This window comes from Citrus sinensis, chromosome 4 (assembly GCF_022201045.2).
Source record: "Citrus sinensis cultivar Valencia sweet orange chromosome 4, DVS_A1.0, whole genome shotgun sequence".
Classification (NCBI taxonomy): Eukaryota; Viridiplantae; Streptophyta; class Magnoliopsida; order Sapindales; family Rutaceae; genus Citrus; species Citrus sinensis.
This window is the reverse complement of record NC_068559.1, coordinates 456,662-566,559: the sequence shown is the minus strand read 5'-3', so window position 1 is coordinate 566,559 and position 109,898 is coordinate 456,662. Positions and strand designations below refer to the sequence as shown.

The 109,898-nt window shown below is 33.8% G+C and overlaps 12 protein-coding genes and 2 long non-coding RNA genes across 23 annotated transcripts; 12 read left to right on the top strand and 2 right to left on the bottom strand.

Annotated features, from left to right (window-relative positions):
* Positions 1 to 257: 257 nt before the first annotated feature.
* Positions 258 to 2,978, top strand: LOC102629323 (thylakoid lumenal 15 kDa protein 1, chloroplastic). Its single transcript, XM_006486342.4, has 8 exons — positions 258 to 460; positions 577 to 705; positions 830 to 925; positions 1,014 to 1,086; positions 1,673 to 1,734; positions 2,183 to 2,264; positions 2,620 to 2,680; positions 2,757 to 2,978. The coding sequence occupies exons 1-8, from the start codon at positions 338 to 340 to the stop codon at positions 2,806 to 2,808; spliced, it is 678 nt and encodes a 225-aa protein (XP_006486405.1). The 5' UTR covers positions 258 to 337; the 3' UTR covers positions 2,809 to 2,978.
* Positions 2,979 to 3,024: 46 nt separating this feature from the next.
* Positions 3,025 to 7,280, bottom strand: LOC102629034 (uncharacterized). Its single transcript, XM_006486341.4, has 3 exons — positions 6,062 to 7,280; positions 3,360 to 3,905; positions 3,025 to 3,257 (listed from the first exon to the last, which is right to left on the bottom strand). Exons 1-3 carry the CDS (start codon positions 6,884 to 6,886, stop codon positions 3,150 to 3,152), a joined length of 1,479 nt encoding a protein of 492 aa, XP_006486404.1. The 5' UTR covers positions 6,887 to 7,280; the 3' UTR covers positions 3,025 to 3,149.
* Positions 7,281 to 11,003: 3,723 nt separating this feature from the next.
* On the top strand, positions 11,004 to 16,166 carry LOC102619428 (probable transcriptional regulator RABBIT EARS). 2 transcript variants are annotated; one of them, XR_008054000.1, is made up of 2 exons: positions 11,004 to 11,738; positions 12,054 to 12,480. XR_008054000.1 is itself a non-coding variant. In XM_015532638.3 (2 exons), the coding sequence occupies exon 2, from the start codon at positions 15,239 to 15,241 to the stop codon at positions 15,869 to 15,871; it is 633 nt and encodes a 210-aa protein (XP_015388124.1). In that variant the 5' UTR covers positions 11,004 to 11,738; positions 15,225 to 15,238; the 3' UTR covers positions 15,872 to 16,166. The 2 variants fall into 2 exon arrangements, 1 of the variants encoding a protein (XP_015388124.1); XM_015532638.3 differs by lacking the exon at positions 12,054 to 12,480 and adding an exon at positions 15,225 to 16,166.
* Positions 16,167 to 19,609: 3,443 nt separating this feature from the next.
* On the top strand, positions 19,610 to 22,451 carry LOC102629606 (tropinone reductase homolog At5g06060-like). 2 transcript variants are annotated; one of them, XM_025101601.2, is made up of 5 exons: positions 19,610 to 19,778; positions 19,900 to 20,107; positions 21,194 to 21,410; positions 21,503 to 21,660; positions 22,078 to 22,219. In XM_025101601.2, exons 1-4 carry the CDS (start codon positions 19,690 to 19,692, stop codon positions 21,652 to 21,654), a joined length of 666 nt encoding a protein of 221 aa, XP_024957369.1. In that variant the 5' UTR covers positions 19,610 to 19,689; the 3' UTR covers positions 21,655 to 21,660; positions 22,078 to 22,219. The 2 variants fall into 2 exon arrangements, with proteins under 2 accessions (XP_024957369.1, XP_006486406.1); XM_006486343.4 differs by having other exon boundaries at positions 19,611 to 19,778; positions 21,503 to 21,609; positions 22,078 to 22,451.
* Positions 22,452 to 29,171: 6,720 nt separating this feature from the next.
* Positions 29,172 to 31,689, top strand: LOC102629888 (protein phosphatase 2C 37). The gene is made up of 3 exons (XM_006486344.2): positions 29,172 to 30,260; positions 30,379 to 30,702; positions 30,804 to 31,689. Exons 1-3 carry the CDS (start codon positions 29,814 to 29,816, stop codon positions 31,269 to 31,271), a joined length of 1,239 nt encoding a protein of 412 aa, XP_006486407.1. The 5' UTR covers positions 29,172 to 29,813; the 3' UTR covers positions 31,272 to 31,689.
* A 5,346-nt stretch (positions 31,690 to 37,035) lies between these two features.
* Positions 37,036 to 40,961, top strand: LOC102630176 (protein HESO1). Of its 3 annotated transcripts, none has more exons than XM_006486346.4 (9): positions 37,036 to 37,255; positions 37,556 to 37,703; positions 38,186 to 38,350; positions 38,675 to 38,853; positions 38,936 to 39,031; positions 39,236 to 39,305; positions 39,737 to 39,867; positions 39,978 to 40,088; positions 40,203 to 40,961. In XM_006486346.4, the coding sequence occupies exons 2-9, from the start codon at positions 37,565 to 37,567 to the stop codon at positions 40,647 to 40,649; spliced, it is 1,338 nt and encodes a 445-aa protein (XP_006486409.1). In that variant the 5' UTR covers positions 37,036 to 37,255; positions 37,556 to 37,564; the 3' UTR covers positions 40,650 to 40,961. The 3 variants fall into 3 exon arrangements, with proteins under 3 accessions (XP_006486409.1, XP_006486408.1, XP_052296069.1); XM_006486345.4 differs by having other exon boundaries at positions 37,546 to 37,703; XM_052440109.1 differs by lacking the exon at positions 37,036 to 37,255 and adding an exon at positions 37,262 to 37,406.
* Positions 40,962 to 41,290: 329 nt separating this feature from the next.
* On the top strand, positions 41,291 to 46,169 carry LOC102630683 (probable methyltransferase PMT11). Its single transcript, XM_006486347.4, has 9 exons — positions 41,291 to 42,110; positions 42,448 to 42,597; positions 42,695 to 42,965; positions 43,395 to 43,505; positions 44,068 to 44,227; positions 44,589 to 44,846; positions 44,933 to 45,055; positions 45,368 to 45,445; positions 45,609 to 46,169. Exons 1-9 carry the CDS (start codon positions 41,478 to 41,480, stop codon positions 45,814 to 45,816), a joined length of 1,992 nt encoding a protein of 663 aa, XP_006486410.1. The 5' UTR covers positions 41,291 to 41,477; the 3' UTR covers positions 45,817 to 46,169.
* Positions 46,170 to 48,573: 2,404 nt separating this feature from the next.
* LOC102619736 (stress protein DDR48-like) lies at positions 48,574 to 50,824 on the top strand. The gene is made up of 3 exons (XM_006486474.4): positions 48,574 to 48,707; positions 48,942 to 50,179; positions 50,293 to 50,824. Exons 1-3 carry the CDS (start codon positions 48,619 to 48,621, stop codon positions 50,619 to 50,621), a joined length of 1,656 nt encoding a protein of 551 aa, XP_006486537.2. The 5' UTR covers positions 48,574 to 48,618; the 3' UTR covers positions 50,622 to 50,824.
* Positions 50,825 to 54,321: 3,497 nt separating this feature from the next.
* Positions 54,322 to 58,502, top strand: LOC102630977 (BTB/POZ and MATH domain-containing protein 3). 2 transcript variants are annotated; one of them, XM_006486349.4, is made up of 4 exons: positions 54,322 to 55,026; positions 55,624 to 55,972; positions 56,964 to 57,280; positions 57,965 to 58,204. In XM_006486349.4, exons 1-3 carry the CDS (start codon positions 54,656 to 54,658, stop codon positions 57,255 to 57,257), a joined length of 1,014 nt encoding a protein of 337 aa, XP_006486412.1. In that variant the 5' UTR covers positions 54,322 to 54,655; the 3' UTR covers positions 57,258 to 57,280; positions 57,965 to 58,204. The 2 variants fall into 2 exon arrangements, with proteins under 2 accessions (XP_006486412.1, XP_006486411.1); XM_006486348.3 differs by having other exon boundaries at positions 54,323 to 55,026; positions 56,964 to 57,240; positions 57,965 to 58,502.
* A 231-nt stretch (positions 58,503 to 58,733) lies between these two features.
* LOC102606597 (ultraviolet-B receptor UVR8) lies at positions 58,734 to 63,487 on the bottom strand. Of its 5 annotated transcripts, none has more exons than XM_006486350.4 (11): positions 63,149 to 63,485; positions 62,496 to 62,569; positions 62,316 to 62,400; positions 62,072 to 62,203; positions 61,738 to 61,974; positions 61,380 to 61,616; positions 61,056 to 61,099; positions 59,993 to 60,175; positions 59,603 to 59,693; positions 59,383 to 59,426; positions 58,734 to 59,184 (listed from the first exon to the last, which is right to left on the bottom strand). In XM_006486350.4, exons 1-11 carry the CDS (start codon positions 63,330 to 63,332, stop codon positions 59,062 to 59,064), a joined length of 1,434 nt encoding a protein of 477 aa, XP_006486413.1. In that variant the 5' UTR covers positions 63,333 to 63,485; the 3' UTR covers positions 58,734 to 59,061. The 5 variants fall into 5 exon arrangements, with proteins under 5 accessions (XP_006486413.1, XP_006486414.1, XP_006486416.1 ...); XM_006486353.4 differs by having other exon boundaries at positions 59,079 to 59,184; positions 59,603 to 59,682; positions 63,149 to 63,486; XM_006486352.4 differs by having other exon boundaries at positions 59,090 to 59,238; positions 63,149 to 63,487.
* Positions 63,488 to 71,713: 8,226 nt separating this feature from the next.
* On the top strand, positions 71,714 to 75,870 carry LOC102607867 (wall-associated receptor kinase-like 20). Its single transcript, XM_052440138.1, has 3 exons — positions 71,714 to 72,577; positions 74,163 to 74,225; positions 74,595 to 75,870. The coding sequence occupies exons 1-3, from the start codon at positions 71,809 to 71,811 to the stop codon at positions 75,656 to 75,658; spliced, it is 1,896 nt and encodes a 631-aa protein (XP_052296098.1). The 5' UTR covers positions 71,714 to 71,808; the 3' UTR covers positions 75,659 to 75,870.
* A 3,282-nt stretch (positions 75,871 to 79,152) lies between these two features.
* On the top strand, positions 79,153 to 84,313 carry LOC102608158 (probable mannose-1-phosphate guanylyltransferase 1). Its single transcript, XM_006486355.3, has 5 exons — positions 79,153 to 79,540; positions 80,753 to 80,886; positions 81,586 to 81,648; positions 81,747 to 81,986; positions 82,094 to 84,313. The coding sequence occupies exons 2-5, from the start codon at positions 80,776 to 80,778 to the stop codon at positions 82,763 to 82,765; spliced, it is 1,086 nt and encodes a 361-aa protein (XP_006486418.1). The 5' UTR covers positions 79,153 to 79,540; positions 80,753 to 80,775; the 3' UTR covers positions 82,766 to 84,313.
* Positions 84,314 to 102,244: 17,931 nt separating this feature from the next.
* Positions 102,245 to 102,807, top strand: LOC102608451 (uncharacterized). The gene is made up of 2 exons (XR_371488.3): positions 102,245 to 102,345; positions 102,538 to 102,807. It is a non-coding gene; the product is annotated as an uncharacterized LOC102608451 (long non-coding RNA).
* Positions 102,808 to 107,948: 5,141 nt separating this feature from the next.
* LOC102608657 (uncharacterized) lies at positions 107,949 to 108,842 on the top strand. Its single transcript, XR_371489.4, has 2 exons — positions 107,949 to 108,219; positions 108,377 to 108,842. It is a non-coding gene; the product is annotated as an uncharacterized LOC102608657 (long non-coding RNA).
* Positions 108,843 to 109,898: the final 1,056 nt, after the last annotated feature.

Sequence of the window (109,898 nt, the reverse complement as noted above, 5' to 3'; positions counted from 1 at the left end):
CAATATGGTTTAAGGAAAAGAGGGTAGTAAAATAATTCTTATATTTTACGACACATCTCAACTAAAAATATATTTATTTCAAGAACTTATGAAATCATTTTTTTAGTCACAAGTTTATGGTTCTTTAGATAGCCCAATACATTCATGCCCGACCCAACATAAAACCCAAAAACAGCCCATAAAATCAATACCGTCCACGTGTCATAACCCTACTCCTAAAGCACACAATATCAAATGTAAGGAGCAACTCACAAACGCTACCCCAGCTTGCTGGTTGCTCCGACAATCAGATTACGCATTACGCACTTTCATTATCCATTCACATTACACGAAAATAATGGCGCCTCTGAACGTCTCCATGTCTTCCAAATTCACGCAAATACCTCCAATTTCTTCCACCAAACCCCTCTTCACATTGACAAACCCACTTGTCTCCTTCCCAGGCCACTCTTCGCCTCAGGTTTCCACTAATTGTAATCTTTCGTTGCATACACGGATACGATCACATTGTTAATTCTCACTTGTTAGCTTAGCCAATGCAGTGCTCTTACTTTTGGTCTTATGTTTCGACTGCAGTTGCTGAAGTGTCAGATAAAGTCTCAGGAGAATTTTCTCTTTTCTTTATGTGAGTCGGTGACTAAAACCAGCTTTCTAGCTCTTGTTTCTGCTTCTTTGTTCTTCGTTGATCCTGCTCTGGCATTTAAGGTACAATATAACCAAAATCTAATCCCTTCTAAACCCGTGTGTGTGTGTGTCTATTCTTCTTGTTTTTGTAATTTTACTACTCTTTGATTTAATTTTTTTTATGGTGATGTTGTTAATTTTGAAGGGGGGAGGTCCATATGGATCTGAAGTGACAAGGGGTCAAGATCTTACAGGGAAGGACTTTAGCGGCAAGACTTTGATCAAGCAAGACTTCAAAACGGTCTTAATTAATCAAATTTTGTTTATAATGCATGTGCATTTTGCCATAATATGATGATTGATAAAATAATTTGTTTTGTTTGTTTCAGTCTATATTGAGACAAGCCAATTTTAAGGGTGCCAAGTTACTGGGTGCTAGCTTCTTTGATGCTGATTTAACAGGTGTATATATGTGCATTAACTTTTTATTTGTTTTATTGATGATTACTTGTATGCTCTGTCTAAAGAAAGAAATCTTCTTTAGTTGACTCTTGAAGTTCAAGTTGTGTTCCAATAAACGCCTTCTGGTCCTCTTGTTCAGGAGCTATTGTCCCACATAAGTTTCTGAATTCCATAATGATCTAGTAATGAAATGTAGGAAAACACACGTAGTGACCTCAGTAATTAAACAGTACAAAAGATTCGAATTATTATTACACTCTTTCTATGGTGGTAATTGTCACTAAATACGGCGTAGCAACTTTCATTTCTCCTTTTGGGGCTTCTACTCTCACATAAAGTTCTTGTTTTGCCAATTCAAAGGTAGGAGAAGGCTTTTTACTAATGAATCGACTTTCAAAATCATTCCGTTCTGGATATTAAACCAATGTTATATAGGGGGAAAATGAAAAAGGCAGCTGGCTTATAGCACACAACTCCAAATGAGCTTTCCACATGAGGGTTGTTGCATATATTACTCAGTTGCCTGTAGCTGCCAAATGGGGGAATATCTCGTATATCCACTGTTTATTGCTTTTTCCTTTATCAGGGGCTGATCTTTCAGATGCTGATCTCAGAAGTGCAGACTTCTCATTGGCAAATGTGACAAAGGTGATCTTTTTTTATTTTTTTTCCTATTTGTTTGATGTCCAATTCATGTTTAAAAACACATTTACATTTTTCCCTTTGTGTGTCAGTTTCATGGGAAAAGATTTCTTGGTGACTGGTAATCGTTTCTTACAGATTACATTAGTGGTAGACTGCGGTTCCTTTACTTTCATGATGAGATTAGGGAGGAGCATGTGTTATCAATAACAATTGCTTATGTTCGTATGTGACCACCAATATTTTTAAAACCAAAATGCTCTTAAATATAGTTTGCAGTTACTGTTTATGAGACAGACCAGGCCACAGATTTTGTATGTTCCATCTAGTATTAGCTTTTTGAGGTTTAAACTTGTTGTATCCTTTGTTGAGTTTCACTCTTACTATGCCAATATATAATATTAGAGGCCACTCTGAGGTTGCAATGTATGTATGTACTTTCAAATTTGGACAGGCAAACTTGAGTAATGCTAACTTGGAAGGTGCTCTTGCTACTGGCAACACCTCTTTCAGGGGATCGAATATAACCGGAGCTGGTATGTAGAAACTCCATTTTGTAACGATTTCTTTTGGTTACTAAAGCCTTTGTTTTAGGGTTCACGATTGCAAAATGCTTCATTCCAAATTATGTTTTGGAAGTGGTAGAAGCCAACTCCATTCTCATATTCATAAAATGCATGATCCTGCAACCACTCATTACATACATCTTATGGGTTCTCAGAGGTCCTAAGTATTCTTTTTCAGTAATATTTTAAAGGATGACTCATTTTAATCCCTTTAGTAGCTTGAATTTATTGGCCATAGCAGAGCTCTCTTTCTTGATTTTGATAATTGTATTTGAGATTTCATATGCTACTGAAAGCTACTGGCTGATTGCCCTAATATTGTCAGACTTCACCGACGTGCCTTTGAGAGATGATCAACGGGGATATCTGTGCAAAGTTGCAGATGGGTAAGACAAATTTTTATTATATAAGTTGCTTTTGATACATCATTCATCTGTAATCGACGCAATGTTCTCTCATTAGGGTAAATCCGACAACCGGAAATGCAACCCGGGACACATTGCTCTGCAACTAGAATTTGATTTCCTTGGTACTTCCCCATCTGGCAAAGAGGAGAGCAACATCCTTACTTTTGCTACATCAACAGCATCAATTTTCATTTGAGTTGAGTGACACAGTTCTTGTGCTGCATCTAATGTAAGACATGAATTTACCCATAAATAGTGGCATTGAGTCATTATTCAATTTCTACACAATTTAAAGAAGCTTATTTGTAATTTGCATGATGTAGTAAGCGGTAAACATGTATTACATAAGAAAAATAATTCTCAATTTCCTAAAACTTGGTTGATATACAATGAATAATTGCATTAGTGGAAAATTTCAAAGGATTAACCTAGTAAGTAAAATCGACTTCTAAACAGCCATAGTTTCCTTGGGTCTGCATTTTCTAACCCTAATCCTCATTGTGCCATCGGTTATGCTTCCACCGTCCATAATTTCACAGCATTGTCTCTGTGTTGCCTGCTCACACAATTATATACAGAAAAATTAACCCCAAAGTTAGTTCTACTTGACAAGATATTTGCTCTTATAACAAAAAAGGGGTCGAATTATTGCACCCACCTTTTGCCAATATTTGGGGTCCAATTTCAAGGAAGACACAATAATGGTCTTCACTTCCATGGCCTTAACAAAGCCTGGTTTATCACAGCTCTTGCCAAGCAAGGGCCCGTACTTGGTGTAAGTGGTCCGGGTTCCAGTCAGACCCACATTTTCCACGCTGTCAAGGAAATAAACGACCGGGTGATCACACGGGTCAGGACTAACAGATCGGGTGTTGAATATAAAAGGACCGTCTCTCCAGCTGCGCCAGGTCTTGAACGTTTGCAACGGCATGGCCAAGTTGTTCGCGGATAGAAACAACGGGTATATTTGAATGGTGTAGCCCCATGAGATGGAAATGGACCATTCTCGCTTGGTGTCGTAGCATAAACTTTGTTGTAGGATCCGGTTTGGGTCGATCCGGTATGCATGAATAAGGGTCTCTAATGAGTCTAATTGGGTCCGGTTGGGAAACAAGGAGTTCAAATAATCAATGTGGTGGAGTGTTACAAGTGGCGCGATAGGATGGGCTCCTAAAAGACCATAAGGATCCCCTCTAATGTCCAACTGCAAAAAGAAATTAAGACCATGAAACTTATTTAGTCTTATCAATACAAGTTCAACCACCATAAAGAATGAACATAAAATCTTATAAACAACACAAAGATGTCAATAATTCATAAAGAAATTTCGGGCACTACAAAAGTTGTCAACATATGACACATTATAATTTACAAAATCCTAGGAACAAAAGGCTTCATATTATATTAACCATTAAGGCTAACTTTGCATTCTCAAATGACTATGCCATCATGCATATAATTTTACGATTGCAAGAAATTCCCTTTTCAATTTTCACGATTGACCATCGATCCACGCATATAATTTTCTACAAACCAATCTCAAACATCTAAATATATTATTTATCACTCAATGGAATAAAACACATACATCTAAGATTTACTTCAACAAATAGCTAAACCCCACTGTCAGAAATTAACATTTAGATCTCATTTCGTTAGTAAATATCATCTATTTGGAAGAATATAAGAGCATCAATTAACTATATAATACCTAATAAGATGAATATATTATAATGTCCACTGAAGTTGATTATAATGCCCTTATCTTCATCCAAATAGATGAAACTTAATAACGGAAAATGAGTATAAATATTAATTTTTCAACAATGAAGATTTAAGTTTAATTGTCTATTTTTAAAAAGTGGATTGAAGGAAATCAATGGAATATTTACTTATCTAGTTTCGTGGCTAAACTACATTCACAAGAATCATAAATAATATTTTTGGCCAGAGGTCTTTCTCAAATAAAGAAGTGCATTTCTGCATTATAACCAAAAAAAAAAAAAGGTTAAAACTTATATATCAAATAAAAACATTGTCACTAAAGTACTTGCTTTTATGCTAAGCAAAACATGCAATTAATTTCTTCTAATTTCCTTCACCTAACATGTTCTTCAATATCTAATTTCAGAAATAAAATATTCAATATCAATTCCCAACCAACCCAACAAAGGACCACGTAAAGGTTTTGGCCTGTGCTGCACGTTTCTGAGGTACGTGTCGTTTTTCCATGCAAAGACTCCGCAACGTTGCAGGCTTGCAGTACAAAGTAACGAAAAAGACGGGCAAAAGCGGACGGAAAAAGTGAATATGTCTATTGCATTGAGCAGGCAGCTATTAGACTTTTGTTTTCTTTTCTTGTGAAACTTTATCTCAAGCCACGAGAAGCATTGGCGCGTGGCCACAAATAATTCTTATTCAAAAAGGACTTCTGGGAAAGTGCTTAGTGCTTAAGGTTACTAAGGTAAGATTACTTGTCACTTGTCACCAGAATGAATGTATGAAACTCTTTTATCTCAATGCGGTGGGGCGGCAAGAGTACGTATAATATATCGAATGAAACCAAAGGCAAACTCACACTTAAACCTTAAGGATTTGCCCTAATCTACGTATAGACTTTCAATGGTTCAAAAATAAACACAAACACCCTCTTTTAGGTCGATGTTGTGTATTCATTTCTTAAGAAGTAGGAGTTTACTTGTACATTAGAACCAACTTCGGGGTCTTGAATGTCATTTTCCCGTCCAAGAATAACTTCTAGGGAAGTAGTTAGGGAAGGCAACTAAACTAATCGAATCCTGATTAAGAAATAGTTTTGAACTATTGACGGGGACAAAACTAGATGCCTTGATGATACGTGTATACCAATACCATAACAATGTATTTAAGTCCTACGGTTAGCTAGCTAGCCGCCGCTTTGTTGGTGGTCCTTGCTTGGAAGTTCACGATGCCAAATGATAAAATTTTGTCGTGTACACGTTGTGGGTTTCTTAGGACAGATCGCAGATGCTTCGTAAATTTCAAGCGGTGTTTGTTGAGCAGGTTCGCTTTCTAATCCGAAGCCGGCGTCAGAAACCCTAATTATCTGGAAGTGCTCCGTCATTTTAATCTAAATTTCAAATTCACTTCTCGAACTCATGCCACATGGCTTTCGTGTCCAAATCGATATATACGAACCAAAACGAGAAAGGGCCAAAAAAGAAAAAAATTGACCTAAGTCAACGACGGTGATCCACAGATTCAAAAATAAACGAACAAATAAACACGTGGCTCGTATACAGAACGCCACCAGATCTAAGTTTAAATAACATGCAACGTGGCAGAACAGAAAGAGATCAAATTGGAAACAAAGGTAAGTACCTGGTGGAACCCTCGTTCTGGGGTCAAGGACACGCCAATTTCGCTGATGCAAGCCCAGATCCTCTGATCAGAGCCGTAGAAATAATAGTACCGCTCAAGGCAACCGTCCAATGCGTTGACCAACTTCTCGGCCAAAGGATAGCTGACCGCGAATCCACCGCCACCAAACGCCATGTCGTACGCGTGCATCACATTTTGTTCCACGCTCTCGCTGTTACAACCAATATACCACATCTGATTGTGATCATACCTCGTTAACACCGAAAGTAAGTTGTCAGTGAAGAACACCGTATCGTCATCTCCCATAACAAACCATCTCACATTTGGCAAGTTCAGTTTAAAGCTGTCCCAAATAATCCGCGCAATCCGAACCGCCGATCTCGAACTCGAGTACCTGAACCGGGTCCAACCCGGATCTGACACCCTATACGGTATCGTATTAGCGATAGTACTACTCGCCCTGTTTTTTTCTCTGGGTTCCTCGTCCAGCCAGACAAAGCCACGCGTCCTGTTGGGTTTCCACCAGAGGTTGATGTAACGAGTCCGGTCGTGCCACGTGGCCGCGGAGCCACTGATGGAGAATAGAATGTGGGAGATGTTGGTGGGTTCCCGGTCGGGTGTGGACTCGGATTTGAGCCGGGGTAAGAAAATATGGTTGCCCCGAGAGTGATTCGAGAAGGCCGAGTAAAGAACGAAACAAATGGAGGCGATCAAGCAAACGATGACAGGAATTCTCGCAAGAAGAAAGAAGAAACGGCGGGGTTTGCTCGGGAAAGAAGATTTTAACGGGTTATGACTCGGGTCCTGAACTCGAGCTTGACTCATCTTCACCAAAACCAAAACAGGAAAACTATGTATCCTTGAATAATTCGAATTTTATGAGCTTACCCCAGATAGTTCAAGGCGTTTGCCTTTACACATCTGGATTCTCCGAAATCCTTCTTCTTCTTCATCATCAACCATCAACCCAGAAAATATGCAAAACCCCACGAAGAAGAGATTCTAATGGCTGAACACACAGAGAGGCTTTTCAATGGAGCTCAGAAGAGTTGAAACCGAATATGAAACAGTGAATACAATAAGGAAAAATTTTTGTTATTATTATTATTATTATTTTTTGGGAAGTTTTAACAAAAGAAGAAACTTTTTTTAAACCAGGGTAAAATGAGAGAGAAATCCCCTGGCAGCACATTTGCTTTCGAAGAAGATACCGTTGCCCTTTTGTTAATTATGGTCCTAGTTTAACGGGTGGCCACATGAGGCTAAAGAGCGAGTGATAATCATTACTGTAATTTTATAGTACGATAAATATTTAAATGAAAGAGGAAACCCCTTGACCAATGAAATTTCGCCACCTTGACCTTGATGGACATTTCACTTAGGTAATGCTTCCATTAGATATTTTCCCTCCCAAAAAAAAAATTATTTTTTCTTTAATTATTATGACTACGATTACGATATATTGCTACTTATGTTCCTCATAAACGAATATTTATTTCCCTATTAAATTATCTTAACGCGTCTCATTATAAGGATGTCAATCGATCGGATCTGATCCAAGATCCATGTGATTCAAATTCAATTGAATTGGATTTGGGTCGGATTAAAATGAATTTGGATCAAATTTAGATATTGATACGTGGACCTAAGGTAGATTTGGAGCAAATTTAGTTTTATCTTAATATCTAGATCCAAATCCATATCCACTCACCATTTAATGTAAATTTATTTTAAAAAATTCTTAACAATTATGTAATTATAAATGATGATAAAATTTATTCATTGTATTTAAGAATCTTAAAACTTAAAGGTACTTAATTGATAATAAGACAAAAATTTATTAAGTATAAAATAAAATTAGGATAGCCTGCCCTCATTTTTTTTTAAGTTTTTCACTTTACAATTTAGTCTCTTTTTTCCTCTTTAGTCTACTCTCGCTTCTCCACTTTATTTAAATGCTTGAATAAGTTCTTTAATTGTTAGGAAAATCCATATGCTTGAGTTTATTTTTCTATCATTTTCTCATAATCTTATTTATTTTGTATAATCACTAATCAATGGTGGCTATCAACTATAAAATAATTATGTTAATCATATATTTAGTTAATATATGATCATAATAAAAATAATAACGCACGAAATATAATAAATCATTTTTAACTTATATGTTATTATTTAATGATATTAGAATGATAATGGTGTGCAGTGGATATCAAGATGGTAAATGAGACATTAGAATCTTTTAATGATTTTATTTCTACAATTACTTTTGATCGATATTTTATTATCTTTCTTATTTGTATATTTTGGTGTAAAAGTAGAAGCTACAATACTTATTAGATTTTTTTATACAAAATATATAATTTAATTATTACCAATGCATTTTAGTCTTAAATTTTCTTTCTAAAAAAAGATTGATCGCTTATTATTGAGATTTAGAATTCATGATGGATTTAGAGCATATTTGAATTTGAATTTTTCTTTTTAGATTTGAAATAGATATAAATCTTTATTTTTTGTTTCGGATCTAGATATAAAGCGAAAAATATAGATTCATGACGGATCTGAAGCAGATACGAATCTTAATTTTTATTACGGATCTAAATATAAAATAATATATATCCAATTCATATCTGCTCAATTGTCATCCCTACCTCTCAAATTTTTCATTGCACAAAATCGAATGTGATTAAAACGGGAAAAAAAAAAGCAATATTCAAAATGAGTGGACCATAAATAAATAGTGGAAAATGGAACGCAATTTAGTGGCGTGGGTCATTCATTATTTAACATGTCCTTTTACGGAATATGGGACAATATCACGTGGGGTGTCGCACTCTTGCATTGACTTGGACGTGTCACAGTTTGTGTGTGTGTGTGTGACCAAGTCGTGCCTTTTTTCTGTTTCTAAAGAAGTTGGGGCTGGGCTTGAACCGGAAAGACACAGAGTTAAATAAATGGGCCAAGCCCAAAAGGGAAAAAAATAGGAGTGGCCCTTCAAACACCCTTTAAAATTTTTAAGAAACTCAATTTTTATTTTTTATATCTATTTTTTTATGAAATTATAAAAAGGATATAAGATTACAATGGAGTTCTAGTTAAATTTTACTGTTAGTTATAATAAATTAAATAATTATAAACATACCTTTTTCGTAATAAAATTATTTATTATTAGGTAATTTGCTTCTTTATTGTTTCAAAATTATTTTGATTTTATCAGCAAAGTTAATTATATTATATATGAGGGGTTCATGGTTTGTATATACATTTTAGTTTAATTAAATTGATATTTATCCTTTAACGCAATTCAAGTAATAATAGAACTATGTATGATTACAAAGAAATGGGGTATTGCAAGGATATTAAAGGGGTGCAAAGAAATATCAAACGAGGATAAGGGTTATCATAAGGAATTAATGGGCCTAAAATCCAAATCATTTCAACTCTTTCTATTTGTCTACTCATGATGCAAGTGTTTTTCCTTTTGTTTTTGATATTTTTGGAGCTTAAAATTCAAATCATGAACGTCGATTAATAAAGAATAATGTAAAGACAATAAATTTCAATCATACGCTTTTATTAATACACCCATGCATGCTTTTCCTGCTATTTCCCTCTTCCACATATGTTTATATATCAGTAAAAAGAATAAATTAAGCTAGGCTTTAACCACAACCAAGTTCTTCATCATCAAAATCAAAATCATAACCAAATTAATGATGTAGAGATGGTAAACAGAATATTATCAAAACTATAAAAAGGGTGAGTAGCAAAAATGCAAAAATTAGAGGACTTGTCAAAGAAAACTAGCAATACGAATTTAATAAGTGCATGATTTCAACGTATTATCAAGCCATGTATTCCAAATTCCTTTCTCATTTTAATACACAACAAGAAGTTTAAAAAATCTATGTATATAATATAATATGATCCATCGAGTCATTGAGTGTCATGTCACATACCTAACATCACATTTGTCGACTCAACCTCTCAGGCTGCAAAATCTTTAATTAATTCCGTAAACTCCTCCATTATCAGTTCACAAGAAACCTGAATAAGACTTTTAATTGTTTTTTTAAATCTATACATTTGTTGGTTTGCATTGCAATCAAGTCGTAAATGTCTAGATGTTCCTTTTCACATTTCTTCTGCTACAAGTTGAGATTATTGAATGCATTTGAGGGTAGAATCTAAACAGTATAAAGACAATTTTAGCAGTATTTTTAAAGATGATTAAAGTCTTTAGTAGTCAATTATCTTCATATTTTAAGTATTATATGTGTCTTCTCTTCTCTTTCTTATTTATTAAGCTTTTGGAATTATGCAAAATCTTGACCTAATACAAAATATAAACAAATCACAACGTCTTGATTTATTACTTGAGCCAGTAAAGTTTGATCGGACTGTAGATCCCATAAATCTCCTTGATTGAATCCCATTTCATTATATATAAAATAAAAAGAGTAATAATATAGCCACAAACTCTTGTACAATTTTATTTTGTACAAACTGATGTGACATTAATTCATTGGTTAAATTAAATATCTCTTGGCCCACATGATTTATTTATACTATTTTATATTTTCATTCAACCAATGAATTAATGTCATATCAGTTTGTACAAGATAAGTTTGTACAAGAATTTGTGGTTGTATCATCACTCAAATAAAAATATGAATATCGATTAAATTTTCACTTTTTAACAGTAGGATCTTTTAGCATACAAATTCATGATTAGATTTAATTTTTTCACATGTCATATTGTTAATAATTTTTTTAAATCTAATATCAATTCCTAGGTTCAATTACATATAACGTTTAATCTTCATCAACGTGTTTTTTAAGTTGACCGTTTAATGTTAGGAACAAAAGAAGGAATTAGAAATTTATAAAGCATCTAACTTGCTTATTTAAAAAAAAAAAAAATGAAGAAACGAAAGAATTCTTCTCCCTAAATTTCTACACATCCCACCTGCCTCCGATTAAAAAAGCTCATATTACAAATGTTGGAATTGATTAATTATTCAACAACGTAAATATAAATTAACTATCTTTAAATAATAATAATAAGAACAAGTGAACAACGACGACGACTATAATGATGCTCATGATATTGCCAATTTTGTGAGGATTCATCTTCTTAGAGTGAAATATATTTCATATAGTTGAATAGGTGTAGACTTTGATATATATTTTAAAGAGAGATGCTTGCCATTGCATACGTATTTGAAAAACAATTACTTTGATTGGAAGTGTTATGGAAGAAGCTGCATGTGCTTACAATGACATGTACAGTCAATAGAAGTATTGGTGAAAGTGATCAAGAATCGAATATGACATTTGTTTGCCTACAAAAAGGAATCATTAGATTTATGTCTTATCGATAATTTTAAGGAAATTTTCTTGTATAGCCACTTTCAAAAACTCAATATTAAAACTAGTCATAGAATAAAAATTCTTACAATAATAACCACACGCATTTTATGAACTAAATTACCCTCTCTCCAAAGACTATTGTCAAAATCGCTTAACTCACGCATCGCCCATCATCGCTCGTTATCTCGAAATTTCTTTCTACAGCCTCATCATCACAATCTCACCATCACAGCCCCTATTTGCACAACCTCCGTCAGCAAAAGGTTGTACATTGTCAACAGCATTAGGATTCGACCTAAAGGTATGCCTCCCTTACACTTTTACAGTAAGTTTTAATTGATTGGTGGATTATTAGTGATAGAAAAACACATTATGATATGTATTGGCATGAACAATTCAAATATTTTTAAAAATTAATGTTTGTAAAATATAAGCACATTATGTGTTCGTTAAAATGTCTCTAAGAAAAAAATTTCATTTATCTCAATAAATTTGCTAAACTAGTTCCTAGTAATCCACTCTTTAATACCAAAGCTACTTACTAGTATGAAGTTTACATTTATTTCATAAGTTTTTTTTAAATTTTTTAAATTTTTTTTATTTATGTTGGGTTTAGGCACCCATCGCCCACAACATGGCCGGGCACTGGGAGCCATCGCTTGCAAATGTTGCGGGAGATGGGAGCCATCGCCACCTTCGCCCGCGCCTCTTGCTGGTATCGCCCGCGAGAAGTGGGGGCGAAGGGTGCCATTGACTGGGCGATGCATGCCTTCGCCCGCAATCAACCTTCGCCCGTACTTCCGGCCGGTATCGCCCACGAGAAGTGCGAGCAAAGGTTTCCATTGACCGGGCAATGCATGCCTTCGCCCGCACTAAGCCCACAAGAAGGGCGGGCGATGGCAACCATCGCCCTCGATCAGATTTTCTTCTACAAGTCATAGAAATACATAATTTATTAGACTTTTTTCTAATTTTGGGATTCACACAAGCAAATATCTACTCACATTTTAATAAAAATTAATAAAGATATCTATTTCTTCAAATTTCTACAAAACCCATAGATAAAACTTAATTAATCTTACAATCTAAATTTCAAAAAACACTAACCTTAATGAGCTTTTTTTTGTTTTGTTTTTGGCTTGATTGATTTTGTCTTCAGTGCTAATTAAAAATTGTTGTTTGATGCATATGAAATCGGAGTAGTTTTGTGTTTACTTGTAAGAGGGAGTTTGAGAAGTGAAATAAGAGTAGTTTTCTAGAATTTATGTTTAATTGTTGAGGTGAAATAAGAGAGGAACTTTGTTGGGAGGGGGGGAGGGGGGGGGGTAATTTAGTCCATAAAAAGTGTGTGTGGTTATTATTGTAAGAACTTTTATTCTATGGCTAGTTTTGATATTGAATTTTTGAAAGTGGCTGTATAAGAAAATTTCCTATAATTTTACCGCGGGGGGAGGGGGGGGGGGGGGGGGGGGGGAGGGAATCAATGCAGTAAAAAATGAATTGATTATGAGCGTAAAGTTACACAGTAACTGGAAACTGCACTTAATTACTCGAAAGAAACAATAAATTCTATTTGTATTTTTCATAATGGATACTTCAAGTTTGAACGAGAAGCGTGTTGAAAATTATCTGGCCATTCAAACATGTTGCATGAAAAAAATATTTTAGCTAATTAAATCATAATGTAATGAAGTTTACTGAATATATAATGACAACATAGCTGGATACCTAAATTATCCAAGAACTAATTTCAACCGTTAGATTCTTTACGTCGAAGGATATTTCAGAATAGAAACAAAAAGCGTTGTATAGTATGGTATCACAGTTGTAACATAACTGGATCCGAATATATAATATAGGATACGAGTTCTTAGTTATTAATTTTCCTGTATATTTATAATGGATTTTCATTTCATATCATAAATAGCCATATATAGCTATTTCGTATCATATCATATCATAAATTTCATTTCACATCATAAATAGCTTGCATGGGCTTTGTATAAATTAAATTAATGCAGTAGTTCGGGCTTGGTCTTCATCAGTTTCCTGTGTTTGTTTTCGTTTTTAACAAAACTGAACTGATTCTGATCAATTAAAAACTCCAGACCAAACCGATGTCGGGACGGTTTATTGCAAAATGAGCACCTGCAACTCCTACGAATATCTTTGATTTATGCCTAAAGCTGCAATTTTTTTAATACGAATATATTGTTGAGTGGTCTAATAAAATTATTTTTTAACACACTATAAAATTATACGATTTAATAATATTAAAATTTAATTCTATTAAACTGTACAATTTAAAAATGTGTTCACATGAAAAAAAATAAGGACGTTCCCACTAAAAAAATAAAATTATATATATATAACCCTAAAAATTAACATGGGAATGAATGAGAGGAGAGAGAGATTAACCATTTGGCAATATATTAATAAATATTAATGCTTCATTTGACTTATCGTGATACAGAAGGAAAAACCTAAAGATTCTGAACACATTCACTAAACACACAAAATGAAAATATAATACTTTAATTTGAAGTGATCAAATCAAAGGTCAATTTTTTATCATAAAAATGTTTTTTAATTTTTTCTTTTGAATGGTTATAATAAACATGTATGATGACTATCAAAAAGGATATTGACAAGATTAAGTTAACAATTGATAAAGCATTACGTTTTTTGAATGAGATAGAAGATTGAAGAAAAGACAATTAGCATTTGGCAGCAATTATTATATCCTTTATTTAATAAAACAATTCGTTTTATCAATCTTCACCAGCTGCTTGTCTTTTCCAATAATAGTCTTCGTATGGTTCTCCACTTTTCCACATCTTACGCCATGTCTTTCAAAGCTAGAGCCAGAAGAAGATGAATATGTTTTCATCATTAGTTTAATCATATAATTAAATTATAGCCTTTTAATCAAAATATATATAGTTTTTCTCTTATGACTACACACTCATTTTTAACAAATTAAGAATGACACTAAATTTTTTAAAAGACACATATTTAAATATATTAGAAACAATATTGTTTAATTTGTTAATGTATTGAAAATTATATATGTATATTATAGTCCTTATATATTGATCAATATCAATGGATTCCTTCATGTATCTGAATATTAAGTAGAGCCTCCAATAAAAAATATGTGTTTCAAAATGGGAATTTGAGATGAGAATATTATTTTCTGCAACAATATGATCTAACTCAAATTTTTGTATATCCTGATATCCATTATTAACACTCTTAGAGGATATCATATGTATGAGAATTGACTAATTTTAAAAGGGTCTTATCAAAATCAAATCATATTCTTAATTACAATGTGAATATTTACACATTTTAATGTACAAATTTGAGACGGGATCTCAGTCTAATTCTAATAGAAAGTGGTCTCATTTCAAATATGTATTATAAGAGATGCATATATTTTCCCGCAATAATTTTATGTGTATATCATATAGATGTGTATGATAATTGCTTCAATGGGGCCTCTCTTCAGAAATTGCCAAAATAGTACCGATAACATTGACTGTCTATATCCGTCAAACCCCAGCTACAAAACATTGAAAGAGCCAAAGGAGAGAGAGCAAATTGATCATCACACCAAAAAAAGCTAGTGAGGAGACTTATCCATCTGAACTCTTTCCCTTCCTCTTAGATTCTCAAGTAGCTTTCATGCATTCAATAAGAATTTATACAGAGCTGCTTCAGCATTACTCGTCTCTCTATATTAATAAACTGTCTTACATTTCTCTTTATTCTTGCTAAATTAAAGATATAGCTAGCACAATGGAGGCACAAGCTCAGTATTGGATGTGGATGAAGAGGCAAAGAGATCAGATTTTGAAGTACTCTTTTAGCGACTCATCATCATCATCATCATGGGAAGAAAAAGCTTTTGCAGAAGATGCAGCAGCACGGTCACTTGGTGGATGCATATGGCCACCGAGATCTTATTCTTGTAGCTTTTGCAGAAGAGAATTTAAGTCTGCTCAAGCCCTGGGTGGGCATATGAATGTCCATCGAAGGGATAGAGCTAGGCTTAAAAATTCTCTCAATAAATCAACACACCATAAATGCCCATCTGATCATTCTAGTCCTAGCAATAATGTTGTTGTTGTTGCATCATCACCTACTCTTTTAAATACTCGGGTTACGGCAGCTTTACTCACCACTGCTAAAGAAAATTCTTCTTCTTTTGTCACCATAAATCACGAAGATGATTTTGTTGAAACCAACTTGTCTGTGGGATTGAAACCAGATATTTGGTGTGATAAGACAATTAGCTGCAAAAGAGCAAAGACAAGTGCTGCTGTTTCAAAATCAACTCAGCCTTTCTTCATGTCTAGCGATAAATTCAGTCTCCAAAAGGAGAATTTGGATCTTGAACTCAGGCTTGGTGATCCATCAAAGATGAAGTAGAACCACTATAAAGCTCCAATGGACTCTACAGCAAGCTAGCTCTTAGAGAAATTGTATTTCTTTTTTCTTTTTTTTTTTCTTTTTTTAGTTTCCTTTTATGCCATCCCTCTAATGAAAAGCAGGCAAAATCAAATGCCTCTTGGTCACATTTTAAAATATGAGTAGAATGAAAGAAGTATGAAAATGCTCTCTTATTTTGTTTTGATCAGTCTATACTTCTTGCTATTAATTTTTTACTTGTTCCATATGATTCAAATGTATATATTGAAAAAAAATTCAACTATTTTCTTTAGATGATTCATAATTAATCTCCAAATATATGTCAATGTAGCATGAACATATGATCGAAGATTGAAAGTAGCTAAGAATATTATTGTTAAATGGAGATTCAAGTTGTGCATACATTATACATTCTCCTTTCAAAAAAACGAAAACAGCCGGATATATTCATTAATGAGTAGTATATTTTGCATAGTGGAATTTTTTTGCTGAAACAGTAAGAAAAATGTTTTCTTTGGATTTTGCACAGAGAGTACAATTATTTTTTTCTTTAAGAATACAATTGGTTAACTACGAGTACAGACATAAATCAAATAGAGAGAAGGAATTTGACTCTAGGTTCATAAATGGGTTGAAAGAACTGACAGTGAGTCACTTCATACGAAATATTATAAGAAGATCTAATTAATAGCTTGTCATCTCACATCACAACATGTATCGCCTTTTTGACTACCTGCATAAAATCCGCTAGTTGCCTCCTTATAATTCCAATATATCACTGCTTCCTTTCACTCTTCAGCCATCCAATAATTCCACCCATTGCGTGATTACTGTGAGTTCGTGAAGTCGATATTGTTCATATTGACTAGCTTTTTTTTTAGATCAAGATTTGTTCAGACGTCTAATTTAGACTATGTATGATAAATTTAAATCGAATATTAATATGATATCTTGTGTGGGTCTTTTTATAAAGCTATGATTAATGGTTACTAAATTAGAAGTGTATTTACACCTATTACCAAATTTTAAAAAGCAAACACAACTTAGATAATCACGGGATTAAATTCATGCTTAGAATACTTTGAACTACTCTAAAACTATATAAACTACTGCATTATCTAGTTATAATTTCAATCGATTGTAACATAATTTTCTTTGAAAAAAAAAAAGAAGGAAAGAAAGAAAAACATGTCATAACTCACCAACTCCATTGGAACTAGAATGAATTTAATTGAATAAACTATAATTTACTATGCTTTTGACATAATATATCACATCAATGCCACTATTTACGCGTTTACACTCTACAAAGCTATAGCTATTAAACCTTCAACAACCAAACCCTAAAAGCCTAAAATTAAAAATTCCAAAACCCTAGACCATGTCTGGTTTTAGTACACATGGGCATTCGTAGCTTTACAGTAAATTCCGAATAGGTAACCTTTGATACCGACGGTTCCTCCATAAAACACGGCGAGGTCTCAGTGTTTTATAGCTGTGCTTTTCAACGTTTCTTTATGAGGAAATTTGATGAAACATCGCCAATATTAATTTTGACTTAATGTATGTTTAAAATCTAACGCAAATGTATACTGTTGTGCCTACAAAGAATTTCTGTTGCACCAAGCAACTTTTTTAGCCATTTAAAGGATGTGAAATGAAGAATGCTTGCGTGGGTACTTAATTTTCTACGTGGGTTCTTGGAGATTGTGAGGGAAATTGAAGTTGGTTGCTTAGGGTTTCATGAAGTTTCCAATTTTGTGTAAAAAGCATTTAGAAGTGAGACTGACTCATCATCAAGAGACTCAGTGGGGTTTTAAGTGCATTAGTAGTGGCTGTATTGCTGAGCCACAGTGTGCACATGGTCATGCGGGGCTAATTGATGTGTCTGTAGTCTGTTTCTATGTTGCTTTCATGGATTGATTGTAGAATTATGAGAGGGAAGGATGTTATTATTCTTTAAGTTTTTGTGGGTTTCTTTGCAAAAATAGAAAAATGGATAGTGAGAGTTCATATATGTAGGATAAGTCTTGATAGAATGATAGGTTAATGGAAAGTTTAAAATGGAACTGTAAAACTATTACTATGAAGACAGTATAATTTCATAGAGATGTAGTAACAAAACTTATTATTTTAACTTAGTTTTCCTTCGTGCAAGTTATAAAGTATGCACTATATTAATAGTTTGTTGATGGAGTAATTCAAATCTAATGTATAGATATTGATAAAAGAGATAGAAATAGTTCTAAAAAATTATTATATTCTTCTATACAATACTAGAAATATGCAGAGTTATCTTAAAATTATCTAAATTTTTGCATTCTCTTTAATTTTTCTCTCCTCATTATTTTACTGATTTTATGAGGAGGTATGTTCCTTGCGTAACATAACATTTATTTTTGCAATATATAAATAATTATTACTATGTAGAGGTAAGTTCCTTAAGACATGACCTAAAAAATTTATAACTCATTAAAATGTGAAATCTATTCTTATTTATAACTAGCCTAAATTGGGACCATTATTTTTTATGACTAGATAGAAGTTATTCCTATATAGAGTATCACTATTAAAAGATTTTACTTAATTATATGTTGCATGTTCATTTCTCCAGTATTTATTAGAGTAATTTTCTCATTTTCAAGAACGCGATCATGCTTTGATCATAACAAATTTCTAATATTGTAATATTTAAAAAAAATGAATAGTTTTCAATCAATTTGTTCGGTAACAAACATTTAAATCAATTTACAACCCCTATACAAATAGTTGCCTAAATTATTGTAATCATACTATTCGAGCATAAGAGAAAGAAACTCTGTATGTGAGGTACTTGAAAAAGATACCATCACTCAACATGCATACAACACATAAAGCTTCTCAAATAATAATTCTTAGTAAAATAAAATGTAAAGAAATAAAAACCTTCATCAGTTATTAATTTTACCAACTACAACACAATAAGATATCTCTGAGGATCAAGTATCAACCCAGAACTTGTAATTTAATTCTGTAACTTGAAAGCCTCAATTCTAGCTTGCAAACATATTTCAGCGTACCCGGAAAAAATTAAATAAATAACGATGTGTAAGTCACATCATGGTTAGGAAAATGAAGCCGATCAACCCATCGGACCAAATATTGGGCCCAGGCCTAACGAATGAAAAATATTGGATTAGCTTAGTTTAATGTGGGTCCATTGGAGGTGATTCTTTTTAGATATTGAGAGGTGCTTTTCACACCCCTTCAATATACCGATAAAACCCTCTTCCAATATGATGCCCATTAATATTTTCTCTCTTCCGCCTCCCGCCCCCCCCCCCCCCCCCGGCCCCGGGGGGGCCGTAAATTCCTTTTTTTTTTCCCCAATTTTGATTTTTATTTATTATTGAGAAGCTGGTATTTTTTAGTTTTGTAAAGAGAGAAAGTTTAAAGAAATAATAGGAATTTAAGAGTGAGAAAACTAATAAAAAAATTTTAAAAAATCAAATAAAAAAATTTCAATCAGAAATTAACATCTAAATTTCTAACCTTATAAGTGAATTTAATTTATTTAGACCGTGACAAGAAAATTAACGCACTACATAATACTTTTATTTCTATCTAAATCATATAAAAAAAATTCACTAATATAATTAAACTGCATGGGGGTCTTTATGTCTTTTAACCTTAAACCGAGGTTTTTGCTAAAAAAAATTTCACTTACCGACACTTCTGTTATTGAGAGCATTCCAAAATAGGACTAGAATTTTTCCATTGACCATATCGGGTTTATAAAACAAATCCCTCCACACAGAGTGAAGTAGAACAAAGCGGCCATGGCAAATGCAGAGAGCAGTTTCAAGAGCTCAAGATGGTCGCTCAAAGGAATGACTGCTCTTGTCACCGGTGGCACTCGTGGAATTGGGTCCTTAACAAAACGCTCTTTTTTATAATTAATTTAATCACTGAATTAAGCAAAACTCTTTTGGCTAAATGGCTTATTGGGTTTTATTTATTTATTTATGTAATTTTATAAATGTGTTTAGGCAAGCTACTGTGGAGGAACTGGCTGGGTTGGGTGCTGTGGTACACACATGTTCGAGAAACGAAGTTGAGCTTAATAAGTGCTTAAAAGAATGGCAAAGCAAAGGCTTCGTTGTTAGTGGGTCAGTTTGTGATGCTGCATCTCCTGATCAGAGGGAGAAGCTGATTCAAGAAGTGGGTTCCAAGTTCAATGGCAAACTCAACATTTTGGTGAGTGTTTGCATCAGAAGTGTTATTTTTGAAGGGTTAATTAGTAGTATTTGCCCATGTGCTTAAGTTTTATATTGATGCATAAAAACTTGAATTTTTCACTTTTACTGTTGGAATTGCAATTAGTTGATTAGTTTTAAGCTCTCTATTGATGATTTCATTTGGTTCCATTTAGGCCTTCTATTTTGGTTATCTGTTAGCACCTTGTAAGGCCTGCACTTTGTTATCAAACCAAATTGAAAATTTCATGTTTTGGTCTCTTACACAATTGACAAGAGTTCCCATGTTTGAGCATGCTCATATGGGTGGGGAGAGAATTTAGTTTTCTGTTATGTTTATACCTAAAATCGTTAAAAAAAATTTAATCATTTATGATATTTGGGAATTTAAGCATGTATTTATGTTGTATGACATAGATATTTTTCGTTTTAGAATAATTCAAATCCATGGTTGGATCAATAATACAAGTCTAGTTCATGTTGCCCTAGGTGATTGATTGACAAACTCATACAAAAATGGACTTTGATATGTAATTTTTGAGTTATCAGAATATGGACTTAGCCGTTTTAACTGTTGGCCAGCTTTCTTATGATTTTGATATAGCCTTGTAAAACCTGAAGTCATTCTGGATTTCACTACAATGGGACATTGTAAATTGGCTTTTGTTTGCAGGAGAAGTAGAACTTGATATGGTCCAAGAGCCGCTATTGTTCTCATTGTTATGCTACTTTATTTTATTTTCTATGTAGTGCTCTATGAATTTTTATCGGTTATAGGGGGTGGGAGGTGGCTAGGATACTTTACTCGTTACAACAATTTTTGTTGATACAAAGTTGGAGCCAAATTTTACAGTATTGGAATAAACTCGTGGCTACTTAATGGACTAATGCTTTGCAACAATACTTTAGCCATTCTTGAAATCAATCATGAAACGATGTTGGTTTTCTAAATCTATAATGGGGAATGTTTTCTTTCGTTTTTGGACCCAAACTTTAGATCATACTATTTCTTCTTTTTTTCTTTTTTTCTTTTTTAACAGTCCCCTTACCTTTGAGGGACATTTACATGATCTTATTGGTTTTTTAGGTAAACAACGTTGGAACTAATATCAGGAAGCCGACTATTGAGTACTCTGCTGAAGAATATTCGAAAATAATGACTACCAACTTTGAATCCACATACCATTTGTGCCAACTTGTATATCCTCTTCTTAAAGCATCTGGAGTTGGAAGCATCGTGTTCATTTCCTCTGTTGGTGGTCTCTCACATATAGGGAGCGGATCAATTTATGGAGCAACTAAAGGTCAGTTACTGATCTGGTGATAATAATATATAGGCATGAGTATCATGTGTGAAGATGTTGAAAGGCTTTTATTTACCACTTGTTATCCGCAGCTGCAATGAATCAACTTACAAGAAATCTGGCTTGTGAATGGGCAAAAGACAATATCAGGACAAATTCTGTTGCACCGTGGTATACCAAGACCTCACTAGTAGAGCATGTAATGTTCTCTAATCTTCTTGTGACTATTATCTTGAAATTTTGATTTACGGTAACACTTCTTTTCATCAGCTTCTCTTCTTTCCATTGATATTCTGAAAAGTATATTGAGAAAATTGTTCAAAACTTTGTATTTTGCTGTAGATCTTTGGTAGGAGTAACACTTGTCTTCTTTTATTCATGGACTAATCGAACCTCAGTTGCCCTGAATTTAAATCTAGAACAAGTTGAGGTCTTTTATTTGATTACTAGAATCGACTGAAGTTAGGATGCAGGCAGCAAGTACCAATTACTAATTGGCCAAAATTTACGAATTTAATATAATATCTTGTGCTGATTACCCTAAGGTGCTTAGGGGTTTCATCTTTCATGGTTTCACCTGATTGCAGTTCGTGAATATCAACAGTTATATTAAAAAAAATATAAATATAAACCACCTTCATTGCCTGCATATTTCTCTTTCATGCAGTTGCTTGAAAACAAAGAATTTGTGGACAAGGTAATAGCTCGGACTCCTCTTCAACGTGTTGGAGAACCTGAGGAAGTTGCATCTCTGGTGGCATACCTTTGCCTTCCTGCCGCTTCTTATATCACGGGACAGATTATTTCTGTTGATGGAGGATTTACTGCGAATGGTTTTAACCCTGGGATTAGACTGGATTTCTAAAGATTAGCTGATTTTTTTTTTTTTCCGCACAATGAACTCAGAACTTGTGTTGATTGTTCATGCCCCTAAGGCCTTGTGGCCATTTTGGCATTTTTTAAACTTGTAGCTTCTTTAGTTTATTCTTATGTTGAATGTTGAGAAATTTAATAGAAATCCTCCTGTTGCTGCAGTTTCAATGATGAGAAATGAGCTATTGGTGACACATATACTCATGAGGCCGTAACACTCCCCACAAATTGTCATGCAAATATCAATTGCTTCGATAACATTATCGGAGCAACTGAGCATGAAACTGCAAGAGAAACATCCCCTCTGCCTCTGCCTCTGCTTCTGCGAAGAAAAAATATCGTTGAAAAAAATATTTAAAAATATTAATGATTGCATCCCGAGACAGAGTTTGCCAACTATATATACTGCAACCTTCCAAAAACCTGCAGAAAATATCCAGACTTTTTTCTTGAAATATTGATATATTACAATAGAACTTTATTGATACTTATAACTAAAAAGCAATCGGAACTCTTTTTCATGATGTTAGTATGGTACAATTCGAACAACGAATCTCACTTAATATTGAAGAGAAATATATTCTATCCCAAGCAGGAAGCCAAATAGTCGAGTCCCAACAACTGTTGAGACTCGAACTCATGCACAGAAAATATCTAAACTTGCAAAAATTTTGGTGCATAACTTTTAAGGGAGATTGTTAATTTCCCCCTTACAGTAATCAATATATATTATTTTTTCTCCTATTGTTTTTATAATGGTAAAAAACCCCCTAATAGTATAAATTTACAATATTATCCTTATTTTCAACTACTCTTTTATTTATATTTATTATAAACTAAATAAATCACATGAATAGAAACTAAATAAAAAATTAAGCATTAAAAATAAGAAATATATGTTTTGATATGAACAAAAAAATTAATAATAAATTTTTTTTATACTTATTTATTTTGTGAAAATTTTCTTATAATAAATATATAAGAAAATTATTAGTAAAATGATAAAAAAATTATTATAAGAAAACTTGAACGACAAATAAAAATTTATTATAAGATAAATAATAAAATATTTTGGCTATACTTTTTATATTTAATTTTAAAATATTACAAAATGTATTATTATAAGAAAATGTTCACAAAATAAATAATTACAAGAAAAAATTTTATTATTTTTTTTGCTCATATCAAAACATATATTTCTTGTTTTTAATACTTAATTTTTTTATTTAATTTCTATTCATGTAATTTATTTAATTTATAATAATGTAAATAAAAAAGTAGTTAAAAATAATGATAATATTATAAACTTATGCTGTCATGGGAGGTTTTGGCTATTATAAAAACAAAAAGGGAGTAAATAGTATATGTTAATTACTGTTGGGAAAAAAGTGGCAATCCCCCTAACTTTTAATTACCTCGTAACATTTCTCTTTAGAGATGCTTCTTATTACTCTCACGTGGCATGCTAATCCTCGCACGTTTCATCTTCGGTAACTGGCGACTTGTACATCTCTATTTTTCGTTTTAAATTAAAGGGTTAATTATCATTTCGACGCATAACTATTATAAAATAATAAATCACTATATCAATTATTGAAATATAATATTTTTATTAAATTTCCGTTATTGTTATTAGTATAATGACGGTGCCACACTGACGTCATATGGACAACCAAAATTATATTTTCATCAAAGAAAAATTAAATTTATAATTAAATCTTATGGTTATTATCCTTTCAACTGTCGCATTTATTGTGAAATAATAAATAATTACAAAATTATTGAAAGATAATATTTCACAATATTAACTTTTTAAAAAATAACAATTTATTACATATCCATCAATTTACAATTGATCACGCCACAAATCAATTGTAGGGGCAATATTTTCATAATTATCGTTGTAAATATAAGCGGCAATGATGTGTGTGTTTTATAAGTGAACTAACGAGTCAACTAATAAAAGTAGTGAAAATACAATAATTTTTTATTTATAAAAAGTTAATATAATACAATGTTATCTTTTAATAATCCATATAGTAATTTACTATTTTATAATACTTAAAGTATTGTGAAATAATAACCCTAAGGGTGCGTTTGGGATTGAAGTGCTGTTACTTTTAAATTGCAGCTGCTGTGAAAAAAAAGTTGTAACTATAAAATAAAAGTTAATAATATGTAATAAATATAAATTTAAAATAATAATTTTGACAAAATTATTAAAGATACAATAGATTTTTCATTAAACAAGTGAAAAATCATATTAATATACCTTCCAAACTACAGCAGATATTGTATAGTATTTACCAAATATTTTAGTGCTGTAACTTTTAAGTTACAGCCCAACCTCAATCCCAAACACACCCTAAATTTTAAAAAACCCAAATAATAACAATGTAAAAGAAGTGTAATATACATATATGTATCTATATGTATGTATGTGTGTGTGTGTATCGCTAGGAATATTAATAGATCAAGACCAGGGGCGAAGCTATGAGGGGGCTAATCTGGGCTGTAGCCCGGGTTAGTTTCTTGAAAAAAAATTAATTATTTTAGATTATTTTTACTTGTCTAGTGTATTTTAATAATTTTATTTGTACAGAAAAAAAGTTTTGAGAAGTAATTGAATATTTAAAAAAATCTAGCCCACCCCAAAAAATAGTGTTAGCTTCGCCACTGATCTAAGACAAATGAAAAACAAAAAATCAAAGGGAGAAAAAGGCCTAAGCACTATTTGATTGTCCAAGTTCAACGATTTTGAGTTCCATTCAAAAATTTTTTTTTTTACCTTAAATGCATTTACTTAGTTAAAAAATAATAATATTTATAACAAAAATGATATATGTAGTAAAAAATTTGTTACCGTTACTGGCTTTATGTAGAAAATGAATCTTGAAATTGGGCTCAGTATAAAAAATATCTTTTAGAAGCACACATACCTCCAAGGACCGAATCTATTAAAAAATTTTTTTTACTGATTTTACCCCAAAAAAAAAATTAATTTATTAGTTTTGACTGTGGATTTTTGGTCCATACATTAATGTTGTATTTATTAAATCTCTAATGCTCACTTTCAGTCATTCATAGGCGAAGTAATAGATATTTAATAAATATCACTAACTATCAATTTATAAGTTACCTGTGACTATTTTAAAGTTAAGAAATGGGATCAGGCTATGGTACAATTATGGTACCATACCATAATTACATTCGGTTGTTAGATGTAATTAAATTGTTAGGGTCCATTGACATTCAATAATTGAATGTAACTGTAACACAATATCACAATTATACCACAAGTTTCTCATAAAAAATAATATAGTTAGTTATGGTGCTAAAGTAACAATGCAACAATAATAATATTAATCAAACGCCTTGGCAATTAAGTTATAAAAGCTAAAATAAATGGAGCCAGGTGTCAAAAATGAAAATTAACAGGTCTTAGCTGGTGCAATTTGGCAACTAGCAATGTTGTTTGATTTGTGTCAAGCAACGATGAGTGTAGTGTGCAAATTACCTTTTACCATTTACGCTGCCGAAAAAACAAAACTGTGGGGTTGGGTCAGCGACGGACGACGGGACTCGCTGACAGTAGCCTCCTCAGTCACGTGGCCTTTTTGTTTGCGTCACATCATGGAGTACAGCCTTTGCTTTACAGCTTGCACCTCCAACGTGGCGGATGCACAGGACGGGCAGGGACTTAATTGAATTCCTTTTCTGTCCCACCTTTCGGATAATTGATTATTCATAGAGTTTGTGCGTGAATGCCCTTGGTAATTAAATTGTGACCCTACACGTGTACTTTTTAGTTCCCATCTCGTTTTGTCGTCAACTTTGAGGATTTTTAGCAAAGTACTCCTACACGTACTTCATTAATTTGAACTCCAGTTCTATTATATTCATTTATTCGTGACCTATAAATTTTATTTTTAAAACTTCTTCAAGGATGTTAAGAGATAATAAAAATAAAAAATAAAATAAAGAAGTTATGATCGTTTAATGAGAAACGCACCGTTAATTATGATTTTACAATAAAGGAAGTGTTGCAACAATTAATGCAGTAATTGAATTTACCTGTTCGGTTTTCAAAAATTGATGCCATAAGAAAAAAAAAACAATAGTATTAAATATTAAAAACGCTATACTTGCTAAATTAACATATGGTGGAGCAAGCATCTCACCAAATTGTCGCATGCTAAGAGATTAATTAACTCATAATCTCTCAAACTCTATGATTAATAATTGTAGAGGTGATAGAATTTGATGTGATTTTGATATAAATAACTAGGTTTGGGGTAAATGGATTGTGTCCATGTCATCCCCATCAATACTTGTATCAGATTAGAGTTTCAAGTTTTGACACATGAAAATAATGACATTTTTGCATATTTACCAAAACATCTAAAGATATATGTGACATTTCATTGTTTGAGCTAACATTATATGAGTTTGGATGTTATTAATTATTTGAATAAGTATAATTTTATCATTTCAATAGGTTTGATATAATGTATAAAATCTTATATAATATTGTTGATACATACAAATAAGTTAATGAATGGGTGATATTCATGTAAATTAAGATAAATAAATATTATGTGGATTAGTGTCTCGTGTTACATGTGTAGCAATATTAGCTAATTATTAAATAAAACATAATGTGTTATTTGTATATACTTTATTTCAAGTTTTTATTTATTTATTTTTTTCGTATGATTAATAAATAGATTGTGTCTGTATAAAACATAAATCTCACACGATCCAAATACAACTGTTAACACAATTTGCTTTCTTTTATTAAAGTATATAAGGGTCGCATGATTATAATTAGAGGTGTTCGAAATCCAATCCGATTTATTCAATCCGTCTGATCGGTAAAAATTTGATCTATAGATTGGTAAATTGGATTGGATTAAAATTTTAAAAATCCGCAGTCAGTAGATTGTATATGAATTTACAAAAGTAAATTCATAAAAATCCGCGAATCAAAAAAAAGAAATACTTATTTAATAAAAAAATTAAACTTGTAAATGTGGCATTAGTACTTATTCATAAATAAATAAGTTAAAATATATTTGCATTAACACAATATTATATTTTATCCGATAATAATATAAAATAAAATAATAAAATAAATGAATATAGTTTCTTAAACAATTAATTTTCATGTATCGATAGATTTTTTCTTTTTGGTGTGTTATATTTTAAAATTTTGAATGTATTTTCAAGCTTTATTTAAGTAAATAATTTATTTAAATCTTATTTAATCTTGAATTTGATCGGTATGAAAATTATTTTTATATTAATTTTTTTATTTAGTTAGTTTGTGTTTAGGACGGAATTAAAAATTTTTAACCCACAAACTAATCTGTAAAATAATGAATTGGATATACATTGGGTCATATCTGCATTCGATTCGCAAACATATAGATTGGATTTGTATTGAATTTCACCAATCCGTATATTAGATTGGATTAAAAATTTATAATCCCAAAATTATGGATCAGATATGGATTAGTGTCCAATCTGTAAAATTCAATCCGCTAACACCCCTAATTATAATAACATCAATTAACATCAAATTTTGTGCGCCAATATTCTCATCGATTTATATATTTTATGTAAAGGGTAAGGGAGTAACGAGAAATAATAGAAGGGGTCACAATGTGAAAATAAGTTTAATTGGGGTAAAATAGAAATACAGAAGCTTATAAAGGTCGTTAAGCAAATTGTCAAAAACAGGGTTTCCTGTACAACAACTTTCTAATTTGTGGAAGAGGGGCGGTGAAATTTTATAATTTCTGGAGCAAGCAGTGGTTGAAACGTGTAAGAGCGCGAGGAACGATAGGCGCACATTCAGATCCACGTCAGAAGAAGACACGTGGCTAGTGAACAGCTACCGAACCTCAGATATTCTGCAACGGGGTATCGACTTTGACATGCGGTCCCACACGCGTCAAAATCTACCTCGTTACGCTTACGTAGACGCCTTCATTACACAACTGGTAGCGACCAGAATAAAGCGGCAAACACTATTTCTCTTCCCGCCACACAACTATTGCGCGTCTTCTCACGCTCCACTAATGCCACTCACAAATAATATTTGTCCTTTATTTACTTTGGTGTTGCATAAAATGATTATCCTATTTATAAAGAGTAATATTATAATCATAAATTATTGTACAAATTTTATTAATACAGATGGTATGATTCAATATTTTTAATTTATATAATTTATTTTTATTATTTAATATTTTTATTTAACTAATGCGAAATCAATTTATATAAAAATTTATGGTTGTATCATTACTCATTTATAAAATATTAAAAATTTTATTAGACTTAAAATGTGACAAGCATCAATCTGTGTCAAATTTTTTGAAAAACTATAAAAATATAAAAATCTACCAAACTTTAAAAATTTGATTTAGTATTTAAAAGTGTTAAATTATTTAGAAAATAAATTTGTGTATTTACAGGCTCAACATTAAGAATATCATATATAATTTAATAAAATGTAAAAAATTTCACAAGTCTTACAACAACAGTTTTTAAATCTTGAAATAATTTGTAGTTTTTTTATTGTATTGTCATTTAAAAAGGAGGATAAATGAAAAAAAAAATATTAGCAAAGCTAGTAATGACAAATATTTTTTCACTTCATTAATGAAATTAAAAATTTAAGTTTTTTTATGTATATTATGAAGTTTTTTCGGGCACAAATATGTGAAAATATATACAATTGATTATGAACTCACATATTTATATTGGAAACTATAGGATCACAAAATCAAATTACGAGGTCCTCCTAGATTTACGAATTATAATTTCCAAACAAAAAACAAATTGTGTTGCTACCACTCGCAACAGAAGCGTTTGGAGAGAAGAATCAAGGCCGAATCTCGTATTCCACGATTGCGCCACGTGGTGATATCGTATGCAACAGCTGCTTATTTTATGGACACAAAAATACGAACAATGAATACGGGGCCTTTTCTCTTCGACACAGAGCGAGGGCACTGAAAAGAGGAGCGAGAGATGACCACATGCGTGTCAGAAAAGGCCGGTCGTTTCAAGCCGGTCGTGTCCAAACCTCATTGGCTAACGTAAACAGAGCCCTAAAATGCCAATACACGTGTTGAGATGAAGGAAGAGAGAGAAAAATCGTGTGCTAAATGGACGGTTAAGATAGTATATTTCATTCAGTAAATCGACGTCACGACAACTGTACATGTCTGATACCTGCCCGTGACGGTGACGGGTAGGCTGCCCGCAATTACGTGGTGGGCCCCAGGTAAATTAGAGAGAGAGAAAGAGAGGGTCGGCTTCTATAGAAAGGCTTTTTAACGGGACCTCTCCAATTCAGCAAGAGATCTCTCATTTATCTTTTGTCTCATCTTTGTCTACGCCAAGGTATTATTCAGTAGCAGCTCTCTTTGATAGATAGCTACTTAGCGCTAAGGAAATTAGAATTGATTGAAGTTTTTTCATTTTTTTGGTCGATCATTTTTCTCGGAGCTCTTCACTTTAATGGCGGGGATTTGCTGTGGAGTAGGTTGTGAGAGTGAACCAGCGGTATCAGTTGAGCAAAGCTCACGAGCTTCTAGACGGAGGAGGCTAGAGCTCCGTCCGTTTAACTTGGTTGCAGACGTGGCAGTTTTGCCGCCGTCAGAAAACGATCGGAAACGAAAGAAGCTTGAACTTTACACTGCCTTAACAGCTGCACATGCTCGAGAAAACACCGAACAGAATTGTGAAGCGAAAGATTCAGAGCGAGGTCGTACCGTAAACAAGGAAGAATTAGTCGGGAATAATGAAGCGGCTGATGATTTGGTAAATGATAACCCCAAGTTCGGGATGACTTCAGTTTGCGGTAGAAGACGAGATATGGAGGATACTGTGTCAATTCACCCGTCGTTTTGCAAGCAAAATCGCGCTCACTTCTACGGCGTGTTCGACGGTCATGGTTGCTCACATGTAAGCACTTGGCGCTTAATAAATTAATATGCTCGAATCATTTTTACGTGTTATTGTTGTTATTATTATTATTATTACAACGTTTCTAATTTTGCTTGTTTTATATTTTCGTTTGTAGGTGGCGATGAAGTGTAAAGATCGGTTGCATGATATACTTAGGGAGGAGATTGAATCTTGTAACGTTGTTGAAGAATCGGTGAAGTGGAAGCAGACAATGCAGGCGAGCTTTGGGAAGATGGATAAGGAGGTGCAAGATTGGAGTGTGAGTTCCAAGATCTCTAACTGCCGCTGCGAGTTACAGACTCCGCAGTGCGACGCCGTTGGATCTACTGCCGTCGTTGCTGTCGTCACTCCTGAAAAGCTTATCGTCTCTAACTGCGGCGACTCTCGTGCTGTGCTCTGCCGAAACGGCGTCGCGGTTCCTCTGTCCAACGATCATAAAGTGAGTCAACTATTTGATAAAAGCTGAATAGTTATCCAATGAAATTATGACGCGTGGATTTGTTCTCTAACTAGTGTGCTACTTCTCTCTGTTTGTCCCAGCCTGATCGCCCGGATGAGTTGCTTAGAATCGAAGCCGCCGGCGGCCGTGTGATTTACTGGGACGGCCCGAGAGTGCTTGGCGTTCTGGCGATGTCGAGAGCGATCGGAGACAATTACTTAAAGCCGTATGTGATATCGGAGCCGGAGGTGACCGTGACTGAGCGTACGGCGGAGGATGAGTGTTTGATTTTGGCGAGCGATGGGTTATGGGACGTGGTGTCGAACGAGACGGCGTGCAGCGTGGTGCGCACGTGCTTCCGAGCTCAGAAGGCGGCGGCTGCAGCTTCACCACCCGGATCGCCGGGGAGCGAGGTGGCAGTGTCTGGTCAAAGCTCTGACAAAGCTTGCTTGGACGCGTCAATTTTGTTGACCAAGCTGGCCTTGGCTAGGCGTAGTTCGGATAATGTCAGCGTTGTGGTGGTCGATTTAAGGAGAATCAAAAGTCAAAAGCAGGGATTAAGTAGTTAATTAAAATGAGTTATATATATATAATACGCAAAATTAAGTGACTGATTTTCCTCGAGAAAGTTAAATCTTTAATATAATTGTGTAACTTGCAGGGGTTGAAAAATAGTGTGATTGATTTGATGATGCGCAAGGCTTCTAACTTTTGTTTTTTTTTTTCTTTTTTGGGGGGTTTCCTGTTTTTCGCTGGTTGTGGTTGTGGAGAAATGTTCACAAAGCTGCAAGAAGATTTGCAGAAATGGGGACACACTAGTAGTACTTAGATTGGTGAATACTCTTGTACAAATTACTTTAAATCCAAAATAGGATTGAATCTTAGTTTGTCAATTTTTGCCCAAATGATTTGGATTTGTTCTCCTGTATGCAATTTCTAGCCTGGTTAATCAACAAATCGGTGATCTAACTGACGATATTATGCCAACTAGATTAACAAAATTGGTGTCTATTGTAAATTAAAATTTGTAATGCGCACTCGAAATAATCTTTCATTGCAAAGACAACCTTTTAGGTATCGATGTGCAGACTTAAATAGGCTGGTTTTTGGATGAAAAATCTTTAAAAAACTGTGGGTGGAAAGGGGGATCGGGTGGTTTACTTACCGGTTTTTGCAGGTGTTTTGTCTGTTCACTTCACCTAGTGTTGACGTTTAAATAGGATGATGTGACAAAAATGAATTGTACAGTAAAATTTGTATGATGATATTTTCTATACAAGAATAAATCCTAAGTGGGCACAAAAAATTATGGTTATAACTTAGGCTAATTATCAATAACAATAAATTATATATTGTAATAGATAATAGTTTCTTTACATCATATTTTTGGAAACTTGCGTTTTATGTCGTAATAATTTTCTGAATTTTTTTTTTAAAAGGATATGTTACTTTTTTAAAATTATATTTATTCCTTTTATTACTATAACACTTGTATTAAAAGTAATTAACTTAAAATAATAATTTAGGATGTTAAAGGAAAGAGGATGAAATAATTATTAATATTGTAATATCACATAATATTGTATAATAGTTCATTCTATTAATACTCCGTTAGTCTTTTTTTTTTTTTTTAAACAAGAAAGGAGTTTTTTTTTTTCCTAATAAATGGATATTACATTAATTTTAGGTTATTTGAAGAATTTCAAAAGTTGATAATTTTTGCAACAAATCCCACGTGGTGCGTGTCCTTTTGGTTTCCCAATTTCGTAAAAGATGATGAGATGAAAGAAAAGAGTGAGGGGAAAAGAAAAGAAAGATAATCCAATTAAAAGAAAGAGGAGAGGTCAAGTTGACGATTATGAAGAACAAGAATAGAAGTCGTGAGATTGATAACTGATTAAATTACATGATCCGACCGAATTTGATTCTGACAACATGTGTAGGATTGTCAATATGTAATCGACACGTTGCGTTTTGGTCCCTACTTGCCTTCGCTGGACTCGATTTTGTAAGATTTTTGATGTTGATTGGGGGGGCGGTGGTGTCATCAATTTGCCAGTTGCATTTGCTTTTTGCATTTTGCCCATTTGCTTCGAAATTTTAATGATGAAGATTACTAGGATCACTGTTTTTGTGGCAATTATTGCTTGGTACGATTCGGCCAATGTGGCTAGTAAATTGACCCTTCGCTGGTCGGCCATTTTGCTCTCCCTTTCTGCTGCAGCTGCACTGCCCACCTTTTTTTTTGGTTCATTGCGTGGTGTGCCCCCTAGTACTTCTCCCATCATAAGTTTTATAGATCCCTTTTTTATTATTATTTTTATTATTTATTATTATTACGTGCTATGTTTTATTTGCAATACGTACAAAAAAATATTTGAAAGGTATGTACACAAGTTGGAGAAGGTTTTGGGAGATGGCCGTGGGAAAGATTTGTACCCAACTCTTTGAAAAGTGTATTATTCAATCAAAATATCTACATATGGCTGCACATAAATTATTCAATCGAAATTCAATTCAACAGTGGACTTTTTATTTGATTCAGTTCATTGTGGTAATTCAAGTCATTATCAGTTCAATTTTTTATTAAATCAAATCGTTATTTGACCATCGCTGGTCAGGAGACAAAGACATAACAATAATTGAATGAATAAATTGGAGAATATCATGCACAACAGAGGGATGATTAATTTAATTTAATCAGATGCTCATTTGTTTTGGGGGTCCGGCTATGGTAACCATACCATAATTGCTTTCAATCGTTGCATCTAGCTTATGGTAACAACTGTAGCTGAATCTAATAGTTAGATGTAATTGTGGTATGGTACCACGGTTGCACCGTAATTTTATCCTTGTTTTGGAGCCAAATTGAGACAGCAATCTTAGGGCCTGTTTAGTACTGTTTTCAAACCTCTATTTTTATTCTTGCTTTATAAATACAATTGAAAAATACATTTGGTGGGCTAAACTCATAAATAGATTATAAAACAAAAAATTCGGATTCGGTTTCCCAGTTGTAAAGTTGAAAACGTGTTTAATGTGTTTTCAAATGAATTTACAGTTTACACTAAAGAACAAACTACATAACAAATCTCAAACATCTCTGGCTCGTATTCTCTTCGTCATCAGCTCCCAAAGTCCCCGATCTAAACTCTCCGCTCTCATTATCACTCTCTTCTTCCTCTTTCTCTAGATCTACAGCACATATCTCTCTCTCTAACTCGATCTGCCAGTCCGTTGTTGCTGCTGTCTTCAATTGGTATTTGCTCCAGCTACTTCCAGTCCATCGCTGCTGCTGCTGCTGCTCTTCCAGTTCGTTGCATGTTGCGCTTTGTTTAATTATGGACATTCATCATTACGTAATGTAATTGAGCGATGCTTTGGTGTTTTAAAAGCGTGATTTTTAATTTTAAGGGACATGCATAATTATAGTTTATGTAAGCAACATCTAATTCCAATTGCATGTTGCGCTTTGCATAATTTTATTCGACGAGAAAATGCAAGTGATAGGTTATTTGGGGACTTTGATGTGCAAGATTTGGTTACCAACGATGAAGGAGACACTAGTAGGCCACTTACTAATATTGATTTATCTCCAACAAGTGTCGCAGAGATGAATGCTACAAGAGATGGAATTGCAGCTTTTATGTGGCATGATTACATACGTAATGCATAATGTGTATCATGTGTTTTTTTATAATTATTTTGTTTAAATCATGTGTTGTAATATATATCTTAATTATATGGTGTAAAAACAATGACAATGTCAAACTTTTTTTTAATTAATGTTAATTCTTAAACTTTATTATCATGTAATTTTTTATATTAAATTTAGTTAAATTATTTTGTTGTATTTGTGTGTATTAGCTAAATAATTATTTTATGACTATAAATATAATGTAAATGATTATTAAAAATTGTTTTTGAAAAAAACATTACCAAACGCATATTTTCTGTTTTTATTATTTTCAACTGTGCCTATCAAACGCATATTACTGTTTTCAGTTTTAAAATATAAGATACTGAAAATGATACTAGACGTATATTTAAATTCAAAATACAGCAACTGCAAAACACCATTTTCATTTTCATTTTTATTTTCAAAAAATACAAATTCAAAAATAATACCAAACAAGCCCTAATGTTCTAAAAAGATTTCAAATTTCAAAACACCCGCAGTCTCTTCTGTGTTGTATAAATCTTAAGCCCAATTAAATTGCAGCCCACCCCAAATTGCAATCTTGTCTATGCTGCTCCTGTCATATTTTCAACGAATATCATTTCACGATGCAATTAGTTTTCAAATTTTCTCGTGCTGCATTTACTTTTCCAATACAAATGGGTCATATTCCTCTATCCTGAGAAATGACCACAAGTAGGAGCTTTTATTAATTTAGAATGCGTTTGACATTGAAGTTGGATAATTGTAATTAGGGGTGGGAGCTAACTCGTTCAACCCGTGAAACCGACCCAACCCATATGATTTTTTACGGTTTAGGTTGAATTGATAAAACATACGGATTGGATTGAGTTGTTAAATTTTTCAACCCAACCAGTCAACCCATATATATATATATGTAGTGTTTTGTATTAAATAAGATTTTAAATTTATGAACTTGTTTATTTCATTAATTATGTACTAATAATTTGATTGTTAAACTTTAAAATGTGGATTTGTTGTAAGAATTTTAATGTTGTATTTTTTTATTTTTTAATTAATTTATTTATTTTTGCTTAATATTAAATTACACTATAAAAATGAGTTTTTTCAAAAGTCTAACTTAATCGACCCAACCCGCAGAACTGTGAGTTAGGTTGGGTTGAGATATATAATAGGTTGGGTCGGGTTGAATTTTGTCAACCCGTTCTATATGCGGGTTAGGTTGGGTTGTTTATCAACCTGACCCGTGTCCACCCTTAGCTGTAATTTTTAAACTACATTATTAAAGTGTTTAATAAATACTATCAACTGTAGTTTAGAAGTTATATTGATATGATTTTTCAGTTATACGATGAAAAATCTATTATATTTTTGTCAAAATTTCTTTTTAAAATTTATATTTATTACGTATTATTAACTTTTATTTTATAATTATAGATTTTTTTTTTCACAACAGTTGTGGCTTAAAAATTACAGTACTTCACTCCCAAAGAAAACCTTACTTGCTCTCCTTATCTAATTCAAAAAGATTTTGACACATAATTTTGGAACTCTAATTTTCTGACTTCCAATTCACTCGTGAATACCAAAACCGTAAGGGGACTGAATTTGAATGAGGTTCTTCCGGAATTAATTAAACCAATTTTTTTTTTTTAATTTCTCATCTTAAAGTTATTTAGGCATCGATCATGTTTTTCATATTAATCAAAAGTAGGCAAAAAACTAAAGCAAAAGATAAAGACGAGTACACTTGTCATGTTTCTAAACAATCCACCAATGGCAATTGCTAAATAACCCCCCCCCCCCCCCCCCCCAAAACCCAAATTAAAAAAAAAAAAGACCACATTATCCAATGAAATTAACCCTAGCTACGCTTTAGTTTGTCTTTTTAATTTTAAAAACTTTACTTTAAAAAACCAAATAACAACAAAAGTTTTGATTATAAAATTAAATAAACATTTATAACCATAATATAAGTCATACAAAAAAAAAACACTTACTCAAAGAACTTTTATCTTAGTATTATTATTATTATTTGTTATTTGATATCTTTAGTTTTTTTTTTTTTTTTGGTAGAATATCTCGAGTAGTTTGCTGATCAACAAGCCTGCCGTTCTTGCATTTGATCAATCAATCTTATAGGTATTCAACAATAACTAAGTAAATTTTCAAGGACATCATCTAGTTCTATATAAAACATTTAGATTAATCAAAATCTCACATAATGCCGGCCTTAAAGCATTAAAGTTTAATTAATTTGACATAAACTATGTATTCTTTGTTAATCTGAATCACCATACTTGATGTTGTACACATAGCACTACTTTACAGTATTTGTAGCGTGCCTAACCTTGAATGGTTTTTAATTGTGAAATAATCATATAACGCTATACAACAAGATTAGTTGAAATAAATTGTACATATATATGGATTATAATATTAGCATGCGACAATGTATAAAATTTCTATTAAATTAAGGGAGGGTAACTTACGGCCCTCTCACTATAACAATATCACTAATAAGACTAGATACTGTTGCTGTGAGAGGCGCGAGTTACGTTCAGCGTTAAATCAATTCTCAACTTCAGCCCTCAAATTTATGATGCTTTGCTTTAGCTTTTTCCCGCTTCCTGTACGGTGTATTTATTTTGAGCAACGAGCAGTCCAGTCCGCGCACAAAAATACAACTACAATAAAAATATTAAAAGCGAAAGTGGAAAACCCTTCCCGCTAAGCAAAAAGCCCAATTTGTACGCCAACACACATTCTCTCTGGTCTTCATTCACACACCGTGTGCTCAAATCAATGCGACTATAGACTGTCGTTGACTCGATTTTACACTCCTTCTGCGCTCGAGATTCGTGAAGGCTTTCAATTGTGTTATTACATCCGGTAACGTTAAATATTTACAATTTCGGATGATTTTATTTATTTTTGGTTGATCTGGTTTCTTTCTTGATTATTTCTTTTGTGGGTTTGCTTCTGAATGTAATTTTGGGATTTGGGTTTGCGTGAAGTTCCACATTTTGTTTGATTTTGAGCGGTAGAGTTTGTGGTTTTTGTATGATGTTTTGATTAATCTTAACTGGGTCTTTGTAAATTTTAATTGAGAATTGTGAATTAGCAAGCTTTACCAGAAATTCTCGTTTCTGAATTCTGACTTGTTTAACTGCCTACTCCAACTTCTTTCAGTGAATAAAAATGGGCTCTTATAATGTGTTGGAGCCCATTCTTAAGGATATACTTGGCATGCTCAATCCTTTACGGGAGGATTGGGAGACACGAATGAAAGTCATCAGTGATTTAAGAGAAGTTGTTGAATCTGTGGAAAGTTTGAGAGGTAATTGTGTGTTTCATGTTTGCGTTTATTTGTTATACGATGTTCAGAGAATATGAATATTATGGTGCATTTCTTTTAGCTAAAATCCTTTATGTATGAATTACTTAAATTTCTTATCGTGGATGTTCAAATTATTTTCAGCTGTGATGGGGCTACAGTTCTTATGATTGTTGATAAATCCATAGAATTTCCAGTGATTTACCTCAGTCAAAGGAGTTTTGCCACCAAGGTTGATTTTGGGACACGTTCTGTAGGTTTTATAACGAAATGAATCTTTTACACTATTTTCTGCCCCTATATGCCTTGATTAGCATAAAAGCTTTTATTTCCTAGGAGGGTAGAGAAGGGTGGGTTTTCTTTTTCTACCCCCATCTTTGTTGAGTCATTATAAAATTGTACTTCCTTTTTACATGATTTATTTATTTTTATTAGAAGTTTCTATGATTAGCATTATAAATGCAGTGTTTAATTGGTACAAATAGGTGCAACTGTGGAGCCATTTGGATCGTTTGTGTCAAATCTCTTCTCACGCTGGGGAGACCTGGATATCTCCATTGAGTTATCCAATGGTTCGTGCATCTCATCTACTGGAAAGAAGTTGAAACAAAGTTTACTAGGAGATTTACTGAGAGCTTTGAGGCAAAAAGGTCTTTTTGTTTTCTGTTATCTCCCTTGCACACATATTTTAAGAACAATCCATCCTGTACATCCATGTACTTTTTTGCACTTTCCTCGTTTTTATGCTTTTTATTGCATGTAACACCGTCTTGTCGCTAATGAAACAATATCTTTTAATTGAAAAAGGCAATACTGCATTAGCAGCAAGGAGCGTGACACCAGTGTTCGCATCATTTTTCCATTTATTCTTTCATGTGGAGAAGAGGGGTGGCTTTATGTTGCTTCTCTTTATGGCTTAGTTCTATCTTATAAGAATACCTCCTTAATTGTGTACTGACAGCTCTGAGCTGCAGGTGGATACCGCAGGTTGCAGTTTGTCGCTCATGCAAGAGTTCCCATTTTAAAATTTGAGACCATCCACCAGAACATCTCATGTGATATTTCAATTGATAACCTGTGTGGTCAAATCAAATCAAAATTCTTGTTTTGGATCAGTCAGATAGATGGACGTTTTCGTGATATGGTTCTATTGGTACGTTCTTAGGGTGCAGCAACAGTTGCTGCATTGGGCGGCGCTGATCTTCTGTCTCATCTATACCTTCTTGCTTATGTAGGTCAAGGAATGGGCCAAAGCTCATGACATCAATAATCCTAAGACTGGGACATTCAACTCATACTCTCTCAGCTTGCTCGTTCTCTTCCATTTTCAGGTGATGATTACTATCTTTATGTCTGATATCAATAGAAAGAATTTTTAAATCCAGGGGGTTTTCTGTTTAAGCTCTTCCATGCTATACATCTTTGTAAAATGTTTTATGTGGATTTTTTTTGCTGGAGGAACCATGATTGGTTATAACCAGAACTTCCATTTTCTTTCTTTTCTTTCCTTTTTTATTTTTTACCTTCTCTGGCAGACATGTGTACCTGCCATTTTACCTCCCCTAAAAGATATATATCCGGGAAATCTTGTTGATGATCTTAAAGGTACGTTCCGTCTTTATGTACTTATTTGAAATCTAAGCTAAAGCTTCTGATCGATCACTTCTCTCTTTGTTGGTTACAAAAGTAATCCTTAGAAGGTTATTCAGGTTTAAGGAACTAAAGATTCATCTGCTAAAAGGGGAAATGATGATTTAAGGTTTATAATACTTATGTCTATATGCTCAGGCTAAAATGCATATTTTCATATTACATTTCATGGTTACAATAGCTACATTTTGTTAGAAACAGCATTTGCAAACAAGCATAGTCTCCAGGCCTTTTTAGCATATTTGCATCCAACCACAGCATGAAAGCCATCCTGAGAATATATTTGAAATTTAAAAAAAAAGAAGAAATGATTGTGAAATACTGAATGTACTATTTCAAGGGATTCATTGCTAATAGGAATGATTCTTCCTATGTTCTTCATGCAGGAGTGAGGGCTAATGTAGAGAGACAAATTGCCGAAATATGTGCCTTTAACATAGCCAGGTTTAGCTCTGACAAATACAGAAAAATCAATCGAAGTTCCTTAGCCCATCTTTTTGTTTCTTTTCTTGAAAAGGTATTCATTCCTGTCATGTTCTTTCTTTTGATCTTTGCGGGTAATGCTAAGTGCTCACTGGATGAGTCGAGGATGTTATTGTATTCTTTAATGTTTCTATGATTTTGCAGTTTTCTGGGTTGAGTTTGAAGGCTTCCGAGCTAGGTATCTGCCCCTTCACAGGTCAATGGGAGCACATCAGAAGTAATACGAGATGGCTGCCCAATAATCACCCATTATTTGTAAACTCTCCCTTTCCTTTTCGATTGCTTCTTATCTTCTGTCTTCCCTTAACGATAATCACAACTCTCCCTTCTTACTGATTTAGTTATTTGCTGATTCTAATGGTTGGTTAGATTGAGGATCCTTTTGAGCAGCCAGAAAATAGTGCTCGAGCTGTAAGTGAAAAAAATTTGGCAAAGATATCCAATGCCTTTGAGATGACCCACTTCAGGCTCACCTCAACGAATCAGACTCGTTATGCTCTCCTTTCCTCATTAGCCAGGCCATACATATTACAGTTCTTTGGAGAATCACCGGTTAGGTACGCGAACTACAACAATGGGCACCGCAGAGCTCGCCCTCAGAGTCACAAGTCAGTGAATTCACCGTTGCAAGCTCAACATCAATCTCACAATGCAAGGAGAGAAAATCGTCCCAACCGACCCATGTCCCAACAGTCTGTGCAACAACATCAAAGCCAACCCGTGCGTCAGAATAACGGCCAAGTCCAGCGAATATGGAGGCCGAAATCCGATGGATCGCAACAGCCAAGTCCAGCAAATTTGGAGGCTGAAATCTGATAAATAGATGGCTTTTGCTGACGGTTTTTGCTGCATAAACACTTGTTAAACGCCTGTATTTGACATCCACAGGGAGAGATGAAAGTTTATTGAGACAAGGGCAGTGTATGCTCTGGACATGAAATTTAAGTTACATATGAAATTAGTATGTGCATGTAAGCACGCGAGTGAAATTTTTTCTGGCAGGGGTAAAGTACTTGGAAAACCTAGCTTGGTGTGTTTTGTTTCTAGCAAGTCCAGCAGCGGTGAACGTTCGCATTATGGCCCATAAACTCTTAACAAATGTAAGGCTTTTCACGAGTTTTCGCAGTATTTTGACATGAAATGGTGTTGTTGCTCACAGCAAGAAGAAGAGTAATTTCTCTGTACTGAAAACAAAAATGGAAATTAAATTTCACCGGATCCAATTAAGTTACAGCTGACTGCAACTTACTCCTCTTACGTGAATAATAATACAGGGGTAAGATTTGCATAATTTTTGTGAGAGAAATAAATTACGGTTTATTATAACTGAGCATTTGCCAAGTTTAACAATTAAGTTGTTTATTTTTATCCACGTCAATAATAAAATCCTTTTAATACAGATTTTTTATTATTATTATAGACGTGTGTGAGTATAAATAAATGTACTACTTACATTATTATTTTCAACAATAGATCAACGAATGAAGAAAGATCATGGAATCACCGCCAAAAACCTCACTCACCCACACCACACTCCAAGGCAACGCTAACGATCCTTGAACAGCTCGCAATCACATGGCTTGGCCATCGTAATTGTAATTGCGAAACACCGTGCAATCTCTGCTGAGATCTATCGAACGAACAATGAAGAATCCGCTCTCGAACACGGATCTCTTCAAGCTCTCGGCTTTGCTCTTCGTCTCCTTTACGTTCTTCTACCTCGGAAAGCGTTGGTCCGATGGCAACCAACGGATCCTCTTCTTCTCCTCCTACACTTCATCACGCACCTCCCAACAGAACGGCTACGTTTCGCTCTCCCCCAACCTCAACAAATCCTTCGACATTTCCTTTCTCATTTCGCAAAACCAGTCGCTAGCCTCACCGTATATAGTTCCCTCTCCTGCTACCGTCGATCCTCTTCCTCCGCCTCCTCCGCCGGAGAGATTTGGAATTGTGAATGAGGACGGAACGATGTCCGATGACTTTGAGATCGGAGAGTACGATCCGGATTTGGTGGAAACGGAGTGGAATGGGGACAGGAACGGGACGGAGGCGACCAAGAGCTTTAAGATTACAAGGTATGAGATGTGTCCGGGGAGTATGAGGGAGTATATACCTTGTTTGGATAATGTGGAGGCGATTAAGCAGTTGAAGTCGACCGACAAAGGGGAGAGATTTGAGCGACACTGTCCTCTAAACGGTACCGGATTGAATTGCTTAGTCCCTGCACCTAAAGGTTATAAGACGCCCATTCCCTGGCCCAGAAGTCGTAATGAGGTATTAAATTTGAAAATCGAAACTTTCTAGTGATTAATTACTTAATAATCGATCAATTAGAATGGGAAATTTAACTGCCTGCTTTACTTTAACATCTTCTCAAATTTTCCTTAATGTATGATTCTAGATATATAAATATCAAGTAAATTGTTTTGAATTTTCTGGATATGGTAGCCCTTGTAAGCATGGATAAATATGCACTTATATCAGATTGCAGATAAATTTTAAGAATATTTATACAAAAGCTAAATTTGGTGATTGGTATTTGAGATCTGGTTTGTTGATTACCTAATCTGTTTGCGTGGAGGTTGCTTAATTGGAATGCCACTTTTTGTAGGTATGGTACAACAATGTTCCCCATTCGCGACTAGTTGAAGATAAGGGGGGTCAAAACTGGATTTCTAAACAGAAGGATAAGTTTAAGTTTCCCGGAGGTGGTACACAGTTTATACATGGGGCAGATCAATACTTGGATCAGATTGCTAAGGTATTGAACTTTGAAATTTCATTTTTCTTGAGGAAAAATTACTGATTGGCTTAGTATATTGCTTGTTGAATTTCATTTTCTCATCTTTTATTTGTAGATGGTCCCTGATATTACTTGGGGTCATCATATCAGAGTTGTCATGGACGTCGGATGTGGCGTGGCAAGTTTTGGTGCCTATCTGTTGCCACGAAATGTGATAACTATGTCCATAGCTCCAAAAGATGTTCATGAGAACCAAATTCAATTTGCTCTTGAGCGTGGAGTGCCTGCAATGGTAGCAGCATTTGCAACCCGTCGATTACCGTATCCAAGTCAAGCTTTTGACTTGATACATTGTTCAAGATGTAGAATCAACTGGACTCGTGATGGTATGCATTTCCTTATGAACTTTTTTTTTTTTCCCCTAGTCATTAATTACCTTAGAACCGCTGCTTTCCTTTTGGCATAAAAATTCCCATTGGGCCATGTGAAGGTTGCTGGCAGCTTAACTACTGAATTCATGGTGAAACTGTTGATTTAGAATGTTGTTTTATCTTGTTTTTCTGTTAAGAACTTAAGAGAATGCACCCCGACATTTAACCTTTGGTATGTACCGGTAAAAGTGTCTCTGTTGTGTCAAGTTCTTCATTTTTTTGACCCCACATGAGAAGGTTATTTGTTTCTTTTTATTTTTTGTTTTGTTTGTTTGCATGATGAAATTATGTTTCTTCTATAGATTGTATAACTAAGTTATTTGTACTTTATTACTGTGATATTTGTACTTATGCCATATCTTCTGATTCTACTTTGTGGTGAAGATGGGATTTTGCTTCTTGAGGTCAATCGGATGCTTCGAGCAGGAGGATATTTTGCTTGGGCGGCACAGCCAGTTTACAAACATGAAGAAGCCCAAGAGGAACACTGGAAAGGTTATCACCATTTGAAATCTCAATTTGTATTAAAATTGCTGGCCTGTTCTGGTGAATGAATAACTCAATAGGGTATTGCAAGCTCCAAAAGTTTTATGTTCACTGTTGTAATCTTTGCTTTCTTAAGGGACTGGAATCACCTTAATTCATAAGTTGTTCAGATGAAGCGTCGGTCATAGTCTCAGACGCTAAATTTTTCTTGCCCAATCTGGCTGCCAAGAAATTGGCAAGCCAAACTAAACAACCATCTGTCACTTTTCACTTTCTACAATCTGCAGTTGTGTTTCCAAAGTTGAGCACTTTTGAGGAGTTGGAGATTAGGAAGAGTGTGAGTAATGTTTCTAAGTGTTATGCTAAATATCTTTTATTAGAAAAGAATATGCCGTGTGTCTTTTTCCTTACTAATGTTTTGTTGCCATAATCAGTTTTGCCAAGGTCAAACTCTGAAGCTTTTGCATTAGTTGGCCTGAGCACATAATTGTCCATACTATGAATACCAGTAATAGACAATTATCCAGGTGTTTGGAGTACCTAATTGTGTTTTCTCTTTTATTATTTTCAGAGATGCTTGATCTAACCACTCGGCTTTGCTGGGAGCTTGTGAAGAAGGAGGGATATATTGCAATATGGAAGAAGCCTACTAACAACAGCTGTTATCTAAACCGCGAGGCTGGAACCATACCCCCATTATGTGACCCAGATGACAATCCAGATAATGTTTGGTATACATGCTATTCTACTTTTTTGTTAATGTGAAGATGTGTGATAATCATCTCCTGTAATGAATGCCTGTACTTCTTCATGTTCCTTTCATGGTAGCTGGCAACCTGAAATAAACTTAATATGGATAGTGGATATTATGTTTAGTGTTGAACCTTATTTGTATAAACTAAATCTCAGAAACAATTCTTCTGTATCACCAAGTTGGCCTTCATTAGGACATTTTCTAAAGGTTATTCTGGTCTTTTTCTGCATCTAGCTGAAGAGTTGTCCTTTAGCAGTTTTTGCAATCAATTTGCTTTCATATTTGTTTTGAGGTCTTTCGTGTTATCTGTTAACAGAATTCTTTGCATGATTATTTAGGTATGTTGATCTGAAGGCATGCATCACTAGGCTTCCTGAGAATGGATATGGAGCTAATGTTTCCCTGTGGCCTGAGCGTTTGCGAACTTCACCTGATAGACTTCAGAGCATACAGCTTGATGCCTTTATTGCTAGGAAAGAACTTTTCAAGGCTGAATCAAAGTACTGGAATGAGATAATAGAAAGCTATGTTCGTGCTTTACATTGGAAGAAAATGAAGTTGAGAAATGTATTGGACATGAGAGCTGGCTTTGGAGGGTACTATTTTTGTCTCATTCTGGACACTAAAGAAAAATTTTCTTAGAAATGTTCAAAATTTTATTGTTTATTTTCTATTTTGGCAGATTTGCAGCAGCATTAATTGAGCAAAAATTTGATTGCTGGGTTATGAATGTGGTTCCAGTTAGTGGGTTCAATACCTTGCCTGTTATTTACGACCGCGGACTAATAGGAGTTATGCATGATTGGTAATATTCTTGATTCTTCCTTGAAACTAACTGATTATAATTGATCAGATTGTGTGATAGTTAGACAATACATTACAGTGGGCATGTATTCTCTCAAAATGCTTGGACCCTCACCTCAGCCATCTCCTCCATAAGACAAGTTCTTGACATGATGAGTTTTTTCTGGTTTTTGGTGGAATGCATGTCTTGTATCTGTTTCAACGCTATTTCATCATATGCATTTATATAATTGGATTGAGATCGTGAAGCTATCAGTGGTTGACCTTGATAATAACAAATTTCAGTATACATGAATTATATGATGTTTTTCAGGTGCGAACCATTTGATACGTATCCAAGAACCTATGATCTATTGCATGCAGCTGGCCTTTTCTCTGTTGAGAGGAAAAGGTACACCACTCCTGATTTAAGAATTACCTAAGTATGGTGCATTCTTCGTTATATGGATTAATAAGGAGTTGCATTTCCTTACTAGAAGTTTCGGTGTAATTCGGGAATTTGATTCTAGTTTTAGTTTGGTGGTTTTCTTACCTGATTTATCTCTTCATACCAGATGTAATATGTCTACTATCATGCTTGAGATGGACCGGATGCTCAGACCTGATGGACATGTATATATTCGTGACTCAATTGATGTCATGGATGAACTTCAAGAGATTGGGAAAGCTATGGGTTGGCATGTGACATTGCGTGAGACAGCCGAGGGACCTCATGCAAGTTACCGGATCTTGACGGCCGATAAGCGCCTTCTGCATGCTTAGAGCAATTGGATTCTCTTCCAGACTTCCATCTGTTTTTGGGGAGACTGTAAAATTAAAATTAACAACATGGAGTCGTGTCTCTCCAATACCAAGATAAGAGAGCGAAGATGCTCTACCAAAAATTTATTGCACAGACGAAGAGATTGAAAAAAAGAGAGAATTGTTTCATTTGTGTATTTATATAGTGACATCTGATCCATTTTAGATTACGTCTTGTTTACTAATTATTTGGTAGGTGTAGACTTTGATATAATGAGAGATTGGGCAAGTGTTCGTGTAATTTAGCTGTAAAACACCAAGCTTGTAGATGCAAGGTTCTTAAATTGTTATGTTTGTAATATTTTTTTTCCTCACCTGTATTGATCGAGAATTACGCCTGAAGCTCAATTCTTGGCCCCCTCTCAGAACAAATATTTTTGGAAAATGGCACTTGGACCCAAATATTTTTGGGAAAGACGTGTGCTGACTGGTAGGACGGCGTGTATAAGTTTTTCTTATAATTTTTAGACGGGTGGGGAACCTATTAAATTATTTATTAAATTTTTTTAATTAAATTTTTTATTGGAAAAATATAATTTTTATTGCTTTTTTTTTTGGTTAAAATTTAATAATCTACTTATTTCATAATTTTTGGTAAAAATAGTAAATTTTTAAAAGTTGTTTATTTCATTTTCTTTAAAAGTTGCTTAATTTTATAATTTTTTTTATTTTAATTGTAACTTTTAAAAGTAGGTAGAAAATTATTTTTTATAAACAACTTATTAAATAAGTCACTATTCTTTTTTAAAGTTTTTATTTTAACCTTAATATTTTAATAATTTTGACAACATTGCAATATTGCACAATTATGTGAGGCCTGCACAATGTGATCTTAATTTTGACGACATGGAAAATAATCCTAATTCAATCTTTAATAGATGAATAAAAAAAGATAATGACACTCAATAAGAGTGTCACAATATTGATGGCTATGAATCACAAGAACCAAAGATTTTGAGAAATATTATTACAACAAGTATAATATGAATGCAATGTATATTGTTTTTCATTTTATTTGAATTATGTATTAATATGAGTTTTTATCATATTATATGTAGCAAATTATGAAGTTTATTGGATTTTATTTACTTGAGCTTTTTTTTCACTTTATGTAATTTTATGTGTTTTTAAAAGAAAAAAAAGGCATGTTTGAATAATTTATTAAACATTTTCTAAAAAATAAAAAAGTAATTTAAACTTATATATATTTTTATAATACTTTCATAATAATATTTACCAAATGCACATACTCTACTTATCAAACTCACAACAATCACAACAACACAATTTACGGAACATTAAATTACTTTTTTAATTAACAACTTATTTCATCTGTACATAATAAATAGCTTATTTAATCAACCACTGCAATCCCAAACTGACCATTTGTTCTCTCTCTCTCTCTCTCTCTCTCTTCATCTCCTTTCCTTATCAATATTTATCATGATATATAAGTAAATATTACATTTATGTAAACAAAAGAAATTGTTCAAAAATTAACAAATTGAACCATATTGTAATATAAACAAAATGAAAGGATCAATACCCATCATGTAAATATATATATATATAAAAGTTTTTGTTCCACTTTTAATCTATTAATTTTTTTTTAAATAAATCACAAAAGCACAAACTCTAAATGATAATAACAAGTCAGTATTGTTAATGTTATAGTGAAGAGTGAGAAAAAAGATAAATTTGATTAGGCGAGAAAGAATGAAAAAAGAAATATTGAATGAGAGAAACTAGTTTAGGTATTGACTATTATTATAGTAAAAAGAGAAATTAGTTGATTAATATTAATTTTGTAATTTTAGATAAATTAGTTAATTGACATTAATTTTGTGATGTTTGAGAATTAATGAATTAAAAGATAAAAACTTGTTTAGTCCCTATATTTTGAGGTTAGTGCATGGTTAATCCTTATATTTTTAAAGGTACCTTAAACCATCTCTTATATTAAATTATTGACACTCTTACCATTACGTTTGGACTTGTTTTTGCAATACGACCCTCTTACAATAATTTTTTTTACATTAATAAAAGAAAAAAAATTAAATTATCAATTTATCCCAAAAAAATAAAATAGAAACAAAAAGAATATATATTAATTTGTATAGGTAACTATGTTGAGAAGTTAATATATCAATTTTTTTATTAATATCCACAAAATTGGTAATTTAATTCTTTCTTACCAGTTACAATATTAATTTTTTGGTCATATGTGAGCTTCTACAAAAATTAATATGCATTTTTTTTGTTCTTATTTTATTTTTAGGGGCTTAAATTAGTAATTTATTTTTTATTAATGATAAAAAAAGTTATTGAAAGAGGATAATATTGTAAAAATAAGTCAAAAGGAACGAAAAATAATGGCAAAAATGTTACTAGTTTAAGAGCAGAGATGTTTTGAAGTACAAGAACTGAACAAACACTAACTCGATAATATAAGGGTTAAACAATCTTTCACTCTAATTAAAATAATAAGTTATAATTTGATAACTATTTTAATTAAAAAAAGTGATTATTAAAAGAAAATTAATACATTCAAATAGCTCAGCCTTACTCTTTTTAGACTTTCTTTTTTTTTTAAGCGATAATGAGTTTCCTTTTGCGAACGAGAGCGATAAAGGGGCATTTTTAAATGTTGAAGGTCAACTTGTATATTAAAACAAATCTTGGGTCCAGATGATGATATTATGAATTTATGATCGTGAGTTGAATATACTACAGAAACCCGGAGTGTTGGGTATCACGTTAAAGATGATGGGAAGCGTGATATCAAGGCAAGCATTCAATGTTCACTTTAGTGCCACCGCCGGCCAGAGATTGAAATCGTGCAGCCCACCCAGGTACTTCCATCCTCTCACGTTATGGCTCAGGCTCATGGAGAAATAAAATGAATAAACCTTTAATTCGTATAAAAAGGCCATGGAGGTAGCTCAAGCTATTCGCTCAATATAGATCCTTCCACCTTTCCTCTTATGTTATAACTCCGTCATGGCTCTTAGCCGTTTCTTCTTCACAACCTCTTTGCTTATTCTCTTGTCATTTCTAATCCTTGCTTCTGCTAATTATGATTACAGTTATAGCTCCAAGCAGGATGTTAATAAGCCAGGGTCTGAGTACCATACTTACAGCCTCCAGGTAAATGCTGACAAATCAAAATCAGAAGATGAATCCCAGAAAGGAGAATATGGTTCTGGATTAACACCGGAGGATTACAAGTCAAAGCCTGAAAATGGTGAATACAACACTAAGCCAGATGTTGACAAATCGAAGTCCAAAGATGAGTCCAAGCCCGAGAATTATGATTATGGATCCATACCGGAGGAAGATGAGGAAAAAGAATATGACGAAGTGGAAGCATACCTTCACGAATCCGAATCTGAAGAGAAATCCAAGCAAGAGGTTAATGGCTATGGCTATAAACCAGACAATCGCGGGTCAGAGTCTAAGGGTAATGAGTATAGACCTCGGCTGGATGCTGACAAATCGAAGCCAGACGAGAAACCCAAGTCGGAGAATCACAATTACGGAGCCAAACCAGACTCTGACAAGTCAAAGGCCGAGGATAATCATGAATACGACGCTAAGCCAGATGCTGACAAATCGAAGCCAGAAGAGAAACCTAGGTCGGAGAATTATGACTATGGCTCCAAACCAGTCGTTAACAAGTCAAAGCCCGAGGAGAATGGATATAGCCCTAGCCCTAAGCCAGATACTGACAAATCGAAGTCAGAAGATAAACCCGAGTCGGAGAATTACGGTTACGGGCCTTACGGCTCCAATCCAGACACTAACAAGTCAAAGTCCGAGGATAAGCCAGAAGAGAAACCCAAGTCGGAGAATTATGACTATGGCTCCAAAACGGACACAGAAAAGTCAAATCCTGAGCAGGATAAGTACGTCTCTGAGCTAGACTTTGAGAAATCCAAGTACGAAGAAAAATCCAAACCAGTTGATTATGGCCATGGCTCCAAACCAGAGACTAACAAGGAGAATGAACGCCACTCTAAGCCACAGGTAGAAGATAAACCCAAGTCCGAGAATTATGGCTATGACTCCAAACCAGACACTGACAAGTCAATGTCCGAGGATAATGAATACAACTCTAAGCCAAATGTTGATAAATCGAAGAAGTCCGAAGAGCAATCCAAGTCAGTAGATACTAGCTATGGGTCGAAGCCAGATGCCGAAAAATCGAAGCCCGACAATAATGACTTTAGCAACACCATTCCAGGAGATACCGAAAAGTTACTGCCGATTGGTATCCAAGGACTTGTTCTATGTAAATCCGGTTCCAAATACTTTCCAATTCAAGGTACGCATGGTTCCCTTTTTTTTCAAATTTTCTTCCCATAAGCATCGTGAATCTATTATATCTGACATCTCGTTATTTTCCATTTGCACTAATTTATTTGATCACATGTACAGGGGCTGTAGCAAGAGTAACGTGTGAAGCAGTTGATGAAAATGGGTACGGATCAAAATCTTTCTTCAATTGCAGAGGCACAACTGATGCCAAAGGTTACTTCCTAGCTACATTAATGTCTCCATTACATCTCCAAGACAACTTGAAGATTAAAGAGTGCAAGGCTTTCTTGGAAAAGTCTCCATTGGAAACCTGTAAAATTCCTTCAGATGTTAACAAGGGAATTTCTGGGGCTGTCCTTACTTCTTACCAGATCCTGCATGAGAAGAAGATGAAACTTTATTCAGCAAGGCCTTTCTTCTTCACTTCATCAACCCCTGTTGGCTACTAATTAAATTAATTCTCTTCTTTATTGAGCATATTAAACAACCTATGTTCTATTTTTCTTTGATTTTTATTTGTTTCACAAAAAGGGAGTTGCATCATGTGCTTGTGCAACTCATGAGTCTGGTTGTCATCTTGTTCATTTTATGTTACGACTGATATGTTGTTGAGGCATTATTTGTCCTTTAGTGCATAATAACTCTATCAAAAAGCAGAATTTTCTCCTATATGAAATCTTATCGTTTGAGCTGAGAAAATTTATCCGTGATTGGTATTATAAATAAATATGGGAAAAGATTAAATTAGGTAAGATTAAGAAATATTAACTTAGGTGACGTTTGTTTTTTAACTTAATGACTTAAAGTGACTTAACTTAATTAATTAAGTTAATTAGAGGTGTTTGTTTTTATAACTTAATGAGACTTTTTAAATAATTTTGACTTAATAAAATAAGCTAATTTTTTTGGCTTTTTACTTAATGGAGAAATCTGAATTAAGTCAATTACTTGCTAATGTCAAAAATATCCATGTTTTATAATTTATTTTTTATGTCTATCCCAAAACTCACCCATAGATATTTACCCCACATAAAAATATCCATGTTTTTTCTTTCTTATATTATATACGATAAAATTTGAAATTTATGGTATTTTATATATTAAACTTTCAAAATAATTATGTATTCACTTGAATATAGTTTTACTTATAAATGTTAAAATATTGTGGTATTTAATATATTATTTATTTGACATTCAAATTTAATAAGGATACAAATGTAAAAGTACATATTTTTAGCTTTTTAAGTTGAAAAAAACAAACAACTTAATAATTATTTTCCGAGATTCAGACGAAAAAATAAACATATTATTCAGATTCAGACATTCAAACCTATTCAGAATTCAGACTAATTCAAGTCTATTTAGATTTCAGATAAAAAAATAAATGCCACCTTAGCCCACGTTACCTTAATTTGGTATCAAAAACCCTTCAATTCTTGATTAGAGGAGACCCCGAACCGAAGTCTAGATATTCTAAGGGAACAGGCTTATAACAGGGATGTTTTGTAGAATTTTTTAATATAAAAAGATTAATTTTGTAATAAAAGGCAAATCTTAGGGACTAAAAAACTATTTTCTTCTAACGATTATGCCTTTCGTCACTTCAATGTAATGGTGCAGCCATGTTAATTGTCATATTCACTCCTAATGTCAATTATTAAGATAATTAAATAAACAACTTCTCTCAATATTAGATTCTGTAATTTTATTCATATTTTATAATATTCTAATGAAATCAATATTAGTTTAATGGACTAATATTGCTGCAGACAGACATGTTAGGTTTTATTATCATTATCAAGGGTAGATATGTAAAAACATTAATAAAAGAGCACTCTGTTAACTTCTGGACTTCATGAGGCGCATTGTAATTTGATGTGAGAAAATAGTGGGCAACTGGTAAAAGGGAAAATCATTAGGGGGAAATGTCCCTAATTCTATGTCATATATTTTAAGCCAAAATAAATTTGAGTAATTTATTTAAATCTTGATTACTTACTACAAATTAACTTTTAGTAATTTCTTGCTCCATATAATATATTAATGTCAAATAAATAAAATAAATAAAAAAGATTACCAAGCACAAAAGTTGTACGCTTTTTTATTATTTTCTGAGCAATTAAGTAGCAGGATTTTTTTTTTAGTTCATTATTCGAAAGTAATTCGATTCTTGAATGTAAATTTCCAGAGTTTTTTATTCTCTTTGTGATAGGTTTATGGCTTTTTATGCATATATACATGGCATATTGGGATTTGAGGGGTAAACATGCCGTCCCCTGAATAGATGTCCTTTTTTGGCTTTATTATTATTATTTTGAATAATGATATGCGAATCACCATCCCTTATAACAAAAATAAAATTAATTTTTCGCCATCAAACTGAAACATTTAACACAAATAGAAGTAATGACAGGATGTATCGGCTCATTTTTTAAATACGAAAATCAATTGAAAATTAAATCAAGTCTTAATGAATCAACCTAGGGTTACTGATGAGCAAAAGGATATTAGAGTTGAATGATCTACTTCGTCTGTAATTATTGATTAGCAACAACAAAGTCTAAAATTTTTGGATGTCACGTCGCCACACATAACTATGAAAGCCTTCCTCATAAGAGCCCAATAACTCAAGTTCGCCCATTTTACACCCACCTGAAAATCAATCGTAAGCGTTGCTGAGTTACTTATACATTAGAGATCATCCATGCATATGGTGGCAGCTTATGACATGCATATCTATTTAATTATCTGTTTCTCTTGTAATTAATGGCTATATATCACCACATGCTTCCTTTTCAATATTGCTTCTTTGATTCTCTTGTCATTGCTAATCCTTGCCTCTGCAAGTGTTTATAGTTTAAAATTCCAATCATGAAACTGGAAAATCAAATCCTGAAGGCTATGCTTACAGTCCCAAAACGAAAAACAAAACCTGTTGATAATGGTTGTGTTTCCAAATCAAAACCTGAGGATGACGCTTCTGGATACCACCTTGATAAATCCAAATCTGAGACTGAACACCCTGATTCTATTGAGGGTCTTGTATTATGTAGATCCGGCCTTAAATACTATCCAATCCAAGGTACGTCTACAACCCATGAGAAAGAGACATATTCTAGTGTATCCAAATGGACGTCCTCATATATATTTTTTATACAGTTTTTAATAGAGTCAAATATTAATATTATTAAACCGCACTGCATTATAATACATCAAAAAATAATTTTATTAAGTCGCATGACTTAATAGCATGTTTACATTAAAAAAAAAAGATCGCTTGCATTTGAGAATGATTATATATGTGTGTATTCAACATGAATACTGTTCTTTTGAGACTCCATTGGTGCTTCTGCATTAATTAATTTGTTTGAATATAGGAGCTGTGGTAAGAATTACTTATTTGTCTAGCAGTTGATGACCATGGCCACTGGAAAAAATCTCACCTAAAAAAGTTGTCTCCTTTATAGATCACACAGACAGCTTGAAACTTAAAAGAGTGCAAGGCATTTTGTGATTACTCTTCTTTTGAAACTGATCTTATCATCCTGAATATCTCAGGAAAAAAAAAAAAATTATGTTATGTACATTGCTCAGAAATAAACAAACCAAAATAGTCTCTTGTCAATCTCAACTAATAATTAATTACAAACTTTTGTGTATAAAAAAGACTGAAGTTTAATTACGTTTCAAGAAAGTCAATGCCCCCATGGAATGAATTTGACCCTTTATCTATGATTTTACATTTTACTTTTTGTTTTATGTAGATTGAATTTTACATACTAAAAGATCTCTTCCCAAAAGTATTCAATAATAAAAATAAAGTAATACTACTTAGTCTTACTAACAAATTACCACAAAATCTTTATGTTAAGCTATGGAATCATCCGTTATGAGTATAATAGTATACATAAATAAATCAAATCTTACTTACAAATTACAATTAACAAGAAGTTTAAGGGCAGCGACCTATTTGATTAACGGTACTCGTTTTATCGCAATTTAAATACAATACATAAGAACTCAGGGGTGTAGAAGATAATATTCTAAAAATTTGGTTCTCTCTCTCTCTCTCTCTCTTACTCTCTCTCTCTCTCTCTCGATATATATATGTATATGTATATGTAAAATTGATTTGTTAATTGTATTAATATCGTGTGGGGGAGCGTAGTATCTCAACTGCCAAACACCGTCCGTTTTACCTATAAATATCGAGTCCATGACCACACTCGATCGAAACCCCTCTTCTCTTCATTACTCTTCGCTCTGTGTTAAGATCACAGCCATCATCGCCACCGCGCAAGAAATTCAATTCCAAATTTAGCCCTAAGAACCGTCCGATATTACACATACGAAAATTTTATTTTTCTTTTCGCGGGCTTCAATTCAGCTCCTTGAATCGCGAGTTTCCCCATCTCCGTAATCAAAGAATTAGGGCACAGATTTGTAAAACCCCGGATCTGCCCTTTTGAATTTCAATGAAATCATGGGCAATTCGGAGAAAGATTCGACGTCGAAGTCAATTAACGAGACGGTGAACGGGTCCCACCAGTTCACGGTAAAAGGTTACTCCCTGGCGAAGGGAATGGGCCCTGGCAAGTGCTTATCGAGCGACGTTTTTACCGTGGGCGGTTACGATTGGGCGATTTACTTTTACCCCGACGGCAAGAACCCGGAAGATGGGGCTTTGTATGTTTCGGTGTTTATTGCGTTGGCGAGTGAAGGAACGGACGTGAGGGCGCTGTTTGAGTTAACTTTGGTTGACCAAAGTGGGAAAGGAAAGCATAAAGTTCATAGTCATTTTGATCGAGCGTTAGAGAGTGGCCCGTACACCTTGAAGTATCGTGGAAGCATGTGGTAATTCTTTTATTAACTTCTTTTTATTCTTATGACAATAAATTTTGAATTTTTAGTGGTTTATGGTGCATCTGGTCTATTTGTTTGGTTGTTTTTGCAACTACCGATGATGGGTCTCTTTTTCGTTTTGGCTTTTCTTGATTGCTTCATGTCAGTAGAAGTGGAATTTTATAGGCAGAGCAGAGTAGTAGTATGAGGAGTGCATTTGTGCAGAAGTAGGATGAATTTTGATGAACAGTGGCGAAAGCAACTGTGGCTTTGAGCTTTTATGCGATTGCATAGTCGTTATCTATTTTCTGTGTATTTTTGTTGAATTCTTCTTTATCTGTCATTGTGGATGGATTTTTCATGACTAGAGGCACCGGAAAAAGTCTGCTTTCTCGACAGCTTATAGATGCTTCAGTGTGTCAGTTTAAGTAGGGTATGCATTACCAAAATTTTACTGTTCTAGTAACTGCTAAGATTCAGTGACACAGTTTATTGCTTATGTGTATCAGTTCGGATGTTTCATCATCAAGTTTGGTGTTTTTGCACGCTTACCAAAATCTATGTCTCTGTATTCTGTTTTCTTCATTTTGCTTCTTGAATGCATTTCAGGGGCTATAAGCGCTTCTTTAAAAGAACATCTCTGGAGACTTCTGATTATATTAAGGATGATTGTCTTCTCATCAACTGCACTGTTGGAGTTGTTAGAAACCGCCTTGAGGGACCAAAACAGTATTCCATACCAGTGCCACCGTCAGACATGGGCCAGGGTCTTAAGGATTTGCTAGAGTCTGAAATTGGATGTGACATAGTTTTTGAGGTTGGTGATGAAACATTTAAAGCTCATAAACTGATACTTGCTGCTCGCTCTCCTGTTTTCAGAGCCCAATTCTATGGGCTTGTTGGAGATCGTAACTTGGATAAAGTAGTTGTGAAGGATGTTGAACCCTCAATCTTCAAGGTAATGCTTCTGTTTTCTTCTTACTCAGCATTCATCAGCACATGGAAGAGGATTGAAAAAAACGCATGTGTATATATGCACTAAAGAAAACCTTTATTTCTATGTGCCTTGAGAGAAAAAAGAAAACCATCATTTACAATTGTGTCTCAAGAGAATAAAGATTTATTTCTATGTGTGCGTGTGCGTGTGTTTAAAATTTAACGATCTACCATAACTTGTGTTGGCTTGTGACCAAGATGCTGTGGTGAATTTGAAGGGTTCTTAATTATGAGTAATAAGAGAATGTTATGAAAGGAATGCAGTTTTTCTGCAAATAGTGTATTCTTGGACAACAGTAACAAATGGGATGGTGTTTGAAGAGGGATTATGATTCCAATATGCATTTATTTTCATGCATGCAGTTCTCATATTCCAGCATAACCACTATTTAGGCTTTGTAAAATTTTGAATCATGAGTAAAAACCATTTGAAAAAAAAAAAACTCCCGACTTAGAGAGGGAACCTGTTAACTGTAGATCACTCAATTGTATGGTCAAGGCATCCTAAAACTAACAATAAAGGCACGGATGTAGATTTGTTCTTATATGTACAATTTATATTTGTGGTATCTTCATTTGCTTGTAATCTTTTTAAATGCTTCTTAGTCTGTAATTTTTGTAGCTCAATTGTTTGAGAGTCATACTTCTATAAATGCTTAACTGTTAACTCCCTTGTTTTTCTAAGTTACCATAGACCCCACCCAACCCCAAACTAAACTTATACCCCTTTGAATTGTAACCCTTTGATCTGTTACTTTTATTGCAAGAGGTTAAACCAAATAGGCTATACTACTCTTTTTCACTTTTAGATGGGTGTGTATAACTTGGCACTTTATCTGCATATTCAGTAGTGATCGTTCTGTGAATATCTGACTATAAGCTTTTATTTAGGCAAATTTGCTTATGTCATGAGCAGACACTTTTAACTTAAATGGGCCATTCTGTTATTCCAGGCAATGCTCCTGTTTATATACACCGATAAATTTCCTGATGTATATGAAATTACTGGCACAACATCAATGTGCACAACAACCAACATGGTACAGCATCTACTGGCTGCAGCTGATCTTTATAATGTAGATCGATTGAAATTGTTGTGTGAATCAAAATTATGTGAAGAACTAAATGCTGAGACAGTGGCCACAACACTCGCACTGGCAGAACAACATCAGTGTCCCCAGCTTAAGGCTATCTGCTTGAAGTTTGCTGCAACTCCGGCGAATTTGGGAGGTGCGTGTTGTTCGTAGATATTGAGCTGTACAAATTTCAGGTCATACCTGCTTCTGTTTTTATTGTTTAGTCTGTTGAAGTTTGCCTGATGCTTTCCCCTGTTGCCCTGTGTACATAATTCACTAGAGATGCTCAAAGATTCTAAATTCTTAGTTAATGTGATTGTTTAGATCTTTTCTGAAAATAATTTGTCTGTTTTGCACCATGCTTCCTAGATCTTGAAATAAGAGCACTCTCTCTCACTTTTGAGATATCCCACTCCTCCATATTCCTTCCTTCAGTTCTAGAAACAGTTTCTGATTTTATAAAGGGGAGGATAGAAGGTGTTCCTATTGAAGATTTTGACTTAAAAGGTTATTACAAGGTCAGGCATGCGAGTTTAGATTTTCATATTCAGCTCTTAATCTCCTGCCCCTGGTTGGAATTAGATACCCTTTAAGGAATATGGTTTCCAATAGAGTAAGTAGTATTGGTCTTCAATTGAATCCACTAGAATTTTTCTAGTTTTATAGCTTAGAATAGAAACAGTGCCCAAGCGGAGTACTTTGTATTTTAACAAGTTTTCCATATTCATTTGTTGATTGTTGTCCTTTTTTTTGTTAAAGAGCATGAAATCTAGGAAGAGCACAGCCCAAGTACTATCTATGTGAACATCTGAAAGTATCAAAATTTCTGATTGTGCAATTAACAGCTGTCAAAACTATGACATTCCTTTGTGTGGCAGTGATAATGCAGTCAGAAGGGTTCAAGCACTTGGAGGAGAGCTGCCCATCACTGTTGTCCGAGCTCCTGAAGACATTGGCTTCAGGTGATGATACCTCAAGTCTGTCATCAAATAGGAAAAGAAGTGGCAGCAGTATATATGCACTAGATCTAGCTGGAGATGGGGCAGCAGCAGAGTCAGCAAATCCCAATGGCAGGCGTGTACGAAGGCGGTTTTAGACCTTTTATCTCTTCCAAAATACTACAATGCTTAAAAGGTTTGAGTTGTTTGGCTGACACAGTCCCAAGTTATACTCTCCATGTTAATATTAGGAAGTGCTCATAGTGTTGCCTGTCCTTAGGTTTTTCACATAAAAGTAGTTATGTTGCCTGTCCCTAGATCTTTCATATAAAAGTAGTTATCCGCTGTCCCTCTTTCCCTCACTCCCTCTCTCATCTATACATTTTTGTAAATGTGAAACTGAACAACTCTCGTTCCCGTATGTCTTTTAAATATTTGATGCCATCAAGTTTATAGATACTCTTCCTTGCCTTTGCCAGTTTAGTTTTATTTGATATTTCGCCGTGGAGAATGTTCGCAGTTCCCTTACTTGAATATGTCTTACGCTGAATGGACAGAATCACTTGATCATATACATAGCTCACCATCTCTCAAATGGCAAGAATTCTTTTGTTCTTCCTTGAGACAACTTTGAAATCAATTAATAATCCACATTTGTTATGGAAAATCGTTAACAGAAGTTTTACAGCACTGGACTTACAGAGTAAGGTAACAATGAATAACAGAGGAACACGATTGGATTAATGGAACCTCAATACAACCGCGTGACTTCTCCTGGCAAATGACTACATTGGATGGTTCAAGCTGACTAACATCGAAATATACACAATGGACAAAATCATGTTGTGCATATTAGTATTATTCATATTTCAATATACCTAATCACGGCGAGCCCTCACCATGAATAAATGAAGAGGAAGCACACATGAATACATGTACAAGCTACTGTATCAAATATATGCAAACGACCAATATACCAATCAATCAGACTGCTAATCTAACAAAACTGTTGCCAACGCCTTAAAATAGGTAGATGCTCAAGTAGGGGGCACAGCAAGAAGTAGGGTATGCCACCAGCCACATGCCACGTTCCTAGGTACACAACCCTCGATAGTAACTTGAGATGGAATGTTGCGATCAATGACATCACCCAAGCCAAGCTGTTTCATGCACTCAGAAATTTACCAAGTTTAGTTACTTGTGACATTGTAAAGCTACACAAAATTTAAATAAAACGGCTTCAAAATACCATAGAGATCACGTCATTTGTGATAAAAACAGAGAAATGAAATTATCTAGTATCACTGGGTGTTGATCTGCCCTCAAATGAACTAATTGATCAGTACAAGGTAAAATACCTGGCCATACTTGTTCCATCCCCAGCAGAACACTTTTCCATCATCTTCAAGCAGCAGAGAGCAAAGAGTCAGCCAATTACAGCTTTATTAATAAAAGAGTATACAACTAAGAGGCAAAACATATACAAGTTTGAATCATCACAACTTTCGACGTTGGCTTTATAGCTTGGAAAGAAAGAAAAGCAGATTTGGAAGATTCACAAATGCTCTACCAGCATACCTGCAATTACAGCAGTGTGACGCGCCCCGCAAGAGACACTTTTTGAATGTACATTTTCCAAACTTGGAGCATCCAACAGCCTGGGGAGAGTCTGATTTAGAAATTCAATAAATACTAAAGTTAATGGCACAAATTTCATTGCAGTCGACAATCTTCTCAAAATTCAACTTATGAGGGAGTTGAAGAAGAGGTTTGAGTCTTCTGCCTTGTGTTAAATTTGCACATTCAATTCTAGTATATTATATACTAAAAATACTGTTGCCTAATTGGACTAGATTCTATAATGGGACTATCATCAAACTTGCATATCATGATTTGGCTAAGGAGAACATGCCAGCTGATAGGTCGATACATTTGACTGTATTAATAGTGGAAAGTAAACAACTATACCTCTGCTTGATCACCACCAGTTCCCAATTGCCCAAATTGATTCCCACCAAAAGCATACACGTCACCATCGCTGGAAATGCAAATGGTGTGCCATAGTCCTGCAGCCACTCCCTCGATCTGGATGCCCAGTAGTGAAGATACACAATTCGGGCTTAACTCATCATCTGTACTTCCTTGCCCACACTTGATAAAAATGCAGAAAAAATTAAAAACATTTTATTCACTGTAATAAAAGAAAAGGATAATATTGAAAAAGAAACAGAGTTAACTATCCCTTGTTACAGTGAACTTCATCTTGAACATCTACTGTGCTTTTTTCTCCACCAAAATCTACTTTACCTACAAATGGATCCTGAAAAACAGTTAAAAGGAGAAATTCGGGGCAGTCTCACGTGTGGGAAGATAATTAGAAAGTTGAACACCATCTAAAATTGTAGAACACATGGTTCAGATGTAATATTCTTTGGTAAATAAGTGCACAACTTAGATTTTGCAATCAAGAATTCCTAAGCGCACAAGCATGGAATGATATAGAACTCTGAGATTGGACTAATCAAGAAGAAACTGATTCAAACAGCTACCTTAATTATTAATGGTTGCTAAGTAAGAAATTTTCCAGAAACAAACTAGTTTGTGCAGGAAACTTATTGACACCAGCTATTTAAAATCAGGAGACTAAGAGGACTACACCCAAGAGGAATACCCGACATTATCAAGACAAAAGAAGAGGTGAAGAGATCTACCAAAACTTCCAAAATCCAAACTCCATTGTCCTCCATATTTTTTCTGATTAACTTACTGCTACTTAGGACAGAAGACTAAGATAGTGAATAGAAGATTTTGCCTTCTGCTTTTGCAGTTTTGCTTTCTTAATTAGAGAAAAACAAAACTGACTTTCACAATGAGACCCTGATCTCCACCCAAAACATGACCAGCCATGTCTAGGCGAAGATTCACAACTTAAGAAAAGACAACCAAATTATCATAAAAAAGAAAAAAAAACAATTAAAAATAAATCACACCAAAGGAAAGAAGCAATGAATGCTACTAGGCGATTACTTACCTGTCCATAGAGCCCCCAACCAAAAGTAAGTAGTGCTCCAGCATCTGTTAGTGGCAAAAATTATTTATGAATTAATGATATGAAAACATGTAGAAGTTAACCACAAATAAAGCTAGTAGATTGAGTTACCTAGAAAGTGCAAAGGAGACAAAAGCAAAGAGGCAAGTTGGAAAATTTTATGCTAAATTAAAAATGTCACTAAGCACAGATGCTGAAGTTTGAATGCCTAAAGTTGTAAATCAAACTGTCCTTTGAAATAATCCTGAGCAAACTTAGTTTGTTCTTCATATTCAACCAGTTAGAAAGAGCACCATCAAAACATACCGGTGATTACTGCACTATGCCGCCCTCCACAGGCAATCCCCTTCACATAGTTTCCAGGAACTCTAAAACCCGGTCCCTCAGAATTCACGCTTCCCCGAGAAAGTGCTGCAGATCTATCTTTCCCATAGGCGGACTCGATACAAGGTATGGGATGTGGAGAGGACACCATTCGTATTCGGGAACCCAAGCCTAGCTGCCCCTCACCGCCATAGCCCCAACCCCAGACCTGTCCTATATCTGAAAGTTCAGCAGAATTAGGATACATAAACCATACCCACAGGTCTGACCCCAGATCAACCTATGATCTGTGATCACAGTGCAGAGAAGTAGATGATAAAGTTGCTTTAAAAAGACTTACCTGACAAAGCTAAAGTATGTCTTCCACCAGCAGCTACAGTGGCTATCCTGACGCCTGGATTCAGAGTTACTAGACATGGAAAAGCTGAGAGATTTTCATCACCAGAAGATGAACTTTCAGCAGTTTGTTTTGCCAATGATATTCTCCTCCGTTTTGAACCTTCCTCTCCACTTCCTCTACCATCAGTACCAGACGAGGTTCCACCACTTGATCTTGAGACTTGAGAACGCGGGCTTACTGCAATAGTATGATCCTTCATCACGTAAGTCTGCAGCAAATAAAATCTATCCTGTGTAGTCCGTTCTCTTAATAATTTTGCCAAACTTGAATTTACCTTGCTCCGTCAAGAATGAACTTTGTCTTTCAAACACATCCTTATCTAAACCTGTCCCTGTGGATAGATCTCCGAAGACCCTCCCTGAAGGAACACACTCTTTCCATCCCCATGTATAAACTTCTCCACCCTCTGGAAAAAGACAGACGGAAGGCAACCACATTTAGATTTATTTACCTTCTCTTTGCTAACCCAAAAAATTCATTGCTTCCGGCTGTGTATAGCATAACATAATTTTACATACCTGTAACTGCAACACAGTGTGCCCAACCTGCAGCAGCTTTTACTATAGAGGCTTCAGTTGGGAGAGGGAAAGGCTCGGGAATTTCCTTAACAATCAAATTACCAAGAAATATAAGTTAATTCTGCAAATAAATGTTTGAAAATAGTAATGAACTAGCTGTACTATGTGGTGCTGCACTACCCCATGCTTCCCGGATGTCACATAGCTTTGACCTAGGTCATCTGTAGAACCCCAAGTAATGAGCTTTCTGGAGTCTGATTGAAAGAGAGACATAAGTAAAGAAAGAAAAAACTACCATTTCTAAATCAATTAATAAAATAAAAATTAACCGGGCAAAAACATGCTAGAATTCATATTTCTTGACCAAAACACATGTAAAATAAGCTTTTGAGCATAACAATAATTCAACACTGAATTGGAATCAAATGAAAGCTAGTATGAAAGTAATTAAATGACCTACTTAAGGCGGCTGAAATTCGAAGTTTTATCTTTGAAAAAAATTTCAGCAAAAGAAAGAAAAAAAAAATGAACAACATGTAAATGCAACCCCAACTGTTTGGCTACCTAGAAAACGCAGGAAAATAACCAAAATTAAACATAAATTGATAAAAGATTGATTGTTTTGAAGCCAACACAACATGAAAGAAGATAAGAACAGCAGCTAATTTTTCCACATTTCCTCAGCAACAAGCAACCGAAAAAAAAATGCAATTAAAAAATAAATAAATTTTCCTAATCCAAAGTAACGAAAACAAACAGTTTTTTTTTTTTTTTTTAGAACCAAAAAAAAAAAAGTCAAAAAAATTTAGAAAGTCAAAGATTAAAAAGAGCACCAGAAATGGCCATGGCGAATCCGCAACCGCCACCGCAAACATCCCTCCAGGCGGACCCAACAGTAAGCGGCAATCTGACGACGAGCGGGGATAAAATCGGCGACCGCTGCGGCAACGCTCCGGGAAGATAGCCCCACATGAACACAACTCTCTCCATTTTCTCTTCTTGCCTTTCCCCATTCATCTCGGAAATGAAGAGAAGGAATGTAATGAAGTTTGAGATTTTGTTGCCAATGCTCTCTGTTTTTTTTTTTTTTTTTTTGTTCAGTTGTTTGTTTTCTGTTCCTGTGCTTCGACTTCGAGTTAGGTGAACTTCTTAAGAGTCTGTAGACAAATAGAAAAGTGTTCTGCTACTGCCCGCCCTAAAGCGTATCATTTTCAGGAGAATGGGGGTGCCACGCCGGATACTGACGTGGAAATTATTACACGTGGCTTGATGTCGGCCGCTAGATCCCTCAGTGAATGCTAGCCAGGAGTTGCCGGGAAGTTTCTGGAAGGTCACTCCTCTGTTAACCTCGTGGTCTCTCTAGAGCTCGCCACGTGTAAGGATACTGGGATTAGTGCAATCATTTGTATCGCCACGTGTCTCTTTCAGGGGTCCGGAGTTGTGGAAGTGTCGTGACACATCAGGCGTAGGTCCACCTTGCCTCAATCATAGTGTTCGGTAAGAGGACTATGCCCCCCCTTTTTTTTTTCCACTTAACATTTAATTACTTTCTCATAAAAAAAAATAAAATTTAATTACTTGGCAAGTGCTTCGCAGTATTCTTATGACACCTTTGCTTTTAATTTAATTTTTAACGTGTTACATAATTGCCTGCCAAAAAAGTTATAGCAAATATGTGCGGTAACTCAACAATATTACTTGAGTTAGTGTGGACCTATTTTATAATGTGATTTTACATTAAATGTTGATAATTTTAAAGATGGAACAATGTCATATCACTCACTAGCTTAGAAGCAATTCCTTCAATATAATTTGAAATTATAGGACCAATTCCACTCACCTAGCAAAGGTGCGCGTTAGGAGTTTTTATAAGCCTTAGTTTTTCTAATTAAATAAAAATAAATATATGAAAGTGAATGATGTGTGTGCATTAAGTATAACGTTGGGGATATTAAGTCAAAGGACATGGATATTTGCACTATAAAAATTATTCTAGACACTTTAATTTTAATAAAATTTTATTATAAAAATACCTATTATATGAATTACTATTAAGAATTATTTATTATGAGTCGATATTATATAATTACTATAAAAACCTATATGGTAGAATTATTATTCAATGTATAAATTCTCATGACTTAAACCTTAAAACTTTTATTTCTAACGTCTTAGCCGATACTTAGATGAACAATAATGAAATCAATATTTTGAAATAATTTTTACTACAAAATATATGTGATAATTTTTATTTTTTAAAAATAAAAAATAAAATCATTGTAAAACTATCATATTTTTGTGTTTCCTTCTTCTTCTTCTTCTTCTTCTCGGTCTTCTACTTCTTCTCCTCCTCCTTTTTCATTTTTATGATTGTATTTACAAAATACTTGTATAATGATTTTCTCATTGCAAGTTGTTTTGGGTGCAAAATTCAATAGTGAACATAAATAATAAAAAGAATTAATATTCAAAATTGTTTTAAATAATTTGTTTGCAACTTGACTTGTTGACGCATATAGGTTACAAAATCAAAAGCTGACAGCATCGAACAGAAATTGTTACATTTAACCCTCAAGCCCCATGATAGTTTTTTTTTTTTTTTAAAAAAAAATTCTTATGCTTTTTAACTTTTAAAGATGTGTACGTCTTTTATAGAGGAGGAAGAGTATTTTCTTTGTATGATTAACTTTTGGCCAAGAAGACAAATTGAAAAAGTATAAGTAAAACAATCCAAGGTGTATGTTGACGCATCTCTTTGTTCTAACACTCCAATAAATGAGCTTCACATCACTTCTCCGCTTAACTGAAAAGCTTTATCTTGACTTAGCCTAATGCTCCATAACTACTTATTACTTAAGCCTAGCTATTCCCACAACTCAAAGCCCCTTTCAAATATCACAAACATTTAGGATCATACATATATCTTTTGATTTTGATTTAGTAGACGAATACTTACTTTACGTTGAGTAATAGTATCGCTCAACAGACTATTATTTATTAGAACTCAATCACATAATTTTTTAAAATTATTGTTTGATATATTATAACAACTATATTATTTATCGTGAAATGCGAATAAAGTCGGATTAAAAGTGTCACAAAGTATCACTTAGTATATCGTAATTAAGATGAATTTAGTTACATACCTAATATTATTTTGTATATCTTTTTTTTAGTAGATTTAAAAAAATAGTAATTATCACCATCATTTTTCTCGACTAGATAAGTGATGAAGTTTATGTAAAAGCCTTCAATATACATATTCCTGTTCACATTGTACAATCACACTTCACACCATATCTGAACCCTTTTTTTGTACATGTATAAACTCTTTTTCAAGGCATTTTAAAGAGTATATTCTCTGTATTTTTTTTTTTTTCTCGTTATGGAAACTACGTAATTTTTTCCTCCGAAGAAATATGCTGTGGCCTGTGAGGCCTCGTCCTTTGCATGGCTGCCCCACAAGCCCACCTCAGAAAGCAAACTGTAATATACTTCAACGGCTCAGATTCTGTCAACAACGACCGAGCATCAACCGAATTAACTGCAGTCCCCAGAGCCACTCATTTATAAGTGGCCTTTCGGGTACGGACCCGTAAGGCCACTCGTTCAGGCCTATGTGCTTAGGGAACGCTCGCGTTTGGGCCTCAATTGGCAAGAAGCACACTGACTTGAATGTTTAACGAACCGGGGCCCCCTCTAATTATTTGCGATGTCACATCTAATCATTTGATCAAGCTAATCGTGTGGTGACGTTGATGATTGATCGTGTAGGCCACATCATCTGGTGGTTAATCTTCGGGTGGCCACCGTTTTGGATTGAAGATCGTGTGGTGACATTAACATGTCCAATTATTTGAGCATGTGGCAAAGTGATCATCGTGTGGTAAGACGATTAGGCCCAATGATTGTGATCATTTCGGCTAAGTAGATGACCATGTAGTGAGAAAATGAGGCCCAATTATTGTGATCAAGGGCCCCTCGTCGAGTGGTGTATCTTTGTAGATGTTGAGTCCAACAGTGGAACATGTTGGACCTTCGGATATTTGATTAGAGTAGTGCTACGTGGCGTTTCGCGTTCATCAATTTATTAATGAGATAGTACAATTAATTCACTTGTATATGATAAAAAATTACCAATTAGTCAATTAATGACACATCACTTTGAGATCAAACTTGAGATTAAGAAAAATTGGAATGTCTATCATTACTCATTTGATTACGTGGGTTACTTGAATAACACATGTTGCTTATGTATGTATATTGGGGTTGGCAAAAAAGCCGGGGGGCATGGGTTGAGCCTGAATATGGGTTGAAAAGTTGCAAATCTTGCATAGATTGAGCCTGAATAAGGGCCTAGGAATAAAAACTTTTTAATTTATAAATAAAAAATAAATTAAATTTAAATAAAAAAACTCAAAATATTAAATTAATATGATTTTTTATATTAGTATTTGTGATTTATTATATTGTGTTACTAATATTTTGTATATTAGACTATTATTTTATTATGTATTGGATAATTATCTTTCATTTAATTTTTTTATTTTATTAAAAATTTATTTAATAATTAATGAAAAAGCTCAGGCCCAGCCCATCCAAATTTGGACAGACTTTTGAAAGGTTTGAGCTTGTTTTCAATAATATAGGCTTAGAAAAGCCCGACTCAATCCCACAATTTGCTACCCGAATGTGATGGTTGTTAAGTTACATCATTATATAACATACATCAACCTACCAGTTGTTACCAGTAACACAAAAATATAATCAACAAAAACTAATTATGTGTTACTGGTAGTAACTATTAGGTTGATGTATGCTACATAATTATGTAACTTAACAAGGTCCCCCTAATGTATATACACCTTTCTGTACTGATATCTACAGATCTACTATGTTCAGTACAACTGCAACTGGATTAGGGCTCTGTTGGATGTCATGGAGCTGATATGCTATTATAGCTAATGTTGAAGAAAAGTTTTAATTGTCAAAAAACGACTGGTTAAAAGTACAAAATAAACTGTTTTGTTATTAGAACAAGCTGCTACGGGTATTTGCGAAATATTTCGGCCTACGGTTACAAAATTTTTATTGTATCGAATGTGGGTAATAGCACTAATTAATGACTATCAAATATTATGTGGTGGTCGATTTTTTTATATCATTATTAATTTGGTAAATATAAAATACCACCAATCAATGAATAACACATAAAATGTATATAATTAACAACTCCAACTTTGTATCTCAACTTTAGTCATAAGTCGAAGCATTACTCATACTGCGGTACACATACTATAAGTAGTTATATTATTACAGATGAATCGGTACGTTCCGCCACTTTGAGACTATTATTTAAATAATTTGAGTAAATTTTAAAATGTTGTGTTAATTCTATCATAAATGTACTGATATTCCCCCAAAAACAAAAAAAAAAAATGTCAAAACCAAATTTCATTAGCACATGGGCGGAATCCAAAAATCAGCTTCGCATTGAGAAATTACCTAAAATAGTCTTCTTTTTCAGCAGAGCAACTACAGGTCGAAGTCAACAGACGACTCCGAATACAAGAAGACTATCCGCTGAAAATAAATTGTGAAAAACTCCTAATTACCATCAATTAATTAATAATATTCCCACTACCAAGTACCAACTAACCCACAAAGCACGGTAACTAAGAGAGATTTTATATGTAACGATGCATTTAGATAAATAAATTACTGCCAGGAAGCAATCTCATTGCACATTGATGATCCAAGAAAGATTACCAGGAGATGCCCGAGTGGGAGCTCGACAGGCTGCTCAATGAATATGGATTATCGACACGCGGCGACTTGGCTCACGAGAGAGATTTCGCCATCGGTGCCTTTCTTTGACCTGATTTCGATCATCTTCGTCTTCATTAAAAATCTTCTTCTGCTTATCATGGATTTATCAACAAAACGCTTAAGTAGCTAGTATATATGGCTACCGCTTTCGTCGTTAAGTTTCTTATAAAGTTAAATATTTTTGTGTCTTCACTATATTGAAATAGCTACCATTTCGAATAAGAACCTAAATCAGTTCTCAATAATTAAGTATACCTTTGACGATCTCTTCATTTTCACATATATAATCTATCTTGAAATTATGTAGTAGTTTAAGAAAGTTTGCCATTAAATTATGTATTGGCTCTAGTTTGGTCGTCTTGAATTGAGTGTGTCGATGATTACATCCACGCAATACCCTAGTCACTGTACTTTTGTTACCATAGTGAACCAAAAAAAAAAAAAAAACAATGGAATGCGACTATTTGCATCTTATAAAAAATACTTTGATTGCCTATATTTTAACGAAATTTTATAGGCAACACCCTAATTATTATATTTTATTATGTAAAGATCCTCAAATATTCTATTGAGTCATGTCCTATATTGATTAGTAAAGAGGAGTTACTTTGAGTTTATAAATAAGATAAGTCTCTCCACTCGATAGACTAATATGTTAGATTGGATGTTTTAAAATTCTAAGTCCAACCCTGTAACATATTCACATGGAATGAGATGAGATTTTTATTTAAAAGATGAACAAGTTCAATGATCAATTGAACTAAGTCCTTCTGTTTTACCTGCCTTGATCGAGAAGCTACGGAATACTTGTATGGTAAATGTGTTGCCATATATGCTTGCCGCTCAGAAGGAATAAATGCCAATTAAACTAGAATAAAACTATGGGCGGGGGAAGGGAGTCAAAGAAAAAACTGTTTTATATTTATTGGCTTATTGCAAATTTGCATGCATTCATGTGGATGATTCCTAGCTAGGACCAGGAAATAGAAAAAGACTAAAAGAAAGAAAAATTGATGAAATGTGCCTTTCATAATCAGCCCCAAATAAACAAAGAGAATATATTTATGATTTCCAATGGTGGTGATTGTTAAATTGCATAGATGATATGACTTAAACCCAGAAAAAAAAATATGTTTAATCTTATCTGAAATCTATTGGCGGGCTGTACATTTAGCATTATATGATATAGAGAAGACTTTTACATTCATTTAACTTGCAAAGGAGGAATTCATTGCTGTTAATGATGGTGTCATTTGACCAACATCAATAATAAATAAAGATGACATCTAGCCATTATTTTGAAAGAAGATTTTCTACGTCTTCTAGATAAATGCAGCTTCTATATACTAATTTAATTTAGTTTTGGTCAAGTCTTCGTTTGTCAATCTTAAAACATGAGTTTCTTTAAGTGAAGATCTTCTTTCAGAAACACTGGGGATGTTACTTGATATTTACATTATTTTCCTCCAGAATGCTGAGAGGTTATTATAGTGCTAATGAATCAACCACTTTATCCTTGGTTTTATTTTATCTCTCTAATTTCCCTTCTTCAAACCATATTGTAAATTAACCACTGATTATCTCTAAATAATAACTAATCAGTTGTTTGTTCTCTTGTTATGAAAATAAGAGGTCAATGATTCAAATTTAGGGGAATATATTTAAAGTATGGTATATAATAACTAAAAAGAAAAATTAACCACTAATGATTGAAATAAACTATTTCATCCATTGAAAAACCACCAAATTCTCTTTCTTGATCTTGTTGGAAAAAAGAAAAAAAATACAATTCTTTTTTATTACACATGTGAGTAAATTATTATTTTTTTAAAAATTAATTTTTGAGTTGCACTCATTCCATTAAAGATCTTAAATTTTGCTTGGGGATGTTGTCATTTTTTCATATTGGAATCAATATATACCGGTTACCCTCATAATACTTTCATAATATCCAATAAAATCTCTGGCACCATGGTTTTACAATATTGTCATTACATTTAAATACACTTTTATTCATATTTATATAAACAGAAACTAAAGTAAAAAAAATTAAATATCAAAAATAAGAAATATAGATTTTCATGTAAATAAAATGATTAATAATAAGATATTTTTCTTGTACTTTTTGTTTTTTTTAAATATTTTTCTTATAATAAATATATTTTTATATTCTCAAGATAAAATATCGATGATCCATTTGCCCCTATTGTGATAACAATATATATTAATTTTAGTAGATAAAACTAGCGATATCCCTTTTATTTAAAGTGTTTTAAATAACAAAATCTAAATTCTTCTCAAAATTAATCATTAAATGATCATTTTTTTAAAAAAAAAAATTGATACGTCTTCTAAATAATTGCACCATTTTATTTTGGAAAAGTTGTAAGTAAGAGGAAAGCACCAGGAAATTTACATATCTAGCTATTTTCATAAAATTATTGTCAAAACTTATCATGTTACAAAATTTCTTACCCATATTAGCCATATTTACCCATTTTGAACCAATTGCCCTTAGAGTAAAAATAAAAAATAAAAATAAAAATTCTGAATCCATAAGGACAACATTGCCCACACCACCCTTAGGTCTTTTTCACGGTTTTGTTAGCTTCGACAACAACTTTCTTTGACAACGACGACTTCCATCGATGGCAAGCTTGCTTCCTTCGATTCTTCAACCTAATTTTGTTAAGATTAAGTTGTGTCACATATGACGCATTAGGTATAAGTAAGAAAATTATTTAAATTATATTGTTTAGTGTGCGACAAAGAAATCAGAGCATGCCAACGGGGCATTAAGCTCCACTCTCATGGGCAATGGGCTCCATCGCCCATAACTAACCTGCAATGAACGTGCCATCGCCCACAACAAACCAAACTCTTTTAAAGGGTAATTTAGTCCAAAATAGGTATAAGTGGCTAGTATAGTAAGAAATTTTGTAACATGGTCAGTTTTTGTAATAATTTTATCCAAATGACTAGATAGGTAAATTTCCATTATGGTTTTATCTGATAAATTTTTTATAATTATACACATTCAGTTAAAATTTGACCAATCCTGAATTTACGCCTCCCATTTTGCAAAATGGACATGCTATCCCAACAAAATTTTTGACTTTTTGGAAATTAAAATATACTATTATTCCCGTGATTACGTGTCAAACTTGCAAGCTAGTCCGAAAGTCGTAATCAAAGACCGCAAGATAAGTACAACAACAGTATTATAATGTATAAAGACAATACAAACATTGGATGTAAAGAATTTTCAAGGAAAATAGCACTTATCCCCTCGAAAGTGTTTGAAGTTGAAGATTGGATGCATATACCTTTTTCTTTTATTAATTCTTTTTGTTAAATTAGGAACATAAAAATATATTCTCGATTTCTGTTTTCATGATTTATATGGAATAATAAAATCAATGCCCAAACTACATCTACAACCGTACAAAGGGGTTAGTGTGAACATCTTAAAATATGTTGAGAAAAAATCGTTACAATATAAAAAGAGGGTGTAGGGTGTTATTTTCCCTTTATTTAATATTCACAATATTACAGAAGTCAAGCCGGCTATAATTTCCTCTTCACCAACATTTGACGAAAAACCTCAGTTTATAAACAACATCGAAATCCATCTTCACATCACACGTACGGGCTCGTGTCTGAAATGGATCCTCCAACCAAGCTCCTCCTCCTCGTGGTGTCGCTACTAACATACGCCGGATGCGCACTCTCGGCCATCCGCTGCCCCAACTGTGGCACCACCCCAGTCCCTTACCCGCTCAGCACGAGCTCCTCGTGCGGCGACCAGGACTACAAAATCCGCTGCGACTCATCCGGGAACCTCCACTTTGACACCCTCAACAACTCCTATCCCATCACTGCCATCAACCCCTCAAGCCAACGGCTTGTGATCAAGCCCTCCAGTCTCTTACCCAACTCTTGCGTCACATCCGATCTTATGTCCCAAGGCATCCGGCTCAACGACAGCTTGCCTTTTAACATCACCAGCAGCAACACCATCATGTACATGAATTGTACCCCCACTTTGCTCAGTTCTCCCTTGAACTGCACCTCCTCCAGCTTGTGCCACGTTTACATTAATGGTACTAGCAACGCGGCGCCTTGTGAGGATGGGATCTGTTGTACGTTTAGAGCTGGCGGGTCCTCCACTTCCTATATGATAAGGGTCAGGCAATCCGGGTGCAGGGCTTACACGAGCTTTGTCAACTTGAACCCCAATTTGCCGCTTAACCGGTGGGGCGAACCGGGTTTGGAGCTGCAGTGGTTGTCGCCCAGGGAACCGGTGTGCGGTTCGCAAGCTGACTGTGACAGGAACTCCACTTGTGGGCCCGACGCAAGGGAGAGTGGGGTCAGGAGATGTTTCTGCATGTCTGGACTTTTGTGGGACCCAATCAAGGGCGTCTGCGCTGAAAGTGGGTCTTTCTTTGACGTTTTGACTGATTATTTTTCTGACAATTAGCACTTAAAAAATAGGGTCCGCCTATGTTGCAACAGTTGCAACATATAACAACTTTTGTTATTTTGTGTTTGATTACATTACACTACCTTATATTTTTTGGAAAATTCAATAGCCACTAAAGGTTACAAACTTTTACATATAAGTCCATTTTTTTGGAATAAAATGACATTTGAAAAGAATTTTAATTTATTATTATTATTAATATCATTATTATTATATAAGATTATTTCTATTAAATTTTATTATTTTTATTATTTTTGTTTTTTTAATTATTTTTATTACTGTCATTATTATTATTAAAATTTATTTCTTTTATTATTTAATTGTTATTATACTGTAATTAATTCATTAATATTAATATTTATCTTGTTATGATTAAAATTATTGTTATTAAAATATATTAACTTTATTATTTTAATTATTGTTGTTATTATTATTAAAACTTATTAATAATTTTTATTATTTTTATTATTATCATTATTAATATTATTATTTCAGTTAATTTTGTTGTTATTATTGTTACTGTTAATTTTTTTATTAACATTATTGTCATAATTATTATTTTTAGTTTTATTATTATTATTGTTTAATTATAATATATACAAATAATATTAGGAACACAATTAACAAATGATATTTTAATAACTTATAATAGTCTATTCCAATTATAAAATAAAGTAAACACATCAATGAGAATGTTGTTCATTCCGATTCCAATTCCTATAGCTCAAGTAAATAACTTATTCTAATTTAAATTCCTTATTACAATTCTAGCTCATTTCATTCTTATTTAATAAACACACCATTAGAATGTGTTTAGAACATAATATTGTATATTGTTATAATACTGTTCACATTAATTTATTACTTACTTATGTTTGGAAGTTTTAAAAGTTAGATTGTAGTCAATTATATAATTCACTATAGTGTGCTAACTTTTGTCTTAATTGAAATATTAAATATATTTAAATTATTTTTATTTTCACTATAATAATTATAATATTAAAAATAAATTATATTATAATATTATTTTGTTATATTATATTTATTTATTAATAATTAATATAAAATAATAATTAATAAATTTAAATAATGAGAGTAGATCTAGAAATGATAGTAATAATTAATAAATTATGAAATATTTATGAATTTGTGGAATAAATAAACGGGTATTAAATCATGCATTGTAATTGCCTAATATCAATAATAAAAGTTCTCTTAAATTTCATACTTATTCCTTATTCATATCATTAAACAACCAAGCTAATAAATAAAATAATAATAATTATATTTTTTCCTGGTATTTTAAAAAATAAGAGGGATTGCAATGAAAAAAACCAAAATAAATACACCCTGCCGTTGGATTTGCTTTTACCATTCTTGCCTTGGATCCAATGGTTAAATTATAAAATGACAAAAGTAGTGATACGTTGCAACTGTTGCAACATAGGCGGCTCCTAAAAAATAATAATAATAAAGAAACAAACGGGTAAATTGATTTGATTGGGCGTGACTTCTGATTTTTTTTGGTCCGGCAGAGATTACGTGTCAAGATCCTGGAGGTTGCGGAGGTTCATCTGATAAAACTGCACTCATAGCCGGTATGATGTTAGAGTATCGATTTGCTGACTTGCCTTCGTTATTATAATAAAATCTACTGCATATTTGTCTAATAATTAGATGATTTTATGTTTCCTTAATTATTGTTCTCGAATGATGAGCTTTTTAATCTTTTTCATTAGTTGGAAATTGGGGATTGATATATAGTAAACAACTTAGAAAAGCACTCCCTCGAATTGTATGATCAGCCTAATAATGGATTTTCAATGTTTCTCACATGATTGATAAAAAAAATATTGTCAATTGACAACGTAGACAAATTTAGACATCTTTTTTTTACAATGATCTAAACCTTATAGCGTTAAAATTGATCTTAAGGCTAAGCTCCTTTGGCATATATACACGTCTAGGTTTAACTACTGGCATTGGAGCAACGCTCATCGCTGCTGCCATTGCCATTTTACTCTACAAACGCCATAGACGCATCAAAGAAGCACAAGAACGTTTGGCAAGAGAAAGAGAAGAGATCCTCAACTCCGGCGGCGGAGGCAAAGCGTCAAAAATCTTTACCGGCAAAGAGATAAAGAAAGCAACGAGCAACTTCTCCAAAGATCGGCTTCTTGGGTCCGGCGGCTACGGTGAAGTGTACAAAGGCATCCTTAAAGACGGGACTGAAGTAGCTGTCAAATGTGCCAAGCTTGGAAACACCAAGGGCACTGATCAAGTCCTCAACGAAGTCAGAATCTTATGCCAAGTGAATCACCGGAGCCTTGTTGGCCTCCTCGGCTGTTGCGTAGAGCTAGAGCAGCCGATTATGGTCTACGAGTACATCTCTAACGGAACCCTTTTGGAGCATTTGCAAGGTCTGAAACCTGGAGGCAGAGGCAAACTCACTTGGCCTCGCCGTCTCCAGATTGCTCATGACACCGCAGAGGGTCTTTCTTATCTTCACTCATCGGCTACTCCTCCGATATACCACCGGGATGTCAAGTCCAGCAACATACTTCTTGACGAGAAGCTCAATGCTAAGGTTTCCGATTTTGGGTTATCGAGGTTGGCTCATACCGATATGAGTCACATATCAACTTGTGCACAGGGGACTCTGGGCTACCTGGATCCCGAGTACTACAAGAAGTATCAGCTGACTGATAAGAGCGATGTGTATAGCTTCGGGGTTGTGCTGTTAGAGCTCCTGACGTCTCAAAAGGCGATTGATTTTAACCGGGCAGAGGATGACGTGAACTTGGCAGTTTATGTGCGTAGGATGGTGGAGGAAGAGAAGCTAATGGAGACGGTTGATCCGGTGTTAAAAGAGAAAGCAAGTGAATTAGAAGAGGAAACAATTAAGGCATTGGCATTCCTAGCAGTCGGTTGCTTAGAGGAGCAGAGACAGAACAGGCCTTCAATGAAAGAAGTAGCTGAGGAAATTGAATATATTATCAGCATTGCCAAAGCTGAGACAGCAAAGAACTAGTGTTACTTATGGGTTTTAATTGCCGGTATTTTATAGCTTAGTTTTGGTTTGCTCGTATATTTTTCCTTTTCTTTTTTTCTTTTTTTTTTTTCAAGAATCAATTATGGTTTGCTTGTTGCATGTTGCATGTTGCATGTTGCTTGGAATGTAAAATCAGTAATGTCTTACGGAAATATGACGGTGTGTAAGAAATTGAGTTAAAGTTGTTGTTACCCAACCCATGTACAGGCAATTTCAGGTTTAATCAAATGTAACATGAACTGAGAAATTTATAACAAATGATTAAGGGGAACCAAAACCAAAATGATTAGCGAAAAGACACCGAAACCAATTCCAGATGCCAAAAAGAAGCAAGTTTATTTCCTCGAAATTAAAATCATCTCCTGATGATGTGAGTTTTAATCAAACGTAATCAACATCTGTTTTCTTATTATTAGACATATGTTACATACGTTCACATCAATTTATTAATCAAAACCTTTATAAATTGAGGATCGTACCAAACTATTCAGGATCGAATGGTCGCTCTAGGATATTAGTATCGCAAAGCGTGGGAATGTAGTTAATGGCCTGAAAGTGAAAGCAGATTTTGCGATTCACCATGAAAAGGCCACAAACACAGCGTTGATGTTGGTGAGCTTACTGACCATTCACACAATAACAACAGCACTTAAGCCGTTTATGTGATTGGCTAATTAGCCACCGCTGATGGAAGTTAAAACCACCTTTATTCATTTAACTGAACCAATATAATATATTTGAACGAACTCCGTTACATATGCATACCTGAGGCTGGGGCCGCGAGGGCGGCGGCGATGAGAGTGTGTGTTTCGCTTGGAGTTGGGAGGAAATGAGGCGAAGGGACAAAAGGGTTTGGGGTTTGATAAAGATGAGGAGTTAGCTCGATACGACGTCGGAGTAACGCGCAGATCAACTTAAAGCAATGTGGGTTCTCCATTAAAAGAGAATCGGGCCTATGGCATTAACAAGGAATTTGGGCTTTCATGGACTATATTTTTGTTACATGTGCATGTATACTTTTTGCAACCAGTAAAACAATTCTGTATAACATGGCTTATTTCAAGTGCGACCCCCTTATTTTTATTTTTATTTTTGTTATGCAAGCATGCTATTTGTGATATAATTTTTAATAGGATCAGTTTTAACTTACTATTAAGTCATGTATTTTAATAGAGTCGTTATTCAATTAATTGTAAAATTATATGTTTTAATAGTGTGTCCGTATTAAAAAAAATAATGAAAGTGTCCATATTTAATAATACATATACACACATATAGAAAGAGAGAGAGAGAGGGGAGTTATATGATTTGAGTCAAACTGGAAGAGGTGTTCCATCCTTATTAAGACACCAATTGAAAGTAGGTGATGATGGAAAATAAAGCCTAAAACACTTACTTATCACAATATTACATCATGTCTTAGCCTCTTGACCGGTCCACTTTTGAATTCTGATAATAATATTCTCTTTTTTGGTCCATCTTCCATTTGATTTATCATCTTACCTATATGCATTGTCTATAAAATCTTCAAAATATATAACAATTTTTTTCCCCAAAAGAATAAAAAAGCAAGAACAAACTATTTTCAACTCATTTGAATTGTTGAAAAAATAGCCGATGCCATGAATCATTCCGAGCTGTCCTCGCGCAGCTTTAGCAAGATTTGTAATTTTATAGTAGCCATGATATATGTATATATAAAAGGAATTAATATTTATTTATTTGCTTGCTGGGTGTGCAAAGCAGGAAAGACTTGCATATGACGAGATTCTCACATGGGTTTTCTGTCATTGATCTATTTGGTTGTGGCATAATTCGAATACTCCAAACCACCTTTTGTTTTTTGTAAGTTCATAAAAGAGAGTCATTGAAAATAGAAGTCTTTGATTCTGTCACGCATTCGCTTCGTCACTCCTCCTCAGTTGCTTGCATCAACAAAAGATTTATGCCTCGCTGAAATTTTATATCCATGCTTTTTGCATTTTGATCCTCAATGTTCCGTCGAGAATTCCTGTTCTTTTATTAATTTTAATGTCACTTCAATCAAGTTCAGGTACGATGTAATGTATGATAACACAACGTCCACGTTATTTTTTTTTCAATTAGAATGGTGGTACTTTTAACACTAGGCCATAATGAAATACAAGTTTCTAAAATTAGGCCGCCCAATTGCTTAATAAATGAGCATGAATATTCAACTGAATATTAAACATTTGACTTGCTTTATTATCAATGGGAACCCCAACATGTCAACTTCAAAATATAAAAATACCCAGAATTGAATTCAGACCATAGGTCGATTGAATGAACTATTAAAAAAAAAAAAATTCCTTAATTATTTCTGTTTTCTTTATTTATTGGTGGTGCTTCTTGATCGGCTTTTGCGGCCGACATCTAGGCTTTACTGAAATCGGTTTTGATGCAAGATTGTGTTTTCTTCAGTCATTACTGTTCATTAATCGGAAAGCTCTATTGATTTCATGCATATGAATCAGTCTCAATTAATTATCCATGATATATTAATTTTTTTTAATTTTTATTTCAAAAGAGTTATTAAATTATTGTTTTTATCATACTGTACATTCTAAATTTTTTATCTCAAAAAATTATCCTAAAGCATTCATCAATTAATTAGTGGGATTATACAATTAATTCACTTGCATCTTATAAAAAATTGTCAACCACTCAATTAATGACGCGTCATTTGAGATCAAATTTAAAATAAAAAATTTAAAATATCTATCATTACTCTTTTACCTACACATAATTTCATAATTTTAATAAGATTTAGCGTATTATTCATGTGTTTAACTATATTGTTTTCAATCAGTTTGGTGCATTAATGGTGATTTGTGCACCGGTTTACTATCTCATCAATTTTGGTATAAATTTATATTCGAGCTATGTAAAGTACAATATTATTATATTTTTATTTCATACTATTATTTATAGATCTTGAGTCAATTCTTTGATATAGTAAACATGGATTATAGAACTGCTCACAACTTATATATATATACGTGTGTGTGTATCAATATATATATATATATTTTTTCTTTCAATTGTTTAAAGATTGATCCAACTTGTTTTATGATGTGACATAACTTATTAAAATCCGTATTTACACAAGTCCCACTAGAGTTAAACTTACTATTTTTCATAATACAAAAGTATAAATGTGGAGTAAAGAATCTAAATTTGGAATATTCTCTTGTAGTCGCTGCAAGCTGCCAACTCGCAGCTATGAGATGGTACATGATAGAATAAATAAACCTTCGATGTGATTTAATTGATCTTCTGATATGATATCACCCATTTGCATTAATTTGGACACTAAGCACTTTATCTAATTAAGAGTGTCTATTTTCCCAATTTCTTTTTGAACAAAGACTTACATGTCAAAATTTTATTTCTTTTACTTTAAATCTCGAGTCCTTGGAATTCAGCAACAGACACTTCAGTGTGGTTACAGTACGAAAGTACAAATTTATCAGAAACCTGAACCTTCCAAAAGTCGAAACGACGACGAAATTACACTCGAAATAAAACTCTAAAAAGCCTAACCCAAAGCGGACGTCACCCGCACAACCAGAAGCAAGATTTAAAATTTTAATAATTTCTAATTTCAGATCCGCTAATCACACGTTAATTATTCGTCATGAATGTGTGCGCGTCTGTTCAGATAATATGTATAAATAAATAACCAATCAGCTTGTTATCTCAGACAACAAAAAGCAAAGCAAAAGCGAAGCGCGCGAAGCTCGCCTCATCCGTTGACTGAGCTGTCGGTCCCGAGTCACGACTCGCGACTCTTGTTTTTCAACTCAGTTGTTTGCCGTTCGGATCCGGTCTTAATTAAAGGTAATTCTTCAATTTTGCGTGTCGTTTTGGAGATCCGTGGTGGATTAGAAGCAATGTGGATAGGATTTGATTGAAATTTGGAGTTCGCGTGTTTTTATTGGATTGATTTGGTTTAATTATGATGTTTTTGGTTTTAAATTGTTGTAACAAGAAAAAAAAAGATTTTTGGGGGTTAAATCATGTGAATTTTGTTAGATCCGGCGATTGTCTGTGTTATTGCTTCCATTCTTATTTCTTTGTTATGTGTTTGTGTGTTGGTCTTATTTCATTGAAAAGAAATGATAGCAAGTTTGAATTTTTATGAGCCATTGAGGTCTTCCATTGACGTGCATTTTTGTACCGATCATTTGCAAAACTTGATTACTTTGTTGAGTTAGTATTGTCTTTTGTCATTTGTTTGATAAAATCATAATAAATGTTTCCAATTCTTTTCACAATCTTCTCTTTTTTGGTAAGATTTTTGGGGTTCTATTGTCTTCTAAATAATTCAAAAGGTGGTGATATGGCACTACGTTCAATGGCAGAATGTAACCACTTAAATGCTGTCACTTAGAAGTTGCTTTTTGTTCCCGTTGGTGATTATTTTTCGTGCTCTATCACTGATGAGTTAAGAAAAGGAAACGTTTTTCTGTTTCCAGCTGTTAAAGTAGGAAAATCTCACGGTTAGTGTGAAGAAAAATGAAGCAGTTCAAAACATTTTGTCGTTTACTTGATGCGATGGTTATCTTGAATTTGGATTCTCTATGTCCTATATGGAGTAACCGATCATAAAATAAGAACTGATTTTGTCGCTCTCATTCAATTCTCCAACCTGTTGTATAGCTGGAATTTGTGTCCTGATACCAGCTACTCCATTTGGAAGCATTTCCGCTAACTCTACAAGCGTTAGTTTTCATCTCAAGACACGTATTTGAATCTTTTGGTTGTTTTCTGTGAAATCGGCTTTAAATATTTGATGTTTGTTTTTCCTTGCATGTTTTGAAATTGTTTCAAGCTCAATTGTATACCTGTTGGTTCAGGTATGGCAACTTTCCCTGAAGGATGAGCTCTGTCTCTTAAATTGTTTCAGATCTATAAATGTTAATGTAGATTACTTAGGGAATTCATTGTTGTTTTCCTTTTTGTCACAAACAAACATAAGAGGGGCTGGGTTTCATCTTTTAATAATATGTTTCCATGCATAATCTGTGAAACTGATTGTGCGATGTACAGGATAAAGCAGGCTCCGTATCACAATGAAGGCACTTATTCTTGTTGGAGGGTTCGGAACACGGTTGAGGCCGTTGACGCTTAGTGTCCCTAAGCCACTTGTTGAATTTGCTAACAAACCCATGATCCTGCATCAGGTATAACTTTGCCAGCATGACCTTTCATCAATAAATCTGAGCTATGTTTCTTATGTCTTTGATTTGGAAGCACCTTTTACGGTTACTTGTTACATCTTTAAATTGTTCTTACTATAGCAATCTTTATCATCTTGGCTTCATTTTTTTTTTTTTTAAAATCCTGGAAGCTATAGTAAAACCTGCTGCTTTTGATTTTTCTGTTTGAGATCCCCAATCTAGAAGCAATCCGCTGATAAGAGAACCTGTAAGATGGTGGGCTCTAAGAAAAAGTCATCATTTTACCAACGGTTCTAAGAAAAATTCAACATTTTACCAAGTATTATATGTTTAATTGGTTGCCATGATGCACTTTGTCAATCCCAGTTTATAGAATTTTGAAATTTGACCTCTCTATTGGCTTTGTGCTTGCTTTTATCGTTGGATTTGAGGGGTAGCGTGTATATTGTCCTTCTTACTCCTCCTTTAGTGACAGACCAAACTGTTTTCAAGAAAAAGTTAAAAGAAAAAAAATGAATTTTATTTTGCTTAAAGGAAAAAAAATAATATTGGAACACACCCTTAGAATTACCAGAGATCTTATGACAGTGTTTTAATTTTATTTTTCTGAGAAGCTATGACAGTGTTGCTAGTCCAGTTCTTTGTTCAATATGGACTATATGTGCTATCATGGGCTGACATGTGTTACTGAAATTTCCTCAGATAGAGGCCCTTAAGGCAGTTGGAGTGACTGAAGTAGTTTTGGCTATTAACTACCAGCCAGAGGTGAAGGAACAATGCCATTTCTTTTGAACTCGAAAGTTGATTTAATAGTCTTCGAGGATCTCCGAGAGTGTTTATGGTGCTATTCCTTGTTTTCGCAGGTGATGTTGAACTTTTTGAAGGAATTTGAAGCAAAGCTTGGGATCAAGATCATCTGCTCACAAGAGACTGAGCCACTGGGCACTGCTGGTCCTCTGGCTCTGGCTAGAGACAAATTGATTGACGATACTGGTGAGCCATTTTTCGTCCTTAACAGTGATGTTATTAGTGAGTACCCATTTGCAGAAATGATTGAATTCCACAAAGCACATGGAGGAGAGGCCTCCATCATGGTAACCAAGGTAATCTTGATTGAAATTTCCTTTTAGATTATTTTAATTCCCCTTTGTTGGAAACACTGTGATTTTAATTCAATAATTTAAGCTATTTTTACCCCCTTATCTTGTAGGTGGATGAGCCATCAAAATATGGTGTGGTGGTTATGGAAGACTCTACTGGAAAAGTTGAGAAATTCGTAGAGAAACCTAAATTATTTGTTGGTAACAAAATTAATGCTGGAATTTATCTTTTGAACCCTGCGGTTCTTGATCGCATTGAGCTGAGGCCCACCTCCATTGAGAAAGAGGTCTTTCCAAAAATTGCTTTAGAGGGAAAGCTCTTCGCGATGGTTCTTCCAGGTTTCTGGATGGACATTGGACAGCCGAGGGATTACATTACAGGCTTGAGACTCTATCTGGACTCCCTGAGGAAGAAGTCCTCATTCAAGTTGGCCACTGGTGCTAACATTGTAGGCAATGTCTTGGTGCATGAGAGTGCTCAAATTGGGGAGGGATGTTTGATTGGACCCGATGTTGCCGTTGGCCCGGGTTGTGTTGTTGAGTCAGGAGTTAGACTCTCTCGCTGCACAGTGATGCGTGGAGTGCGCATCAAGAAACATGCTTGCATATCCAGCAGTATCATTGGATGGCACTCCACTGTTGGGCAATGGGCTCGTGTAGAGAACATGACCATTCTCGGGGAAGACGTTCATGTCTGCGATGAAATTTATAGCAATGGGGGTGTGGTTTTGCCGCACAAAGAGATAAAATCAAGCATTTTGAAGCCAGAGATAGTCATGTGAGCCACTGATCAGATTGCAAGTAGAGAATGTGGTCGGAGAGTAGCAAGTTATCCAGTCATTGTGCCCGGTAATGTGTTCTTTATCCCTTCTTCATCTTCTTTACAATTGTAAAACTCCGTGTGTTTTAGTCTTTTGAGTTGTGTGAGTTCTAAAGTTGAAGGCTTTTTTAGTTTCTCTTGTAAAATGCTCAAAATTATCATTGGTGTGGGAAGTGAAATTGTAACTTTAGTGTAGATAAAGATATGGCAATAAACCATCAGGTTGGTTTCTGTGTCAGTAATTGTCAATGATGTTCGTATAAATGCATTTATTTTTGTAATATATAAATTTTTTTCTCAACTTTATCAAATTCAATTGTCGGTGTGCTCAGGTTTCAATGATGTATCATTTTTTTTTTGTGGACCCTTATGTATAAATTGAATTTGAAAATGGGTCAGGATTTGGTGGACAGTCGACTTAAGCAAAAAATAGAAATGGATGAGTGCCTCAGCAGGTACATATATGGACCCTATTGTGCACATTTTTAATTTCATGAATGGGTAAAGTTGTCATACCAAAAGATACAAGCCATGGTGTCCAAAATTGATAGAATTGGTTGTCTTTTTGTGGTGGAAAATCATGCAAAGGCATACTATATACTATTTTGATGTTGAGTTTCACAGCACAGCAAAGCATAGCATGTGGGGGTTGCCAGTCGTTGGCAGCATTGATTGGCCTTGTCTAATTCCATTATCATTTCATTTAATATGTTGGGGATCCAAAGCATATTATTGAAAAAATTGTGGAGATTAGCAAGAATTGATCACAATAATGAGATGGCGATTGGTTAAGTGTCCATTGCCTTAAGACTATAGCTTGTGGCTCAAGCTATATATTTAACAATCAAAATCTTCTTCCTTGGCGAAAAGAACATATGGGTATTGAGATGAATAGATGGTTCCTTCCCATAGAGATGTAGTAAAATGATAGAATAAGGCATAAAAACATCCACAGAGGAAAATGGCCTCTCCCGAGTGCTGAGCTGTCTTTGGCTACGTTGTTAAAATGCAGAGTCGGTGAGAGAGATGTCTTCGTCTTCGTTTAGGCTTTCTCTTTGAAATATTCTGTGAAATAAACTCCCTCACCCACACCGATTCAGCTAACACGTCCACAGGCATTTCATATCCGTATTTGAAACGAAACTCGGCAGCTTCATTTCTTCGCCTGCTGAACCGATGTCCTCGCATAGGTCAGCTGTCATTAATTCCGGTTGGTAGCTAGCAGTAGCAATAGCAATCCAAGGTACTTAAATATTTGTGATGGGAAAAATTAAGGAATGGGACACGTTCTACAGCTGAATCATGGTGCCATTTTGTCAGAAATTTCTCATCTTAAATCATCCGCGAAGCTTCATTGACCTCAGTACCTTAGTCTTCCATGATATTTATATGAGATTACTTTTTTTCATTCTTAAGCAAGTCCCCAGAGGGCTTAGTTGATCCATATTTTATGTTTCATCGTTGGTTTCCTTCTTGTTTGTTACAAGAAATATATCGATTAATTCTGACTCTTTCTTTTTCTATTGATTCTTTCCCAGTTGAAATGTATGGATCCATGTATTTATGTGTTTGTATAAACCCTGTTATAGATAATGCCTCAATTGAGCCAAAAGTTGGCACAGATGCACGACAATGCAGCTTCTGAAATTATCAAATATAGGTAAGTAATAAATTAATCTGAACAATAATATGTTCTACACACACTTTTACTTCATCGGTCTAAAAAGGGCTGCCAAACTGGCTCGCTGGGGTGCCATTTATGTCACCATTGTGTTGCCCTTTGGGCTGATCATATCATTACCGATCATCTTTATACGCTTCTTTGTTTCTTGATTTTGCTTTGCCATAAACTTCTTTTCTAGGGCTCCATCTTTGTCCTGCTATAACTTTTTAATTATTTCAGTTTTCTTTTCTCCAAAAAATTTTCCTACTAATTAGTTGTGGATTTGCACCCAAAGAAGAAGAATAATAATAATAAATCAACGATTTAAAACACAACAATTTTTTTTTATTAAGAAAATCTAAGTACATGGATATATGCACAAAGAAAATCTCTTCAAAATCTCAAGAGATTATCTTATTTATTGAATCAAACTGACTGACAATAACACTAAGTTGGGGTTTGTTTTTTTGTCTGAAATTTGAATAGACTTGAATTAGTCTGAATTCTGAATAGATCTGAATGTCTGAATCTGAATAATATGTTTATTTTTTCGTCTGAATCTCGAAAAATAATTATTAAGTTGTTTGTTTTTTTCATCTTAAAAAACTGAAAAATATGTACTTTTACATTTGTATTCTTATTAAATTTGAATGTCAAATAAATAATATATTAAATACCACAATATTTTAACATTTATAAGTAAAACTATATTTAAGTGAATACATAATGATTTTGAAATTTTAATATATAAAATACCATAAATTTCAAATTTTATCGTATATAATATAAAAAAGAAAAAAACTAATAAGATGCTTGAAACAATTGATTTGTCATTTCATCTCGAAGTTGTCGCATGTAATTTTGATCTTCAATAGTTGAGGAGTTGATACCAAAGTGAGGAGCGATTTCATGACGGCTAAAAAAATAATGATGAGATTATTATGTTGGGTAAATGTCTATGGGTGAGTTTTGGGATAGACATGAAAAATAAATTATAAAGCAGTGATATTTTTGACATTACAAAGTAATTGACTTAATTCAGATGTCTCTATTAAGTAAAAAGCCAAAAAAATTGGCTTATTTTATTATGTCAAAATTATCTAAAAGGTCCCATTAAGTTATAAAAACAAACACTTCTAATTAACTTAATTAATTAAGTTAAGTCACTTTAAGTCATTAAGTTAAAAAACAAATGTCACACCAATTTTTTTGGCTTTTTACTTAATGGAGAAACCTGAATTAAGTCAATTACTTGCTAATGTCAAAAATATCTCTGCTTTATAATTTATTTTTCATGTCTATCCCAAAACTCACCCATAGACATTTACCCCACATAATAATCTCATCATTAGTTTTACTTATAAATGTTAAAATATTGTGATATTTAATATATTATTTATTTGACATTCAAATTTAATAACGATACAAATATAAAAGTACATATTTTTAGTTTTTTAAGTTGAAAAAAAACAAACAACTTAATTCTTATTTTTCGAGACTCAGACAAAAAAACAAACATATTATTCAGATTCAGACATTTAGATCTATTCAGAATTCAGACTAATTCAGATTTCAGACAAAAAAACAAACGCCACCTAAGTCCTTTTGTTTATTCGTACAAAATTTAGAAGAGTAACATTACGCTTATTAAGTAAGTACTTTGTCTTCTCAAAAAAAAAAAGTAAGTACTTTGTATTCCATCTATAATCTTTCATACAAAGTGATATTAAATGGCCTTTTGAGGTGCCATATTGACACTTTGAAGATGAAATACAAACATATTGAAACATTACTCATCAAACATAAAACGACTCAAATTTTACCAATTAACAAGTTATTTTAATGTTTCTTCCATATTGAGGAACTTCAAGAGAATCAATATTGTAATTTTCTGTCTCACTAATAAAAAACTAACCCAATTCAGTCAAATAGGAACATTCTCTTTCAGAGTAGGCATCTGCGACCATTGGTTTTTACCTAAAAATTTCTTATTAAAAAACTTAATCATTGTTTTGGGCTAGAATTTCACCAGGCTATGCGTCACAAGGGTTGGCTCCTTGATTGAAATAAGGCCCAAAAGCAGATTTAGGCTTTGGTATGACCTAAATAAATTCCTATTACACCAATTACAATTTTAACTATGGTTATTGTTTTATTGAGTAGTGTATTTGCACCTAAAGAGTAATTGCACATGTTATAAATAGTAGTGTATGCGCTGAGTGTACTAGTAAATAATGAAGAACCAGTAACTTAATGTTAATGTTTTAAGATTGTTATAATCTAGAAAGTGTAATTAAGAAAAATATGAGAAAATGAAATGTTTTTAAAAAAAATTGAAAATATTTTCTCAAAAATGTGCTTTTAGGAGAATACTAAAAATATTTTCTCAGTTGTTTTTGGGAATCATTTTCAGATTAAATCTAAAAAATATTCTTTTGAAGAAAAATAAGTTTTGAAAATATTCTTAACTTACTTTAATTCTCTCTTGAATTACTTAACTTAAAACAAAAAATGAATGCCCATAAACGAATTGTGAAACTTATTATTTATAGGCTTCATTTATCCCTTTACATTTATTTATATGCATACTCATATTAAATTTCATGCATGCTTAGCCATTCAATATCAACGCATACCTTGTCCATGGACTGAAGGTGGTGCATGTTTCACCATTCTCAGCAACATGCATTTAATTGTGAGACATGCTTATTAACTTTGCTAGCTGTTCTTTCATTGGAGGAGCTAAGATGACAAGAATTAAACATCTGGTACGAATGCCCTTATCGGAATGAAATCTGGGTTAAGTCGCACACGGATAATTACCCTTATCTTAAGAGAAAAAGTAGTACTCGATATCCTCCACATCCGAAAGTCACTGCGTGATACTCGTGTCGTAGCCCACTATTTTCGCACGATTAACTGTTGGCCACTTTGAATGTGTATAATGCATATATACTATCTAAAGGCTGAGGCAAAAACTCGCCTCACTCAAGTCTCTCAAACTACTTGCTTTCTATTCTATTATCACATATGGTTTTATAACTATGGAAACCACTTATAGGACAAGTTCAGTTTCGTCCGTAATAATACATGTCCTTTTCTAATTTAATTAATGTTAAGTCTAAAGGACTAGTCTAACTCATAATATACATATTTTATAGTGGATCTAAGTCGTTGTGCTGGGACAACCGTTACAGACCGTAATTTAGAAGGTATGGATACACGAAAATGAAACTCAATTTGTATTGAACCCTTAAGCTAAACCGATTTGGAGAACCTTACCCCATAACGGAATGCCTTGTGAAATAAGACAATGGAGAACAAATTATTCTTTAAAAAGAAAAGAAAAGAAAGAAAGTCTACTTTGAAATATTAAATTTTAAATCACGTACATACATTGCCGATTCACATGCATCAACTATATTATTTGTTTTTAACTTAAAAGTCAAAAAGTTAGTGGATAATTTGTAGTTAAAGAGGCTTGTTTGACGAGAATGCATTACTAGATGTGGGTATGGGTTTTGTTGGATAGAGTTTGTGAAAACCTAACTCAACCCATTATTAAATGGGTTGTCATAAAATCAACCTAACCCAATTAAATAAACATGTTTAACCCAATCCAACCCAACCCTTAAATTATCGGGTTGGGTTGAGTTGATTGGGTTGAAGACTTGAAGTCAAATTAAAATTAAAAATTGAATAAAGAAAAAGATATGAAAGTTGAAATGAAATTTATTGAAATCAAATATAAATATATTATATTATGAAAATTATATTCACTATTTAGTATTCGATCAAGAAAACTAAAAGAATATAGAATGAATAAATAAGAAAAGTACTTAAGTTGATTGAGAATTGAAATTTAAGAGAATAATTTTAGTTTTAGAGTTAGAGTCTAGAGTAGTAGATACAAGAATAAAATAGTCTCTTTTACAAAAGAATAAAAAGAGGATTAAAAAAATAGATTAGCCATTTCGACTTTTAGGATTTTGCAATTGAGAATTATCTTATTATTATTATTATTATTATTATTATTATTATTATTATTATTTATGTGTGTTGGATTGGGTTAGATGGGTTCATCATAATTAACCCAACTCAACTTAATTATTAATTGGATTTGAAAAAATTAACACAATTAACCCATAATAACCCATTCAACTTGTCAAAATTAAATTGAGTTGGGTTGGGTTGAGTCCGTCGGGTTGGATTGGGTTTGCCCATCCCTATGCATCACAATTGAATACATATGGTTGATAATGTGAATTGCATGCTCGAATTTAATGCATGAACAAAGCATGCATAATATTAAACGCAACTTAGTAGATGTTTTTACAAAGTCAATTACTGTTGACAAGTTTGTATGAGATAGATTCTAATATGGCCTAATAGAAGTACCATAATAATGGAAAAGTATAAAGGATAGACTAACAACAATATTCACTTCACCATTAAAATTTTATTTAATAATGATTTAATGGGTGAAAAGAGCGACGCGCTTGTAATTCTAATTAATCCACAGCTTCAACTTTTTTCATAGTCACAAAATTTTACCATGTGTTTAATGGTGGACACTGATGCTCATTAGATTATCTACCAAACCTCACGTATGCTAAAATAACATGGTGGATGAGTCCCTTTGCTTTACTAAACGTGATACTTGAATTAATCTTTGCTTTACTGAACGTGAAACATTATTAATTGAAGGACCTGTGAGGCCCCCCTCTAATGCTTTAATTACTTAATTAATCATCATCATTAGTTGTATTTTTAATTTAACTAGCCACATATACACTCCTAATTTGGATCGACAACCTAACAGTCTATATATGTGAATGTGAAACACGTTTTTTTTTTTTTTTTTTGGGGTATGGATAGAACATGTGAAACATGCATGCTCAAAATGCAAGCATGCAGAGAAAATTAGAAGCCACTAAGACTAATTAAGCATCATTAAAAATTTAATTAATGTAGCGCTTCTCCTTTTTTTTATGCCCTTCTTATCTTTTGTAAGCTTGTTGTTGAGTGTTAGAAAATGTATATTTATAAAGGAGAAAATCGTCATTTTACACTACAAGTTTTACTAACACCTTTACTTTTATGAATTTAACCTTCTTTTGATTTAATTCCGTGTGTTTTATTTTAATTAAGTATTTTATGTATTTTAGGGGCATCATAGTCATTTCACAATAAACGAGAGATCAGATGGCAAAACGGACATCACTTTTGAACTCAGGACGGTCGAAAACCTTAGGAGGAGCATAAAAGGAAAAATGGCACTGTTCACATGTACGGTACTGTATACGTTACTGTTCACGACACTGTTCACATAGACGGACGATGACGTGGCATTGACCGATGATGTGGCACTGACTGATGAGGTGTCACGATCCTGTTGGGCTAAAATTCTTATGTACTGTTGATGGTGACATGGCAGCATATTAGTGGACGAAAAATCTCGCGTACGGTACATGCATCACACAAGATTATTTTTAACCAAACTGCATTACTGTTCATCCGGGTCAAACTATGTTACTGTTCATCCATGCGGTCAAACCGCATACTGTTGACTGATGATGTGGCGCAATCCTGAGCGTCCAAACTGTTTTTAATCCAATGGCCATGATTTACTCAATGTATCTATAAAAAGGGGGCCTTCCCCCCCTAATTTGATACCTCTGAATCCATTTTTGGACTTTGTTTTCTATAATTCCCTCTCCATCTTGTATTTTTTTCGTATTTTAATAAATTCTCATTTTGCCCCTAGTTCAATTATGAGTGGCTAATTTTCTTTCAAGCTTGGGTTGAAAGTGAAGTCTCAACATGTGTCATGAGCTTAATTTGGTAAATTTATTTTCTCTTCCCCTCTAGTTTTTGTGGATGTTTTGACTTCTCGTCGACAAATAATACTAATCTTGTCTAGTACCGCCTTGGTTTCACCGGCCCTCTAGTACAAGGTTATTATTATTTGGCACGATAAGCCCTTAGCACCATATTGATTAGAGCGTGGTTCATGAGGTGTGGATTCCTCCCTCATGATTTAATTGGCATTAATACGGATTATTTAGCCCATGATGCATGTTGATACGGATCCAGATGCCCAAGCACGTCATCTCAATAGAATTCTCTTCAATTTATTCTTGTCATTTCAATTACAATTTTAGAATTTATTCTCACCATTTTAATTTAAGTTTTAGCATATTCCAAATCATTTCCACCACAAATCCAACCACCCATTTACAAAACTAATTCTACACATAATTAAAATCCACCTTCTCGTGGGATCGACACTCGTCACCATTAGTCTATACTACAATAGATTCGTGCGCTTGCGAGTACATTAAAATTTGCACAACAAGTTTTTGGCACCGTTGCCGGGGAGGTAAGTAATTTTAATTAATAGAATTAATTTTTGTGAATAATTTCTTTTATTTGTTTTCTTGTATTTTTTTTTGTTATTAAAAAAAAAGAAAAAAAAAGAGTGAATCTACATTTAAAGGTTAGTATTTCTTTTATTTTTCTCTTCTTTAAAATTCTGTAATTTAATTTTTAATTTATTTTTCTTTGTAATTTTTTTTATCTTATTAATTTATTTTTCGTTAATTTATTTCATGTATTTATTTTTGTGTATTTTTATAGAAAGGTTGTAATAGCGCAATAAGGTTAGTATCGTAATTTCTCCCTCTTCTTTATTTTTATTTGTTTTGTTCCCATCTTTATTTTTATTTTATTTGTTTTTCATGCATGGTCGTAGGTCATTATTACCTAATCTTGAATCTATAGACCTTGAATTAGAAAAAACACTTCGCACACACAGGCACGTTAAAAATAAAATGGATTTACAAGCATCACATGAGAGGCCATTTAAGGATTATTTCAGTCCTTTAGCAAATTTGAGCACATCATGCATAAGATACCCAAATGTAGCTACTAGGAGTTTTGAATTAAAACCTAGTGTGCTAAATTGTCTCCCCACATTTTATGGCCTAGAAAATGAGGATCCATATAATCATCTGAATGATTTTCATGCTATTTGTCAAACTTTTAAATATGAAAATTTTTCAGATGATGATGTAAAACTTAGACTATTCCCATTTTCTTTAAAAGATAAAGCTCGTTCACGGCTTAATACATTGCCTGCTAATAGCATTGCATCATGGGAACAAATGGTAACAAAATTTTTGAATAAATATTTCCCAGTGCATAAAACCAATGCTATTCGCAGGGAAATCTCGGAGTTTACCCAGAGAGAGGACGAGCAATTTTTCGAAACATGGGAGAGATTCGATGGGCTACTCTTGAAGTGTCCACATCATGGGTACGAGAAATGGCACCAATGCCAATACTTTTTGGAGGGATTATTGCCGAATGTGCAAGAATGGCTAATGGCAACAAGTGGAGGAGAGCTAATGTCAAAAAGTGCATCAGAGATTTGGGAATTCTTCCAGCGACAAGCGGATAATTCCCAACAACGGAGTCGATCACTCAGGAATACTAGAAGAATTAAGGGAGTAAATGAGGTTCACATTGGCGAGTCAACTTCGGGAATCGAAGAAGTCAAGGAGATGGTTGAAGGTCTTGCTCGACAAATAGCATCGTTATCGACTGCTAACTCAACAGAACCACATGACCATGACTCATACTCAGATCAAGCCAATGCCATAGGTGTAATGAGAAAGCCATCAAATTACAACCCATACTCCAACACATATAACCCTGGATGGAGAGACCACCCCAATTTTTCATGGTCTCAAGGACTCCAACAGAATGGACCAGCAGCTTCAGCTCCACCAATGCAACCAATTCCTCAAATTCCTCAAGCCTCTCAGCCCCCATTTAGACCATACAATCAGAACCAGAACTACTCTCAACCCAGACCATGGGAGGATTCATTCCAGAATCTCAAGAATCTTACTCACTCTATGATTGAGCAACAGAACCGCACCATTGATGGACTACGAAATGAGTTGAGAGCAGGCTTCAATTCACAAGCCCAATCAGTTTCAAGCCTTGAGAAGATGGTGGGACAACTTGCTTCTTCAGTTCAGACCTTGGCAATGACCGTTGAGAAAGGTAAATTTCCAAGTCAACCAGTGCCTAACCCTAAAGGAGTGCATGAAGCAAGTACCAGTTCACCACAGCAGCATGGAGAAGTCAAAGTCGTCATGACCTTGCGAAAAGGAAAAGAAGTCGATAACAAAGTGGAGATGCCGGTGATAAAAGAAAATCAAATTGTACCTGTGAATGTTGAAGACTCATCACCGGAGGAGAGAGAAGAAACCAACCCACAGGAATATGTTCCCAAAGCTCTATTTCCTCAGAGGTTAGCTAAAGGAAAAAAGGGAAAATCCACAGGTGAGATTCTTGAAATCTTCAAACAGGTAAGTATTAACATCCCTTTTGCTTGATGCTATTAAACAAGTTCCATCTTATGCCAAGTTTCTTAAAGACATTTGTACTAAAAAGAGAAATATGCATGTTCAAAAGAAGGCATTTTTAACAGAAAACGTTAGTTCTATACTCCAACATAAAATTCCTTTAAAATGCAAAGACCCAGGCTCCCCCACTATCTCATGTAGTATAGGGAACCACACAATTGAGAATGCTTTGTTGGATTTAGGAGCTAGTGTAAATTTGTTGCCTTGTTCAGTATTTGTGAAACTTGGACTGAGAGAATTACACCCAACTTCAGTGGTGTTACAACTCGCAGATCGGTCCACGAAAATACCTCGTGGTATTGTGGAGGACGTGCTTATCCAGGTAGACAAGTTTTATTTTCCTGTTGATTTCATTGTAATTGACACTCAACCAATACAGGATTCAAGGAAGCACATCCCCATTATTCTAGGCCGACCTTTCTTGGCGACTGCGGATGCTCACATTCAATGCAGGACTGAAAATATGCAGTTGTCTTTCGACAACATAACTATGGAGCTGAACATCTTCAACATTGCCAAACAACCTCACAATGCAGATGATGGAATTATTGATGTGGATTTAATTGAAGCATTAGTTGATGACACTTTTCTTTCAAACTTTAGTGATGATCCTTTACAAACATGCTTAACTCACTTTGGTTTGGATTTTGATATTGACAGATCAGTCGATGAGGTCAACGCCCTACTTGACTCAGCACCATCCATGGACACTAATAAATGGAAGTCAAGAGTTGAACAACTAGCACCATCAGAGAAGAAACTCATCCCATCATCAGAATCACCACCGAAACTCGAGCTCAAACCATTACCCAACACTCTGGAATATGCATTTTTGGGAGAAGAAAGTAGTCTGCCGGTAATCATCTCATTATCCCTAAATGACGAACAAAAAGGTAAGTTGTTGGATGTTTTAAAAGAGCACAAAGGAGCATTAGGATGGACCATAGCAGACATTAAATGTATAAACCCAGTAGACTGCATGCATTATATTTACCTTGATGAAAATGCTAAAACTACTAGGGAGATGCAACATCGGTTAAATCCTAACATGAAAGAAGTTGTTAGAACTGAAGTCCTTAAGCTATTAGATGCATGTATCATTTACCCAATTTCTGATAGTTCATGGATCAGTCCTGTGCAAGTTGTCCCCAAAAAGTCAGGAGTCACAGTAGTTACGAATGCTGATAATGAATTGGTACCCACTAGAGTAACTACATGATGGCGTGTATGCATTGATTATATTCCGTCACACGTAAAGACCATTTTCCTTTACCATTTATTGATCAAATGCTTGATAGATTGGCAGACCATGAGTTTTATTGCTTCCTAGATGGCTACTCAGGATATAATCAGATTCCCATAGCACCAAAAGATCAACAGAAAACTACTTTCACTTGCCCTTTTGGCACATTTACATATAGGAGAATGCCATTTGGATTATGTAATGCACCTGTTACATTTCAACGATGCATGTTGAGCATTTTTTCTGATATGGTTGAACGATTCCTTGAAGTCTTTATGGATGATTTTTCTGTCTTTGGTGACTCGTTTGATCAATGTTTACATCATCTAACACTAGTTCTGCAGAGATGTATCGAGAAGAACTTGGTCTTAAATTGGGAGAAGTGCCATTTTATGATAAAACAAGGTATTGTTCTCGGTCACATCATTTCGAGCAAAGGTATTGAGGTTGACAAAGCCAATGTGGATCTCATTTCTAATCTTCCTCTACCCAAAACAGTCAGAGAAGTAAGAACTTTCCTTGGGCATGCTGGTTTCTATAGACGTTTCATTAAAGATTTTAGTAAAGTTTCTAGACCCTTATGCAATTTACTTGCTAAGGATGTACCTTTTATCTTTAATGATTCATGTCTTGTGGCATTTGAAAAGTTAAAACAGTTGTTGACATCATCACCCATCATTCAGCCCCCAAATTGGAGCTTACCATTTGAGCTCATGTGTGATGCATCTGATTATGCAGTAGGAGCAATATTAGGACAAAGAGTTGATCGAATTCCCCACGTTATTTACTATGCTAGTATGACATTGAATGATGCACAATTGAACTATTCAACTACTGAAAAAGAAATGCTAGCAGTAGTGTTTGCATTAGAGAAATTTCGATCTTATCTCATTGGTTGTAAAATAATCGTGTTCACAGATCATGCTGCTCTTAAATATCTTCTCACAAAGAAAGATGCAAAAGCTAGACTAATTCCTTGGGTGTTACTTTTGCAGGAATTTGACTTGGAATTCAAAGATAAGAAAGGGACAGAAAATGTTGTGGCGGACCACCTCTCTCGTCTCCATTTTGACACAATTACAGAGCCATTAATATTGAATGAGTCATTTCCAGATGAACAATTAATGAGTGTGGAAGTATTACCATGGTATACTGATATAGTTAATTATCTTGTTACATGTCAACTTCCAGAGCATTGGACTAAGCAAGACAATGCTAAATTCTTTGCGGAAATAAAGAATTTCTTTTGGGATGACCCGTATTTGTTCAAGTATTGTGCAGATCAAATTGTTAGACGATGTGTCCCAGAAAGTGAAATTCAGAATATCCTTTCATTCTGCCATGAACAAGCTTGTGGAGGCCATTTCAGTGCTAAGAAAATAGCAACTAAAATTTTACAATGTGGTTTTTATTGGCCAACTATATTTCGAGATGCTTACACTTTCTGTTCTTCATGTGATAGGTGTCAACGAATGGGGAGTATTACACGAAGGAACATGATGCCACTAAATTCAATTTTAGTGGTTGAGATTTTTGATGTATGGGGTATCGACTTCATGAGACATTTTCCCCTTCTTTTGGCCATCAATACATATTGGTTGCTGTTGACTACGTATCGAAATGGGTAGAAGCAATTCCATGTAGGACCAATGATCACAAGGTGGTGATAGGATTTTTGAAAAGCAACATTGTTTCGTGCTTTGGATTCCCTCGAGCAATAATCAGTGATGGTGGTGCCCACTTTTGTAACAAAGCATTAAAAGCTCTTTTGACAAAGTATTCAATCACACACAAAGTGGCGACTACGTATCATCCGCAAACCAGTGACCAAGTTTAGATATCCAATCGAGAAATAAAGTACATATTAGAAAAAACGGTGAGGCCAGACATAAAAGATTGGTCATTAAGACTTGATGATGCATTATGGGCATACAGAACAGCTTTCAAGACCCCGATTGGGATGTCACCCTACAGGCTAGTGTATGGAAAAGCTTGCCACATACCCGTGGAACTCGAGCATCGTGCATATTGGGCCATCAAGAAATTCAATTTTGACATGCAGCAAGCCAGCTCAGAAAGAAGATTACAGCTGGCAGAACTTGAAGAAATTCGCAATGATGCATACGAAAATGCCCAGATTTACAAGCAACGAATGAAAGTCTTCCATGATAAGCAAATTATGAGAAAATAGTTCACTCTAGATCAGAAAGTGATTTTATTCAATTCTCGCTTGCACCTATTCCCAGGTAAGTTACGCTCTCGTTGGTCTGGCCCATTTATTGTACATACTGTTTTTCCACATGGGGCAATTGAAATTAAGGACCCAAAGAACGATGTCACGTTTAAAGTTAATGGTCAAAGATTAAAGCCATGTCTAGAATACCAACCACATGGAGAAGACATCGAAATAAATTTGAGTGACCCACCAAATTTGAATTGATTTTTTTCTTTTTGGTGATTTGATTTTTTCTTTCTTTCTTTCTTTATATTATTCTTTTGCTAATTGAAATTATTTTTACATAAGTGTGTTTGTTTAACTATTAAGTTTTCTCTTATCATTTTTAATCATGAGTACCTTACTTAGACCGTTCCTCCTGAACATTCTTAAACCACTTCAATGTGTCAAAACTCATCTCAAAAGGCAGATTCAATTTTGTAAAACACATCGCATTTGGGCTCTACAACCACCAGAGTTAGTATCCTATGTTGAGGGTCTAGAAAGCCAACTCAGAGATATTAAGAGAAGTGTTTACGACATCCAGTTGGAGCTTGAGGTGAATTCAATAAGAGAACGATTTTAATTTTCTTTGTGTGTTTTAATTTGTTTTTCTGTTTGTGTGCTTTAGTTTGTTACCCCGGTGAAGTGGCGGATAACGGTACTCCATGACAATCAAGTCGGTTACTTCAGTTTCCCATAATAACTGATATTCTGAGGCAAAAATATGAACAGAAACGAGATTCTAGCAAAGCTTCACAAGCGATTCCCTTCACTTCCTCAGAATGCCCTCCTTACGATCTATAAAGCTCGATCTGAATGCATGCGATTACTCATGAGGAATAACATACCTGCTGACATCCGTTGGTTAATCGAGGCTAAAGTACGATCGGCAGATGAGTTACCTCCAAAATTTATTGCATACTTGCCTGGTTGTGGTAAAGGAAATTATGCAAGAAAACGACGAGCTCAAAAAATTTATGTTGCTTGTCATAAGTGTGCCAGAATGAGTTGCAATAAAAACCCATGTTCTTTAGGAATGGTGTCTGATAACAGGGAATATAAGATTCAATTCATTAGGAATGGCTTGAATAAGGAGTCATTGGATGATATCCTTTTGTCTCTTGAAACGCATCACAGTGGATATGTGCAAGGAGCGATTCTCCAGTTATGGCCATTATTTCAGAAAGAGCATGCACGATATAGTCTCGGGAATCTGACTATAAACGACCCTGTTTGCCAGTTTATAAGAAAACTAGATAGGAAGCCTATCCTCGACCCATAGAGAGCGTTCAAGCCGTTTCTGGACGTAAAACCAGAGGAAGATGTGAGCCACAGTCGCAACTACCTGTAAATATCCTTTCACTTTATTGTTATTTTATTTCACTATTGTTTTATTGTGTGCATTATTTTCTTTAATAATTTTATTATTGTTTGCTTTTTCCTTTTTACTGTTTCATTTTTGACTCGCGAGCCACGTGCTTTACGCGTTATTTGACACTGACATGTTATCTCATATACAACTGTGACCCACTGTCACCAAGACTCTTAAATGTGATTTTTTTGTCAAGCACTCACAAATTATTTTTAAGAAGTATCACAATGGCAGCTACTCCAAATAGACAATTCAAGAACATTTGTGTGCTTTCTGGATTTACCTATGACAAACATAAAGAGTTCGTTGAGGCAGCCATCGATCTTGGTCGAAGTATAGCAGAGAGAAAATTACACTTGGTGTATGGAGGAGGTAACCGAGGGTTATCAAAAATGGTCTCAAAAGCAGCTTTTATCAGATGAAGTCAAGTGTTAGGCATCATCCCAAGAGTCCTAAAACCATTGGGCAGTTCGTCTGACTCATCAACTGGAGAAGAGTTAGTCGTCTCAGGTATGCAAGAAAGAATAACTGAAATGCTTAATCATGCTGATGCTTTTATTTTCCTTCCAGGAGATCTTGCAACACTAGAGGCACTTATCACACTAGCATCTTGGGCCCATCTGCACATCCACCAGAAACCCATCGGTTTGTTAAATGTCAACAACTTTTATGATGTCTTTATCGCATTTCTTAACCATGCAATAAAAAATTATTTCATTCCCTCTAATGCGAAAAAACTCTTTATTTGTGCTCACACTGCTAATGAGCTACTTGATATGTTACAAGTTTATAGACCGGAGCCAGACCCCTGGACCTTTGTGTTGGAGCATCCAAATAATGATGGTAATAGTAGCCGCAGTAAGAAGTACAAATTAGATTTAACTCTCCGCTTGTAAATATTGTTTTCTGTGTTGCACCACCCAGGTGATGTCTTTTAAACTCTACTTCTTTCCTTTCAAACATTGAGGACAATGTTTCGTTCTGGTTGGGGGGAGGGAATAGTTGACAATTGTGAAATTTTGGTTAAGTTTTTACTAATTTTTTGTTGTAGAAACTAACTGTTGCTAACTTTTTGTGTTGAAGATGGCCGAATATAGAGTGTAGTGACTCTAGAAACGCATCTTCATCGTTAAAAAAAAAATTCAGACATTTTTTTTCTTTATTATGTTTTTATGTTTATTTTTCTTCTTTTTAATTTCTCCTCTATAAATATACATTTTCCAACTTGTGAGTCGAAGATGGCTGAATATGGAGTGTAGTGCCTCTAGAAACGCATCTTCTTAAAAAAAACAAAACAAAACAAAACAAAACAAAACCATTTTCGTTTTCTATCATTTTACGTGTAACTTTTCTAATTAATTTTTCTGCATCATTTTCACATTTCTGCATGCATATTTTCCTTTCATGTTTAGAATAGGTTGGGGGGTAGAATGTTGTTTAAAAAAAAAATTGTGTGATTTGTTTTAACATTGGATGACATGATTAATTTCAAATTTTAGTATTTATATTATCTTTGGTCTTAAGTGATGTTACGCTATGTTTGCTACTTTACATGTTGATGTCGGAGACAAATATGAGTTGCTTGAAGGAATGAACATGTCATAAATAAGTACCAAGTGAGTTGTTGAGCCTATCATTTTCTTGGAGAGTAACCCTTTTGCCCATTCTCTATACAGCTTAGCAGTTTATTATTTTATACACGATCTCTAGATTTCTTTTGAGTTAACCCTTAAAAAAATGGTAAAAAAAAATGTGTTGCTACATTGGGAGGCCCATCTAACTAGTAGATATGGATGATTATTTAGAGCCCTAAAAGACGATGGAAAGGCCATCTTTGATCCGTTTGAGCCTTTCTAGCCATCCCTTTTATTAAATATCCATAGTTACCCCTTTTGAGCCTTAAAAAAAAAAAAACTTTTTCTTTGTTAACTTATCATCTTGACCCACTCTGATTTGGAGTATTACCCAATGTCTTATAAGTTCCATCACCTATTTATGTTTGAGAAAAATGTAAATAATTATTTTGTTCAGTGACGTTGTGCCAAGCAAAAGCAAAAAAAAAAGAAAAAAAAAAATAATAGGTGAAATGCACCTTGCAACTTTCAAAAAAAAAAAAAACATTCCTCTGCATTTTTCTCAAACATATACTTTGTTTTTCTTATTTCCCTTCTTTGTTAACCATGTCCCTAGCCTATGTTTCGTCCTAATAAAAGTCCTTCTTGATTTTAGGGAACTATAATCTGAAGTAGAAGCTAGTTATATGGGCTAAAAAGATGTAGTGATGCATAAAAAAAATAAAAAAAAAATAAATTGGGTTGACTAGCATTTTTATTTGATTGGAGATCGTATTATTTTTAAGCTGAGGGTATATTTCTTTCATTTTGGTGAGAGCATGTGAGATCACTTCTTTATTATTTTCTCTCAATTACCATTCATTGGAGTGACTATTTTTATTGGGTTTAACTTTTTTTTTTTGTGAGAGTGTCACTATTTCCAGTGAGATTTTGGGGTTTGACATGTCATTCTTGAAAGTAGCTATAACAAAGTCTACTGGGCTGATTCATGTGGATGGTTGATGTGGGTGTGATGTTACTTTAGACTGGAGATAATGCTTATACTTTTATTTGATTGCTATCATTAATCTGATTGAATAAACACGAGTGTTTCTAAATAAAATAAAATAAAAAAATCATTTTGGTTTTGAATTTTGTTTTCGCTTTATTTGCTAGGGACTAGCAATAAGCTGGTTGGGGGGTGTGTTGAGTGTTAGAAAATATATATTTATAAAGGAGAAAATCGTCATTTTACACTACAAGTTTTACTAACACCTTTACTTTTATGAATTTAACGTTCTTTTGATTTAATTCCGTGTGTTTTATTTTAATTAAGTATTTTATGTATTTTAGGGGCATCATAGTCATTTCACAATAAACGAGAGATCAGATGGCAAAACGGACATCACTTTTGAACTCAGGACGGTCGAAAACCTTAGAAGGAGCATAAAAGAAAAAATGACATTGTTCACATGTACGGTACTGTATATGTTACTGTTCACGACACTGTTCACATAGACGGACGATGATGTGGCATTGACTGATGATGTGGCATTGACTAATGAGGTGTCACGATCCTGTTGGGCTAAAATTCTTATGTACTGTTGATGGTGACGTGGCAGCATATTAGTGGACGAAAAATCTCGCGTACGGTACATGCATCACACAAGATTATTTTCAACCAAACCGCGTTACTATTCATCCAGGTCAAACCGTGTTACTGTTCATCCGCGTGGTCAAACCGCGTACTGTTGACTGATGACGTGGCGCAATCCTGAGCGTCCAAACTGTTTTTAATCCGATGGCCATGATTTACTCCATGTATCTATAAAAAGGGGGCCTTCCCCCCCTAATTTGATACCTCTGAATCCATTTTTGGACTTTGTTTTCTGTAATTCCCTCTCTATCTTGTATTTTTTTTTGTATTTTAATAAATTCCCATTTTGCCCCTAGTTCAATTATGAGTGGCTAATTTTCTTTCAAGCTTGGGTTGAAGGTGAAGTCTCAACATGTGTCATGGGCTTAATTTGGTAAATTTATTTTCTCTTCCCCTCTAGTTTTTGTGGATGTTTTTACTTCTCGTCGATAAATAATACTAATCTTGTCTAGTACCGCCTTGGTTTCACCGACCCTCTAGTACAAGGTTATTATTATTTGGCACGATAAACCCTTAGCACCATATTGATTAGAGCGTGGTTCATGAGGTGTGGATTCCCCCCTCATGATTTAATTGGCATTAATACGGATTATTTAGCCCATGATGCATGTTGATACAGATCTAGATACCCAAGTAAGTCATCTCAATAGAATTCTCTTCAATTTATTCTTGTCATTTCAATTACAATTTTAGAATTTATTCTCGCCATTTTAATTTAAGTTTTAGCATATTCCAAATAATTTCCACCACAAATCCAACCACCCATTTACAAAATTAATTCTACACATAATTAAAATCCACCTTCTCGTGGGATCGACACTCGTCACCATTAGTCTATACTACAATAGATTCGTGCGCTTGCGAGTACATTAAAATTTGCACAACACTTGTCACATTGGTGCATATCAACTAGAATTGAGAATCGAATAATAGATTGTTTGTTGGCAAATAATTTTTTTCTACCATTTTAGTTATTCTTGCTATCTTGGTTCTTACAAACAAAGAATGTGATTCCTCACTTCCCAATCACTACTTATAGGGATTATTTTGATTTGGGGAAAATATTACATTAAGCAAACTAGAGCAGTGAAATATAAATTTGACTTGTAGATAAGTATCAAAATAAATTATTATTACTATTAACTGATTAATAGATATTATGAAATCGGAATCTTTAAAACATGATAGTCGTGTGTGCCATTTGCCACAGGCCCCACGTGCGGGGCCTACTGCTTTCACGCAATTGGCCGTCGCTACTTGGATGTGTATAAATACCATTTCAAGGCGGAACCAAAATCTCACCTCGCTCAAGTCTCTCAAACTACTTGCTTTTCATTGCATTAACAGGAAGAGTTCTTTAATTTTCTGATTTGAAGAATATGGAAGCTGTTTTTGCAGGTACATTTTAAGACAAGTTCACTTTGACTGCCGCTTCGAATTCTTATCTTCTCTCTCTCTCCCCCCCTCTCTCTCTCTCTCTCTCTCTCTATATATATATATATATATATATATATATATATATAATTCTTTATTAATTAAATTATATATGCATTTTAAGATTATGTTTTTTAATAAAGAAATTTTTATCAGGTAAGAACCAATGGTCAGAGATGTTTGTTATGAAGGAGGGTGTTCCTATTTGGCCGTATTGGGATAGTATTCTTGCTGATGAGATAAGAAATGATAATCTTGATCTTCTTGAAGTTCCTCAATACGGGCGAAACCTTAATGAGACTGGTTGATTGGCTAAATACGAGTTGCTTTATGTTGAGTAATGTTATGCTTTCAAGAGTTTGTATTTCATAAACAAAGTGTGGATTTGGTACCTCAAAATGCAATTTTATATCACTTTGCATGAAAGACATATATGAAATACTTAGTATTTAATAAATAAGCATAGCGTTACTCTTTTGTATTGAATAAATAAAAGACTTGTACTATTGCCAGTAGTTTAATTCAATAAATAAGATGATCTCTTCAGATGTAAAAAAATATCCTTTGATTGCATCATGTACTTTAGTTTTCCTAAAAATAAAAAAGGTTGATTGTGTGTTGATTTGTTATTATTATTATTATTGAGCAAAAGCACAACTAAGTACGAATTTTTTTTTTTTTGAGAAAAGGGAAAAATATTAGAAATTTAAATGGGAGGACAAAGATTGAGCCTAGAAAGAAGCTCAATAAAGTAAAAAATTAAAAAAAAAACAAAGAAACAAATAAAGATGAGTCATGATATGAGCGCAAAGGGCAACACAATGGTGGCATAAATAAATGGGGTCCTAATACTGAGGTAACTGAGGCTTCATACATTATTTAATATTGAGATTTTTATAAATGATTATTACTACTTGAAAATTGACATTAGGTTCAAAGGTCCTAATTAGTCCATTAGATATGTATTTTATAAGGGATCTAAGCTACTATGCCAGGGTAACCATTGTGAGCTATGGTTTGGAAAGTATGAATGCACTAATTTGAGGATTAATTCACACAGAATTCTTAGCTAAGCCTACTTGGGGACCTTTCTCATAAGAGAATGCTTTATGGAACGGATTAGTAGATAACCAATAATCATAAAAAGCTCATAAGAGACCTAATACTGCCTAATGGTATGTAGGCCCATTATTGAGTCTATGCCAAGGTCAGTATTTTCGATCTAGTAGTTAACTCTAGCTTAAGCCCATAAACCCTCTTAGAATACTTATGAAACCCTGAGAATCTATTCCTCTTTTGAGATTCTTGATTACTGCCAATTAGGTTTACCTTCAAACCTTATACACTATTCAAGCATGCTTAAACGACCATTAAGCACTCACCAACATCCTAACTATTATTCAGTAGCCTAAACACCCTCTAAAGAGCAACCTTTGCAACCATCCACCTTCTTTGTTCAAGGAAAGGTCTTCTTGTTGACCAAATAACCATAGTTTAGATTTCTTTATTCTTAAAAAACCCTAAACTAGTCGTCCTCACCATCATATCACTATTAAAACACATTCCTTGACTATGAACAATCCTTCATTCTTAGTCAAACATGTTTCAACCCTCAAGCATTGACCTTAAATCCAACGAACTATTACAACAATATTCTTAAATTCAACACTCAAATACTTTTATTCTTATAACTAGTGTCAAAACCACCCTAAACACCGTCCAATCACACTTTAAGGTTTCAATTATCTCAAAATTCCACCTTTAACCCTTAAATCACATTAGGACTTTTTCCTCGTTTTTTGTTGTATAAGTCCCTAAGGCATGATCTTAAACCCTGGTTGTCTGTTATTCATGGCACTATATTATTATTATTCAAACCCAGATGCACCTGTTCGACAAGCAAGCCATGCTCAAAGTTTTAACACGAGTTTATTCAGACCGCATCAATACCCAAATAATCTTATGAACCTTAATCCTCAAAATATCATCAAAATAGCTTTCATAGACCACATCCAGACCTAAGTCATAGAATAGGCTCAAATCCTATTTCTAATTGAAGAAGGATTGTCTCCAACCAATATAGGGGAGACATTGGACGGATTAAAATCCCAACAAAATAATGATTTTGCAGTTAGTTTTGTTTATTGTTTCAATAAGGATATTTAGCTAAATTTGAAATCGCCAATGATGCTTCAGTTCATTTTCTTTTAAAAAAGGATTGAAGATGAATTGTTGTGATGAAGATAGTACGTTTGTCATTTTTAAAATTTCAAAGTTAAAATTGTGCCTATGATAAACAAAAGAGTAAATATGCATTTTTGCAATTTTAAATTATCAAGTATAAAATAAATTTTAGCATAAATTTTTAAACATATTTAACAAAGTTAATTGAAAAATGACTACTTGATGCAATTTAAAAACTATAGGTGGTGCACAATTATTGATTGAAATTTTTTATGACTATTTGAACTTTCAACATTTGTCACGTGATTTTGAAAGCACGTATTCTCAAAGGCTTTAGTTATCTTATGTGATTATGTAAGATACATGATTCTTCCACAGCTATTAAATGAAAATCTAATAGTTGTAGAAATAATATAATTTTATTATATTATATTTTTATAACCATTGAATTTTCTTCATCAAACGACTGTAGAGAAATCATGTATCTAACATAATTAGGTAAGATAACAATCTCCATTCTCAAAATGAAAAATGATATGGAGACTATAAATCATGACAAACTTATGACAAAACAGCACTATGAGCGTCGTTTTCAGCTTTTTTTTTTCTTCTTTTCCCTCAAAATTTCTATCATTTCAAAACATCTGTCAAATACTGTAAGTCTATAATGAATTTAAAAAAAAGTCGGCAAAAGCAATTGATCGATGTGACAAATTGTACCATCACCTTTGCATGATTAAACTATGGTCTAATGTAATATTAGTTTTATTTTGATTGTAATACTAATGTTAAAAAAAATTACGGTCACGTATTTCCCATACTCGAACAAGACAAAATCTTAAATTTAAATTGATCGACTCAATTATTGTTGGCAGATTTCGTTGTAATGGATGATATAATATATGTTTAAGAAATTTCTTGATAAAGAAAATTCAATAATGTTACCAATAGAACACCAACGTGAAAAATATTGTCAAGAAATGCCAGCATAAGTTCATGAAATATGAAATTACTATAATTTGCGAATAAGAAATTCCAATAAATCTCAAACCAATTCTTATTGTATGAATCCCTTGACCATTTTTTACCATAATTTGGCTCTTTGGTGAATTTGTTTTACCAATCAACTTGATTGTAATCAACTACAATTGGTGTGTTGCCAATCACTATGTTTTGTTGCCGCTGATGGGTAATTACGTTTTCTTTATGTTTCACGAGTCCGTAAAAATAACAATAAAAATTGTATTGCCTTGCCTGTCTGTCCTGCGGCCATAACATTTTTTTTTATATTAATTAATCTGTTGATAGGAAGTCATCTATTACCATCATCATCATCATCATCATCATCATCATTTGGGTTATTAAGTGATGGAGCAAATAATTAATTTGAACAGAACGTTCTTTATTAATTTTTATTTACTTGTGCAATTACTGTGTTAATAGATTTACTTTAAAAAAGAGTGAGACTATTTAGTATTTACAGTCATAAAATTATTCAGAATACTCATTTTCGAACTTAAAAATTCTAGAGAACCAATGCCTTAAAAATAAACGACAATGTGATATAGTAATATCAAATTTTAGTTCGGGTAAAGATAATTTATATCCATAAAATTTCTCTCAGTATTCAATTTCTGAAATGTCTTTTACTTCAAAATTTAAAGAATTTTATATTTACTTCTTACCCTCTCTAAAATTTCAAAAATAACTACCAATTACGATTACGATTTTCTCTCCAAATTGTGAATCAATTTATACTCTCTTTCTGGTTCCTACCTAATAAATAAACTATCTAGTGACATCCAACACATGAGATAACAAATAAATTAATTACAATTTGATCAACCATTGTTTAGCCAACCATCTCAAACCAGCTCGATCGTCAGAATCTCAGTCTTTTTGGATACTTTTAATTAAAAGCTGACTCCGATTAAAGAAACTCATGCAGGAACTCGCTCAGCTACTTGCTTAATTCTGACTACACACAAGGACAGGGGGAGAAAAATCTATCCTGAGTTGATTGAAGATTAAGAAAACTTCTTTTGCAGGTACACATTTAGGCTGAGTTCAGTTGAATGCCATTTCTAATCCTCGCATTATTCTGTGCATGTTGTTTATGAATAAATTTCCTAATATGATGTTCAGGTAAAAAGGTAAATACGATTTTTCCACATCTGTTGAGCGGCAAGCAGAAATTGTCCTGTTACAAAATGGAGACGCTCTCGGCTCACTTTTTTTCATTCGGTTGAGAGTAGTGTTATTGATGAGATGATGTTGATCGACATAGGAGAACCTTGGCCAAAGTAATTAACTGATGGCTAAATTTGAATTGTTTTCTATTAGATAAAATATTATGCTTCTAATAGTTTTTATTTTGATTATAAACAAAGTGGTGATGTGACATCTCAAAATGTCATTTTATATTACTTTGTACATAGAATATGACCGTACAAACTTATATGTTTAAATAAATAAAATGAGATATAATATAGTGATTAGTTAATTGCGAGACTGTTGGTTTGTTTCAATAAATAATATTATGATATTTCTTAAGATTTATATCATTTTCCCATTTTTTCCTTAAAAAAAAATTGTTGTCTTTGAATTTTTTTTTTTTTTTTTGGCCGAACCTCGCCGGAAATTCATTGAAAGTGAACAAAGAAATACACTGTAGGGTAATTGATACGTATACAATTAAGCTCATCTGATATGTATGGGCAGAGAATTGTGAATGGGTATGTACTTGCGGGCAGAGTTGAAGGGGACAGAACAGAAACCATCTTCATGTAGTTCACAAATCACAACAGAAACGATAATGGGCTTGTATGAACAAAATGAAATTTTATATGCTTAAATATACAAATGATAGAAATTAAGTGACCTTCGTAGATAAATTATAACAAAATTTTAGCTGAATATAAATTCGACTTATTTATTAAATAGATATACTTAATAAAATAACAAGACGATTAATGTGTATTAAATGATTGATATAGACACAACTGAAATAGCTCTAATGTGAAAACAAGAAAAGTCCCGCTACCAATAATTCAGAGGCAGGCCCCACGGCCATCAATAATTACGCCAAAGTGAAGCAAAAGCCAGAGGCAGGCCCCACCGCCATGAATAATTCAGCAAGCTTCACATGCTTTTGCTCGACGAACCGGGCATGGGTGGACCAAGCACCATTGAATAATTGCAAAAAATGAAAAATAAAAATCAGTGTCCAGCAAAAAAAGAATCCATATTCATGTGTTGCTTCCTATTCAGTACATCTACCTAGCATTTAAAAAAAATGGAAGTAGAAATTAAAACTCACTTTTTTAGATATGGCTCATATATATTACAAGTATCAAGATTTAATTAGAGTTCACATATTTACAATGTGTCTAGTTTTAACTGATTAATAGATATTATGAAATGGGAATCTCCGAAACATGATAGTCGTGTATGCCAATTGCCACGGGCCCCACGTGCGGGGCCAATGGCTTTTATGTAATTGGCCGTCGCTACTTGGATGTGTATAAATACCATCTCAAGGCGGAACCAAAATCTCACCTCGCTCAAGTCTCTCAAACTACTTGCTTTTCATTGCATTAATAGGAAGAGTTCTTTAATTTTCTGATTTGAAGAATATGGAAGCTGTTTTTGCAGGTACATTTTAAGACAAGTTCACTTTGATTGCCGCTTCGAATTCTTATCTTCTCTCTCTACACACACACACACACACACACACATATATATAATTCTTTATTAATTAAATTATATATGTATTTTAAGGTTATGTTTTTTAATAAAGAAATTTTATCAGGTAAGAACCAATGGTCAGAGATGTTTGTTATGAAGGAGGGTGTTGATATTTGGCCGTATTGGGATAGTATTCTTGCTGATGAGATAAGAAATGATAATCTTGATCTTCTTGAAGTTCCTCAATACGGGCGAAACCTTAATGAGACTGGTTGATTGGCTAAATACGAGTTGCTTTATGTTGAGTAATGTTATGCTTTCAAGAGTTTGTATTTCATAAACAAAGTGTGGATTTGGTACCTCAAAATGCAATTTTATATCACTTTGCATGAAAGACATATATGAAATACGTAGTATTTAATAAATAAGCATAGCGTTACTCTTCTGTATTAAATAAATAAAAGACTTGTACTATTGCCAGCAGTTTAATTCAATAAATAAGATGATCTCTTGAGATGTAAAAAAATATCTTTTGATTGCATCATGTACTTTAGTTTTCCTAAAAATAAAAAAGGTTGATTGTGTGTTGATTTGTTATTCTTATTATTGAGCAAAAGCACTACTAAGTACGATTTTTTTTTTTTTGAGAAAAGGGAAAAATATTAGAAATTTAAATGGGAGGACAAAGATTGAGCCTAGAAAGAAGCTCAACAAAGTAAAAAATTAAAAACAAAATACAAAGAAACAAATAAAGATGAGTAATGATATGAGCGCAAAGGGCAACACAATGGTGGCATAAATAAATGGGGTCCTAATACTGAGGTAACTGAGGCTTCATACATTATTTAATATTGAGATTTTTATAAATGATTATTACTACTTAAAAATTGACATTAGGTTCAAAGGTCCTATCCAGTCCATTAGATATGTATTTTATAAGGGATCTAAGCTACTATGCCAGGGTAACCATTGTGAGCTATGCTTTGGAAAGTATGAATGCACTAATTTGAGGATTAATTCACACAGAATTCTTAGCTAAGCCTACTTGGGGACCTTTCTCATAAGTGAATGCTTTATAGAACGGATTAGTAGAGAACCAATAACCATACAAAGCACATAAGAGACCTAATACTGCCTAATGCTATGTAGGCCCATTATTGAGTCTATGCCAAGGTCAGTATTTTCGATCTACTGGTTAACTGTAGCTTAAGCCCATAAACCCTCTTAGAATACTTATGAAACCCTGAGGATCTATTCCTCTTTTGAGATTCTTGATTACTGCCAATTAGGTTTACCTTCAAACCTTATACACTATTCAAGCATGCTTAAACGACCATTAAGCACTCACCAACATCCTAGCTATTATTCAGTAGCCTAAACACCCTTTAAATAGCAACCTCTGCAACCATCCACCTTCTTTGTTCAAGGAAAGGTCTTCTTGTTGACCAAATAACCATAGTTTAGATTTCTTTAATCTTAAAAAACCCTAAGCTAGTCGTCCTCACCATCATATCACTATTAAAATACATTCCTTGACTAGGAATAATCCTTCATTCTTAGTCAAACATGTTTCAACCCTCAAGCATTGACTTTAAATCCAACGAACTATTACAACAATGTTCTTAAATTCGCCACTCAAATACTTT

Bases quoted from the DNA above. Each gene is read 5' to 3' on its own strand.
- LOC102629323 (XM_006486342.4), top strand. From the start codon at position 338: ATGGCGCCTCTGAACGTCTCCATGTCTTCCAAATTCACGCAAATACCT. The intron at 461-576 runs GTTTCCACTAAT...TTTCGACTGCAG, and splicing joins CAGGCCACTCTTCGCCTCAG to TTGCTGAAGTGTCAGATAAA. The intron at 2,681-2,756 runs GTAAGACAAATT...TTCTCTCATTAG, and splicing joins CTGTGCAAAGTTGCAGATGG to GGTAAATCCGACAACCGGAA.
- LOC102629034 (XM_006486341.4), bottom strand. From the start codon at position 6,886: ATGAGTCAAGCTCGAGTTCAGGACCCGAGTCATAACCCGTTAAAATCT. The intron at 3,906-6,061 runs GTACTTACCTTT...TTCTTTTTGCAG, and splicing joins CAGAACGAGGGTTCCACCAG to TTGGACATTAGAGGGGATCC. The intron at 3,258-3,359 runs GTGGGTGCAATA...TTGTGTGAGCAG, and splicing joins ACCCCAAATATTGGCAAAAG to GCAACACAGAGACAATGCTG.
- LOC102619428 (XM_015532638.3), top strand. From the start codon at position 15,239: ATGGAGGCACAAGCTCAGTATTGGATGTGGATGAAGAGGCAAAGAGAT.
- LOC102629606 (XM_006486343.4), top strand. From the start codon at position 19,690: ATGGCAAATGCAGAGAGCAGTTTCAAGAGCTCAAGATGGTCGCTCAAA. The intron at 19,779-19,899 runs GTCCTTAACAAA...AAATGTGTTTAG, and splicing joins GGTGGCACTCGTGGAATTGG to GCAAGCTACTGTGGAGGAAC. The intron at 20,108-21,193 runs GTGAGTGTTTGC...TTGGTTTTTTAG, and splicing joins ATGGCAAACTCAACATTTTG to GTAAACAACGTTGGAACTAA.
- LOC102629888 (XM_006486344.2), top strand. From the start codon at position 29,814: ATGGCGGGGATTTGCTGTGGAGTAGGTTGTGAGAGTGAACCAGCGGTA. The intron at 30,261-30,378 runs GTAAGCACTTGG...TTTCGTTTGTAG, and splicing joins ACGGTCATGGTTGCTCACAT to GTGGCGATGAAGTGTAAAGA. The intron at 30,703-30,803 runs GTGAGTCAACTA...TGTTTGTCCCAG, and splicing joins CTCTGTCCAACGATCATAAA to CCTGATCGCCCGGATGAGTT.
- LOC102630176 (XM_006486346.4), top strand. From the start codon at position 37,565: ATGGGCTCTTATAATGTGTTGGAGCCCATTCTTAAGGATATACTTGGC. The intron at 37,704-38,185 runs GTAATTGTGTGT...TGGTACAAATAG, and splicing joins ATCTGTGGAAAGTTTGAGAG to GTGCAACTGTGGAGCCATTT. The intron at 39,032-39,235 runs GTGATGATTACT...CTTCTCTGGCAG, and splicing joins TCGTTCTCTTCCATTTTCAG to ACATGTGTACCTGCCATTTT.
- LOC102630683 (XM_006486347.4), top strand. From the start codon at position 41,478: ATGAAGAATCCGCTCTCGAACACGGATCTCTTCAAGCTCTCGGCTTTG. The intron at 42,598-42,694 runs GTATTGAACTTT...TTTTATTTGTAG, and splicing joins ACTTGGATCAGATTGCTAAG to ATGGTCCCTGATATTACTTG. The intron at 45,446-45,608 runs GTACACCACTCC...TCTTCATACCAG, and splicing joins TTCTCTGTTGAGAGGAAAAG to ATGTAATATGTCTACTATCA.
- LOC102619736 (XM_006486474.4), top strand. From the start codon at position 48,619: ATGATGGGAAGCGTGATATCAAGGCAAGCATTCAATGTTCACTTTAGT. The intron at 48,708-48,941 runs GTACTTCCATCC...TTATGATTACAG, and splicing joins AAATCGTGCAGCCCACCCAG to TTATAGCTCCAAGCAGGATG. The intron at 50,180-50,292 runs GTACGCATGGTT...TCACATGTACAG, and splicing joins CAAATACTTTCCAATTCAAG to GGGCTGTAGCAAGAGTAACG.
- LOC102630977 (XM_006486348.3), top strand. From the start codon at position 54,656: ATGGGCAATTCGGAGAAAGATTCGACGTCGAAGTCAATTAACGAGACG. The intron at 55,027-55,623 runs GTAATTCTTTTA...AATGCATTTCAG, and splicing joins AAGTATCGTGGAAGCATGTG to GGGCTATAAGCGCTTCTTTA. The intron at 55,973-56,963 runs GTAATGCTTCTG...CTGTTATTCCAG, and splicing joins TTGAACCCTCAATCTTCAAG to GCAATGCTCCTGTTTATATA.
- LOC102606597 (XM_006486350.4), bottom strand. From the start codon at position 63,332: ATGAATGGGGAAAGGCAAGAAGAGAAAATGGAGAGAGTTGTGTTCATG. The intron at 62,401-62,495 runs GTAGTGCAGCAC...TTGATTGTTAAG, and splicing joins TGACATCCGGGAAGCATGGG to GAAATTCCCGAGCCTTTCCC. The intron at 62,204-62,315 runs GTATGTAAAATT...GTCTTTTTCCAG, and splicing joins ACACTGTGTTGCAGTTACAG to AGGGTGGAGAAGTTTATACA.
- LOC102607867 (XM_052440138.1), top strand. From the start codon at position 71,809: ATGGATCCTCCAACCAAGCTCCTCCTCCTCGTGGTGTCGCTACTAACA. The intron at 72,578-74,162 runs GTGGGTCTTTCT...TTGGTCCGGCAG, and splicing joins CAAGGGCGTCTGCGCTGAAA to AGATTACGTGTCAAGATCCT. The intron at 74,226-74,594 runs GTATGATGTTAG...ATACACGTCTAG, and splicing joins TAAAACTGCACTCATAGCCG to GTTTAACTACTGGCATTGGA.
- LOC102608158 (XM_006486355.3), top strand. From the start codon at position 80,776: ATGAAGGCACTTATTCTTGTTGGAGGGTTCGGAACACGGTTGAGGCCG. The intron at 80,887-81,585 runs GTATAACTTTGC...AAATTTCCTCAG, and splicing joins AACCCATGATCCTGCATCAG to ATAGAGGCCCTTAAGGCAGT. The intron at 81,649-81,746 runs GTGAAGGAACAA...TTGTTTTCGCAG, and splicing joins CTATTAACTACCAGCCAGAG to GTGATGTTGAACTTTTTGAA.